At 39.7% G+C, this 144,179-nt stretch overlaps 11 protein-coding genes across 11 annotated transcripts in view; 3 read left to right on the top strand and 8 right to left on the bottom strand.

Annotated features, from left to right (window-relative positions):
• Positions 1-4,517: 4,517 nt before the first annotated feature.
• Positions 4,518-7,403, bottom strand: LOC128379355 (natterin-3-like). Its single transcript, XM_053338972.1, has 3 exons — positions 7,349-7,403; positions 6,642-6,662; positions 4,518-5,611 (listed from the first exon to the last, which is right to left on the bottom strand). Exons 1-3 carry the CDS (start codon positions 7,401-7,403, stop codon positions 4,518-4,520), a joined length of 1,170 nt encoding a protein of 389 aa, XP_053194947.1.
• Positions 7,404-14,179: 6,776 nt separating this feature from the next.
• Positions 14,180-15,226, bottom strand: LOC128379356 (natterin-3-like). Its single transcript, XM_053338973.1, has one exon. The coding sequence runs from the start codon at positions 15,224-15,226 to the stop codon at positions 14,180-14,182; it is 1,047 nt and encodes a 348-aa protein (XP_053194948.1).
• A 10,543-nt stretch (positions 15,227-25,769) lies between these two features.
• LOC128379357 (natterin-3-like) lies at positions 25,770-37,524 on the bottom strand. Its single transcript, XM_053338974.1, has 3 exons — positions 37,080-37,524; positions 27,894-27,914; positions 25,770-26,863 (listed from the first exon to the last, which is right to left on the bottom strand). The coding sequence occupies exons 1-3, from the start codon at positions 37,522-37,524 to the stop codon at positions 25,770-25,772; spliced, it is 1,560 nt and encodes a 519-aa protein (XP_053194949.1).
• Positions 37,525-47,313: 9,789 nt separating this feature from the next.
• Positions 47,314-48,360, bottom strand: LOC128379358 (natterin-3-like). Its single transcript, XM_053338975.1, has one exon. It carries the CDS (start codon positions 48,358-48,360, stop codon positions 47,314-47,316), a length of 1,047 nt encoding a protein of 348 aa, XP_053194950.1.
• A 9,129-nt stretch (positions 48,361-57,489) lies between these two features.
• LOC128379359 (natterin-3-like) lies at positions 57,490-58,536 on the bottom strand. The gene has a single exon (XM_053338976.1). It carries the CDS (start codon positions 58,534-58,536, stop codon positions 57,490-57,492), a length of 1,047 nt encoding a protein of 348 aa, XP_053194951.1.
• Positions 58,537-65,307: 6,771 nt separating this feature from the next.
• On the bottom strand, positions 65,308-68,193 carry LOC128379360 (natterin-3-like). The gene is made up of 3 exons (XM_053338977.1): positions 68,139-68,193; positions 67,425-67,445; positions 65,308-66,401 (listed from the first exon to the last, which is right to left on the bottom strand). The coding sequence occupies exons 1-3, from the start codon at positions 68,191-68,193 to the stop codon at positions 65,308-65,310; spliced, it is 1,170 nt and encodes a 389-aa protein (XP_053194952.1).
• Positions 68,194-91,472: 23,279 nt separating this feature from the next.
• LOC128379362 (natterin-3-like) lies at positions 91,473-93,734 on the bottom strand. The gene is made up of 2 exons (XM_053338978.1): positions 93,680-93,734; positions 91,473-92,566 (listed from the first exon to the last, which is right to left on the bottom strand). Exons 1-2 carry the CDS (start codon positions 93,732-93,734, stop codon positions 91,473-91,475), a joined length of 1,149 nt encoding a protein of 382 aa, XP_053194953.1.
• Positions 93,735-96,381: 2,647 nt separating this feature from the next.
• Positions 96,382-98,643, top strand: LOC128379363 (natterin-3-like). Its single transcript, XM_053338979.1, has 2 exons — positions 96,382-96,436; positions 97,550-98,643. Exons 1-2 carry the CDS (start codon positions 96,382-96,384, stop codon positions 98,641-98,643), a joined length of 1,149 nt encoding a protein of 382 aa, XP_053194954.1.
• Positions 98,644-101,776: 3,133 nt separating this feature from the next.
• Positions 101,777-102,823, bottom strand: LOC128379364 (natterin-3-like). The gene has a single exon (XM_053338980.1). The coding sequence runs from the start codon at positions 102,821-102,823 to the stop codon at positions 101,777-101,779; it is 1,047 nt and encodes a 348-aa protein (XP_053194955.1).
• A 15,382-nt stretch (positions 102,824-118,205) lies between these two features.
• On the top strand, positions 118,206-119,252 carry LOC128379365 (natterin-3-like). The gene has a single exon (XM_053338982.1). The coding sequence runs from the start codon at positions 118,206-118,208 to the stop codon at positions 119,250-119,252; it is 1,047 nt and encodes a 348-aa protein (XP_053194957.1).
• Positions 119,253-139,762: 20,510 nt separating this feature from the next.
• The window catches only part of LOC128379366 (transmembrane protease serine 9-like), a 21,347-nt gene continuing 16,930 nt past the window's right edge, over positions 139,763-144,179 (top strand). Inside the window, 4 exon segments of the mRNA XM_053338983.1 lie at positions 139,763-139,817; positions 142,307-142,327; positions 142,614-142,782; positions 143,259-143,515. Of these exon segments, the coding sequence (XP_053194958.1) occupies positions 139,763-139,817; positions 142,307-142,327; positions 142,614-142,782; positions 143,259-143,515 (502 nt within the window).

Consider the following 144,179-nt stretch of genomic DNA (forward strand, 5'->3'; position numbering starts at 1 on the left):
TAGTAAACACGTAAAGCAGTGTCGCTTCAACTCTGTGCTAGAACAAAAAAAAGTATCATATTTACTCTAGTACTCATGTACGATTATGAGATAATTGTACTTAACTTGAGTATTCTTGACTTTTGTAACTTAGAACTTCAGTTGCACCGGAGTGTCGGTTCTGATTGTGTTTCAGTGCAGACGTGTGTTCATCAGCTGTCTGCTTGCTATATGCGTTGCACTTTTGTCTGTAATTATTCTTGCAAAGAGAGCTGTTACCACTTAAACTGGCACTAAAGAAAATGTCTATAGTGGAACTGTGCAATGGAACAAAAGTTTGCATTTGGGACACAGGAAAAGTTCAGAGCCCTGCCACACTCAGCTGGTAACCTAGTCTAGCATACAAAGCTCCTACGACCCACAAACAATAATGTAAAAGCTGTGTCTCCAAACCCAGCAAAGTTGGGAAGCTGCACAGAGTGTTAGTGACTGATCGAGAGGATGACGCAGCTTGAAAAGTCGATTGAAATGCTGCAGCACCATTGTAACTCCACTACCTGATATTTCATTGCACAACAGGTTGTCCTCTCACTAATAATGATGATGTTGAACACTGGGGAGCTAATCACATCACTGGCATTGAGGCTAACCAAAACCAAAGAAATAAAAAAACTTCTACCTATCATTACTTTTCTCTTGTCAGTGTGGCGTCATACAGAAAGGGAAACCAATACAATCCAGAAGTGGTACATAAACAGTCCAATCTTTCATAATCATTTCCTCCACTTAGGATCTGTACCATTTTGATCTCCAGTGTGGAAGGATAAAGGTATTCATGTTCTAGGAGATATCTCTGATTGTAATGTGCTACTTTCATGCAATGATCTACGTACTACATTTATTGAAATCTTTATTTTAGACTCAGAGATATATTGAGGTGGAGACCTCATTTACAATATAGTCAAGTAAAAAAACACAATAAACACATCCCAAGCACAAGAAACACAGGTAACATACTCAGATAGTGATGACAGTAAAATAATAAAACCAAATTAATAAAATACTAACATATTAAAAACATAAGCATTTAAAACTAGAAAAAAGGAAACATGGTTGAGACTTTCACACTGAGCTGAAATGAATAATATTATCTTAAGGGTCCCGGACGTCTCATCCGGTTTCCCATCAAAAACTCAAATATTATATTTATGTTAAAACATGCACTATTTAGTTTTAAACCAACATTTGCTGTCATTATATAGACAAAGGTGTGTATAATATGTGTATAAGGTGGCTCCTCTAACTGAATATTTGTAGATTGCTAATCTACTAATGACGTGTGGAAAGTAACTAAGTACATTCACTCAAGTACTGCACTTGAGAACAGTTTGAGGTACTTGTTCTTTACTGTAGTACAGTTTGAGGTACTTGTTCTTTACTGTAGTACAGTTTGAGGTACTTATACTTTACTGTAGTACAGTCTGAGGTACTTGTACTTTACTGTAGTATTTCCATGTGATGCTACTTTCTACATCTCAGAGGGAAATATTGTACTTCCTACTCCACTACATTTATTTAACAGCTTTAGTCACTTTTCAGATGCAGATTTGACTCAATGGATGATATAACAAGCTTTTAAAATCCAACACATTGTTAAAGATGAAACCAGTCAGCAGTGTGTAGTCGGCTCACATGTCAGATGTCTATGAGTTGTTAACAGCTCCACCAAATACTGATTCTTCCCTCTAAACTTCTCACATGCTTTCATTTGACCTGACGCATCAGATGGTTTGTTACAGTTAAAACTGAAAGCTTAAAATATTTGTATTATTGCTCCAGTTTATCCTGACCAATCTATTTATCTAAGTTTACAGCTATAATGCATTGGCCAAGTCATCAGGACAGCAGCTGTAATGAAAAACGGAGCCTTGTTATTTTACTGGGCATCGGGATCAACAGCAGAAAGAGAAAGGTCTTGTATTTGTTTCATCAAATAGATCACCAGCAGTCAGCCTTGGAGATCACGTGTCTGAAAAACATGACAGCTGATTTGGGGTTCCTCAAGGTAGCTGCCTTGGGCCATTTTTATTCTCATTGTACATGCTGCCACATGGTGACATCAGCAGAGAGAACAATATATAATATATTTCTGTGTGTTTAATGTGTTTATTGTAATGTACTTACACTGTAAGTGATAGGGAAAAGAAATTCCTAATATGAAGCTTAAGCCGTCCTAATGAGTCAAATCTTCATCTTCTATGATTCAACGTTACAGTGACAATCAACTGTCTGAACACTGAGATTAGTTTATTACATAAGTCAAGCCTGGTGTGCTCATGCTTGGTTTGAATAATTTGGAGACCTCTGACGTACGATATAATTTAATAAAAGGGCAGAGACTGAGTTTGTACTTCTTCTGTTTCAGTGAGAGCATGTAAATACTAATTCGCCAGCAGATATAAAGTTGGTGAATTGGTTTAGAAAAACAAATAGTCATTATTAGTGCCACGGGTGCACAGTAACTAGTCCCGCAGCTTTGAGAAAACACCGACAATATATACATCAAAACGTGCGGCTTGATCGGGAAAGAGGTGCTATGACTTTTGGTGTTGAAATTCTCCATTGGAAATGAATGGGAATTTTTAAAAAAACCCACAAAATTACACCTTTTTTCGGAGTCACCTATTTCTCTCATACCTCCACGTAGAAATGTGATTCAAACTTTAAAACGGAGGGAATTTTGTGCTCTCTCCATAACACCAAACTTATTTTACATAACATGTAAACTTTTCAAACTATGAGCAGTCAAACGAGGAGTGGAAATCACTTTTTCTTCACAGTTAGAGTGGAAGCGTCAGTTAGCTTGAGTGCGAGAAGCAGTAAAAAAATAAACTTAATTTTTATTTTTAACTCGAGCTCACGGCCAATCCATGAAAATGAGACAGATAATTGTTGGTCAAAATGTAGACATAGGGTTTGGGATTCATAAAATGTGATGTTGACAGGCGGGGTCTGCACAAAATTGAAATGGGGGGCTGAGACCGGCAGCAATACCTGTCTCGCTCCCCATTGACCCTAATGTAATCGTCTTTTTTTTTCAAAAGAATCTCACTCTGTCTTCGCACTGAGTTTACTCGCTCATTTTAAGGAACATCTAAATAAAATAGACACTGTCAGAATCTGCCGACCTCTGTGTCTCTCACAGTGTTTTCAGTTTTTGGACAGGAGTTACAGTTTTCTCACAGTGTGCAATTGTTCGGGACCTTGTCAGAAGCCAAATTCTGGGGCATTTTGAGAATTTCCAAGCAGATTCTCACACATCGCCGTAGCAACCGTAGGGCCTTAGCTGACCTTAGCAACCGTAGAGCCTTAGCTGCCCTTAGCAACCTGTCGCTGGGCAGAAACTGAGCTACTTTTTTGTGATTGGCTAATTCTTCCTGTCTGTCTGTTTTGCCAGTTAACCGAGCTAGCGGTCGAGCTAGCATTGATACTCTATATATATATAAATTACATTGATACTCTCTCTCTCTCTTTCTATATATATATGAATTGTATTGACACTTTTACTGCTCAAAATCAGACAGGTATGGTGTGTGTGCGTGTGTGTGTGTGCATATGTGTTTGTACACAGTGTGTTGTGTGCTAACACAGAGTATGTGTGAAGCGTAAAGTGCTGTAGTGTAGTGCTTAGAGTTAGTGCATGTTGCTACTGCCTTGTGCTCTGTGTGCTACTCTCTGCTTACATCTACTGTTACACTTCATACTGACTAGTAAGATGTACTTAATACTGCAACAGTAAAAGTTACTGAGTTAGTGTTAGTGAAATTCTCAAAAGCAGATTATGATCAGGGTGACGTTTGAACACTGGAAATAAATTGTGTACTCGTCCCGGCAGCAGCCCTGTGGCACTCAAAATTTCCCTGGAATTTTCTAGTTTATTCATTGCTCTCACTGCAACCATCATTGAAACTTACCATGGACCAGCAAATTAAATAGAGTATACTGGCCTATATTTTTCACTTTTGCAGCCTTCTTTGTGTGATTGTAATATAGATGTTGCCATTTGTTTGTAAGTAAGTTCATATGTTATGTACTGGTAGAATGCCTTTTTTTATTAATGGCACATACGTTCTTATGTAACAATGATCAACAATGAAAAAGAAGGAAAAGCTAAAATGCTAAAATAAGAGTTGTCGTTATGAAGACGGTGATGGAGGGATGAAAGTGAAAAACTTGTCAAGAGACCAGGATGTCTTATGCAAGAACATTTATTGAAGCTTAATTGAAAACAGAGAGTTACAGAATGAAGTAGAATAGAAAACATTGCAATCAGAACAGAGTGTCCCTTTAGTGAGCGGGGCAGAATTGAGGGGATTCTAAAAGAGCTTGTGTCAGAAACAGTCTGAACTGAGGGGTTGCATAAAGCGCCAGTATAAGCACTGTGAATCATCTAAAGCTACGCTAGAAAATGGAAACAAATAAAGTAGTGCTGGAAATAAGCATAAAAGGTCCCGTTAAAGAACTCTTCCATTTTTCTTTTACTTGCAAGGATGAGCATGGGGAAGAGGGACACAGCGATCTACAACAGACCTGAAATCTACAACATTGACACCATTGAATGTCCCAGTGGTGGTTGTTGATTTGACTTTCCCGTTTTTGTATGTGCGGGAGAGGCGTGCTGTGTATGGGACTTTTGTTGTGTACCTATGTCCCATAATTTTGACACCACAGGAGTGGTTTGGTGGGACAGTTACCGACACATCGACAGCAAGATTTTTCGACACGCTTATGCTGCTGCCTTTGGAGATATCCTTTGTTACTGAAGCACTGACCTCAATACCTGTCTCGCCAACAAATGGGATTTTGCCAGTGAAGCTGGTTGTAACACCAACTGAGATGGAAGTGGTACTGTCCCACCTTTTCTCTTCTGAATACTCCTTTGAGAGATGAACTGTTTTGGAAAGTGTTCTACACTGGTAATTGCTAGTGGAAGCCTTGGTCATGACCTCTGGAGGATGACTAATTTTTTTAGCTGCTTTAAAGTTGTACTTGACATCAGAAATGCGGTCTGACTTAACTTTCCTGCTCATGACCAGGACATCGTAATACCTGTACTTGTACTCCCAACCTTCCCAGGGAAGATAGAAGGACTTATTTCTGACATCCACCTTCCCAAGACCATACTTGTTCTTCCCAACAAATATGTTAACATTACGGCAGGTCCTGATTGCATCCTTAGGCACTGAACCATAGGAACCGGACTTAAACTCAAAAAGCTCAAAATTGTCTTTGTTCACCAGGAGATAAAAGTTAGTGCATGTATGTTCTTTGAAACCATACGCATATTTGCACGTATTACTTCCTGCAGCGTGGAAACCTGCTGCACAACGACAATGGCAAATATAGTCACGACGATGTGTGTACCAGTTGCCGTAATACACAGTTCCAGCAGGGAGACGACTACCAGAACGCCTGTACACCCATCTCAAGTTGGAGTTAGGAATCGGGTTATAGTCATTACTGGCACCTCTCTTCTGTCTCAGGGTAGGAGAAGACAGAGGAAATTCATCTGTTGTTCTGTCCGAGGTGATGTCAGCGGTCCTGTCCTCTGGCGCTGGGTCCAGTATGGAGTCTGTAGAGAAGGAAGGGAAAAGACATAGACACAATGTGTTAGTGTCATGTGTCTGCTGGATGATATCAAATGTTAAATTTGTTCATCAATCTTATTGAAAGCTGTGAATTTTCACAGTTGGTGAACAAGGTCAGTCACCGCAAAGGTCACACTCTAAACTTAGTGCTCTCACTGAGCCTCAGCTTGGAACGTGGAATTAAATGACGTCTCTGTGTTTGACCATGAAGCTGCTGTTTTAATTACTGCATTTCCCTGTCCTGCCTCTAGGCCCACTGTCACTATCAGATCTCATGTTTTTAACTCTCCACCAATACTTTTCATAATGCCTTTTTATTCTCTTTTCATCTGCATTCCTCTGAGCAGTATTTTAGCAGTAATGATATATATAACAATTTGATGGGCAACAAACATGTAAAGTAATATGGTGTTGTCAAAGTGCTGGGTGATAAGAGACAGGATTTCAGAGAATTCAGCAATACAACCACAGTTCTGTTTTGGAGGCCTGTAGATTAAAACACGACATACTGGGTCCTTACTATTGTATTATTCCCATTTTTTCTGTGTCTGAATATTACTATTGGGAAAGGAAAGCAGAAGAAAAATTTGTTCAAAGCAATTTTTGCTAAATTGAGTGAAAAAATAGTACATGAAAAATTTAAGCAGTAAGCAGTGGTGATCGGGCCTTACAATACACACAAGACATATTATACAAGCACGAAGGTGCCAAAATTGTAAAGTAAATAAAAAATGGCTGACTTCTGTAGGGCTTATGTTGTGGCTCCAAAACCCTTTTTTAAAAGTCTGGATAGGAGTTTTTCGGAAATTCATTAAACTTTGCACATGCAAAGTGAAATTGCATAAATAATATATCATATAATAATGATAATGATGATGAACCTGGCCTTTAAGTCTGATATTTTGGGCTTTGTCAGCAAATACCAAACAACAATGAAACTACAACATTTTATCAACATTTCTATCTAACAACATGTTTAAAATGTCACAGCTGACACAGTTACAGTTGACTTACCATTTGGTTGTGAGCGAGACTCTGAAAAACAGAAAACAAACAACGTTCAAATTCAACATTTATATTCACTGATACTTTATGTGATTTATTGGTTCCCCATATTTCCATGGGAGGATGTTTGTGATGATTGTAATATTAACAACTAAACTGTGCTGAAAACTGGCCAAAGATCTTTTCATTTAAATAAATGTCTGTTACCAAATGAGGTAACAGTGTAACTGTGTAGACATAAATGCAACATTCTGCATATTATGGTATTCACTATTTGATGAAAGATGCTGCTCTCCACTGCTGGAGATATAATATTAATGTTAATAACAACAGAGCACTTCACCTCCCGTTTATTGTATCATTCTCTTACAGACAGGAGACTGGAAGATGCTTCCAAATTAATTAATTAATCCATTAATTGAGGTTAATTAAGTTCACTTTTGGCTGCGATTATCCTATCTACCAGTTATTTTTCTGATATTCATCAGCATGCAAGGTCATGTATAAACACTGGACATGACAAACAAAAGGGAATCAATAAAGAATCGTATTCATAAGCACAATCGATAATGGCATTGGTATTAATAAAATCTTATCAGATCCCATCCCTAGTTGTGTTACAGCTATGTTTACTTAATCAGAGGATTTTACTCCCGTCCCAGTGTTCAGCATCGATATCATTGGTTCAGGTGTGTGCAGGTGAAGAGGACCCTTACCTGCTGCCAGTAGAGTCAGCAGAGCTGCCACACAGATCACTTTGTAGAGAACCATCACTGCGCAGTGTGTTCATCTCATCAGATCTGCTCCGGCATAAATACCCTTCCTCTGTCTTCCCTCCCTCACACACAATCACACCTCCCTCTACCTGCCTGATAACACGCCCAACACCACCTGCTCCACCTCCTTCATAGTAAACACGTAAAGCAGTGTCGCTTCAACTCTGTGCTAGAACAAAAAAAAGTATCATATTTACTCTAGTACTCATGTACGATTATGAGATAATTGTACTTAACTTGAGTATTCTTGACTTTTGTAACTTAGAACTTCAGTTGCACCGGAGTGTCGGTTCTGATTGTGTTTCAGTGCAGACGTGTGTTCATCAGCTGTCTGCTTGCTATATGCGTTGCACTTTTGTCTGTAATTATTCTTGCAAAGAGAGCTGTTACCACTTAAACTGGCACTAAAGAAAATGTCTATAGTGGAACTGTGCAATGGAACAAAAGTTTGCATTTGGGACACAGGAAAAGTTCAGAGCCCTGCCACACTCAGCTGGTAACCTAGTCTAGCATACAAAGCTCCTACGACCCACAAACAATAATGTAAAAGCTGTGTCTCCAAACCCAGCAAAGTTGGGAAGCTGCACAGAGTGTTAGTGACTGATCGAGAGGATGACGCAGCTTGAAAAGTCGATTGAAATGCTGCAGCACCATTGTAACTCCACTACCTGATATTTCATTGCACAACAGGTTGTCCTCTCACTAATAATGATGATGTTGAACACTGGGGAGCTAATCACATCACTGGCATTGAGGCTAACCAAAACCAAAGAAATAAAAAAACTTCTACCTATCATTACTTTTCTCTTGTCAGTGTGGCGTCATACAGAAAGGGAAACCAATACAATCCAGAAGTGGTACATAAACAGTCCAATCTTTCATAATCATTTCCTCCACTTAGGATCTGTACCATTTTGATCTCCAGTGTGGAAGGATAAAGGTATTCATGTTCTAGGAGATATCTCTGATTGTAATGTGCTACTTTCATGCAATGATCTACGTACTACATTTATTGAAATCTTTATTTTAGACTCAGAGATATATTGAGGTGGAGACCTCATTTACAATATAGTCAAGTAAAAAAACACAATAAACACATCCCAAGCACAAGAAACACAGGTAACATACTCAGATAGTGATGACAGTAAAATAATAAAACCAAATTAATAAAATACTAACATATTAAAAACATAAGCATTTAAAACTAGAAAAAAGGAAACATGGTTGAGACTTTCACACTGAGCTGAAATGAATAATATTATCTTAAGGGTCCCGGACGTCTCATCCGGTTTCCCATCAAAAACTCAAATATTATATTTATGTTAAAACATGCACTATTTAGTTTTAAACCAACATTTGCTGTCATTATATAGACAAAGGTGTGTATAATATGTGTATAAGGTGGCTCCTCTAACTGAATATTTGTAGATTGCTAATCTACTAATGACGTGTGGAAAGTAACTAAGTACATTCACTCAAGTACTGCACTTGAGAACAGTTTGAGGTACTTGTTCTTTACTGTAGTACAGTTTGAGGTACTTGTTCTTTACTGTAGTACAGTTTGAGGTACTTATACTTTACTGTAGTACAGTCTGAGGTACTTGTACTTTACTGTAGTATTTCCATGTGATGCTACTTTCTACATCTCAGAGGGAAATATTGTACTTTCTACTCCACTACATTTATTTAACAGCTTTAGTCACTTTTCAGATGCAGATTTGACTCAATGGATGATATAACAAGCTTTTAAAATGCAACACATTGTTAAAGATGAAACCAGTCAGCAGTGTGTAGTCGGCTCACATGTCAGATGTCTATGAGTTGTTAACAGCTCCACCAAATACTGATTCTTCCCTCTAAACTTCTCACATGCTTTCATTTGACCTGACGCATCAGATGGTTTGTTACAGTTAAAACTGAAAGCTTAAAATATTTGTATTATTGCTCCAGTTTATCCTGACCAATCTATTTATCTAAGTTTACAGCTATAATGCATTGGCCAAGTCATCAGGACAGCAGCTGTAATGAAAAACGGAGCCTTGTTATTTTACTGGGCATCGGGATCAACAGCAGAAAGAGAAAGGTCTTGTATTTGTTTCATCAAATAGATCACCAGCAGTCAGCCTTGGAGATCACGTGTCTGAAAAACATGACAGCTGATTTGGGGTTCCTCAAGGTAGCTGCCTTGGGCCATTTTTATTCTCATTGTACATGCTGCCACATGGTGACATCAGCAGAGAGAACAATATATAATATATTTCTGTGTGTTTAATGTGTTTATTGTAATGTACTTACACTGTAAGTGATAGGGAAAAGAAATTCCACAGTTCTCCTAATATGAAGCTTAAGCCGTCCTAATGAGTCAAATCTTCATCTTCTATGATTCAACGTTACAGTGACAATCAACTGTCTGAACACTGAGATTAGTTTATTACATAAGTCAAGCCTGGTGTGCTCATCCTTGGTTTGAATAATTTGGAGACCTCTGACGTACGATATAATTTAATAAAAGGGCAGAGACTGAGTTTGTACTTCTTCTGTTTCAGTGAGAGCATGTAAATACTAATTCGCCAGCAGATATAAAGTTGGTGAATTGGTTTAGAAAAACAAATAGTCATTATTAGCGCCACGGTGCACAGTAACTGAGAGACTTGAGAAAACACCGACAATATATACATCAAAACATGCGGCTTGATCGGGAAAGAGGTGCTATGACTTTTGGTGTTGAAATTCTCCATTGGAAATGAATGGGAATTTTTTTAAAAACCCACAAAATTACACCTTTTTTCGGAGTCACCTAGTTCTCTCATACCTCCACGTAGAAATGTGATTCAAACTTTAAAACGGAGGGAATCTTGTGCTCTCTCCATAATATTTTACATAACATGTAAACTTTTCAAACTATGAGCAGTCAAACGAGCAGTGGAAATCACTTTTTCTTCACAGTTAGAGTGGAAGCGTCAGTTAGCTTGAGTGCGAGAAGCAGTAAAAATAAACTTAATTTTTATTTTTAACTCGAGCTCACGGCCAATCCATGAAAATGAGACAAATAATTGTTGGTCAAAATGTAGACATAGGGTTTGGGATTCATAAAATGTGATGTTGACAGGCGGGGTCTGCACAAAATTGAAATGGGGGGCCGAGACCGGCAGCAATACCTGTCTCGCTCTCCATTGACCCTAATGTAATCGTCTTTTTTTCAAAAGAATCTCACTCTGTCTTCGCACTGAGTTTACTCGCTCATTTTAAGGAACATCTAAATAAAATAGACACTGTCACAATCTGCCGACTTCTGTGTCTCTCACTGTGTTTTTGGTTTTTGGACAGGAGTTACAGTTTTCTCACAGTTTGCAATTGTTCGGGACCTTGTCAGAAGTCATATTCTGGGGCATTTTGAGAATTCTCAAGCAGATTCTCACACATCGCCGTAGCAACCGTAGGGCCTTAGCTGCCCTTAGCAACCATAGGGCCTTAGCTGCCCTTAGCAACCTGTCGCTGGGCAGAAACTGAGCTACTTTTTTGTGATTGGCTAATTCTTCCTGTCTGTCTGTTTTGCCAGTTAACCGAGCTAGTATTGATACTCTCTCTATATATAAATTACATTGATACTCTCTCTCTCTCTCTCTCTCTCTCTCTCTCTCTCTCTCTCTCTCTCTCTCTCTCTCTCTCTCTCTCTCTCTCTCTCTCTCTCTCTCTCTCTCTCTCTCTTCTATGTATATGTATGAATTGTATTGACACTTTTACTGCTCAAAATCAGACAGGTATGGTGTGTGTGCGTGTGTGTGTATGTGTGTGTTTGTACACAGTGTGTTGTGTGCTAACACAGAGTATGTGTGAAGCGTAAAGTGCTGTAGTGTAGTGCTTAGAGTTAGTGCATGTTGCTACTGCCTTGTGCTCTGTGTGCTACTCTCTGCTTACATCTACTGTTACACTTCATACTGACTAGTAAGATGTACTTAATACTGCGACAGTAAAAGTTACTGAGTTAGTGTTAGTGACATTCTCAAAAGCAGATTATGATCAGGGTGACGTTTGAACACTGGAAATAAATTGTGTACTCGTCCCGGCAGCAGCCCTGTGGCACTCAAAATTTCCCTGGAATTTTCTAGTTTATTCATTGCTCTCACTGCATTTCTATGGTTGATATGGTACTAAAAGTTCAGTAATGTAAAAAGGTGCTATACCATTCTTTGTAGACAATTAAAAGGGCTAAAAGAAACAGGAAGCCAGTGCAGGTCAGCTAAAATAGTGGTAATGTGGTCTTTCTTTTTGGTCTTGGTTAAAAGTCTTGCAGTGTCCTGTACAAGTTGCAAGTTCTTGATAGACTTTTTTGGGGGACTAGCAGGCTGCAATTGAAAGCACCACCAGTTCACACAACTCCCACGTGGGGGCACCTAGCCTCTTTAACCAATCAGGAGCTACGAAGGTCACGTTCAGCCTGTCAGCTCAGAGATGAAGTCCAGGCGCAGTTTTGAGCCGGTCTCTTTCCGACTTCAGGTAAAGGAGGGAAAACGACTACGTGAGGAAAAAGGAAAAAATAAGAGAAATACCTGTGACAACGAACATCTACAGTGAGTTACTTATTTACCGCGAGTGTGGAGCTGTGTGGCCGGTCGTCAGAAACTAAAATTAGACCGTTAAGACGAGATAATTGCCATCCAAAACTGCTCTTATATTGAATTGATATATCAGTTGTGGTTGTCTTAGTATCTTGTGGCATCTGTGTCACTCGTGTACATTGCATAACTGCATATTGACCGACAGTAGAGGAGCCGCACACTCGCTTGTAAAGGCCGGTCTGCGTTTTATTCATGATGTCACCGACCTACCGGGAATTGCCCCGTCCCTCCTGATGGCCACCCCGCCTTTGGTCCAGTGAAATACAGGTTGAGAGACAGAATCATTTAGTAAAACATTGCTTAGGTTGATAACCAGTTTCCATCAACAAATATGCAATAAGGACATTGTACTCTTAGCAGTTAGTTTGAGACCATAATACCCACCGAGAGAATTTACTGTGGTGATGGCCATTGTTGTTTGCATACCTCTGTCTGCCAATGCGGAAGCCGCTTGTGATGTAGTGCATGTCGTAGTTCATTTTTCTATCTGCAAATTTTAATCATGCCCCTCTTTCCAACACTGCCCACAGTTTGTTGATTGCATAACAAGGGCAGAAAAGACTGGACCTTCTTTTAATGTTGTGTTTTTTTAAATGTATATAAATCCACTGTGCTGCACACCTTGGTGGATCAGACCACAACCTGGTTAATATCTCTCCCACCTATACCCCTGTTATTAAAAGAACACCTACCACCACCAGAACTTCAAAATGCTGCTCCCATGAAGCAAAGGAGTCCTTGCAGTGCTGCCTGGAATCAACAGACTGAGATGTTTTCATGTGAGTCATATGGAGACAATATTGAAGGACTTACAGTTTGCATCATGGATTACATCAGTTTTTGTGTTGATAATAACATACCCAGCGGAGAAATTCAGTGCTCCCCCAACAATAAACCTTGGGTCACCAGCAGCCTGAAAGTCCTAATAAAGCATAAGTAAAAGGCTTTCAGGGAGGGTGTCGGGGGAAAGGTAAAAGCACTGCAAAGGGAACTGAAGATGAAGATTAAGCAGGGGAAACAACCCAATGGGCACAAAAATGTAATTACAGCTGCAGCAGGATGGAGTGAAGCACGCCTGGGCTGGCTTGAGGAAGATCACAGTTCTAGAGCAGAAAGAAGGATTGCTGCTTGATGGAGATCAGGATCTGGCTGATGACCTGAATATGTTTAACAGATTTGACAGCTCCACCTTATCTTGCCTGTGGCTCATGCGCCTCCCCTCCACCATCTCACCTGTGGCCCATGCTCCTCCCTCCACCACAAAATATTATGAAACTCACTTGGTATTGAAAAGGGAGGTTGATGTGAGAAGTCCAGCTGTGTTATATCAGACAAATATTCATGAAACTACTTGTGAGTATGATCATTCTAACAAAGGCAAGTTTGAAGTTGAAGTCAACTGTATCAAGAGCTGTGTAAAGGTCAACAAACTGTGCAACACAGTGCTGTTTCTTGTCCAAAGAATGTATCATTTAATATAAGGGTGGAGGCTGAGTTTGTACTTTGTTGCTGTGATTGAGTACATTGAAATTATAATACTGTATTTATTATCTTCTGTTTCTGGTGTTCAGTCATCAGCCAGCATAAATGAGTAGATTTGGTCAATTACTTTGAAAAGAAACATTAAATTAAATTAAATTAAATTAAATTAAATTAGACATTATTTATTCATTGTTCAAACTACAACCACTATTGAAGCTTACCCTGGAGACCAGCCAATAAAACGCCTATCTATCTATCTATCTATCTATGCAATGTGGAGCACTTTCCTGAGTCCTTCCCAAGCTCCATTTGTATTGTTTTTATTGTGTTGTTTCCATGTTTGTTGACTGTTGTAGTTTATATGTTATGTAGAAATAGAATGACTTTTTTTAATTGCATTTGTTTCTTGGGTAAAAATGATCTAAAAATGAAAGAAAAGTCAAAATGCTAGAATAAGAATTAGGGTTATTAAGAGTGAAACAATCAATGGAGAGCTGGTTTTCACACAGTGAAAAACTTGTCAGGAGGCCAGGATGTATGATGCAAGAACATTTATTAAAGCTTGATTGAGAAGAACAAAGTTACAAGACAAGAAGTACAGAAAACACCTCAATCAGAACAGAGTGGGCTTTTAATGAGGGGGCACGGGGGAGGGGAATCTAAATTACTGTTAGTTTTTCTTTGAGGGGCATGACCTAGCATTGGGTATAGGAATACAGCGATCTATATGAGTTACGAAATCAATAACATTGACACCATTGAATACCCCAGAGATGTGTGTTGATCTTTTTGTCCCGCTGGGGTATGTGCGGGTGAGGACTGCTTTGTAAGGGACTATTGTCTTGTACCTATGTCCCATTATTCTGACACCGCAAGTGTGGTTTGGTGGGACCCAAACCTCCACATCAAGGCCGAGGGTTTTCGACACTTTTAAGGAGCTCCCTTTGGAGAATGACTTTGTTGTCGTAGCACTAAGCTCAATACCTGTCGAGCCAACAAATGGGATTTTGGCTTCAAAGGAAGCTGTCACACCTACTGATATTTCAGTGCTACTGTCCCACCTTTTCTCTTCCTCATATGTTTTTGAGAGATGAGGTATTTTCTTAACTGTTCTGCACTGATGGTTGATGGTAGTTGCCTGGGTCATGACCTCTGGGGGATAACTAAATTTTTTAGCTGCATTTACGTCATACTGGACATCAGACATTTGCACTTTTGCAACTTTTTTGGAAAAGGTCAGGACCTGGTAATCCCAGTACCAATACACCTTACCTCCCCAGGGAAGGTATAAGCACTTGTCTGGAACATACACCATTCCAAGACCATATTTGTTCTTCCCAACATATGTTTTACCATTGGGGCAGCTCTTGATTGAATTCTTAGGCACTGAACCATCGGAACCATCCTTCCAATCCAAATACTCAAAGTTGTCTTTGTTCACTAGGACATAAAAGGAGGTGCATTTACGGTCTCCGCCACCAGTGGTCACGCACGTGTTACTTCCTTTGGCGTGGTAACCAGCTGAGCAACGGCATCTGCAGATGTAGTCATAGCGATTGTCATAGGTGTTGTGATATATCACAGATCCGTCAGGGAGATGATGACCGGAACGCCTATACACCCATTTCAGGTTGGACGAAGCACCAGGGATGCTGGAAGATCTCTTCTGTCTTAATGTTCTGATTGAGGTGATGTCAGGGGTCTTGTCATCTGGCATTGGGTTCAGTGTGAAGAATGTATAAAAGAAAGGGAAAACATACAGACACAGTGTGTTAGGGTCTTGGGTCTTCTGGATGCTGTCAAATGTTAAATGTGAATTAGTCAATTGGTGTGTTAAAGTAAAATGCCTAAAAATGGAAAAAAAAAAACCTGCAAAATTGAAAAACATGACTGACTTCCCATTGGGGTCAAAATATGCCTTACTTCTGTCTACCAAATTTTGTTCATCTACAGAAAGTCTTTCACTTTTAACTTTTGAGAAGTGTGCTATGGAGCCATTTTACTACCCAACCCCAAGAACCATGTTAGATGTCAAGGTTTGCCACACGTGCAAAGTTTTGTGTTTTCAAGCACCCCAGGTACCTCACAATTGCTAAAACAAATTAAGGGGCGCCTTATAGCGGACATGCCATGTCCAAGCCCAATTAGATAACAAGTATGTACTCGTTCAAACATGGGTTCAAAGTTTTGTTCGTTTTTGTGCAACTTAAATGAATCAAATATGTTCATAAAGATGAAAATTGATGCAAGGAACCTGAAATGGCTGACTTCTTATCAGGCAAAAAGAAGGTAGTATATCCACAATGAAGAAAAAATGATGAATTGGGGGTACTATGGAGTTAACTGGCCGTACCTGAGCCCAATCACTACAGAACTTGTCTTGAACTTACCAGCTCTAATTTTTTTAGAGCATCCCAAACCCTAACCCTTGAAAATGCAATGGCAGAGGAGAATTATAATAATCTTTACAAAAATGTAAAGGCTCGTAAGATAACAGATGTGAAACTATAGTCTCATTTCTATATTAGTCTGGATGTTTATTTGCTTATATTTGCTCTCTTAAAGGATGGGTGCGCTTAAAAATGTAAATGATAGGAGAAAAATTGACAGCCCTCCTTTTGAAAAGATGTATTTAAAGGTTTATCTGACAGCAAATGCCTACAACAATGAATCCGCCAAGATTTTTATACAACATGTTTAAATGTCACAGCTGGAGCGCCCTGGTGGTCAATTGGTTAGAGTGCATGCCACCTAATCGCAGTGTCCCTGGTTCGAATCCAACCAGGGACCTATGCTGCAGTTCATTCCCCTCTCTCTTTCCCTGTTTCCTGTCAGCCTCTCTGCCAGTTACTATATAAATACATCTTTTTAAAAAATTTAAAAAATGTCACAGCTGACATCGGTAAGAGAAGTTAACAAGTGAAAACTTTGACTTACCATTTGCTTGAGAGAGAGACTCTGAAAAAAGAAAACAAACAGCTCTTGAAACAATGCAGCATTAATATTCACTGATACATTATATGATTTATTGAAACATGTCCATGGGAGGACATTTATGATGATCAGAATATGAAAATCACCTAGATGTCTATTCAGTCACTATCTGTCACCAAATGAGGCAACACAATGGTGATTGAGCCTATCGCCCACTGAAGAAAGCAAGTTTGCAGTATGTTACCCTTACCTGCTGCCAGTAGAGTCAGCAGAGCTGCCACGCAGATCACTTTGTAGAGAGCCATCACTGCTCAGTGTGTTCATCTCATCAGATCTGCTCTGGCATAAATACCCTTCCTCTGTCTTCCCTCCCTCACACACAATCACACCTCCCTCTACCTGCCTGATAACACGCCCAACACCACCTGCTCCACCTCCTTCATAGTAAACACGTAAAGCAGTGTCGCTTCAACTCTGTGCTAGAAAAAAAAAAGTAAAATATTTACTCTAGTACTCATGTACGATTATGAGATAATTGTACTTAACTTGAGTATTCTTGACTTTTGTAACTTAGAACTTCAGTTGCACCAGAGTGTCGGTTCTGATTGTGTTTCAGTGCAGACGTGTGTTCATCAGCTGTCTGCTTGCTATATGCGTTGCACTTTTGTCTGTAATTATTCTTGCAAAGAGAGCTGTTACCACTTAAACTGGCACTAAAGAAAATGTCTATAGTGGAACTGTGCAATGGAACAAAAGTTTGCATTTGGGACACAGGAAAAGTTCAGAGCCCTGCCACACTCAGCTGGTAACCTAGTCTAGCATACAAAGCTCCTACGACCCACAAACAATAATGTAAAAGCTGTGTCTCCAAACCCAGCAAAGTTGGGAAGCTGCACAGAGTGTTAGTGACTGATCGAGAGGATGACGCAGCTTGAAAAGTCGATTGAAATGCTGCAGCACCATTGTAACTCCACTACCTGATATTTCATTGCACAACAGGTTGTCCTCTCACTAATAATGATGATGTTGAACACTGGGGAGCTAATCACATCACTGGCATTGAGGCTAACCAAAACCAAAGAAATAAAAAAACTTCTACCTATCATTACTTTTCTCCTGTCAGTGTGGCGTCATACAGAAAGGGAAACCAATACAATCCAGAAGTGGTACATAAACAGTCCAATCTTTCATAATCATTTCCTCCACTTAGGATCTGTACCATTTTGATCTCCAGTGTGGAAGGATAAAGGTATTCATGTTCTAGGAGATATCTCTGATAGTAATGTGCTACTTTCTTGCAATGATCTACGTACTACATTTATTGAAATCTTTATTTTAGACTCAGAGATATATTGAGGTGGAGACCTCATTTACAATATAGTCAAGTAAAAAAACACAATAAACACATCCCAAGCACAAGAAACACAGGTAACATACTCAGATAGTGATGACAGTAAAATAATAAAACCAAATTAATAAAATACTAACATATTAAAAACATAAGCATTTAAAACTAGAAAAAAGGAAACATGGTTGAGACTTTCACACTGAGCTGAAATGAATAATATTATCTTAAGGGTCCCGGACGTCTCATCCGGTTTCCCATCAAAAACTCAAATATTATATTTATGTTAAAACATGCACTATTTAGTTTTAAACCAACATTTGCTGTCATTATATAGACAAAGGTGTGTATAATATGTGTATAAGGTGGCTCCTCTAACTGAATATTTGCTAATCTACTAATGACGTGTGGAAAGTAACTAAGTACATTTATTCAAGTACTGCACTTGAGAACAGTTTGAGGTACTAGTACTTTACTGTAGTACAGTTTGAGGTACTAGTACTTTACTGTAGTACAGTCTGAGGTACTTGTACTTTACCGTAGTATTTCCATGTGATGCTACTTTCTACATCTCAGAGGGAAATATTGTACTTTCTACTCCACTACATTTATTTTACAGCTTTAGTCACTTTTCAGATGCAGATTTGACACAATGGATAATATAACAAGCTTTTAAAATACAACACATTGTTAAAGATGAAACCAGTCAGCAGTGTGTAGTCGGCTCACATTTCAGATGTCTATGAGTTGTTAACGGCTCCACCAAATACTTTATTCTTCCCTCTAAACTTCTCACATGCTTTCATTTGACCTGACGCATCAGATGGTTTGTTACAGTTAAAACTGAAAGTTTAAAATATTTGTATTATTGCTCCAGTTTATCCTGACCAATCTATTTATCTAAGTTTACAGCTATAATGCATTGGCCAAGTCATCAGGACAGCAGCTGTAACGAAAAACGGAGCCTTGTTATTTTACTGGGCATCGGGATCAACAGCAGAAAGAGAAAGGTCTTGTATTTGTTTCATCAAATGTGTCTGAAAACAGTGTCTGAAAAACATGACAGCTGATTTGGGGTTCCTCAAGGTAGCTGCCTTGGGCCATTTTTATTCTCATTGTACATGCTGCCACATGGTGACATCAGCAGAGAGAACAATATATAATATATTTCTGTGTGTTTAATGTGTTTATTTTAATGTACTTACACTGTAAGTGATAGGGGAAAGAAATTCCACAGTTCTCCTAATATGAAGCTTAAGCCGTCCTAATGAGTCAAATCTTCATCTTCTATGATTCAACGTTACAGTGACAATCAACTGTCTGAACACTGAGATTAGTTTATTACATAAGTCAAGCCTGGTGTGCTCATCCTTGGTTTGAATAATTTGGAGACCTCTGACGTACGATATAATTTAATAAAAGGGCAGAGACTGAGTTTGTACTTCTTCTGTTTCAGTGAGAGCATGTAAATACTAATTCGCCAGCAGATATAAAGTTGGTGAATTGGTTTGAGAAAAACAAATAATCATTATTAGCGCCACGGGTGCACAGTAACTAGTCCCGCAGCTTTGAGAAAACACCAACAATATATACATCAAAACATGCGGCTTGATCGGGAAAGAGGTGCTATGACTTTTGGTGTTGAAATTCTCCATTGGAAATGAATGGGAATTTTTTTAAAAACCCACAAAATTACACCTTTTTTTCGGAGTCACCTAGTTCTCTCATACCTCCACGTAGAAATGTGATTCAAACTTTAAAACGGAGGGAATCTTGTGCTCTCTCCATAACACCAAACTTATTGTACATAACATGTAAACTTTTCAAACTATGAGCAGTCAAACGAGCAGTGGAAATCACTTTTTCTTCACAGTTAGAGTGGAAGCGTCAGTTAGCTTGAGTGCGAGAAGCAGTAAAAAATAAACTTAATTTTTATTTTTAACTCGAGCTCACGGCCAATCCATGAAAATCAGACAAATAATTGTTGGTCAAAATGTAGACATAGGGTTTGGGATTCATAAAATGTGATGTTGACAGGCGGGGTCTGCACAAAATTGAAATGGGGGGCCGAGACCGGCAGCAATACCTGTCTCGCTCCCATTGACCCTAATGTAATCGTCTTTTTTTACCAAAAGAATCTCACTCTGTCGTCGCACTGAGTTTACGCGCTCATTTTAAGGAATATCTAAATAAAATAAACACTGTCAGAATCTGCCGACTTCTGTGTCTCTCACAGTGTTTTCAGTTTTTGGAGAGGAGTTACAGTTTTCTCACAGTGTGCAATTGTTCGGGACCTTGTCAGAAGCCAAATTCTGGGGCATTTTGAGAATTCCCAAGCAGATTCTCACACATCGCCGTAGCAACCATAGGGCCTTAGCTGCCCTTAGCAACCTGTCGCTGGGCAGAAACTGAGCTACTTTTTTGTGATTGGCTAATTCTTCCTGTCTGTCTGTTTTGCCAGTTAACCGAGCTAGTATTGATAGTCTCTCTATATATAAATTAAATTGATACTCTCTCTCTCTCTCTCTCTCTCTCTCTCTCTCTCTCTCTCTCTCTCTCTCTCTCTCTCTCTCTCTCTCTCTCTCTCTCGCTCTCTCTTTCTATATATATATGAATTGTATTGACACTTTTACTGCTCAAAATCAGACAGGTATGGTGTGTGTGCGTGTCTGTGTGTGCATATGTGTGTATGTGTGTGTTTGTACACAGTGTGTTGTGTGCTAACACAGAGTATGTGTGAAGCGTAAAGTGCTGTAGTGTAGTGCTTAGAGTTAGTGCATGTTGCTACTGCCTTGTGCTCTGTGTGCTACTCTCTGCTTACATCTACTGTTACACTTCATACTGACTAGTAAGATGTACTTAATACTGCAACAGTAAAAGTTACTGAGTTAGTGTTAGTGAAATTCTCAAAAGCAGATTATGATCAGGGTGACGTTTGAACACTGGAAATAAATTGTGTACTCGTCCCGGCAGCAGCCCTGTGGCACTCAAAATTTCCCTGGAATTTTCTAGTTTATTCATTGCTCTCACTGCAACCATCATTGAAACTTACCATGGACCAGCAAATTAAATAGAGTAGGCCTATACTGGCCTATATTTTTCACTTTTGCAGCCTTCTTTGTGTGATTGTAATATAGATGTTGCCATTTGTTTGCAGTGGTGGACAGTAACGAAGTACAAGTAATTCGTTACTGTACTTAAGTAACTTTTTAGCGGATCTGTACTTTACTTGAGTATCATTGTTTTGTGAGACTTTATACTTTGACTCAACTACATTTGGAAGTGGAAAACCTTACTTTTTACTCAACTACTTTCCAAAAACCTGTCGTTCCTTTCAATGTTCCTTTCCACAACATGCATGCATGACCAGCTGCTGTGACAGGTCCAAATGAACGTGCACCGCAAGTGTACCAATCAGAACACATCGTGTGTCGAGCAGTTTTGGCCCGGCCCCCTACCTGGCTACTTGTCCCAACTTGCCTTCTCCTCCATCCATATCTCTATTAGCATTCATTTGACAAAGTTTCGCTGTCCAGTAGCCTGCCCTGCCAACACATGGAAGAAGCGCCAGACATCGAGGCAATTGAGCACCCATGGCCACATTTAAACGAACTGTTCGAAGTGGTGGAAAGGAAGAAGGATTCGTTTATTTTTCAGTGCCTTCTCTGTCTGCCTCAGAAGCGTACGATTTCTTCTTTCAAGAATTCCCCGTCCAATTTAAAGAAACACTTAGAGGTAAGTAATTTTCAGTTTGATTGTGAAATTAACTAAAGGCTAATATACCTGTCGTTTTACTCTAACTGGATATAATACACTCATACAATGTGTTAGCCTAAACGTGGACATTGGTTGTATTGTCCAAGGTTAAGCTAGGAAACGGCAGACTAAAGCTCGTTAACACCAAAGGCACATGGCTATAAAATGATAAAAATGCATGAAATGAATGATGACATGTAAAATGATGAAAATGCATTTAGACCGATGCATTTTTCTGACTTTAGGCTTCTATTTCACTAAGTTTACATGCAAGGTATTACATGATTGATAGAACTAGCCTGTCTGCGATTGATGTAATGTTAGGCTAGCTAGTTATTCAGCCTTCTTGGTACATGCAAAAACACATGAAATGTGTACTTAATTTATGAAATTGAGATATATTGCTGTGAAGATATGATGTTCATGATGTGTTTCCCTCCCTTTCTTTCCAGAGAAAGCATTCAAGTCACTTGGGAAGATACAATGCCCTGACAGCCCCGCGAAAAAGGAAAGCTGAAAACCCAGTTCCCTCCACTTCCAAACAACTGAAATTGGGAGAAATGAAGATTGTGAATCAAAGCAAGGTAGACAACGTAGTCATAGATTTTGTGATTCAGAGTCTTCAACCATTTACTGTGGTAGAACAGCCTGCGTTTCATACTTTAGTGCAAGAGCTACAGCCTAATTCATGTGTGATGTCCAGAACTACATTGCGCCGTAAAATAGAAGAGGGTGCCCAAGAAATGAAGAGAAATATTAAACAGGCAATGTCCTCCATTGAATTTATTGCCACAACAACTGATTGTTGGAGTGCAAGAAGGAGAGGATTTCTCGGGGTCACTGCTCACTGGGTGGATCCAGACTCAATGAAGAGGTGCTCTGTGGCTCTTGCTTGCCGGCGGATTAAAGGGCCACACACTTTTGATGTGTTGGGCAGTGCATTGAATGACATACATTCCGAATTTGGCATAGACAAAAAAATTGTTAGAACTACCACAGACAACGGGTCCAACTTTATAAAAGCATTTAGAGAATATGGAGAACAACAACAAGATGAGAACAATAACTGTGCCTCTGGTGAGACTGAAGAGGATGCTTGCAGTGATGATGAACAGCATGAGGAAGGTGGTGTTGTTGACTTCATTGAGGTAACACCGATCTTAATGGAAGATGATGGCATACAATTTCAGCTTCCCAAGCATCATCGCTGTGCATGCCATCTATTAAACCTTGTCGCCACAGTTGATACAGCCAAGGCCAATTCAAATGACTCCTATAAAAGACTGTCAAGATCAGCTTTTGCGAAATGCAGTGGCTTATGGAACAAGACCTCTCGATCCTCCACTGCTTCAGACATCATAGAGGAAACATGCAAAATACAACTGATCCGGCCAAACGACACACGATGGAACTCATTGTTTCTCTCTGTTGAAAGAATCGTGAGAATAATCAAAGATGAAGGAGAAGGGGCCCTGAGAACTGCATGCACTGCACTGAAGCTGCCAATGTAAGTGTAACTTTTTTTTTTTTTTTTTTTGAATATACTTTCATTCTAATCTGTAATATTGGAAAATATTGCTTAACTATTCAGATGCTTTAAGTAAGGGGAAATGCAGCGTCACCACTCATCACACACACACACACACACACACGCACACACACACACGCACACACACACACACAGACACACACACACTTAAAAGTGTTCTTTATGTTTGTTAGGTTGAGTTCAGTTGAAATTGCCTTTCTGGAGGAATTTGCCAGAACCATGGGTCCTCTCGCTAAAGCCCTCAACATCCTTCAGGCTGAGACGGATGTTCAGATGGGGTGGCTTCTGCCCACGCTGACGCTCCTCATCGCTAAGCTTGAACGAATCCACATCAGTTCCAGGTAGAGATTCTTTCCCCCCCATGTTATTAAGATGTCATACACAATTCAACTCCCTTAAAACTTCACATAGCACATGTGCAGGAAGTTAATGTGTGCCATTAGTAAAATGATTAAAAAGAGGCCTATATGAACACATATTGACCAAGAACACAATAGATGGCCGTCAAATCATATTAAACAATCATATTTAACAATTTAACAAATCATATTTAACATGTTATTGTCATTGTCTCAGTATAAATGCACGCTGTAAATGTTGTGATATTGTACTTTATCAGTTTCTCTCCCCCACCTCTAATTCCAGGTACTGTAAGCCTCTGGTGGAGGCCGTCCTAGAGGGACTGCAGAAGCGCTTTAAGGACATGATGGCAGAACCAGAGTTCATTGCTGCTGCCATCCTGCTCCCCAAATTTAAAACTGCGTGGACATCTGATGAGAACCTATTGAACCTGGGTATGTATCTAAACTTAGCTCAAAAAGTAAGGAAATATGTGTTTGGTAATTTATTCCTCTGTGGTAACAATGATTTTTGGCAATAAATCTTATACCGTTGGAAAGTGTTTAGTTTGGTCATTTGTAAGATGAGCAGAATGAAAAATTGCATGAAAGCATGAAAAAATTGCCAAGTCTTTTATATAACATAACTTCTGGCATCTGTCCCAATATATGTTGTATATTAGGACTTGCCTACATCAAGGACCATCTGGAGGAAGAATGTTCACATCAGTCACCAGCCAATGGATCGAGTGCTTCAGATGACGATGACTTCTTTTCAAGCATGAAGACAACTCAGGGGCAGGAAAGTGTTAAGCAGCTAGAAGGGTACCTTGCCTCTAAAGTAGACAACAAAGAGATACTGCAATCTTATCCTGCAGTTTGCAGATTGTCACTTAAAATCAACACTGCCTTGCCAGCGTCTGCTGCATGCGAACGTCTCTTTAGCACTGCTGGGCTGATTTTCAGCCCAAGAAGGGCAAGACTGGATGCCAGAAATTTTGAAAATCAGCTCCTTCTCAAACTAAACAAAACATATTTTAGCTTTAGGTAGGTCATGCAGTTAATAGTACTATTTTTGCCATCTGTTATAGCACATCACTACTAGTTAGTAGTTCTACATACTGTACTATGTAAGTCTTCAGGGAAATCTAGTGTTGTGTGAGTTTCTGATTTTGTGTAAATTATGCAAACACTAACATTTGTTTTTACGAGTGGACATGCATGTTGTATCTGTTGTAGCACATCACTACTAGTTAGTACAGTAGTTCTACATACTACATACATCTTCAGGGAAATCTAGTGTTGTGTGAGCTGTGTTGTAAGGAGTCATGTTTAGTAAATTGGAAAAAAGACATCCTTTGTAAACTTGAGTAAACACATTTTTGCAAGTTAATGCGCAGCTGTGATACAGTAAAGGAGCAATGTGATAAAGGAAAGATTTCTACATTTCTTCAAACAATAAATTGTTAAAGAAATATGTGTCTAGTGTGGTTTTCCCCCTCCCTATTAATTCCTAATCAGGTGATTTCCATTTAGTATGATGTGCTTATGATAATTTCAAAAGATATCAATACCAGATATCACAAATAGAAAACATTGTGTTTTCAGGGTGGTGTTAGTGGGCTTTTTAACCTTAAATGACTTGATTGAGTGTATAAAGGACATACCAAGACATTGGAACTACATTACACCAAATTACTTTTACTTTTGATACTTAAGTACATTTGAAGCCAAGTACTTTTATACTTTTACTCAAGTTGACATTTAAAGGGAGCACTTTCACTTTTACTGGAGTAATATTTTACACTAGGTATCTCAACTTCTACTCAAGTACGTGGTCTGTGTACTTCGTCCACCACTGTTTGTTTGTAAGTAAGTTCATATGTTATGTACTGGTAGAATGCCTTTTTTTATTAATGGCACGTACGTTCTTATGGAACAATGATCAACAATGAAAAAGAAGGAAAAGCTAAAATGCTAAAATAAGAGTTATCGTTATGAAGACGGTGATGGAGGGATGAAAGTGAAAAACTTGTCAAGAGACCAGGATGTGTTATGCAGGAACATTTATTGAAGCTTAATGAGAACAGAGAGTTACAGTACAAGAAGTACAATAGAAAACATTGCAATCAGAACAGAGTGTCCTTTTAGTGAGCGGGGCAGAATTGAGGGGATTCCAAAAGAGCTTGTGTCAGAAACAGGCTGAACTGAGAGGTTGCATAAAGCGCCAGTAGAAGCACTGTGAATCATCCAAAGCTACGCTAGAAAATGGAAACAAATAAAGTAGTGCTGGAAATAAGCATAAAAGGTCCCGTTAAAGAATTCTTCCATTTTTCTTTTACTTGCAAGGATGAGCATGGGGAAGAGGGACACAGCGATCTACAACAGACCTGAAATCTACAACATTGACACCATTGAATGTCCCAGTGGTGGTTGTTGATTTGACTTTCCCGTTTTTGTATGTGCGGGAGAGGCGTGCTGTGTATGGGACTTTTGTTGTGTACCTATGTCCCATAATTTTGACACCACAGGAGTGGTTTGGTGGGACAGTTACCGACACATCGACAGCAAGATTTTTCGACACGCTTATGCTGCTGCCTTTGGAGATATCCTTTGTTACTGAAGCACTGACCTCAATACCTGTCTCGCCAACAAATGGGATTTTGCCAGTGAAGCTGGTTGTAACACCAACTGAGATGGAAGTGGTACTGTCCCACCTTTTCTCTTCTGAATACTCCTTTGAGAGATGAACTGTTTTGGAAACTGTTCTACACTGGTAATTGCTAGTGGAAGCCTTGGTCATGACCTCTGGAGGATGACTAATTTTTTTAGCTGCTTTAAAGTTGTACTTGACATCAGAAATGCGGTCTGACTTAACTTTCCTGCTCATGACCAGGACATCGTAATACCTGTACTTGTACTCCCAACCTTCCCAGGGAAGATAGAAGGACTTATTTCTGACATCCACCTTCCCAAGACCATACTTGTTCTTCCCAACAAATATGTTAACATTACGGCAGGTCCTGATTGCATCCTTAGGCACTGAACCATAGGAACCGGACTTAAACTCAAAAAGCTCAAAATTGTCTTTGTTCACCAGGAGATAAAAGTTAGTGCATGTATGTTCTTTGAAACCATACGCATATTTGCACGTATTACTTCCTGCAGCGTGGAAACCTGCTGCACAACGACAATGGCAAATATAGTCACGACGATGTGTGTACCAGTTGCCGTAATACACAGTTCCGGCAGGGAGACGACTACCAGAACGCCTGTACACCCATCTCAAGTTGGAGTTAGGAATCGGGTTATAGTCATTACTGGCACCTCTCTTCTGTCTCAGGGTAGGAGAAGACAGAGGAAATTCATCTGTTGTTCTGTCCGAGGTGATGTCAGCCGTCCTGTCCTCTGGCGCTGGGTCCAGTATGGAGTCTGTAGAGAAGGAAGGGAAAAGACATAGACACAATGTGTTAGTGTCATGTGTCTGCTGGATGATATCAAATGTTAAATTTGTTCATCAATCTTATTGAAAGCTGTGAATTTTCACAGTTGGTGAACAAGGTCAGTCACCGCAAAGGTCACACTCTAAACTTAGTGCTCTCACTGAGCCTCAGCTTGGAACGTGGAATTAAATGACGTCTCTGTGTTTGACCATGAAGCTGCTGTTTTAATTACTGCATTTCCCTGTCCTGCCTCTAGGCCCACTGTCACTATCAGATCTCATGTTTTTAACTCTCCACCAATACTTTTCATAATGCCTTTTTATTCTCTTTTCATCTGCATTCCTCTGAGCAGTATTTTAGCAGTAATGATATATATAACAATTTGATGGGCAACAAACATGTAAAGTAATATGGTGTTGTCAAAGTGCTGGGTGATAAGAGACAGGATTTCAGAGAATTCAGCAATACAACCACAGTTCTGTTTTGGAGGCCTGTAGATTAAAACACGACATACTGGGTCCTTACTATTGTATTATTCCCATTTTTTCTGTGTCTGAATATTACTATTGGGAAAGGAAAGCAGAAGAAAAATTTGTTCAAAGCAATTTTTGCTAAATTGAGTGAAAAAATAGTACATGAAAAATTTAAGCAGTAAGCAGTGGTGATCGGGCCTTACAATACACACAAGACATATTATACAAGCACGAAGGTGCCAAAATTGTAAAGTAAATAAAAAATGGCTGACTTCTGTAGGGCTTATGTTGTGGCTCCAAAACCCTTTTTTAAAAGTCTGGATAGGAGTTTTTCGGAAATTCATTAAACTTTGCACATGCAAAGTGAAATTGCATAAATAATATATCATATAATAATGATAATGATGATGAACCTGGCCTTTAAGTCTGATATTTTGGGCTTTGTCAGCAAATACCAAACAACAATGAAACTACAACATTTTATCAACACTTCTATCTAACAACATGTTTAAAATGTCACAGCTGACACAGTTACAGTTGACTTACCATTTGGTTGTGAGCGAGACTCTGAAAAACAGAAAACAAACAACATTCAAATTCAACAGTTATATTCACTGATACTTTATGTGATTTATTGGCTCCCCATATTTCCATGGGAGGATGTTTGTGATGATTGTAATATTAACAACTAAACTGTGCTGAAAACTGGCCAAAGATCTTTTCATTTAAATAAATGTCTGTTACCAAATGAGGTAACAGTGTAACTGTGTAGACATAAATGCAACATTCTGTATATTATGGTATTCACTATTTGATGAAAGATGCTGCTCTCCACTGCTGGAGATATAATATTAATGTTAATAACAACAGAGCACTTCACCTCCCGTTTATTGTATCATTCTCTTACAGACAGGAGACTGGAAGATGCTTCCAAATTAATTAATTAATCCATTAATTGAGGTTAATTAAGTTCACTTTTGGCTGGGATTATCCTATCTACCAGTTATTTTTCTGATATTCATCAGCATGCAAGGTCATGGATAAACACTGGACATGACAAACAAAAGGGAATCAATAAAGAATCGTATTCATAAGCACAATCGATAATGGCATTGGTATTAATAAAATCTTATCAGATCCCATCCCTAGTTGTGTTACAGCTATGTTTACTTAATCAGAGGATTTTACTCCCGTCCCAGTGTTCAGCATCGATATCATTGGTTCAGGTGTGTGCAGGTGAAGAGGACCCTTACCTGCTGCCAGTAGAGTCAGCAGAGCTGCCACACAGATCACTTTGTAGAGAGCCATCACTGCTCAGTGTGTTCATCTCATCAGATCTGCTCTGGCATAAATACCCTTCCTCTGTCTTCCCTCCCTCACACACAATCACACCTCCCTCTACCTGCCTGATAACACGCCCAACACCACCTGCTCCACCTCCTTCATAGTAAACACGTAAAGCAGTGTCGCTTCAACTCTGTGCTAGAACAAAAAAAAGTATCATATTTACTCTAGTACTCATGTACGATTATGAGATAATTGTACTTGAGTATTCTTGACTTTTGTAACTTAGAACTTCAGTTGCACCGGAGTGTCAGTTCTGATTGTGTTTCAGTGCAGACGTGTGTTCATCAGCTCTCTGCTTGCTATATGCGTTGTACTTTTGTCTGTAATTATTCTTGCAAAGAGAGCTGTTACCACTTAAACTGGCACTAAAGAAAATGTCTATAGTGGAACTGTGCAATGGAACAAAAGTTTGCATTTGGGACACAGGAAAAGTTCAGAGCCCTGCCACACTCAGCTGGTAACCTAGTCTAGCATACAAAGCTCCTACGACCCACAAACAATAATGTAAAAGCTGTGTCTCCAAACCCAGCAAAGTTGGGAAGCTGCACAGAGTGTTAGTGACTGATCGAGAGGATGACGCAGCTTGAAAAGTCGATTGAAATGCTGCAGCACCATTGTAACTCCACTACCTGATATTTCATTGCACAACAGGTTGTCCTCTCACTAATAATAATGATGTTGAACACTGGGGAGCTAATCACATCACTGGCATTGAGGCTAACCAAAACCAAAGAAATAAAAAAACTTCTACCTATCATTACTTTTCTCTTGTCAGTGTGGCGTCATACAGAAAGGGAAACCAATACAATCCAGAAGTGGTACATAAACAGTCCAATCTTTCATAATCATTTCCTCCACTTAGGATCTGTACCATTTTGATCTCCAGTGTGGAAGGATAAAGGTATTCATGTTCTAGGAGATATCTCTGATAGTAATGTGCTACTTTCATGCAATGATCTATGTACTACATTTATTGAAATCTTTATTTTAGACTCAGAGATATATTGAGGTGGAGACCTCATTTACAATATAGTCAAGTAAAAAAACACAAAAAACACATCCCAAGCACAAGAAACACAGGTAACATACTCAGATAGTGATGACAGTAAAATAATAAAACCAAATTAATAAAATACTAACATATTAAAAACATAAGCATTTAAAACTAGAAAAAAGGAAACATGGTTGAGACTTTCACACTGAGCTGAAATGAATAATATTATCTTAAGGGTCCCGGACGTCTCATCCGGTTTCCCATCAAAAACTCAAATATTATATTTATGTTAAAACATGCACTATTTAGTTTTAAACCAACATTTGCTGTCATTATATAGACAAAGGTGTGTATAATATGTGTATAAGGTGGCTCCTCTAACTGAATATTTGCTAATCTACTAATGACGTGTGGAAAGTAACTAAGTACATTCACTCAAGTAATGCACTTGAGAACAGTTTGAGGTACTTGTTCTTTACTGTAGTACAGTTTGAGGTACTTGTTCTTTATTGTAGTACAGTTTGAGGTACTTATACTTTACTGTAGTACAGTCTGAGGTACTTGTACTTTACTGTAGTATTTCCATGTGATGCTACTTTCTACCTCTCAGAGGGAAATATTGTACTTCCTACTCCACTACATTTATTTAACAGCTTTAGTTACTTTTCAGATGCAGATTTGACACAATGGATAATATAACAAGCTTTTAAAATACAACACATTGTTAAAGATGAAACCAGTCAGCAGTGTGTAGTCGGCTCACATTTCAGATGTCTATGAGTTGTTAACAGCTCCACCAAATACTTTATTCTTCCCTCTAAACTTCTCACATGCTTTCATTTGACCTGACGCATCAGATGGTTTGTTACAGTTAAAACTGAAAGTTTAAAATATTTGTATTATTGCTCCAGTTTATCCTGACCAATCTATTTATCTAAGTTTACAGCTATAATGCATTGGCCAAGTCATCAGGACAGCAGCTGTAACGAAAAACGGAGCCTTGTTATTTTACTGGGCATCGGGATCAACAGCAGAAAGAGAAAGGTCTTGTATTTGTTTCATCAAATAGATCACCAGCAGTCAGCCTTGGAGATCACGTGTCTGAAAAACATGACAGCTGATTTGGGGTTCCTCAAGGTAGCTGCCTTGGGCCATTTTTATTCTCATTGTACATGCTGCCACATGGTGACATCAGCAGAGAGAACAATATATAATATATTTCTGTGTGTTTAATGTGTTTATTGTAATGTACTTACACTGTAAGTGATAGGGGAAAGAAATTCCACAGTTCTCCTAATATGAAGCTTAAGCCGTCCTCCATCCATCCATCCATCCATCTTCTTCCGCTTATCCGGAGTCGGGTCGCGGGGGCAGCAGCCTAAGCAGGGAAGCCCAGACTTCCCTCTCCCCAGCCACTTCGTCCAGCTCTTCCCGGGGGACCCTGAGGCGTTCCCAGGCCAGCCGAGAGACATAGTCTCTCCAGCGTGTCCTGGGTCTTCCCCGAGGTCTCCTACCGGTGGGACGTGCCCTGAACACCTCACCAGGGAGGCGTCCGGGAGGCATCCTGATTAGATGCCCGAACCACCTCATCTGGCTCCTCTCGACGTGGAGGAGGCTTAAGCCGTCCTAACGAGTCAAATCTTCATCTTCTATGATTCAACGTTACAGTGACAATCGACTGTCTGAACACTGAGATTAGTTTATTACATAAGTCAAGCCTGGTGTGCTCATGCTTGGTTTGAATAATTTGGAGACCTCTGACGTACGATATAATTTAATAAAAGGGCAGAGACTGAGTTTGTACTTCTTCTGTTTCAGTGAGAGCATGTAAATACTAATTCGCCAGCAGATATAAAGTTGGTGAATTGGTTTAGAAAAACAAATAGTCATTATTAGCGCCACGGGTTTACAGTAACTAGTCCCGCAGCTTTGAGAAAACACCAACAATATATACATCAAAACATGCGGCTTGATCGGGAAAGAGGTGCTATGACTTTTGGTGTTGAAATTCTCCATTGGAAATGAATGGGAATTTTTTAAAAAACCCACAAAATTACACCTTTTTTCGGAGTCACCTAGTTCTCTCATACCTCCACGTAGAAATGTGATTCAAACTTTAAAACGGAGGGAATCTTGTGCTCTCTCCATAACACCAAACTTATTTTACATAACATGTAAACTTTTCAAACTATGAGCAGTCAAACGAGCAGTGGAAATCACTTTTTCGTCACAGTTAGAGTGGAAGCGTCAGTTAGCTTGAGTGCGAGAAGCAGTAAAAAATAAACTTAATTTTTATTTTTAACTCGAGCTCACGGCCAATCCATGAAAATCAGACAAATAATTGTTGGTCAAAATGTAGACATAGGGTTTGGGATTCATAAAATGTGATGTTGACAGGCGGGGTCTGCACAAAATTGAAATGGGGGGCCGAGACCGGCAGCAATACGCGTTTCGCTCCCCATTGACCCTAATGTAATCATCTTTTTTTCAAAAGAATCTCACTCTGTCTTCGCACTGAGTTTACTCGCTCATTTTAAGGAACATCTAAATAAAATAGACACTGTCAGAATCTGCCGACCTCTGTGTCTCTCACTGTGTTTTTGGTTTTTGGACAGGAGTTACAGTTTTCTCACAGTTTGCAATTGTTCGGGACCTTGTCAGAAGTCATATTCTGGGGAATTTTGAGAATTCTCAAGCAGATTCTCACACATCGCCGTAGCAACCGTAGGGCCTTAGCTGCCCTTAGCAACCATAGGGCCTTAGCTGCCCTTAGCAACCTGTCGCTGGGCAGAAACTGAGCTACTTTTTTGTGATTGGCTAATTCTTCCTGTCTGTCTGTTTTGCCAGTTAACCGAGCTAGTATTGATACTCTCTCTATATATAAATTACATTGATACTCTCTCTCTCTCTCTCTCTCTCTCTCTCTCTCACTCTCACTCTCTCTCTCTTTCTATGTATATATATGAATTGTATTGACACTTTTACTGCTCAAAATCAGACAGGTATGGTGTGTGTGCGTGTCTGTGTGTGCATATGTGTGTATGTGTGTGTTTGTACACAGTGTGTTGTGTGCTAACACAGAGTATGTGTGAAGCGTAAAGTGCTGTAGTGTAGTGCTTAGAGTTAGTGCATGTTGCTACTGCCTTGTGCTCTGTGTGCTACTCTGCTTACATCTACTGTTACACTTCATACTGACTAGTAAGATGTACTTAATACTGCGACAGTAAAAGTTACTGAGTTAGTGTTAGTGACATTCTCAAAAGCAGATTATGATCAGGGTGACGTTTGAACACTGGAAATAAATTGTGTACTCGTCCCGGCAGCAGCCCTGTGGCACTCAAAATTTCCCTGGAATTTTCTAGTTTATTCATTGCTCTCACTGCAACCATCATTGAAACTTACCATGGACCAGCAAATTAAATAGAGTAGGCCTATACTGGCCTATATTTTTCACTTTTGCAGCCTTCTTTGTGTGATTGTAATATAGATGTTGCCATTTGTTTGTAAGTAAGTTCATATGTTATGTACTGGTAGAATGCCTTTTTTGATTAATGGCACGTACGTTCTTATGTAACAATGATCAACAATGAAAAAGAAGGAAAAGCTGAAATGCTAAAATAAGGGTTATCGTTATTAAGACGGTGATGGAGGAATGAAAGTGAAAAACTTGTCAAGAGACCAGGATGTCTTATGCAAGAACATTTATTGAAGCTTAATTGAAAACAGAGAGTTACAGAATGAAGTAGAATAGAAAACATTGCAATCAGAACAGAGTGTCCTTTTAGTGAGCGGGGCAGAATTGAGGGGATTCCAAAAGAGCTTGTGTCAGAAACAGGCTGAACTGAGGGGTTGCATAAAGCGCCAGTAGAAGCACTGTGAAACATGCAAAGCTACTAAATGCGGTCTGACTTAACTCTTCTGGTCATGACCAGGACTTGGTAATACCTGTACTTGTACTCCCAACCTCTCCAGGGAAGATAGAAGGACTTATTTCTGACATCCACCTTGTCCACCCATGTCCGCAGAGGCTGCCTGTTTGACGTACAGGGGGGTTCCACAGTTTTGGTGCATAAACCATAAAGGCCGCCTCCCCACCTTGTGGATTTCTATGGCTGATATGGTACTAAAAGTTCAGTAATGTAAAAAGGTGCTATACTATTCTTTGTAGACAAATAAAAGGGCTAAAAGAAACAGGAAGCCAGTGCAGGTCAGCTAAAATAGGGGTAATGTGGTCTTTCTTTTTGGTCTTGGTTAAAAGTCTTGCAGTGTCCTGTATAAGTTGCAAGTTCTTGATAGACTTTTTTGGGGGACTAGCAGGCTGCAATAATCTAGCCTGCTAGTAATAAAAGCATTGATTAATGTCTCAGCATCCTGTTTCGTTAAAAATGGTCGTACCTTGGCAAAATTTCTTAGGTGGAACAGACACATGATCCCATAGACTGACATAAAAGTTTCTTCCAGTAATGTACATATAAAATCAGTTTAAACCCAGGTCTAAAACCCAGTCACCCAGTCTGTATTAATTTATTTTTGTATTATTTTATTACTTTTAAAAGTCTTAAAATCCCCGTCACCCTTGAAAGCACCACCAGTTCACACAACTCCCACGTGGGGGCACCTAGCCTCTTTAACCAATCAGGAGCTACATAGGTCACGTTCAGCCTGTCAGCTCAGAGATGAAGTCCAGGCGCAGTTTTAAGCCGGTCTCTTTCCGACTTCAGGTAAAGGAGGGAAAACAGCTACGTGAGGAAAAAGGAAAAAAGAAGAGAAATACCTGTGACAACGAACATCTACAGTGAGTTACTTATTTACCGCGAGTGTGGAGCTGTGTGGCCGGTCGTCAGAAACTAAAATTACACCGTTAAGACGAGATAACTGCCATCCAAAACTGCTCATATATTGAATTGATATATCAGTTGTGGTTGTCTTAGTATCTTGTGGCATCTGTGTCACCCGTGTACATTGCATAACTGCATATTGACCGACAGTAGAGGAGCCGCACACTCGCTTGTAAAGGCCGGTCTGCGTTTTATTCATGACGTCACCAGCCTACCGGGAATTGTCCCATCCCTCCCGATGGCCACCCCGCCTTTGGTCCAGTGAAATACAGGTTGAGAGACAGAATCATTTTGTAAAACATTGCTTAAATTGATAACCAGCTTCCATCAACAAATATGCAATAAGGACATTGTACTCTTAGCAGTTAGTTTGAGACCATAATACCCACCGAGAGAATTTACTGTGGTGATGGCCATTGTTGTTTGCATACCTCTGTCTGCCAATGCGGAAGCCGCTTGTGACGTAGTGCATGTCGTAGTTCATTTTTTCTATCTGCAGATTTTAATCATGCCCCTCTTTCCAACACTGCCCACAGTTTGTTGATTGCATAACAAGGGGAGAAAAGACTGGACCTTCTTTTAATGTTGTGTTTTTTTAAATGCATATAAATCCACTGTGCTGCACACCTTGGTGGATCAGACCACAACCTGGTTAATATCTCTCCCACCTATACCCCTGTTATTAAAAGAACACCTACCACCACCAGAACTTCAAAATGCTGCTCCCATGAAGCAAAGGAGTCCTTGCAGTGCTGCCTGGAATCAACAGACTGAGATGTTTTCATGTGAGTCATATGGAGACAATATTGAAGGACTTACAGTTTGCATCATGGATTACATCAGTTTTTGTGTTGATAATAACATACCCAGCGGAGAAATTCAGTGCTCCCCCAACAATAAACCTTGGGTCACCAGCAGCCTGAAAGTCCTAATAAAGCAGAAGTAAAAGGCTTTCAGGGAGGGTGACGGGGAAAAAGTAAAAGCACTGCAAAGGGAACTGAAGATGAAGATTAAGCAGGGGAAACAACCCAATGGGCACAAAAATGTAATTACAGCTGCAGCAGGATGGAGTGAAGCACGCCTGGGCTGGCTTGAGGAAGATCACAGTTCTAGAGCAGAAAGAAGGATTGCTGCTTGATGGAGATCAGGATCTGGCTGATGACCTGAATATGTTTAATAGATTTGACAGCTCCACCTTATCTTGCCTGTGGCTCATGCGCCTCCCCTCCACCATCTCACCTGTGGCCCATGCTCCTCCCTCCACCACAAAATATTATGAAACTCACTTGGTATTGAAAAGGGAGGTTGATGTGAGAAGTTCAGCTGTGTTATATCAGACAAATATTCATGAAACTACTTGTGAGTATGATCATTCTAACAAAGGCAAGTTTGAAGTTGAAGTCAACTCTGAACTTTGAAAAGAAACATTACATTAAATTAGACATTATTTATTCATTGTTCAAACTACAACCACTATTGAAGCTTGCCCTGGAGACCAGCCAATGAAACATCTATCTATCTACCTATCTACCTATCTATCTCTCTCTTTGCAGTGTGGAGCACTTTCCTGAGTCCTTCCCAAGCTCCATTTGCATTGTTTTTTATTGTGTTGTTTCCATGTTTGTTGACTGTTGTAGTTTATATGTTATGTAGAAGTAGAATGACTTTTTTTAATTGCATTTGTTTCTTGGGTAAAAATGATCTAAAAATGAAAGAAAAGTCAAAATGCTAGAATAAGAATTAGGGTTATTAAGACTGAAACAATCAATGGAGAGCTGGTTTTCCCATAGTGAAAAACTTGTCAGGAGGCCAGGATGTATGATGCAATAACATTTATTAAAGCTTGATTGAGAAGAACAAAGTTACAAGACAAGAAGTACAGAAAACACCTCAATCAGAACAGAGTGGGCTTTTAATGAGGAGGCACGGGGGAAGGGAATCTAAATTACTGTTAGTTTTACTTTGAGGGGCATGACCTAGCATTGGGTATAGGAATACAGCGATCTATATGAGTTACGAAATCAATAACATTGACACCATTGAATACCCCAGAGATGTGTGTTGATCTTTTTGTCCCGCTGGGGTATGTGCGGGTGAGGACTGCTTTGTAAGGGACTATTGTCTTGTACCTATGTCCCATAATTCTGACACCGCAGGTATGGTTTGGTGGGACCCAAACCTCCACATCAAGACCGAGGGTTTTCGATACTGATAAGGTACTTCCTTCGGAGAATGACTTTGTTGTCGTAGCACTAAGCTCAATACCTGTCGAACCAACAAATGGGATTTTGGCTTCAAAGGAAGCTGTCACACCTACTGATATTTCAGTGCTACTATCCCACCTTTTCTCTTCTGTATATGTTTTTGAGAGATGAGGTATTTTCTTAACTGTTCTGCACTGATGGTTGATGGTAGTTGCCTGGGTCATGACCTCTGGGGGATAACTAAATTTTTTAGCTGCATTTACGTCATACTGGACATCAGACATTTGCACTTTTGCAACTTTTTTGGAAAAGGTCAGGACCTGGTAATCCCAGTACCAATACACCTTACCTCCCCAGGGAAGGTATAAGCACTTGTCTGGAACATACACCATTCCAAGACCATATTCGTTCTTCCCAACATATGTTTTACCATTGGGGCAGCTCTTGATTGAATTCTTAGGCACTGAACCATCGGAGCCATCCTTCCAATCCAAATACTCAAAGTTGTCTTTGTTCACTAGGACATAAAAGGAGGTGCATTTACGGTCTCCGCCACCAGTGGTCACGCACGTGTTACTTCCTTTGGCGTGGTAACCAGCTGAGCAACGGCATCTGCAGATGTAGTCATAGCGATTGTCATAGGTGTTGTGATATATCACAGATCCGTCAGGGAGATGATGACCGGAACGCCTATACACCCATTTCAGGTTGGAGCTAGCACCAGGGATGCTGGAAGATCTCTTCTGTCTTAATGTTCTGATTGAGGTGATGTCAGGGGTCTTGTCATCTGGCATTGGGTTCAGTGTGAAGAATGTATAAAAGAAAGGGAAAACATACAGACACAGTGTGTTAGGGTCCTGGGTCTTCTGGATGCTGTCAAATGTTAAATGTGAATTAGTCAATTGTTGTCATGGCAGAGCAATTTTTCTTAAGGTTATTGTTTGGCCTGTATAAAACACTAAATGCAATTGTGTAGAAGCAGCTATTACATGACAGCCAAAACAGATTGTACTTTTTAGCATGGAGGTGGAAGGTCTTTTATCACCAATCGTACAATCAGTCGTCTTTGCCGCACACAGTGAATGCTAGTTGTGAGGGCATCATAAAAAAACGGCAGAGGGTGGCTGTGCCAAAACAAAAGCTTTTTCCACTCTGTGTTTTGACATCAGGTGTGATGTGGAAGAAGTTTTGTGTCCTAACATGCACATGAATAAATCCACACATGCTTGGCTCCAACAAAAAACAAGCTTCAATATTTATCATCATCATCAAGGTCTTACAATTTAGCTAACCAAATGTCAGGAGAATTTGGTTAACCTACTAGTAGTAGTATGTCTATATCTTCCCATTGCTACTAGATGGCAATATGATTATGATTCCATTTTGTCTACACACCGTGACTTTTATACAAACAACCGAAATCTGGGACAGATCTGCTGATGTTGATTTATAACAGTTTCTTTTTCATGTCAAAACATTGAACTTTGCCACGACAATGGTGTGTTAAAGTAAAATGCCTAAAAATGGAAAAAAAAAACCTGCAAAATTGAAAAACATGACTGACCTCCCATTAAGCTCAAAATATACCTTACTTCTGTCTACCAAATTTGTTTTTTGATCCACAGAAAGTCTTTCACTTTTAACTTTTGAGAAGTGCGCTATGGAGCCATTTTACTACCCAACCCCAAGAATCATGTTACATATCAAGGTTTGCCACACGTGCAAAGTTTTGTGTTTTCAAGCACCCCAGGTACCTCACAATTGCTAAAACAAATTAAGGGGCGCCTTATAGCGGACATGCCATGTCCAAGCCCAATTAGATAACAAGTATGTACTCGTTCAAACATGGGTTCAAAGTTTTGTTCGTTTTTGTGCAACTTAAATGAATCAAATATGTTCATAAAGATGAAAATTGATGCAAGAAACCTGAAATGGCTGACTTCTTATCAGGCAAAAAGAAGGTAGTATATCCACAATGAAGAAAAAATGATGAATTGGGGGTACTATGGAGTTAACTGGCCGTACCTGAGCCCAATCACTACAGAACTTGTCTTGAACTTACCAGCTCTAATTTTTTTAGAGCATCCCAAACCCTAACCCTTAAAAATGCAATGGCAGAGGAGAATTATAATAATCTTTACAAAAATGTAAAGGCTCGTAAGATAACAGATGTGAAACTATAGTCTCATTTCTATATTAGTCTGGATGTTTATTTGCTTATATTTGCTCTCTTAAAGGATGGGTGCGCTTAAAAATGTAAATGATAGGAGAAAAATTGACAGCCCTCCTTTTGAAAAGATGTATTTAAAGGTTTATCTGACAGCAAATGCCTACAACAATGAATCCGCCAAGATTTTTATACAACATGTTTAAATGTCACAGCTGGAGCGCCCTGGTGGTCAATTGGTTAGAGTGCATGCCACCTAATCGCAGTGTCCCTGGTTCGAATCCAACCAGGGACCTATGCTGCAGTTCATTCCCCTGTCTCTTTCCCTGTTTCCTGTCAGCCTCTCTGCCAGTTACTATATAAATACATCTTTTTAAAAAATTTAAAAAATGTCACAGCTGACATCGGTAAGAGAAGTTAACAAGTGAAAACTTTGACTTACCATTTGCTTGAGAGAGAGACTCTGAAAAAAGAAAACAAACAGCTCTTGAAACAATGCAGCATTAATATTCACTGATACATTATATGATTTATTGAAACATGTCCATGGGAGGACATTTATGGTGATCAGAATACGAAAATCACCTAGATGTCTATTGAGTCACTATCTGTCACCAAATGAGGCAACACAATGGTGATTGAGCCTATCGCCCACTGAAGAAAGCAAGTTTGCAGTATGTTACCCTTACCTGCTGCCAGTAGAGTCAGCAGAGCTGCCACGCAGATCACTTTGTAGAGAGCCATCACTGCTCAGTGTGTTCATCTCATCAGATCTGCTCTGGCATAAATACCCTTCCTCTGTCTTCCCTCCCTCACACACAATCACACCTCCCTCTACCTGCCTGATAACACACCCAACACCACCTGCTCCACCTCCTTCATAGTAAACACGTAAAGCAGTGTCGCTTCAACTCTGTGCTAAAACAAAAAAAAGTATCATATTTACTCTAGTACTCATGTACAATTATGAGATAATTGTACTTAACTTGAGTATTCTTGACTTTTGTAACTTAGAACTTCAGTTGCACCGGAGTGTCAGTTCTGATTGTGTTTCAGTGCAGACGTGTGTTCATCAGCTGTCTGCTTGCTATATGCGTTGCACTTTTGTCTGTAATTATTCTTGCAAAGAGAGCTGTTACCACTTAAACTGGCACTAAAGAAAATGTCTATAGTGGAACTGTGCAATGGAACAAAAGTTTGCATTTGGGACACAGGAAAAGTTCAGAGCCCTGCCACACTCAGCTGGTAACCTAGTCTAGCATACAAAGCTCCTACGACCCACAAACAATAATGTAAAAGCTGTGTCTCCAAACCCAGCAAAGTTGGGAAGCTGCACAGAGTGTTAGTGACTGATCGAGAGGATGACGCAGCTTGAAAAGTCGATTGAAATGCTGCAGCACCATTGTAACTCCACTACCTGATATTTCATTGCACAACAGGTTGTCCTCTCACTAATAATAATGATGTTGAACACTGGGAAGCTAATCACATCACTGGCATTGAGGCTAACCAAAACCAAAGAAATAAAAAAACTTCTACCTATCATTACTTTTCTCCTGTCAGTGTGGCGTAATACAGAAAGGGAAACCAATACAATCCAGAAGTGGTACATAAACAGTCCAATCTTTCATAATCATTTCCTCCACTTAGGATCTGTCCCATTTTGATCTCCAGTGTGGAAGGATAAAGGTATTCATGTTCTAGGAGATATCTCTGATAGTAATGTGCTACTTTCATGCAATGATCTACGTACTACATTTATTGAAATCTTTATTTTAGACTCAGAGATATATTGAGGTGGAGACCTCATTTACAATATAGTCAAGCAAAAAAACACAAAAAACACATCCCAAGCACAAGAAACACAGGTAACATACTCAGATAGTGATGACAGTAAAATAATAAAACCAAATTAATAAAATACTAACATATTAAAAACATAAGCATTTAAAACTAGAAAAAAGGAAACATGGTTGAGACTTTCACACTGAGCTGAAATGAATAATATTATCTTAAGGGTCCCGGACGTCTCATCCGGTTTCCCATCAAAAACTCAAATATTATATTTATGTTAAAACATGCACTATTTAGTTTTAAACCAACATTTGCTGTCATTATATAGACAAAGGTGTGTATAATATGTGTATAAGGTGGCTCCTCTAACTGAATATTTGCTAATCTAATAATGATGTGTGGAAAGTAACTAAGTACATTTACTCAAGTACTGCACTTGAGAACAGTTTGAGGTACTAGTACTTTACTGTAGTACAGTTTGAGGTACTAGTACTTTACTGTAGTACAGTCTGAGGTACTTGTACTTGTACTTTACCGTAGTATTTCCATGTGATGCTACTTTCTACATCTCAGAGGGAAATATTGTACTTTCTACTCCACTACATTTATTTTACAGCTTTAGTCACTTTTCAGATGCAGACTTGACACAATGGATAATATAACAAGCTTTTAAAATACAACACATTGTTAAAGATGAAAGCAGTCAGCAGTGTGTAGTCGGCTCACATTTCAGATGTCTATGAGATGTTAACAGCTCCACCAAATACTTTATTCTTCCCTCTAAACTTCTCACATGCTTTCATTTGACCTGACACATCAGATGGTTTGTTACAGTTAAAACTGAAAGCTTAATATATTTTTATTATTGCTCCAGTTTATCCTGACCAATCTATTTATCTAAGTTTACAGCTATAATGCATTGGCCAAGTCATCAGGACAGCAGCTGTAACGAAAAACGGAGCCTTGTTATTTTACTGGGCATCGGGATCAACAGCAGAAAGAGAAAGGTCTTGTATTTGTTTCATCAAATGTGTCTGAAAACAGTGTCTGAAAAACATGACAGCTGATTTGGGGTTCCTCAAGGTAGCTGCCTTGGGCCATTTTTATTCTCATTGTACATGCTGCCACATGGTGACATCAGCAGAGAGAACAATATATAAAATATTTCTGTGTGTGTTTAATGTGTTTATTTTAATGTACTTACACTGTAAGTGATAGGGGAAAGAAATTCCACAGTTCTCCTAATATGAAGCTTAAGCCGTCCTAATGAGTCAAATCTTCATCTTCTATGATTCAACGTTACAGTGACAATCAACTGTCTGAACACTGAGATTAGTTTATTACATAAGTCAAGCCTGGTGTGCTCATCCTTGGTTTGAATAATTTGCAGACCTCTGACGTACGATATAATTTAATAAAAGGGCAGAGACTGAGTTTGTACTTCTTCTGTTTCAGTGAGAGCATGTAAATACTAATTCGCCAGCAGATATAAAGTTGGTGAATTGGTTTGAGAAAAACAAATAATCATTATTAGCGCCACGGGTGCACAGTAACTAGTCCCGCAGCTTTGAGAAAACACCAACAATATATACATCAAAACATGCGGCTTGATCGGGAAAGAGGTGCTATGACTTTTGGTGTTGAAATTCTCCATTGGAAATGAATGGGAATTTTTTAAAAAACCCACAAAATTACACCTTTTTTTCGGAGTCACCTAGTTCTCTCATACCTCCACGTAGAAATGTGATTCAAACTTTAAAACGGAGAGAATCTTGTGCTCTCTCCATAACACCAAACTTATTTTACATAACATGTAAACTTTTCAAACTATGAGCAGTCAAACGAGGAGTGGAAATCACTTTTTCTTCACAGTTAGAGTGGAAGCGTCAGTTAGCTTGAGTGCGAGAAGCAGTAAAAAATAAACTTAATTTTTATTTTTAACTCGAGCTCACGGCCAATCCATGAAAATCAGACAAATAATTGTTGGTCAAAATGTAGACATAGGGTTTGGGATTCATAAAATGTGATGTTGACAGGCGGGGTCTGCACAAAATTGAAATGGGGGGCCGAGACCGGCAGCAATACCTGTCTCGCTCCCATTGACCCTAATGTAATCGTCTTTTTTTCCCAAAAGAATCTCACTCTGTCTTCGCACTGAATTTACGCGCTCATTTTAAGGAATATCTCAATAAAATAGACACTGTCAGAATCTGCCGACTTCTGTGTCTCTCACAGTGTTTTCAGTTTTTGGACAGGAGTTACAGTTTTCTCACAGTGTGCAATTGTTCGGGACCTTGTCAGAAGCCAAATTCTGGGGCATTTTGAGAATTTCCAAGCAGATTCTCACACATCGCCGTAGCAACCATAGGGCCTTAGCTGACCTTAGCAACTGTAGGGCCTTAGCTGCCCTTAGCAACCTGTCGCTGGGCAGAAACAGAGCTACTTTTTTGTGATTGGCTAATTCTTCCTGTCTGTCTGTTTTGCCAGTTAACCGAGCTAGCGGCCGAGCTAGCATTGATACTCTCTCTATATATAAATTATATTGATACTCTCTCTCTCTCTCACTCTCTCTCTCTTTCTATGTATATATATGAATTGTATTGACACTTTTACTGCTCAAAATCAGACAGGTATGGTGTGTGTGCGTGTGTGTGTGTGCATATATGTGTGTTTGTACACAGTGTGTTGTGTGCTAACACAGAGTATGTGTGAAGCGTAAAGTGCTGTAGTGTAGTGCTTAGAGTTAGTGCATGTTGCTACTGCCTTGTGCTCTGTGTGCTACTCTGCTTACATCTACTGTTACACTTCATACTGACTAGTAAGATGTACTTAATACTGCAACAGTAAAAGTTACTGAGTTAGTGTTAGTGACATTCTCAAAAGCAGATTATGATCAGGGTGACGTTTGAACACTGGAAATAAATTGTGTACTCGTCCCGGCAGCAGCCCTGTGGCACTCAAAATTTCCCTGGAATTTTCTAGTTTATTCATTGCTCTCACTGCAACCATCATTGAAACTTACCATGGACCAGCAAATTAAATAGAGTAGGCCTATACTGGCCTATATTTTTCACTTTTGCAGCCTTCTTTGTGTGATTGTAATATAGATGTTGCCATTTGTTTGTAAGTAAGTTCATATGTTATGTACTGGTAGAATGCCTTTTTTTATTAATGGCACATACGTTCCTATGTAACAATGATCAACAATGAAAAAGAAGGAAAAGCTGAAATGCTAAAATAAGGGTTATCGTTATTAAGACGGTGATGGAGGAATGAAAGTGAAAAACTTGTCAAGAGACCAGGATGTCTTATGCAAGAACATTTATTGAAGCTTAATTGAAAACAGAGAGTTACAGAATGAAGTAGAATAGAAAACATTGCAATCAGAACAGAGTGTCCTTTTAGTGAGCGGGGCAGAATTGAGGGGATTCCAAAAGAGCTTGTGTCAGAAACAGGCTGAACTGAGGGGTTGCATAAAGCGCCAGTAGAAGCACTGTGAAACATGCAAAGCTACTAAATGCGGTCTGACTTAACTCTTCTGGTCATGACCAGGACTTGGTAATACCTGTACTTGTACTCCCAACCTCTCCAGGGAAGATAGAAGGACTTATTTCTGACATCCACCTTGTCCACCCATGTCCGCAGAGGCTGCCTGTTTGACGTACAGGGGGGTTCCACAGTTTTGGTGCATAAACCATAAAGGCCACCTCCCCACCTTGTGGATTTCTATGGCTGATATGGTACTAAAAGTTCAGTAATGTAAAAAGGTGCTATACTATTCTTTGTAGACAAATAAAAGGGCTAAAAGGAACAGGAAGCCAGTGCAGGTCAGCTAAAATAGGGGTAATGTGGTCTTTCTTTTTGGTCTTGGTTAAAAGTCTTGCAGTGTCCTGTATAAGTTGCAAGTTCTTGATAGACTTTTTTGGGGGACTAGCAGGCTGCAATAATCTAGTAATAAAAGCATGGATTAATGTCTCAGCATCCTGTTTCGTTAAAAATGGTCGTACCTTGGCAAAATTTCTTAGGTGGAACAGACACATGATCCCATAGACTGACATAAAAGTTTCTTCCAGTAATGTACATATAAAATCAGTTTAAACCCAGGTCTAAAACCCAGTCACCCAGTCTGTATTAATTTATTTTTGTATTATTTTATTACTTTTATTTGTTTATATCGGCAGAGTCTTAAAATCCCCATCACCCTTGAAAGCACCACCAGTTCACACAACTCCCACGTGGGGGCACCTAGCCTCTTTAACCAATCAGGAGCTACATAGGTCACGTTCAGCCTGTCAGCTCAGAGATGAAGTCCAGGCGCAGTTTTAAGCCGGTCTCTTTCCGACTTCAGGTAAAGAAGGGAAAACAGCTACGTGAGGAAAAAGGAAAAAAGAAGAGAAATACCTGTGACAACGAACATCTACAGTGAGTTACTTATTTACCGCGAGTGTGGAGCTGTGTGGCCGGTCGTCAGAAACTAAAATTACACCGTTAAGACGAGATAACTGCCATCCAAAACTGCTCATATATTGAATTGATATATCAGTTGTGGTTGTCTTAGTATCTTGTGGCATCTGTGTCACCCGTGTACATTGCATAACTGCATATTGACCGACAGTAGAGGATCCGCACACTCGCTTGTAAAGGCCGGTCTGCGTTTTATTCATGACGTCACCGACCTACCGGGAATTGTCCCATCCCTCCCGATGGCCACCCCGCCTTTGGTCCAGTGAAATACAGGTTAGACAGAATCATTTTGTAAAACATTGCTTAAGTTGATAACCAGCTTCCATCAACAAGTATGCAATAAGGACATTGTACTCTTAGCAGTTAGTTTGAGACCATAATACCCACCGAGAGAATTTACTGTGGTGATGGCCATTGTTGTTTGCATACCTCTGTCTGCCAATGGGGAAGCCGCTTGTGACGTAGTGCATGTCATAGTTCATTTTTTCTATCTGCAGATTTTAATCATGCCCCTCTTTCCAACACTGCCCACAGTTTGTTGATTGCATAACAAGGGGAGAAAAGACTGGACCTTCTTGTTAATGTTGTGTTTTTTTAAACACATAAATCCACTGTGCTGCACACCTTGGTGGATCAGACCACAACCTGGTTAATATCTCTCCCACCTATACCCCTGTTATTAAAAGAACACCTACCACCACCAGAACTTCAAAATGCTGCTCCCATGAAGCAAAGGAGTCCTTGCAGTGCTACCTGGAATCAACAGACTGAGATGTTTTCATGTGAGTCATATGGAGACAATATTGAAGGACTTACAGTTTGCATCATGGATTACATCAGTTTTTGTGTTGATAATAACATACCCAGCGGAGAAATTCAGTGCTCCCCCAACAATAAACCTTGGGTCACCAGCAGCCTGAAAGTCCTAATAAAGCAGAAGTAAAAGGCTTTCAGGGAGGGTGACGGGGGAAAAGTAAAAGCACTGCAAAGGGAACTGAAGATGAAGATTAAGCAGGGGAAACAACCCAATGGGCACAAAAATGTAATTACAGCTGCAGCAGGATGGAGTGAAGCACGCCTGGGCTGGCTTGAGGAAGATCACAGTTCTAGAGCAGAAAGAAGGATTGCTGCTTGATGGAGATCAGGATCTGGCTGATGACCTCAATCTGTTTAACAGATGTGACAGCTCCACCTTATCTTGCCTGTGGCTCATGCGCCTCCCCTCCACCATCTCACCTGTGGCCCATGCTCCTCCCTCCACCACAAAATATTATGAAACTCACTTGGTATTGAAAAGGGAGGTTGATGTGAGAAGTTCAGCTGTGTTATATCAGACAAATATTCATGAAACTACTTGTGAGTATGATCATTCTAACAAAGGCAAGTTTGAAGTTGAAGTCAACTGTATCAAGAGCTGTGTAAAGGTCAACAAACTGTGCAACACAGTGCTGTTTCTTGTCCAAAGAATGTATCATTCAATATAAGGGTGGAGGCTGAGTTTGTACTTTGTTGCTGTGATTGAGTACATTGAAATTATAATACTGTATTTATTATCTTCTGTTTCTGGTGTTCAGTCATCAGCCAGCATAAATGAGTAGATTTGGTGAATTACTTTGAAAAGAAACATTAAATTAAATTAAATTAAATTAAATTAGACATTATTTATTCATTGTTCAAACTACAACCACTATTGAAGCTTACCCTGGAGACCAGCCAATGAAACATCTATCTATCTATCTATCTATCTATCTATCTATGCAATGTGGAGCACTTTCCTGAGTCCTTCCCAAGCTCCATTTGTATTGTTTTTATTGTGTTGTTTCCATGTTTGTTGACTGTTGTAGTTTATATGTTATGTAGAAATAGAATGACTTTTTTTAATTGCATTTGTTTCTTGGGTAAAAATGATCTAAAAATGAAAGAAAAGTCAAAATGCTAGAATAAGAATTAGGGTTATTAAGACTGAAACAATCAATGGAGAGCTGGTTTTCACACAGTGAAAAACTTGTCAGGAGGCCAGGATGTATGATGCAATAACATTTATTAAAGCTTGATTGAGAAGAACAAAGTTACAAGACAAGAAGTACAGAAAACACCTCAATCAGAACAGAGTGGGCTTTTAATGAGGAGGTATGGGGGAGGGGAATCTAAATTACTGTTAGTTTTTCTTTGAGGGGCATGACCTAGCATTGGGTATAGGAATACAGCGATCTATATGAGTTACGAAATCAATAACATTGACACCATTGAATACCCCAGAGATGTGTGTTGATCTTTTTGTCCCGCTGGGGTATGTGCGGGTGAGGACTGCTTTGTAAGGGACTATTGTCTTGTACCTATGTCCCATTATTCTGACACCGCAAGTGTGGTTTGGTGGGACCCAAACCTCCACATCAAGGCCGAGGGTTTTCGACACTTTTAAGGAGCTCCCTTTGGAGAATGACTTTGTTGTCGTAGCACTAAGCTCAATACCTGTCGAGCCAACAAATGGGATTTTGGCTTCAAAGGAAGCTGTCACACCTACTGATATTTCAGTGCTACTATCCCACCTTTTCTCTTCCTCATATGTTTTTGAGAGATGAGGTATTTTCTTAACTGTTCTGCACTGATGGTTGATGGTAGTTGCCTGGGTCATGACCTCTGGGGGATAACTAAATTTTTTAGCTGCATTTACGTCATACTGGACATCAGACATTTGCACTTTTGCAACTTTTTTGGAAAAGGTCAGGACCTGGTAATCCCAGTACCAATACACCTCACCTCCCCAGGGAAGGTATAAGCACTTGTCTGGAACATACACCATTCCAAGACCATATTTGTTCTTCCCAACATATGTTTTACCATTGGGGCAGCTCTTGATTGAATTCTTAGGCACTGAACCATCGGAACCATCCTTCCAATCCAAATACTCAAAGTTGTCTTTGTTCACTAGGACATAAAAGGAGGTGCATTTACGGTCTCCGCCACCAGTGGTCACGCACGTGTTACTTCCTTTGGCGTGGTAACCAGCTGAGCAACGGCATCTGCAGATGTAGTCATAGCGATTGTCATAGGTGTTGTGATATATCACAGATCCGTCAGGGAGATGATGACCGGAACGCCTATACACCCATTTCAGGTTGGACGAAGCACCAGGGATGCTGGAAGATCTCTTCTGTCTTAATTTTCTGCTCGAGGTGATGTCAGGGGTCTTGTCATCTGGCATTGGGTTCAGTGTGAAGAATGTATAAAAGAAAGGGAAAACATACAGACACAGTGTGTTAGAGTCTTGGGTCTTCTGGATGCTGTCAAATGTTAAATGTGAATTAGTCAATTGTTGTCATGGCAGAGCTAATTTTCTTTGGTTATTGTTTGGCCTGTATAAAACACTAAATGCAATTGTGTAGAAGCAGCTATTACATGACAGCCAAAACAGATTGTACTTTTTAGCATGGAGGTGGAAGGTCTTTTATCACCAATCGTACAATCAGTCGTCTTTGCCGCACACAGTGAATGCTAGTTGTGAGGGCATCATAAAAAAACGGCAAAGGGTGGCTGTGCCAAAACAAAAGCTTTTTCCACTCTGTGTTTTGACATCAGGTGTGATGTGGAAGAAGTTTTGTGTCTTAACATGCACATGAATAAATCCACACATGCTTTGCTCCAACAAAAAACAAGCTTCAATATTCAGCATCATCAAGGTCTTACAATTTAGCTAACCATATGTCAGGAGAATATGGTTAACATACTAGTAGTAGTATGTCAGTAAAGAGCCTATATCTTCCCATTGCTACGAGATGGCAATATGATTATGATTCCATTTTGTCTACACACCGTGACTTTTATACAAACAACCGAAATCTGGGACAGATCTGCTGATGTCGATTTATAACAGTTTCTTTTTCATGTCAAAACATTGAACTTTGCCACGACAATGGTGTGTTAAAGTAAAATGCCTAAAAATGGAAAAAAAAAAACCCTGCAAAATTGAAAAACATGACTGACTTCCCATTGGGGTCAAAATATGCCTTACTTCTGTCTACCAAATTTTGTTCATCTACAGAAAGTCTTTCACTTTTAACTTTTGAGAAGTGTGCTATGGAGCCATTTTACTACCCAACCCCAAGAACCATGTTAGATGTCAAGGTTTGCCACACGTGCAAAGTTTTGTGTTTACAAGCACCCCAGGTACCTCACAATTGCTAAAACAAATTAAGGGGCGCCTTATAGCGGACATGCCATGTCCAAGACCAATTAGATACTCGTTCAAACATGGGTTCAAAGTTTTGTTCGTTTTTGTGCAACTTAAATGAATCAAATATGTTCATAAAGATGAAAATTGATGCAAGAAACCTGAAATGGCTGACTTCTTATCAGGCAAAAAGAAGGTAGTATATCCACAATGAAGAAAAAATGATGAATTGGGGGTACTATGGAGTTAACTGGCCGTACCTGAGCCCAATCACTACAGAACTTGTCTTGAACTTACCAGCTCTAATTTTTTTAGAGCATCCCAAACCCTAACCCTTAAAAATGCAATGGCAGAGGAGAATTATAATAATCTTTACAAAAATGTAAAGGCTCGTAAGATAACAGATGTGAAACTATAGTCTCATTTCTATATTAGTCTGGATGTTTATTTGCTTATATTTGCTCTCTTAAAGGATGGGTGCGCTTAAAAATGTAAATGATAGGAGAAAAATTGACAGCCCTCCTTTTGAAAAGATGTATTTAAAGGTTTATCTGACAGCAAATGCCTACAACAATGAATCCGCCAAGATTTTTATACAACATGTTTAAATGTCACAGCTGGAGCGCCCTGGTGGTCAATTGGTTAGAGTGCATGCCACCTAATCGCAGTGTCCCTGGTTCGAATCCAACCAGGGACCTATGCTGCAGTTCATTCCCCTCTCTCTTTCCCTGTTTCCTGTCAGCCTCTCTGCCAGTTACTATATAAATACATCTTTTTAAAAAATTTAAAAAATGTCACAGCTGACATCGGTAAGAGAAGTTAACAAGTGAAAACTTTGACTTACCATTTGCTTGAGAGAGAGACTCTGAAAAAAGAAACCAAACAGCTCTTGAAACAATGCAGCATTAATATTCACTGATACATTATATGATTTATTGAAACATGTCCATGGGAGGACATTTATGATGATCAGAATATGAAAATCACCTAGATGTCTATTGAGTCACTATCTGTCACCAAATGAGGCAACACAATGGTGATTGAGCCTATCGCCCACTGAAGAAAGCAAGTTTGCAGTATGTTACCCTTACCTGCTGCCAGTAGAGTCAGCAGAGCTGCCACGCAGATCACTTTGTAGAGAGCCATCACTGCTCAGTGTGTTCATCTCATCAGATCTGTTCTGGCATAAATACCCTTCCTCTGTCTTCCCTCCCTCACACACAATCACACCTCCCTCTACCTGCCTGATAACACACCCAACACCACCTGCTCCACCTCCTTCATAGTAAACACGTAAAGCAGTGTCGCTTCAACTCTGTGCTAGAACAAAAAAAAGTATCATATTTACTCTAGTACTCATGTACGATTATGAGATAATTGTACTTAACTTGAGTATTCTTGACTTTTGTAACTTAGAACTTCAGTTGCACCAGAGTGTCGGTTCTGATTGTGTTTCAGTGCAGACGTGTGTTCATCAGCTCTCTGCTTGCTATATGCGTTGCACTTTTGTCTGTAATTATTCTTGCAAAGAGAGCTGTTACCACTTAAACTGGCACTAAAGAAAATGTCTATAGTGGAACTGTGCAATGGAACAAAAGTTTGCATTTGGGACACAGGAAAAGTTCAGAGCCCTGCCACACTCAGCTGGTAACCTAGTCTAGCATACAAAGCTCCTACGACCCACAAACAATAATGTAAAAGCTGTGTCTCCAAACCCAGCAAAGTTGGGAAGCTGCACAGAGTGTTAGTGACTGATCGAGAGGATGACGCAGCTTGAAAAGTCGATTGAAATGCTGCAGCACCATTGTAACTCCACTACCTGATATTTCATTGCACAACAGGTTGTCCTCTCACTAATAATAATGATGTTGAACACTGGGAAGCTAATCACATCACTGGCATTGAGGCTAACCAAAACCAAAGAAATAAAAAAACTTCTACCTATCATTACTTTTCTCCTGTCAGTGTGGCGTAATACAGAAAGGGAAACCAATACAATCCAGAAGTGGTACATAAACAGTCCAATCTTTCATAATCATTTCCTCCACTTAGGATCTGTACCATTTTGATCTCCAGTGTGGAAGGATAAAGGTATTCATGTTCTAGGAGATATCTCTGATAGTAATGTGCTACTTTCATGCAATGATCTACGTACTACATTTATTGAAATCTTTATTTTAGACTCAGAGATATATTGAGATGGAGACCTCATTTATAATATAGTCAAGTAAAAAAACACAAAAAACACATCCCAAGCACAAGAAACACAGGTAACATACTCAGATAGTGATGACAGTAAAATAATAAAACCAAATTAATAAAATACTAACATATTAAAAACATAAGCATTTAAAACTAGAAAAAAGGAAACATGGTTGAGACTTTCACACTGAGCTGAAATGAATAATATTATCTTAAGGGTCCCGGACGTCTCATCCGGTTTCCCATCAAAAACTCAAATATTATATTTATGTTAAAACATGCACTATTTAGTTTTAAACCAACATTTGCTGTCATTATATAGACAAAGGTGTGTATAATATGTGTATAAGGTGGCTCCTCTAACTGAATATTTGCTAATCTACTAATGACGTGTGGAAAGTAACTAAGTACATTCACTCAAGTACTGCACTTGAGAACAGTTTGAGGTACTTGTTCTTTACTGTAGTACAGTTTGAGGTACTTGTTCTTTACTGTAGTACAGTTTGAGGTACTAGTACTTTACTGTAGTACAGTCTGAGGTACTTGTACTTTACCGTAGTATTTCCATGTGATGCTACTTTCTACATCTCAGAGGGAAATATTGTACTTTCTACTCCACTACATTTATTTTACAGCTTTAGTCACTTTTCAGATGCAGACTTGACATAATGGATAATATAACAAGCTTTTAAAATACAACACATTGTTAAAGATGAAACCAGTCAGCAGTGTGTAGTCGGCTCACATTTCAGATGTCTATGAGATGTTAACAGCTCCACCAAATACTTTATTCTTCCCTCTAAACTTCTCACATGCTTTCATTTGACCTGACGCATCAGATGGTTTGTTACAGTTAAAACTGAAAGTTTAAAATATTTGTATTATTGCTCCAGTTTATCCTGACCAATCTATTTATCTAAGTTTGCAGCTATAATGCATTGGCCAAGTCATCAGGACAGCAGCTGTAACGAAAAACGGAGCCTTGTTATTTTACTGGGCATCGGGATCAACAGCAGAAAGAGAAAGGTCTTGTATTTGTTTCATCAAGTAGATCACCAGCAGTCAGCCTTGGAGATCACGTGTCTGAACAACATGACAGCTGATTTGGGGTTCCTCAAGGTAGCTGCCTTGGGCCATTTTTATTCTCATTGTACATGCTGCCACATGGTGACATCAGCAGAGAGAACAATATATAATATATTTCTGTGTGTGTTTAATGTGTTTATTTTAATGTACTTACACTGTAAGTGATAGGGGAAAGAAATTCCACAGTTCTCCTAATATGAAGCTTAAGCCGTCCTAACGAGTCAAATCTTCATCTTCTATGATTCAACGTTACAGTGACAATCAACTGTCTGAACACTGAGATTAGTTTATTACATAAGTCAAGCCTGGTGTGCTCATCCTTGGTTTGAATAATTTGGAGACCTCTGACGTACGATATAATTTAATAAAAGGGCAGAGACTGAGTTTGTACTTCTTCTGTTTCAGTGAGAGCATGTAAATACTAATTCGCCAGCAGATATAAAGTTGGTGAATTGGTTTAGAAAAACAAATAGTCATTATTAGCGCCACGGGTGCACAGTAACTAGTCCCGCAGCTTTGAGAAAACACCGACAATATATACATCAAAACGTGCGGCTTGATCGGGAAAGAGGTGCTGGTGTTGAAATTCTCCATTGGAAATCAATCAATAAATCAATCTTTATTTGTATAGCGCCAAATCACAACAAAGTCATCTCAAGGCACTTTACACATAGAGCAGGTTCTAAACAAAACTCTTCAGGTTTTAACTTTAAAGAGACCCAACATTCCCACATGAGCAACAGTGGCGAGAAAAAACTCCCTTTTAACAGGAAGAAACCTCAGAACCAGACTCAGAAGTGGGCGGACATCTGCCTCGACCGGTTGGGGTTGAGAGGAGAGAAAGGAAGGATAGAGGAGAGAAGCACAATGAAAATCAACAATGGAGCCAGATGGTCCGGGACTGGAATGAATGGGAATTTTTTTTAAAAACCACAAAATTACACCTTTTTTCGAAGTCACCTATTTCTCTCATACCTCCACGTAGAAATGTGATTCAAACTTTAAAACGGAGGGAATCTTGTGCTCTCTCCATAACACCAAACTTATTTTACATAACATGTAAACTTTTCAAACTATGAGCAGTCAAACGAGGAGTGGAAATCACTTTTTCTTCACAGTTAGAGTGGAAGCGTCACTTAGCTTGAGTGCGAGAAGCAGTAAAAAATAAACTTAATTTTTATTTTTAACTCGAGCTCACGGCCAATCCATGAAAATGAGACAAATAATTGTTGGTCAAAATGTAGACATAGGGTTTGGGATTCATAAAATGTGATGTTGACAGGCGGGGTCTGCACAAAATTGAAATGGGGGGCTGAGACCGGCAGCAATATCTGTCTCGCTCCCCATTGACCCTAATGTAATCGTCTTTTTTTTTCAAAAGAATCTCACTCTGTCTTCGCACTGAGTTTACTCGCTCATTTTAAGGAACATCTAAATAAAATAGACACTGTCAGAATCTGCCGGCCTCTGTGTCTCTCACTGTGTTTTTGGTTTTTGGACAGGAGTTACAGTTTTCTCACAGTGTGCAATTGTTCGGGACGTTGTCAGAAGCCAAATTCTGGGGCATTTTGAGAATTTCCAAGCAGATTCTCACACATCGCCGTAGCAACCATAGGGCCTTAGCTGACCTTAGCAACCGTAGAGCCTTAGCTGCCCTTAGCAACCTGTCGCTGGGCAGAAACTGAGCTACTTTTTTGTGATTGGCTAATTCTTCCTGTCTGTCTGTTTTGCCAGTTAACCGAGCTAGCGGCCGAGCTAGCATTGATACTCTCTCTATATATAAATTACATTGATACTCTCTCTCTCTCTTTCTATATATATATGAAATGTATTGACACTTTTACTGCTCAAAATCAGACAGGTATGGTGTGTGTGCGTGTGTGTGTGTGCATATGTGTGTGTTTGTACACAGTGTGTTGTGTGCTAACACAGAGTATGTGTGAAGCGTAAAGTGCTGTAGTGTAGTGCTTAGAGTTAGTGCATGTTGCTACTGCCTTGTGCTCTGTGTGCTACTCTCTGCTTACATCGACTGTTACACTTCATACTGACTAGTAAGATGTACTTAATACTGCGACAGTAAAAGTTACTGAGTTAGTGTTAGTGACATTCTCAAAAGCAGATTATGATCAGGGTGACGTTTGAACACTGGAAATAAATTGTGTACTCGTCCCGGCAGCAGCCCTGTGGCACTCAAAATTTCCCTGGAATTTTCTAGTTTATTCATTGCTCTCACTGCATTTCTATGGTTGATATGGTACTAAAAGTTCAGTAATGTAAAAAGGTGCTATACCATTCTTTGTAGACAATTAAAAGGGCTAAAAGAAACAGGAAGCCAGTGCAGGTCAGCTAAAATAGTGGTAATGTGGTCTTTCTTTTTGGTCTTGGTTAAAAGTCTTGCAGTGTCCTGTACAAGTTGCAAGTTCTTGATAGACTTTTTTGGGGGACTAGCAGGCTGCAATTGAAAGCACCACCAGTTCACACAACTCCCACGTGGGGGCACCTAGCCTCTTTAACCAATCAGGAGCTACGTAGGTCACGTTCAGCCTGTCAGCTCAGAGATGAAGTCCAGGCGCAGTTTTAAGCCGGTCTCTTTCCGACTTCAGGTAAAGGAGGGAAAACAGCTACGTGAGGAAAAAGGAAAAAAGAAGAGAAATACCTGTGACAACGAACATCTACAGTGAGTTACTTATTTACTGCGAGTGTGGAGCTGTGTGGCCGGTCGTCAGAAACTAAAATTACACCGTTAAGACGAGATAACTGCCATCCAAAACTGCTCATATATTGAATTGATATATCAGTTGTGGTTGTCTTAGTATCTTGTGGCATCTGTGTCACCCGTGTACATTGCATAACTGCATATTGACCGACAGTAGAGGATCCGCACACTCGCTTGTAAAGGCCGGTCTGCGTTTTATTCATGACGTCACCGGCCTACCGGGAATTGTCCCGTCCCTCCTGATGGCCACCCCGCCTTTGGTCCAGTGAAATACAGGTTGAGAGACAGAATCATTTAGTAAAACATTGCTTAAGTTGATAACCAGCTTCCATCAACAAATATGCAATAAGGACATTGTACTCTTAGCAGTTAGTTTGAGACCATAATACCCACCGAGAGAATTTACTGTGGTGATGGCCATTGTTGTTTGCATACCTCTGTCTGCCAATGCGGAAGCCGCTTGTGACGTAGTGCATGTCGTAGTTCATTTTTCTATCTGCAAATTTTAATCATGCCCCTCTTTCCAACACTGCCCACAGTTTGTTGATTGCATAACAAGGGGAGAAAAGACTGGACCTTTTTGTTAATGTTGTGTTTTTTTAAACACATAAATCCACTGTGCTGCACACCTTGGTGGATCAGACCACAACCTGGTTAATATCTCTCCCACCTACACCCCTGTTATTAAAAGAACACCTACCACCACCAGAACTTCAAAATGCTGCTCCCATGAAGCAAAGGAGTCCTTGCAGTGCTGCCTGGAATCAACAGACTGAGATGTTTTCATGTGATTCATATGGAGACAATATTGAAGGACTTACAGTTTGCATCATGGATTACATCAGTTTTTGTGTTGATAATAACATACCCAGCGGAGAAATTCAGTGCTCCCCCAACAATAAACCTTGGGTCACCAGCAGCCTGAAAGTCCTAATAAAGCAGAAGTAAAAGGCTTTCAGGGAGGGTGACGGGGGAAAAGTAAAAGCACTGCAAAGGGAACTGAAGATGAAGATTAAGCAGGGGAAACAACCCAATGGGCACAAAAATGTAATTACAGCTGCAGCAGGATGGAGTGAAGCACGCCTGGGCTGGCTTGAGGAAGATCACAGTTCTAGAGCAGAAAGAAGGATTGCTGCTTGATGGAGATCAGGATCTGGCTGATGACCTCAATCTGTTTAACAGATGTGACAGCTCCACCTTATCTTGCCTGTGTCTCATGCGCCTCCCCTCCACCATCTCACCTGTGGCCCATGCTCCTCCCTCCACCACAAAATATTATGAAACTCACTTGGTATTGAAAAGGGAGGTTGATGTGAGAAGTCCAGCTGTGTTATATCAGACAAATATTCATGAAACTACTTGTGAGTATGATCATTCTAACAAAGGCAAGTTTGAAGTTGAAGTCAACTGTATCAAGAGCTGTGTAAAGGTCAACAAACTGTGCAACACAGTGCTGTTTCTTGTCCAAAGAATGTATCTTTTAATATAAGGGTGGAGGCTGAGTTTGTACTTTGTTGCTGTGATTAAGTACATTGAAATTATAATACTGTATTTATTATCTTCTGTTTCTGGTGTTCAGTCATCAGCCAGCATAAATGAGTAGATTTGGTGAATTACTTTGAAAAGAAACATTAAATTAAATTAAATTAATTTAAATTAGACATTATTTATTCATTGTTCAAACTACAACCACTATTGAAGCTTACCCTGGAGACCAGCCAATAAAACGCCTATCTATCTATCTATCTATCTATCTATGCAATGTGGAGCACTTTCCTGAGTCCTTCCCAAGCTCCATTTGTATTGTTTTTATTGTGTTGTTTCCATGTTTGTTGACTGTTGTAGTTTATATGTTATGTAGAAATAGAATGACTTTTTTTAATTGCATTTGTTTCTTGGGTAAAAATGATCTAAAAATGAAAGAAAAGTCAAAATGCTAGAATAAGAATTAGGGTTATTAAGAGTGAAACAATCAATGGAGAGCTGGTTTTCACACAGTGAAAAACTTGTCAGGAGGCCAGGATGTATGATGCAATAACATTTATTAAAGCTTGATTGAGAAGAACAGAGTTACAAGACAAGAAGTACAGAAAACACCTCAATCAGAACAGAGTGGGCTTTTAATGAGGAGGTATGGGGGAGGGGAATCTAAATTACTGTTAGTTTTTCTTTGAGGGGCATGACCTAGCATTGGGTATAGGAATACAGCGATCTATATGAGTTACGAAATCAATAACATTGACACCATTGAATACCCCAGAGATGTGTGTTGATCTTTTTGTCCCGCTGGGGTATGTGCGGGTGAGGACTGCTTTGTAAGGGACTATTGTCTTGTACCTATGTCCCATTATTCTGACACCGCAAGTGTGGTTTGGTGGGACCCAAACCTCCGCATCAAGGCCGAGGGTTTTCGACACTTTTAAGGAGCTCCCTTTGGAGAATGACTTTGTTGTCGTAGCACTAAGCTCAATACCTGTCGAGCCAACAAATGGGATTTTGGCTTCAAAGGAAGCTGTCACACCTACTGATATTTCAGTGCTACTGTCCCACCTTTTCTCTTCCTCATATGTTTTTGAGAGATGAGGTATTTTCTTAACTGTTCTGCACTGATGGTTGATGGTAGTTGCCTGGGTCATGACCTCTGGGGGATAACTAAATTTTTTAGCTGCATTTACGTCATACTGGACATCAGACATTTGCACTTTTGCAACTTTTTTGGAAAAGGTCAGGACCTGGTAATCCCAGTACCAATACACCTTACCTCCCCAGGGAAGGTATAAGCACTTGTCTGGAACATACACCATTCCAAGACCATATTTGTTCTTCCCAACATATGTTTTACCATTGGGGCAGCTCTTGATTGAATTCTTAGGCACTGAACCATCGGAGCCATCCTTCCAATCCAAATACTCAAAGTTGTCTTTGTTCACTAGGACATAAAAGGAGGTGCATTTACGGTCTCCGCCACCAGTGGTCACGCACGTGTTACTTCCTTTGGCGTGGTAACCAGCTGAGCAACGGCATCTGCAGATGTAGTCATAGCGATTGTCATAGGTGTTGTGATATATCACAGATCCGTCAGGGAGATGATGACCGGAACGCCTATACACCCATTTCAGGTTGGAGGAAGCACCGGGGATGCTGGAAGATCTCTTCTGTCTTAATTTTCTGCTCGAGGTGATGTCAGGGGTCTTGTCATCTGGCATTGGGTTCAGTGTGAAGAATGTATAAAAGAAAGGGAAAACATACAGACACAGTGTGTTAGGGTCTTGGGTCTTCTGGATGCTGTCAAATGTTAAATGTGAATTAGTCAATTGTTGTCATGGCAGAGCTATTTTTCTTAAGGTTATTGTTTGGCCTGTATAAAACACTAAATGCAATTGTGTAGAAGCAGCTATTACATGACAGCCAAAACAGATTGTACTTTTTAGCATGGAGGTGGAAGGTCTTTTATCACCAATCGTACAATCAGTCGTCTTTGCCGCACACAGTGAATGCTAGTTGTGAGGGCATCATAAAAAAACGGCAAAGGGTGGCTGTGCCAAAACAAAAGCTTTTTCCACTCTGTGTTTTGACATCAGGTGTGATGTGGAAGAAGTTTTGTGTCTTAACATGCACATGAATAAATCCACACATGCTTTGCTCCAACAAAAAACAAGCTTCAATATTCAGCATCATCAAGGTCTTACAATTTAGCTAACCAAATGTCAGGAGAATTTGGTTAACATACTAGTAGTAGTATGTCAGTAAAGAGCCTATATCTTCCCATTGCTACGAGATGGCAATATGATTACGATTCAATTTTGTCTGCACACCGGGACTTTTATACTACTATACTATACTATACTATACTTATAACTGAAATCTGGGACAGATCTGCTGATGTCGATTCATAACAGTTTCTTTTTCATGTCAAAACATTGAACTTTGCCACGACAATGGTGTGTTAAAGTAAAATGCCTAAAAATGTGAAAAAAAACCCCTGCAAAATTGAAAAACATGACTGACTTCCCATTGGGGTCAAAATATGCCTTACTTCTGTCTACCAAATTTTGTTCATCTACAGAAAGTCTTTCACTTTTAACTTTTGAGAAGTGTGCTATGGAGCCATTTTACTACCCAACCCCAAGAACCATGTTAGATGTCAAGGTTTGCCACACGTGCAAAGTTTTGTGTTTTCAAGCACCCCAGGTACCTCACAATTGCTAAAACAAATTAAGGGGCGCCTTATAGCGGACATGCCATGTCCAAGCCCAATTAGATAACAAGTATGTACTCGTTCAAACATGGGTTCAAAGTTTTGTTCGTTTTTGTGCAACTTAAATGAATCAAATATGTTCATAAAGATGAAAATTGATGCAAGAAACCTGAAATGGCTGACTTCTTATCAGGCAAAAAGAAGGTAGTATATCCACAATGAAGAAAAAATGATGAATTGGGGGTACTATGGAGTTAACTGGCCGTACCTGAGCCCAATCACTACAGAACTTGTCTTGAACTTACCAGCTCTAATTTTTTTAGAGCATCCCAAACCCTAACCCTTAAAAATGCAATGGCAGAGGAGAATTATAATAATCTTTACAAAAATGTAAAGGCTCGTAAGATAACAGATGTGAAACTATAGTCTCATTTCTATATTAGTCTGGATGTTTATTTGCTTATATTTGCTCTCTTAAAGGATGGGTGCGCTTAAAAATGTAAATGATAGGAGAAAAATTGACAGCCCTCCTTTTGAAAAGATGTATTTAAAGGTTTATCTGACAGCAAATGCCTACAACAATGAATCCGCCAAGATTTTTATACAACATGTTTAAATGTCACAGCTGGAGCGCCCTGGTGGTCAATTGGTTAGAGTGCATGCCACCTAATCGCAGTGTCCCTGGTTCGAATCCAACCAGGGACCTATGCTGCAGTTCATTCCCCTCTCTCTTTCCCTGTTTCCTGTCAGCCTCTCTGCCAGTTACTATATAAATACATCTTTTTAAAAAATTTAAAAAATGTCACAGCTGACATCGGTAAGAGAAGTTAACAAGTGAAAACTTTGACTTACCATTTGCTTGAGAGAGAGACTCTGAAAAAAGAAAACAAACAGCTCTTGAAACAATGCAGCATTAATATTCACTGATACATTATATGATTTATTGAAACATGTCCATGGGAGGACATTTATGATGATCAGAATATGAAAATCACCTAGATGTCTATTCAGTCACTATCTGTCACCAAATGAGGCAACACAATGGTGATTGAGCCTATCGCCCACTGAAGAAAGCAAGTTTGCAGTATGTTACCCTTACCTGCTGCCAGTAGAGTCAGCAGAGCTGCCACGCAGATCACTTTGTAGAGAGCCATCACTGCTCAGTGTGTTCATCTCATCAGATCTGCTCCGGCATAAATACCCTTCCTCTGTCTTCCCTCCCTCACACACAATCACACCTCCCTCTACCTGCCTGATAACACGCCCAACACCACCTGCTCCACCTCCTTCATAGTAAACACGTAAAGCAGTGTCGCTTCAACTCTGTGCTAGAACAAAAAAAAGTATCATATTTACTCTAGTACTCATGTACGATTATGAGATAATTGTACTTAACTTGAGTATTCTTGACTTTTGTAACTTAGAACTTCAGTTGCACTGGAGTGTCGGTTCTGATTGTGTTTCAGTGCAGACGTGTGTTCATCAGCTCTCTGCTTGCTATATGCGTTGCACTTTTGTCTGTAATTATTCTTGCAAAGAGAGCTGTTACCACTTAAACTGGCACTAAAGAAAATGTCTATAGTGGAACTGTGCAATGGAACAAAAGTTTGCATTTGGGACACAGGAAAAGTTCAGAGCCCTGCCACACTCAGCTGGTAACCTAGTCTAGCATACAAAGCTCCTACGACCCACAAACAATAATGTAAAAGCTGTGTCTCCAAACCCAGCAAAGTTGGGAAGCTGCACAGAGTGTTAGTGACTGATCGAGAGGATGACGCAGCTTGAAAAGTCGATTGAAATGCTGCAGCACCATTGTAACTCCACTACCTGATATTTCATTGCACAACAGGTTGTCCTCTCACTAATAATAGCAATGTTGAACACTGGGAAGCTAATCACATCACTGGCATTGAGGCTAACCAAAACCAAAGAAATAAAAAAACTTCTACCTATCATTACTTTTCTCTTGTCAGTGTGGCGTAATACAGAAAGGGAAACCAATACAATCCAGAAGTGGTACATAAACAGTCCAATCTTTCATAATCATTTCCTCCACTTAGGATCTGTACCATTTTGATCTCCAGTGTGGAAGGATAAAGGTATTCATGTTCTAGGAGATATCTCTGATAGTAATGTGCTACTTTCTTGCAATGATCTACGTACTACATTTATTGAAATCTTTGTTTTAGACTCAGAGATATATTGAGGTGGAGACCTCATTTACAATATAGTCAAGTAAAAAAACACAATAAACACATCCCAAGCACAAGAAACACGGGTAACATACTTAGATAGTGATGACAGTAAAATAATAAAACCAAATTAATAAAATACTAACATATTAAAAACATAAGCATTTAAAACTAGAAAAAAGGAAACATGGTTGAGACTTTCACACTGAGCTGAAATGAATAATATTATCTTAAGGGTCCCGGACGTCTCATCCGGTTTCCCATCAAAAACTCAAATATTATATTTATGTTAAAACATGCACTATTTAGTTTTAAACCAACATTTGCTGTCATTATATAGACAAAGGTGTGTATAATATGTGTATAAGGTGGCTCCTCTAACTGAATATTTGCTAATCTACTAATGATGTGTGGAAAGTAACTAAGTACATTTACTCAAGTACTGCACTTGAGAACAGTTTGAGGTACTTGTTCTTTACTGTAGTACAGTTTGAGGTACTAGTACTTTACTGTAGTACAGTCTGAGGTACTTGTACTTTACCGTAGTATTTCCATGTGATGCTACTTTCTACATCTCAGAGGGAAATATTGTACTTCCTACTCCACTACATTTATTTTACAGCTTTGCCACTTTTTAGATGCAGTTTTGACACAATGGATAATATAACAAGCTTTTAAAATACAACACATTGTTAAAGATGAAACCAGTCAGCAGTGTGTAGTCGGCTCACATTTCAGATGTCTATGAGTTGTTAACAGCTCCACCAAATACTTTATTCTTCCCTCTAAACTTCTCACATGCTTTCATTTGACCTGACGCATCAGATGGTTTGTTACAGTTAAAACTGAAAGCTTAAAATATTTGTATTATTGCTCCAGTTTATCCTGACCAATCTATTTATCTAAGTTTACAGCTATAATGCATTTGCCAAGTCATCAGGACAGCAGCTGTAATGAAAAACTGAGCCTTGTTATTTTACTGGGCATCGGGATCAACAGCAGAAAGAGAAAGTCTTGTATTTGTTTCATCAAGTAGATCACCAGCAGTCAGCCTTGGAGATCACGTGTCTGAAAAACATGACAGCTGATTTGGGGTTCCTCAAGGTAGCTGCCTTGGGCCATTTTTATTCTCATTGTACATGCTGCCACATGGTGACATCAGCAGAGAGAACAATATATAATATATTTCTGTGTGTTTAATGTGTTTATTGTAATGTACTTACACTGTAAGTGATAGGGAAAAGAAATTCCACAGTTCTCCTAATATGAAGCTTAAGCCGTCCTAATGAGTCAAATCTTCATCTTCTATGATTCAACGTTACAGTGACAATCAACTGTCTGAACACTGAGATTAGTTTATTACATAAGTCAAGCCTGGTGTGCTCATGCTTGGTTTGAATAATTTGGAGACCTCTGACGTACGATATCATTTAATAAAAGGGCAGAGACTGAGTTTGTACTTCTTCTGTTTCAGTGAGAGCATGTAAATACTAATTCGCCAGCAGATATAAAGTTGGTGAATTGGTTTGAGAAAAACAAATAGTCATTATTAGCGCCACGGGTGCACAGTAACTAGTCCCGCAGCTTTGAGAAAACACCAACAATATATACATCAAAACATGCGGCTTGATCGGGAAAGAGGTGCTATGACTTTTGGTGTTGAAATTCTCCATTGGAAATGAATGGGAATTTTTTTTAAAAACCCACAAAATTACACCTTTTTTCGGAGTCACCTAGTTCTCTCATATCTCCACGTAGAAATGTGATTCAAACTTTAAAACGGAGAGAATCTTGTGCTCTCTCCATAACACCAAACTTATTTTACATAACATGTAAACTTTTCAAACTATGAGCAGTCAAACGAGGAGTAGAAATCACTTTTTCTTCACAGTTAGAGTGGAAGCGTCAGTTAGCTTGAGTGCGAGAAGCAGTAAAAAATAAACTTAATTTTTATTTTTAACTCGAGCTCACGGCCAATCCATGAAAATGAGACAAATAATTGTTGGTCAAAATGTAGACATAGGGTTTGGGATTCATAAAATGTGATGTTGACAGGCGGGGTCTGCACAAAATTGAAATGGGGGGCCGAGACCGGCAGCAATACCTGTCTCGCTCCCATTGACCCTAATGTAATCGTCTTTTTTTTCCAAAAGAATCTCACTCTGTCTTTGCACTGAGTTTACTCGCTCATTTTAAGGAACATCTAAATAAAATAGACACTGTCAGAATCTGCCGACCTCTGTGTCTCTCACAGTGTTTTCAGTTTTTGGACAGGAGTTACAGTTTTCTCACAGTGTGCAATTGTTCGGGACCTTGTCAGAAGCCAAATTCTGGGGCATTTTGAGAATTTCCAAGCAGATTCTCACACATCGCCGTAGCAACCGTAGGGCCTTAGCTGACCTTAGCAACCGTAGGGCCTTAGCTGCCCTTAGCAACCTGTCGCTGGGCAGAAACTGAGCTACTTTTTTGTGATTGGCTAATTCTTCCTGTCTGTCTGTTTTGCCAGTTAACCGAGCTAGCGGCCGAGCTAGCATTGATACTCTCTCTATATATAAATTACATTGATACTCTCTCTCTCTCTTTCTATATATATATGAATTGTATTGACACTTTTACTGCTCAAAATCAGACAGGTATGGTGTGTGTGCGTGTGTGTGTGTGCATATGTGTTTGTACACAGTGTGTTGTGTGCTAACACAGAGTATGTGTGAAGCGTAAAGTGCTGTAGTGTAGTGCTTAGAGTTAGTGCATGTTGCTACTGCCTTGTGCTCTGTGTGCTACTCTCTGCTTACATCTACTGTTACACTTCATACTGACTAGTAAGATGTACTTAATACTGCAACAGTAAAAGTTACTGAGTTAGTGTTAGTGAAATTCTCAAAAGCAGATTATGATCAGGGTGACGTTTGAACACTGGAAATAAATTGTGTACTCGTCCCGGCAGCAGCCCTGTGGCACTCAAAATTTCCCTGGAATTTTCTAGTTTATTCATTGCTCTCACTGCAACCATCATTGAAACTTACCATGGACCAGCAAATTAAATAGAGTATACTGGCCTATATTTTTCACTTTTGCAGCCTTCTTTGTGTGATTGTAATATAGATGTTGCCATTTGTTTGTAAGTAAGTTCATATGTTATGTACTGGTAGAATGCCTTTTTTTATTAATGGCACGTACGTTCTTATGTAACAATGATCAACAATGAAAAAGAAGGAAAAGCTAAAATGCTAAAATAAGAGTTGTCGTTATGAAGACGGTGATGGAGGAATGAAAGTGAAAAACTTGTCAAGAGACCAGGATGTCTTATGCAAGAACATTTATTGAAGCTTAATTGAAAACAGAGAGTTACAGAATGAAGTAGAATAGAAAACATTGCAATCAGAACAGAGTGTCCTTTTAGTGAGCGGGGCAGAATTGAGGGGATTCCAAAAGAGCTTGTGTCAGAAACAGTCTGAACTGAGGGGTTGCATAAAGCGCCAGTATAAGCACTGTGAATCATCTAAAGCTACGCTAGAAAATGGAAACAAATAAAGTAGTGCTGGAAATAAGCATAAAAGGTCCCGTTAAAGAACTCTTCCATTTTTCTTTTACTTGCAAGGATGAGCATGGGGAAGAGGGACACAGCGATCTACAACAGACCTGAAATCTACAACATTGACACCATTGAATGTCCCAGTGGTGGTTGTTGATTTGACTTTCCCGTTTTTGTATGTGCGGGAGAGGCGTGCTGTGTATGGGACTTTTGTTGTGTACCTATGTCCCATAATTTTGACACCACAGGAGTGGTTTGGTGGGACAGTTACCGACACATCGACAGCAAGATTTTTCGACACGCTTATGCTGCTGCCTTTGGAGATATCCTTTGTTACTGAAGCACTGACCTCAATGCCTGTCTCGCCAACAAATGGGATTTTGCCTGTGAAGCTGGTTGTAACACCAACTGAGATGGAAGTGGTACTGTCCCACCTTTTCTCTTCTGAATACTCCTTTGAGAGATGAACTGTTTTGGAAAGTGTTCTACACTGGTAATTGCTAGTGGAAGCCTTGGTCATGACCTCTGGAGGATGACTAATTTTTTTAGCTGCTTTAAAGTTGTACTTGACATCAGAAATGCGGTCTGACTTAACTTTCCTGCTCATGACCAGGACATCGTAATACCTGTACTTGTACTCCCAACCTTCCCAGGGAAGATAGAAGGACTTATTTCTGACATCCACCTTCCCAAGACCATACTTGTTCTTCCCAACAAATATGTTAACATTACGGCAGGTCCTGATTGCATCCTTAGGCACTGAACCATAGGAACCGGACTTAAACTCAAAAAGCTCAAAATTGTCTTTGTTCACCAGGAGATAAAAGTTAGTGCATGTATGTTCTTTGAAACCATACGCATATTTGCACGTATTACTTCCTGCAGCGTGGAAACCTGCTGCACAACGACAATGGCAAATATAGTCACGACGATGTGTGTACCAGTTGCCGTAATACACAGTTCCGGCAGGGAGACGACTACCAGAACGCCTGTACACCCATCTCAAGTTGGAGTTAGGAATCGGGTTATAGTCATTACTGGCACCTCTCTTCTGTCTCAGGGTAGGAGAAGACAGAGGAAATTCATCTGTTGTTCTGTCCGAGGTGATGTCAGCCGTCCTGTCCTCTGGCGCTGGGTCCAGTATGGAGTCTGTAGAGAAGGAAGGGAAAAGACATAGACACAATGTGTTAGTGTCATGTGTCTGCTGGATGATATCAAATGTTAAATTTGTTCATCAATCTTATTGAAAGCTGTGAATTTTCATAGTTGGTGAACAAGGTCAGTCACCGCAAAGGTCACACTCTAAACTTAGTGCTCTCACTGAGCCTCAGCTTGGAACGTGGAATTAAATGACGTCTCTGTGTTTGACCATGAAGCTGCTGTTTTAATTACTGCATTTCCCTGTCCTGCCTCTAGGCCCACTGTCACTATCAGATCTCATGTTTTTAACTCTCCACCAATACTTTTCATAATGCCTTTTTATTCTCTTTTCATCTGCATTCCTCTGAGCAGTATTTTAGCAGTAATGATATATATAACAATTTGATGGGCAACAAACATGTAAAGTAATATGGTGTTGTCAAAGTGCTGGGTGATAAGAGACAGGATTTCAGAGAATTCAGCAATACAACCACAGTTCTGTTTTGGAGGCCTGTAGATTAAAACACGACATACTGGGTCCTTACTATTGTATTATTCCCATTTTTTCTATGTCTGAATATTACTATTGGGAAAGGAAAGCAGAAGAAAAATTTGTTCAAAGCAATTTTTGCTAAATTGAGTGAAAAAATAGTACATGAAAAATTTAAGCAGTGGTGATCGGGCCTTACAATACACACAAGACATATTATACAAGCACGAAGGTGCCAAAATTGTAAAGTAAATAAAAAATGGCTGACTTCTGTAGGGCTTATGTTGTGGCTCCAAAACCCTTTTTTAAAAGTCTGGATAGGAGTTTTTCGGAAATTCATTAAACTTTGCACATGCAAAGTGAAATTGCATAAATAATATATCATATAATAATGATAATGATGATGAACCTGGCCTTTAAGTCTGATATTTTGGGCTTTGTCAGCAAATACCAAACAACAATGAAACTACAACATTTTATCAACACTTCTATCTAACAACATGTTTAAAATGTCACAGCTGACACAGTCACAGTTGACTTACCATTTGGTTGTGAGCGAGACTCTGAAAAACAGAAAACAAACAGCTTTTGAAACAACAATTCAACATTTATATTCACTGATACTTTATGTGATTTATTGGCTCACCATATTTCCATGGGAGGATGTTTGTGATGATTGTAATATTAACAACTAAACTGTGCTGAAAACTGGCCAAAGATCTTTTCATTTAAATAAATGTCTGTTACCAAATGAGGTAACAGTGTAACTGTGTAGACATAAATGCAACATTCTGCATATTATGGTATTCACTATTTGATGAAAGATGCTGCTCTCCACTGCTGGAGATATAATATTAATGTTAATAACAACAGAGCACTTCACCTCCCGTTTATTGTATCATTCTCTTACAGACAGGAGACTGGAAGATGCTTCCAAATTAATTAATTAATCCATTAATTGAGGTTAATTAAGTTCACTTTTGGCTGCGATTATCCTATCTACCAGTTATTTTTCTGATATTCATCAGCATGCAAGGTCATGGATAAACACTGGACATGACAAACAAAAGGGAATCAATAAAGAATCGTATTCATAAGCACAATCGATAATGGTATTGGTATTAATAAAATCTTATCAGATCCCATCCCTAGTTGTGTTACAGCTATGTTTACTTAATCAGAGGATTTTACTCCCGTCCCAGTGTTCAGCATCGATATCATTGGTTCAAGTGTGTGCAGGTGAAGAGGACCCTTACCTGCTGCCAGTAGAGTCAGCAGAGCTGCCACACAGATCACTTTGTAGAGAACCATCACTGCGCAGTGTGTTCATCTCATCAGATCTGCTCCGGCATAAATACCCTTCCTCTGTCTTCCCTCCCTCACACACAATCACACCTCCCTCTACCTGCCTGATAACACGCCCAACACCACCTGCTCCACCTCCTTCATAGTAAACACGTAAAGCAGTGTCGCTTCAACTCTGTGCTAGAACAAAAAAAAGTATCATATTTACTCTAGTACTCATGTACGATTATGAGATAATTGTACTTAACTTGAGTATTCTTGACTTTTGTAACTTAGAACTTCAGTTGCACCGGAGTGTCGGTTCTGATTGTGTTTCAGTGCAGACGTGTGTTCATCAGCTGTCTGCTTGCTATATGCGTTGTACTTTTGTCTGTAATTATTCTTGCAAAGAGAGCTGTTACCACTTAAACTGGCACTAAAGAAAATGTCTATAGTGGAACTGTGCAATGGAACAAAAGTTTGCATTTGGGACACAGGAAAAGTTCAGAGCCCTGCCACACTCAGCTGGTAACCTAGTCTAGCATACAAAGCTCCTACGACCCACAAACAATAATGTAAAAGCTGTGTCTCCAAACCCAGCAAAGTTGGGAAGCTGCACAGAGTGTTAGTGACTGATCGAGAGGATGACGCAGCTTGAAAAGTCGATTGAAATGCTGCAGCACCATTGTAAGTCCACTACCTGATATTTCATTGCACAACAGGTTGTCCTCTCACTAATAATAATGATGTTGAACACTGGGAAGCTAATCACATCACTGGCATTGAGGCTAACCAAAAGACCATAAAAGAAATAAAAAACTTCTACCTATCATTACTTTTCTCCTGTCAGTGTGGCGTCATACAGAAAGGGAAACCAATACAATCCAGAAGTGGTACATAAACAGTCCAATCTTTCATAATCATTTCCTCCACTTAGGATCTGTACCATTTTGATCTCCAGTGTGGAAGGATAAAGGTATTCATGTTCTAGGAGATATCTCTGATAGTAATGTGCTACTTTCTTGCAATGATCTACGTACTACATTTATTGAAATCTTTATTTTAGACTCAGAGATATATTGAGGTGGAGACCTCATTTACAATATAGTCAAGTAAAAAAACACAATAAACACATCCCAAGCACAAGAAACACAGGTAACATACTCAGATAGTGATGACAGTAAAATAATAAAACCAAATTAATAAAATACTAACATATTAAAAACATAAGCATTTAAAACTAGAAAAAAGGAAACATGGTTGAGACTTTCACACTGAGCTGAAATGAATAATATTATCTTAAGGGTCCCGGACGTCTCATCCGGTTTCCCATCAAAAACTCAAATATTATATTTATGTTAAAACATGCACTATTTAGTTTTAAACCAACATTTGCTGTCATTATATAGACAAAGGTGTGTATAATATGTGTATAAGGTGGCTCCTCTAACTGAATATTTGCTAATCTAATAATGATGTGTGGAAAGTAACTAAGTACATTTACTCAAGTACTGCACTTGAGAACAGTTTGAGGTACTAGTACTTTACTGTAGTACAGTTTGAGGTACTAGTACTTTAATGTAGTACAGTCTGAGGTACTTGTACTTTACTGTAGTATTTCCATGTGATGCTACTTTCTACATCTCAGAGGGAAATATTGTACTTCCTACTCCACTACATTTATTTAACAGCTTTAGCCACTTTTCAGATGCAGATTTGACACAATGGATAATATAACAAGCTTTTAAAATACAACACATTGTTAAAGATGAAACCAGTCAGCAGTGTGTAGTCGGCTCACATGTCAGATGTCTATGAGTTGTTAACAGCTCCACCAAATACTTTATTCTTCCCTCTAAACTTCTCACATGCTTTCATTTGACCTGACGCATCAGATGGTTTGTTACAGTTAAAACTGAAAGCTTAAAATATTTGTATTATTGCTCCAGTTTATCCTGACCAATCTATTTATCTAAGTTTACAGCTATAATGCATTGGCCAAGTCATCAGGACAGCAGCTGTAACGAAAAACGGAGCCTTGTTATTTTACTGGGCATCGGGATCAACAGCAGAAAGAGAAAGGTCTTGTATTTGTTTCATCAAGTAGATCACCAGCAGTCAGCCTTGGAGATCACGTGTCTGAAAAACATGACAGCTGATTTGGGGTTCCTCAAGGTAGCTGCCTTGGGCCATTTTTATTCTCATTGTACATGCTGCCACATGGTGACATCAGCAGAGAGAACAATATATAATATATTTCTGTGTGTTTAATGTGTTTATTTTAATGTACTTACACTGTAAGTGATAGGGAAAAGAAATTCCACAGTTCTCCTAATATGAAGCTTAAGCCGTCCTAATGAGTCAAATCTTCATCTTCTATGATTCAACGTTACAGTGACAATCAACTGTCTGAACACTGAGATTAGTTTATTACATAAGTCAAGCCTGGTGTGCTCATCCTTGGTTTGAATAATTTGGAGACCTCTGACGTACGATATAATTTAATAAAAGGGCAGAGACTGAGTTTGTACTTCTTCTGTTTCAGTGAGAGCATGTAAATACTAATTCGCCAGCAGATATAAAGTTGGTGAATTGGTTTAGAAAAACAAATAGTCATTATTAGCGCCACGGTGCACAGTAACTGAGAGACTTGAGAAAACACCAACAATATATACATCAAAACATGCGGCTTGATCGGGAAAGAGGTGCTATGACTTTTGGTGTTGAAATTCTCCATTGGAAATGAATGGGAATTTTTTTAAAAACCCACAAAATTACACCTTTTTTCGGAGTCACCTTTTTCTCTCATACCTCCACGTAGAAATGTGATTCAAACTTTAAAACGAAGGGAATCTTGTGCTCTCTCCATAATATTTTACATAACATGTAAACTTTTCAAACTATGAGCAGTCAAACGAGCAGTGGAAATCACTTTTTCTTCACAGTTAGAGTGGAAGCGTCAGTTAGCTTGAGTGCGAGAAGCAGTAAAAATAAACTTAATTTTTATTTTTAACTCGAGCTCACGGCCAATCCATGAAAATGAGACAAATAATTGTTGGTCAAAATGTAGACATAGGGTTTGGGATTCATAAAATGTGATGTTGACAGGCGGGGTCTGCACAAAATTGAAATGGGGGGCCGAGACCGGCAGCAATACCTGTCTCGCTCTCCATTGACCCTAATGTAATCGTCTTTTTTTCAAAAGAATCTCACTCTGTCTTCGCACTGAGTTTACTCGCTCATTTTAAGGAACATCTAAATAAAATAGACACTGTCAGAATCTGCCGACCTCTGTGTCTCTCACTGTGTTTTTGGTTTTTGGACAGGAGTTACAGTTTTCTCACAGTTTGCAATTGTTCGGGACCTTGTCAGAAGTCATATTCTGGGGCATTTTGAGAATTCTCAAGCAGATTCTCACACATCGCCGTAGCAACCGTAGGGCCTTAGCTGCCCTTAGCAACCATAGGGCCTTAGCTGCCCTTAGCAACCTGTCGCTGGGCAGAAACTGAGCTACTTTTTTGTGATTGGCTAATTCTTCCTGTCTGTCTGTTTTGCCAGTTAACCGAGCTAGTATTGATACTCTCTCTATATATAAATTACATTGATACACTCTCTCTCTCTCTCTCTCTCTCTCTCTCTCTCTCTCTCTCTCTCTCTCTCTCTCTCTCTCTCTCTCTCTTTCTATGTATATGTATGAATTGTATTGACACTTTTACTGCTCAAAATCAGACAGGTATGGTGTGTGTGCGTGTGTGTGTATGTGTGTGTTTGTACACAGTGTGTTGTGTGCTAACACAGAGTATGTGTGAAGCGTAAAGTGCTGTAGTGTAGTGCTTAGAGTTAGTGCATGTTGCTACTGCCTTGTGCTCTGTGTGCTACTCTCTGCTTACATCTACTGTTACACTTCATACTGACTAGTAAGATGTACTTAATACTGCGACAGTAAAAGTTACTGAGTTAGTGTTAGTGAAATTCTCAAAAGCAGATTATGATCAGGGTGACGTTTGAACACTGGAAATAAATTGTGTACTCGTCCCGGCAGCAGCCCTGTGGCACTCAAAATTTCCCTGGAATTTTCTAGTTTATTCATTGCTCTCACTGCATTTCTATGGTTGATATGGTACTAAAAGTTCAGTAATGTAAAAAGGTGCTATACCATTCTTTGTAGACAATTAAAAGGGCTAAAAGAAACAGGAAGCCAGTGCAGGTCAGCTAAAATAGTGGTAATGTGGTCTTTCTTTTTGGTCTTGGTTAAAAGTCTTGCAGTGTCCTGTACAAGTTGCAAGTTCTTGATAGACTTTTTTGGGGGACTAGCAGGCTGCAATTGAAAGCACCACCAGTTCACACAACTCCCACGTGGGGGCACCTAGCCTCTTTAACCAATCAGGAGCTACGAAGGTCACGTTCAGCCTGTCAGCTCAGAGATGAAGTCCAGGCGCAGTTTTGAGCCGGTCTCTTTCCGACTTCAGGTAAAGGAGGGAAAACGACTACGTGAGGAAAAAGGAAAAAATAAGAGAAATACCTGTGACAACGAACATCTACAGTGAGTTACTTATTTACCGCGAGTGTGGAGCTGTGTGGCCGGTCGTCAGAAACTAAAATTAGACCGTTAAGACGAGATAATTGCCATCCAAAACTGCTCATATATTGAATTGATATATCAGTTGTGGTTGTCTTAGTATCTTGTGGCATCTGTGTCACTCGTGTACATTGCGTAACTGCATATTGACCGACAGTAGAGGATCCGCACACTCGCTTGTAAAGGCCGGTCTGCGTTTTATTCATGATGTCACCGACCTACCGGGAATTGTCCCGTCCCTCCTGATGGCCACCCCGCCTTTGGTCCAGTGAAATACAGGTTGAGAGACAGAATCATTTAGTAAAACATTGCTTAGGTTGATAACCAGTTTCCATCAACAAATATGCAATAAGGACATTGTACTCTTAGCAGTTAGTTTGAGACCATAATACCCACCGAGAGAATTTACTGTGGTGATGGCCATTGTTGTTTGCATACCTCTGTCTGCCAATGCGGAAGCCGCTTGTGATGTAGTGCATGTCGTAGTTCATTTTTCTATCTGCAAATTTTAATCATGCCCCTCTTTCCAACACTGCCCACAGTTTGTTGATTGCATAACAAGGGGAGAAAAGACTAGACCTTCTTGTTAATGTTGTGTTTTTTTAAATGCATATAAATCCACTGTGCTGCACACCTTGGTGGATCAGACCACAACCTGGTTAATATCTCTCCCACCTATACCCCTGTTATTAAAAGAACACCTACCACCACCAGAACTTCAAAATGCTGCTCCCATGAAGCAAAGGAGTCCTTGCAGTGCTGCCTGGAATCAACAGACTGAGATGTTTTCATGTGAGTCATATGGAGACAATATTGAAGGACTTACAGTTTGCATCATGGATTACATCAGTTTTTGTGTTGATAATAACATACCCAGCGGAGAAATTCAGTGTTCCCCCAACAATAAACCTTGGGTCACCAGCAGCCTGAAAGTCCTAATAAAGCAGAAGTAAAAGGCTTTCAGGGAGGGTGACGGGGAAAAAGTAAAAGCACTGCAAAGGGAACTGAAGATGAAGATTAAGCAGGGGAAACAACCCAATGGGCACAAAAATGTAATTACAGCTGCAGCAGGATGGAGTGAAGCACGCCTGGGCTGGCTTGAGGAAGATCACAGTTCTAGAGCAGAAAGAAGGATTGCTGCTTGATGGAGATCAGGATCTGGCTGATGACCTCAATCTGTTTAACAGATGTGACAGCTCCACCTTATCTTGCCTGTGGCTCATGCGCCTCCCCTCCACCATCTCACCTGTGGCCCATGCTCCTCCCTCCACCACAAAATATTATGAAACTCACTTGGTATTGAAAAGGGAGGTTGATGTGAGAAGTCCAGCTGTGTTATATCAGACAAATATTCATGAAACTACTTGTGAGTATGATCATTCTAACAAAGACAAGTTTGAAGTTGAAGTCAACTCTGAACTTTGAAAAGAAACATTAAATTAAATTAGACATTATTTATTCATTGTTCAAACTACAAGCACTATTGAAGCTTGCCCTGGAGACCAGCCAATGAAACATCTATCTGTCTATCTATCTATCTATGCAGTGTGGAGCACTTTCCTGAGTCCTTCCCAAGCTCCATTTGTATTGTTTTTATTGTGTTGTTTCCATGTTTGTTGACTGTTGTAGTTTATATGTTATGTAGAAGTAGAATGACTTTTTTTAATTGCATTTGTTTCTTGGGTAAAAATGATCTAAAAATGAAAGAAAAGTCAAAATGCTAGAATAAGAATTAGGGTTATTAAGACTGAAACAATCAATGGAGAGCTGGTTTTCCCATAGTGAAAAACTTGTCAGGAGGCCAGGATGTATGATGCAAGAACATTTATTAAAGCTTGATTGAGAAGAACAAAGTTACAAGACAAGAAGTACAGAAAACACCTCAATCAGAACAGAGTGGGCTTTTAATGAGGAGGCACGGGGGAAGGGAATCTAAATTATTGTTAGTTTTTCTTTGAGGGGCATGACCTAGCATTGGGTATAGGAATACAGCGATCTACATGAGTTACGAAATCAATAACATTGACACCATTGAATACCCCAGAGATGTGTGTTGATCTTTTTGTCCCGCTGGGGTATGTGCGGGTGAGGACTGCTTTGTAAGGGACTATTGTCTTGTACCTATGTCCCATTATTCTGACACCACAAGTGTGGTTTGGTGGGACTATAACCTCCACATCAAGACCGAGAGTTTTCGATACTGATAAGGTACTTCCTTTGGAGAATGACTTTGTTGTCGTAGCACTAAGCTCAATACCTGTCGAACCAACAAATGGGATTTCGGCTTTAAAGGAAGCTGTCACACCTACTGATATTTCAGTGCTACTGTCCCACCTTTTCTCTTCTGTATATGTTTTTGAGATATGAGGTATTTTCTTAACTGATCTGCACTGATGGTTGACGGTGGTAGCCTTGGCCACGACCTCTGGGGGATAACTAAATTTTTTAGCTGCATTTACGTCATACTGGACATCAGACATTTGCACTTTTGCAACTTTTTTGGAAAAGGTCAGGACCTGGTAATCCCAGTACCAATACACCTTACCTCCCCAGGGAAGGTATAAGCACTTGTCTGGAACATACACCATTCCAAGACCATATTTGTTCTTCCCAACATATGTTTTACCATTGGGGCAGCTCTTGATTGAATTCTTAGGCACTGAACCATCGGAACCATCCTTCCAATCCAAATACTCAAAGTTGTCTTTGTTCACTAGGACATAAAAGGAGGTGCATTTACGGTCTCCGCCACCAGTGGTCACGCACGTGTTACTTCCTTTGGCGTGGTAACCAGCTGAGCAACGGCATCTGCAGATGTAGTCATCGCGATTGTCATAGGTGTTGTGATATAACACAGATCCGTCAGGGAGATGATGACCGGAACGCCTATACACCCATTTCAGGTTGGAGGAAGCACCAGGGATGCTGGAAGATCTCTTCTGTCTTAATTTTCTGCTCGAGGTGATGTCAGGGGTCTTGTCATCTGGCATTGGGTTCAGTGTGAAGAATGTATAAAAGAAAGGGAAAACATACAGACACAGTGTGTTAGGGTCTTGGGTCTTCTGGATGCTGTCAAATGTTAAATGTGAATTAGTCAATTGTTGTCATGGCAGAGCTAATTTTCTTTGGTTATTGTTTGGCCTGTATAAAACACTAAATGCAATTGTGTAGAAGCAGCTATTACATGACAGCCAAAACAGATTGTACTTTTTAGCATGGAGGTGGAAGGTCTTTTATCACCAATCGTACAATCAGTCGTCTTTGCCGGACACAGTGAATGCTAGTTGTGAGGGCATCATAAAAAAACGGCAGAGGGTGGCTGTGCCAAAACAAAAGCTTTTTCCACTCTGTGTTTTGACATCAGGTGTGATGTGGAAGAAGTTTTGTGTCTTAACATGCACATGAATAAATCCACACATGCTTGGCTCCAACAAAAAACAAGCTTCAATATTCAGCATCATCAAGGTCTTACAATTTAGCTAACCAAATGTCAGGAGAATTTGGTTAACCTACTAGTAGTAGTATGTCAGTAAAGAGTCTATATCTTCCCATTGCTACTAGATGGCAATATGATTACGATTCCATTTTGTCTGCACACCGGGACTTTTATACAAACAACCGAAATCTGGGACAGATCTGCTGATGTCGATTTATAACAGTTTCTTTTCCATGTCAAAACATTGAACTGTGCCACGACAATGGTGTGTTAAAGTAAAATGCCTAAAAATGGAAAAAAAAAACCTGCAAAATTGAAAAACATGACTGACTTTCCATTGGGCTCAAAATATGCCTTACTTCTGTCTACCAAATTTTGTTCATCTACAGAAAGTCTTTCACTTTTAACTTTTGAGAAGTGCGCTATGGAGCCATTTTACTACCCAACCCGAAGAATCATGTTAGATGTCAAGGTTTGCCACACGTGCAAAGTTTTGTGTTTTCAAGCACCCCAGGTACCTCACAATTGCTAAAACAAATTAAGGGGCGCCTTATAGCGGACATGCCATGTCCAAGCCCAATTAGATAACAAGTATGTACTCGTTCAAACATGGGTTCAAAGTTTTGTTCGTTTTTGTGCAACTTAAATGAATCAAATATGTTCATAAAGATGAAAATTGATGCAAGAAACCTGAAATGGCTGACTTCTTATCAGGCAAAAAGAAGGTAGTATATCCACAATGAAGAAAAAATGATGAATTGGGGGTACTATGGAGTTAACTGGCCATACCTGAGCCCAATCACTACAGAACTTGTCTTGAACTTACCAGCTCTAATTTTTTTAGAGCATCCCAAACCCTAACCCTTAAAAATGCAATGGCAGAGGAGAATTATAATAATCTTTACAAAAATGTAAAGGCTCGTAAGATAACAGATGTGAAACTATAGTCTCATTTCTATATTAGTCTGGATGTTTATTTGCTTATACTTGCTCTCTTAAAGGATGGGTGCGCTTAAAAATGTAAATGATAGGAGAAACATTGACAGCCCTCCTTTTGAAAAGATGTATTTAAAGGTTTATTTGACAGCAAATGCCTACAACAATGAATCCGCCAAGATTTTTATACAACATGTTTAAATGTCACAGCTGGAGCGCCCTGGTGGTCAATTGGTTAGAGTGCATGCCACCTAATCGCAGTGTCCCTGGTTCGAATCCAACCAGGGACCTATGCTGCAGTTCATTCCCCTCTCTCTTTCCCTGTTTCCTGTCAGCCTCTCTGCCAGTTACTATATAAATACATCTTTTTAAAAAATTTAAAAAATGTCACAGCTGACATCGGTAAGAGAAGTTAACAAGTGAAAACTTTGACTTACCATTTGCTTGAGAGAGAGACTCTGAAAAAAGAAAACAAACAGCTCTTGAAACAATGCAGCATTAATATTCACTGATACATTATATGATTTATTGAAACATGTCCATGGGAGGACATTTATGATGATCAGAATATGAAAATCACCTAGATGTCTATTCAGTCACTATCTGTCACCAAATGAGGCAACACAATGGTGATTGAGCCTATCGCCCACTGAAGAAAGCAAGTTTGCAGTATGTTACCCTTACCTGCTGCCAGTAGAGTCAGCAGAGCTGCCACACAGATCACTTTGTAGAGAGCCATCACTGCTCAGTGTGTTCATCTCATCAGATCTGTTCTGGCATAAATACCCTTCCTCTGTCTTCCCTCCCTCACACACAATCACACCTCCCTCTACCTGCCTGATAACACACCCAACACCACCTGCTCCACTTCCTTCATAGTAAACACGTAAAGCAGTGTCGCTTCAACTCTGTGCTAGAACAAAAAAAAGTAAAATATTTACTCTAGTACTCATGTACGATTATGAGATAATTGTACTTAACTTGAGTATTCTTGACTTTTGTAACTTAGAACTTCAGTTGCACCGGAGTGTCGGTTCTGATTGTGTTTCAGTGCAGACGTGTGTTCATCAGCTCTCTGCTTGCTATATGCGTTGTACTTTTGTCTGTAATTATTCTTGCAAAGAGAGCTGTTACCACTTAAACTGGCACTAAAGAAAATGTCTATAGTGGAACTGTGCAATGGAACAAAAGTTTGCATTTGGGACACAGGAAAAGTTCAGAGCCCTGCCACACTCAGCTGGTAACCTAGTCTAGCATACAAAGCTCCTACGACCCACAAACAATAATGTAAAAGCTGTGTCTCCAAACCCAGCAAAGTTGGGAAGCTGCACAGAGTGTTAGTGACTGATCGAGAGGATGACGCAGCTTGAAAAGTCGATTGAAATGCTGCAGCACCATTGTAACTCCACTACCTGATATTTCATTGCACAACAGGTTGTCCTCTCACTAATAATAATGATGTTGAACACTGGGAAGCTAATCACATCACTGGCATTGAGGCTAACCAAAACCAAAGAAATAAAAAAACTTCTACCTATCATTACTTTTCTCTTGTCAGTGTGGCGTCATACAGAAAGGGAAACCAATACAATCCAGAAGTGGTACATAAACAGTCCAATCTTTCATAATCATTTCCTCCACTTAGGATCTGTACCATTTTGATCTCCAGTGTGGAAGGATAAAGGTATTCATGTTCTAGGAGATATCTCTGATAGTAATGTGCTACTTTCTTGCAATGATCTACGTACTACATTTATTGAAATCTTTATTTTAGACTCAGAGATATATTGAGGTGGAGACCTCATTTATAATATAGTCAAGTAAAAAAACACAATAAACACATCCCAAGCACAAGAAACACAGGTAACATACTCAGATAGTGATGACAGTAAAATAATAAAACCAAATTAATAAAATACTAACATATTAAAAACATAAGCATTTAAAACTAGAAAAAAGGAAACATGGTTGAGACTTTCACACTGAGCTGAAATGAATAATATTATCTTAAGGGTCCCGGACGTATCATCCGGTTTCCCATCAAAAACTCAAATATTATATTTATGTTAAAACATGCACTATTTAGTTTTAAACCAACATTTGCTGTCATTATATAGACAAAGGTGTGTATAATATGTGTATAAGGTGGCTCCTCTAACTGAATATTTGCTAATCTACTAATGATGTGTGGAAAGTAACTAAGTACATTTACTCAAGTACTGCACTTGAGAACAGTTAGAGGTACTAGTACTTTACTGTAGTACAGTTTGAGGTACTAGTACTTTACTGTAGTACAGTTTGAGGTACTTGTTCTTTATTGTAGTACAGTTTGAGGTACTAGTACTTTACTGTAGTACAGTCTGAGGTACTTGTACTTTACTGTAGTACAGTTAGAGGTACTAGTACTTTAATGTAGTACAGTCTGAGGTACTTGTACTTTACTGTAGTATTTCCATGTGATGCTACTTTCTACATCCCAGAGGGAAATATTGTACTTTCTACTCCACTACATATATTTAACAGCTTTAGTCACTTTTCAGATGCAGATTAGACACAGAACAAAAAGTCGTCCATAAAAACTGTTTTTATACATTTTTACAACTGATGCATGATATATTTCCTCAATTTCATATTCATATGAAGCCATCAGTGCAGAAATCGCACATTTGTAGGTGATATAGTTTTTTGTATGTTGTCTGTTACCTACGATCTGCTCATTAAAATACTACCTAGTTTATATTTCTAAATAAATCATCAGTTTGGATTATCTGTCTTTGAGTTATTGTCACTGATTCATAGTGGGCAATCTATTACACCAAAAGCGTAAATAAATATACTTAAGGAAGGGTTCCTTGAGTTACTGAACATTTCTCAGGGCAGAGATTTATATTGGGATGTCTCTAACATGAGGTCAGCATATCTAATCTGTTGACTGATTATGGGAGGAGTCTCTGGCTTTCAGATGTTTTTCCAGGTAGTGTACAAGTGAAGGGATAGATGAAAAAGGCTATTAGAGAAAGGTTGTTTAAAGAACAAAAATACAGTACTTTATTTTGATATTTTTTGCCAGCTGTATTTTGTAGCTTATTTTGAGACATTTTTAAGGTGGGTATTTGGTATTTTATTTGGAAATACATTTTGATGTATTTGTGCCCATCCCTGCTTGTACCTATGTGTATCTAAGGCAATAAACAACAAATGCTAATTGTATTGTAGGTCTCTATTGTGTTGATTTGAAGATTATGTGAATGTGAGAAGAAAATATTACAAAATTTGAATGTGAAATGAGAAGAAGTCATGCTTTTAAATTGAAAAACTATGCCCTTATATAAAGGGGGGTGGGGGGGGGGGGGGGCAATGCCAGAATTAAAGTGTGACATGACTGATATAATCAAAGATCTCAGAAAAACACTTTTAACTAAATGAGCACAGTTTGTTTATGACAGTGTTTATGTTTGAAATTCACACTGTGGGCTTTTTTGTTTTCTCGTCACCGTGACAGCAAAGTTTCCACAGAAGCAGCTCAGGTAAGTAACAACAGAGCAGAGAGTGAAGGTGTTGTCATTCATTTACTTCATATAGATTCAATTTTTGTCTTGGTTCTTTAACCTGCTTTGATTAAATGTATTCCTCAGTGAGTGCAACATGTGGTGAATACTTTATGTTGAGTTTAAAGACAATGATCTCAGTCTTTATGATTCAAAAGTTGTGCGCCGTACTCCTCTCTGTGCATCATCTTCTTTGTCTTTCTGGTTTATCTCCTGCAGCCAGGACAAGAAAAGAAGCCCAGAGAAGCTCGACATGGACAGCGACCAGAGGTTGAGTCGCCACGGGCAACACTGTCACCATAAAGCAGAGAACAGCAGACTGAGGCACCTGCATCAGAGCACCCTGAGCCTGGGAGACGCAGCACCCTGCTACACTACCACTCACACCCAGGTGAGCGATCACAGGACATCTTCTGCAACTTCTCACACCTGATCTGATGCATTCATTTCTGTGTTAACTCAGAAAAGACACCTGGTAGTAGACCTGGCTGTGTCTAATTTGTGAGATGGTCAGCAAGGGTTACTCAGTGTTCATTGGTTGGTTTATGTACTTTATTGCTTTATTACCCTCTTCTTCACATTTCCACTGGGAGTTATAGTATAAAAGCTGAAATAGTTTATTTTTCAGGAGAACAACTGTGTGCCCTTCTCCATTGTGGCATGTAAAGAGAAAGATTCATCACTCTGTGTGTTTAATTCTTCAGAGAAAACATCAACTCTTAAGAAATTCTTCTAAATTATGCAAAGCTGTACGCTGTATTTAATGTGAGGTTGATATTTATAAAACTCAGAGCTCACAAATGAAGCCTAAAAAACAGGAAGTGAAAGAGATTTTGTGGAGGCCTTTACTTTCTCGTCTTAAGGAGGTATGCTTATGATCTGGTTTTGGCCTCTGGTATTCTAAATGTTAATTGTGAATGAACTGTAGATGTTGTGTTGTTGCTGTTTTGTTTTATTTTGTTTTTTGTTTACGGATTGTGCACCTGGTGTGTATGTGTTTATACACATTAATATAAAGAAGATCCTCCCTTTGTCTCTTTTGGACAGAGTTATTGTGGCCGCTCGGCTGACGGCCGTCCTCTCGTCTTCCATCTGAGAGATCCCAGCTTCCCCTCGCAGCATCAGACACAGCTGGATCTCACTGACAGCATCACAGCGCTGCAGGTGCCGCTGCAGTCACACACCGCAGATGTGCACAGGCCCCAACACGTCATGCCGGTGAAGTAACATTAATCATTCATTTCATGTATAAGCCTGTCAAACAATGTTGTAAGGTGCAAAACTAAATCCAAATCCAGTAAGTAAAAGTAAAGTGGCAGCAGGCCCCAAAACTCCAAAATCAATTTGTGCATCTCTGAAATCAATTGTTATAGTTTCAGTTTTCTGGTTTTCTGACATTTTTATATATTACAGGTTTTTTTATGATTGGTTACCTTCATGGTTCAACACTGAGTCATCGAGATGCTTCACACGATCAACACAGCAGCAATAATTACGGATCAAACTTTTGTTTTTTCACACAGAAAGCACCTTCAAACGTCCTGGATACTTTTCTCATTCAAACACAAACGAGCAACTAAACTCTGTGGATCTGCAGGACAATTTAGACATACACCAATATTTTTAAAAAAAAAGCACTAATTAAAACAAAGCAATGATATGAAGTCATTAGGAAGAAATTCATAAACAAACTCCTGAAAAATTGGAATGACAGTTGGTAGAATTAATGTTAAAGTATGGGTACCACAGTGTTCTGGTGTTTCTAAGGATCTTAAAACCTGGTTTATTCCATTTGACCCATTGCTGTTTGAGCTGAATGCTGTTTATGTGCCTAGGGCCTTTGTTGTTGTGTGTACTTTGGAGTTTTTCACTGAATAAAAGTTGTAGTTTATTTTTTATTTTTAACACTCGCTCCCTCACACCCTCCTTGACCTCTGTCTTTGTCCAGAGAGCCGACATGAAGGTAGAAAATTGGGCTCGATATTGCAGCGGCCAGGCTGTGAGAGAGATCACCAACCCAGAGGATCCATCTGAGTACGGGACCACCTACATGACAGAGCACAGGTTCCCAGTAGCAGACGGATCAGCACAACAGCCCAGTGGCACACCTACACAGTGGCACCAGCACGACATCCTGACAGGTGGTGCAAACTCTGCGGAGCTACACACACACACACACACACACCTACCTCCTTTGTTATTAGTTTGTTATGCCCTGTGGGATATGATTCTCGATTCAGGTGCGAAAAACAGTATAAAATAAGCACAAACAAAAATGCCACGAACCGTTACAGAACTTGGGCTGATTTTCATTACACAAGCGACAATGCATGGCAGATTTCACGATTTCACATGTTGGCTGGTCGGTCAGTCGGTAGCGGGGAGAGGAGGAGCTGAGAGGAGCTGGAAGGCACCGGTCTTTAAGCCGTACACATCGATGCTCAACCCAATCAACCCCGACTCACTCAAAGTACTTTTACACTGCACAGCCTTCAGGAGAAATTAAGGGTTCTGTATTTTGTCCAAAGACACTTCCTCATGTGGACTGTAGGAGCCGCTGATCTGCTGAATGACTCCTCTTGAGCCACAGCTGCCGTTTAAAAGACTCAGAAGTCAACTGAAAGCTTGAATTCAATTTTTATTCATCATACTTTGAAAGTGTTTTTTTTTTTTTTTTGGTATATCACAAATCCTTGTCAGTTTAATGGGGATAGTTCGGTTCAATTACTGTTAATTAGCCCAATCAATTAGTTCAACATAAAATTAATCTGCAATTTTTTTTGATAATTACATTTTTTTTTCTATGCAAAAAAATCCACTCAAATGATTTGATTTTTATCTTGGGCTTATGGAATGTTAAGACAAAACAAGACATTTCAAGACACTCACTTTCAACAGATTTTTCACTATTTTCTGACACTTTCACAGACAAAATGATTAATGCATGAACTGCAAGACTGTGCAAGTACATCTGATGATGCTTCTTCAGTGGAACCATCGGGTGTTTCAGGTTTTTCAACATCACATGATTAATGATTAATGCATAAACTAAGGAAATAATCCAATGATGATGATTCAATACTGAAAACAATCTGACAGATAGATAGATAGATAGATAGATAGATAGATAGATAGATAGATAGGCAACACACAGCATTGAATAAATACAGTTTGTACAATATATACATCAGTAAAACAGTAATAATAAGATGCACAAGACAAAGACAGAACTATGAAAGGCCAGCTTTAAATCTGCCACCTTAGTGTTCATCGCCCTCCAGTGGTCACAGCAAAGAACTGCAACATTAAGTTACATTTGTAGTAAGCACAGTCAGTATAATTACAATGTAAATATATTGAGAACTCATTGTTAGTATGATTATTATAACTAACAAACATCTGAATTGATGAAATGTGCATTAACAGTTGTTTAAATAAGAGCATTAAATATAGTTATAAATGTTTAGAACTGCAGGATCAAGGCAGATCATATTTATTTTATCCTTTATTAATACAGATCATTCACCGTCACACGTTTGACACATTATTTTACACTTACACACAAAAAATTAAAGTAAAATAGGAGAGTGTAACTTCTAGCTTTATTTGCAGCTCATTTCATTTGAGCCAACTTTTTCAATGAGAACGAGATACAGCTGATGTTAAAATGCCCTGTAAGTCTTTGTATTTGATGTACAGAGAGAGCAGAGGGAATGAGGCAGGTTGTTATAAATAAATGAAATACAATACTGCTCCTTTCTTTATTCATATTATTATATATACCATATTCCACTATTATAGTGTTATTTAAGCCCCCCCCCCCCTCCCAACATGCAATAAGACATAACATACTCTTCTTGGAGCAATGTTATGCATCTGATATGGTTTTTGTGTAAGCTGAATACTGGACTGCGAGGTAGGCGTGAGGTCATGAATCGTGCTCGTACCCCTTAAAATTGCATATTCAGTGAGCTGAGAGAAGCTTTCCAACTTCAGCAGATGGATCTGAAAACAAAATCTGAGCTGTTGAAATATTATTATACTGTGAATTCCACAGAGAATCATTTACCATTTAAAGAGCACTGTAGCTGCTGCTGTTTGATCCTGTAAAGTTGTATTTTGTGGGCAGGTGACCAGAGGCAGCAAACTGGTCCAGGGAAGCCGATGAGACGCTCCAGAGACAAGCTGCTGTGGTCAACAAGGCGCAGGGAGACGGACTGCCACACGCTCAGGCTTTACTAACACATTGCAGTTATTATACAACTATACAGTGCGCTTACTGACAGGAAGTAACTGCACCACACTACTCCTCCTCTCTCTGCTGTGATGATGAAGATGTGAGGATGGACAGTGAGGTGAATGTGGGGAAATATATAATGTATCAGTTGTAAAAATGTATAAAACGTTTTTATGGACGAATTCTCTGATTTTTTTCTGTAACAAACCATCTGATGCGTCAGATCAAATGAAACCATGTGAGAAGTTTAGAGGGAAAAATCACTATTTGGTGGAGTTGTGAGTCAACAACTCATTTGTTATATTATCCATTGTGTCAAATCTTCATCTGAAAAGCAACTTAAGCTGTCAAATAAATGTAGTGGAGTAATGTGTAATACATTACATTTTATGAATAACAACCCCAACACTGATTATTAAGCCTGTGAAAAAATTGATGGAGAGCTGGTTAACTCAAAGTAAAAAACTTGTCAAGAGACCAGGATGTCTTATACAGGAACATTTATTGAAGCTTAATGAGAACAGAGAGTTACAGTACAAGAAGTAGAATAGAAAACATTGCAATCAGAACAGAGTGTCCTTTTAGTGAGCGGGGCAGAAATGAGGGAAATCCAAAATAGCATGTGTCAGAAACAGGCTGAACTGAGGGGGCACAAACACACCTCCCTCTACCTGCTCAACAACACGCCCAACACCTTCCGGCAAATCATCTGCTCTACCTAGTTAACATGTCTGTATCAATTAACACAACGCACTGATTAAAAAGCACAAGCATGTTCTTCTTCTTGCCTACGTGGTATGCAGAGGTGGCAAAAGTACTACAGATAGATAAAAGTTTGGTAAAAGTAGAAGTACTAATTCAACTCCTTTACTCAAGTAAAAGTAAGACAGTACAGCCTCTGAAATGTACTTAAGTACAAGAGTGAAAAGTTTTCAACCTTGTTGCCGAGCATAACAACTGTAATATAATTATTGGTGGGGACTAACTGCTATTTCGACCACCAACTGGACAGATCTTCTTCTAGAGCAGCCCAACCATTAAAAACTGTCCCAGTCCTTAATAACCTTGTGAAATCACTGGGTTTAGTTCACATCTGGAGACTACAGCACACCTTGGAGAAGCAATATTCCTTTTTTTCTCCTGTACATGGTAGCTTTTCCTGAATTGATTACTTTTTAGTTGATTCTAAACTAATATCAAACAAGTCAAGTCCAACATATCATTGTATTCTAATGATCATGCCTCTCTCTCAATGAAAATTAATCTAATCTTCATTCACGTCAATATATTTGACCCCTCTCGAAAGATAAATCTTTTTGTGAATACGTTTCATCCAGGATCTCAGATTTTTTGCTGTTCAGTGATAATGGTTTCAGACTCAACCCTTTGGGAGTCTTTCAAAGCGGTAATGAGAGGTCACATCATCTCGTACCAGTCATCTAGTAAGAGAGCCAGGATGAGGCGTCTCATCACAGCAGAGGAGAGGAGACAAAGTAGTGGAGCAATAAATGAACAGAACACGCTCGAGGCTCTGAAATGAATGTTATGTTAAAGGACCCGGACGTGCCATCCGGTATCTCATCAAATAAAACACAGATTATTTTATATTAAGGCGTGTACTGTTTACTTAACTTGAACTTCACTTACTTAAACCATTATTTTATATCATTATATACACAAAGGTATGTATTTAATATGTGTATAAGGCGGCTCCTCTAACTGGATGTTTGATAACAGATCACATACTAATGATCAGTGGTGGAAAGTAACTAAGTACAAGTACTCAGGTACTCAAGTACTGTACTAAAGTACAATTTTGAAGTACTTGTACTTTACTTGAGCATTTTCATGTGATACTACCTTATACTTTCCCTCCACTACATATCAGTGGGAAATATTGTCCTTTCTACTGCAGTACACTCCATTGTTTGATAAAGTGCAGGAACTCTCAAAACATACTTGGCAGGTGACTGGATGAACCATCTATGACTTGCTGTCACCGTCGCACCTTACAAGGCAGCTTGATTTATGAGGCTGATTGTTGGTCCAGCTGATGGCCGGTCCGATTCACCAGCACTCCTGACTCGTGCACAACTTGAAGGCTGACAAGATGGATTGTCCCGTGATCTTGAAAATCCAGTTGCCTCACAAGGTAAGAAGAAACAAGGCATGCCCTACATTGGAGACCAGCGTTCATGTCCTGAACCCTGTGTGTGTTTAAAAAATGTAGACAATAAAAGGGACTGTCTAAAAGTGCAACACCAAAGAGAGATACTACAAAATATATTGAAGAATTGAACTATTACATATTGTAGCGTCACCAAAATCATTTTACACATCAATAGTCTCCTGTAAATTATACCACAACAATTATGCACACAACATGCTTCATGAATGTTGTGCGAATTTCCCATGCTCTGTCTCATCATCGGCAGTCTAGGTGTGCTAATCAAACAGGCCCAAAGACTGCTTGACACAGCGCAAACTTGGCCAGTGTTCATATAGTGGCGGAGTGAGTGAATGCTAAACGGGTCTTAGACAACTTTCTAAGTTGTGCTTGTAGATAACCTCTTGTGGATATTTGGAGCATTGCTTATACTACTGTGGAGCTGACAGCAGTGCTGTTATTGTCATTATTTCTGTGTTTATTCAAACCATTTGAACAAATTATTTATATTCTGTTGTTGTTTCATTTCCTTCAGATAACCACAAATTCAAGAAGTCATAGTTGGCTGGTTATTCATATTGGATCAACTGCAATGTGTCTTTACTCCTGGGGGACATTATTAAAGTCTGTTGGCTGAACTCTTGAATTTCTGCAGTTTTTCTAACAGAAGAATTTAAGCCAAACTTGTATATACCAGTATTCAATCATGAATATTTCACTAATATTGTTTGAGGTTGGTTGGTTAAAAGCTTTATAAATAGTACATTATAGATACATTCTGTTTTGTTGTAAAAAGGTTTATTTTCAGCACAGATAATATGTCAAGAAAGCCAGACTAGTACATGCAGTCGCCAAGTTCCTGCCAGTAGGAGGCACTGTGAGACTGTGATTTGCCTTCATCCCGCATGTCTTCCCTCATAACTGAGGAGGATTCAGCGAGGACAAGCCACGTCTCCCGTGTCATCCTTTGTTTTCTTCTATTTCAGCCAGGGGTTAATTTGAGCCGGATCTTGCCGGAACAAGATCCGGCACCTCTCAATTTTGGCCTCCCTGTGTTCCGGTACTTATTTGGGCAGATTCGGTAGACCTACCTCTCATTAAAAAAAAAAAAAAAAAAAAAAAACACAAACAAAATGTTTAAAATAAAATAATAATGCATATATTAATTTACAGAACAAAACCCAAGAATTTCATGTTGTTTATTAAGATTTAACGTAATTTGAAAGAGTTGGAGATCGGTTGACGCACTGAAAAGCTGGGCCAACAAATCACAACCCTGACACACATCTGAGGAGCAGAGAGGAAAAACAGTCACGATTTCAACGCAAACATGTCAAAAAGACAGTTAAAACATTCAGAAGAACGTGTCGCTACCTCCTCCCGTCCCGTAGGCGGAACAGCGTGCATTAAGAGGTTAAATTTACTTTTCTTTTTTCAAAAAGAAGGAAGAGTTGCATGACACTTCAAAACGAGTCAGAAAAGCCTCCACAAGCGGCGACGAGGGCAGCTGCAGCGGTCATGTTGATGGTCAAAACCGGCTGCAGCAGGAGGCTAGCACCGCAACAGCTAGCCGGGTTCACAAACATCTAGCCGGGTTCAACAACGGCTAGTCAAGCCGGGGCAAGAGGCTGGCACCATGGCAACAGCTAGCCGGGTTCACCAACATCTAGCCGGGTTCACCAACGGCTAGCCAAGCTGGGGCAGGAGGCTGGCACCATGGCAACAGCTAGCCGGGTTCACCGACAGCTAGCCAAGCCGGGGCAGGAGGCTGGCACCGTGGCAACAGCTGGTCAGGTTCACCGCCAGCCGGAGCAGGAGCCAGTACAGTGCTAGCAGTCAGCCAGGTGAACCACCAACAGCCGGAGCAACAGGCGGGTACCGTGGCATCAGCTAGCCCGGTACAACAGCCGGAGCAACAGGCGGGTACCCTGGCATCAGTTAGCCCGGGACAAAAGCCGGAGCAAGAGGCGGGAACCGCGACATCAGCTGGTTTACAGCAGGAAGATTCAGCAGGAGAGGAGTGTGGGACGTCCAGCGACATGCTCGTGATGTGGGGTGTTTTGGACAACTAAATATGGTGAGTCTACTGTCTATTAATAGGCCGCCGTGCCAATCTTTGAATAATAATAATGGAAGATATGTGTGATTTAGTAAAAGCTTTGTTATACACATTAGACCTGTTGACTGTATACTGTAAGTCCCACCTGTGGTGATGTGGGCATTGGCCTGTGCTGTGCGGAGTATAGTCTACTCTAAAATAATTGTAAATTATCGTCATAACATTTGTACCATGGATATTATTTGAAATTGAGGCTTGTAAGTCCCACAGCGTGGTGAGTGGGCATCTTCATGTTGTTTTCAGCACGTTTTCTCTATATGTTCCGGGACCTGTGCCCGTCTCGTCATCCCTGAGCTGTCATATGTACTTTGCGTTCCGGCACCTTATGATTTACAAATTAAGCACTGATTTCAGCTATACTCACAGCTGTCCATTGATGCTGCAACCCGGTACCCGTAACATAAAGTAAAATAAGACAGGATCTTAACAGATGGAGATTGATACCAGACATAACACTAAACAGAATAGAAGCAAAAATGTCCTACCACAATTTCTTTTGTAAGAATGCACTGGACTTGATTTAATACATATGCACACAGGAGAAGCAGTCAAGAAGTTACATTTCAAGGTATTTATTATCCTTTACTTCAGTGAGAGCAAAGTGTTTAATGGTTTCAATTTCTACAATTGAAAGAAAGTACATTTACAAAAGAAATTCAGTCACATTATCTTGAATACAAAAAGAATGACTAACTCTTCATCAAACTCATTCAGTACATCAAGAGATTTAGCAGGCACAACAACTTTACAATGAAAGTAAACACAAGTTGGAATATCAACTAAATTGAAATAACTCATTACTGTGTATGATTTTTACAGTAGAATGCTTTAAATTTTACAATAAAACCTTGTCCACGTGACAAAATCACAGTAGTTTAAGTATTACTGTAGAAAATCACAGTAGACAAACGGCAGTTTTTTTTTTATCATAAGTTTGACCCTTTATATCTTATTTTTGTCTTATTATCTCATCTCATCATATCTCCGAACAGTTTTTCCAGAAATTTGTTTTAATTTCCTTTGGAATATCTCTCATTAATGTCACTGAAAACTCCATATTTCTTATGGTAGGAGCGAAAGCTTGACAGACATAACAACAGTAACTAAGGGGGCGGGGCTTCGTGCTTCACTTTCAATTTATCCAGTGAGGATTAAGAGAGTTCAACGGTCGTGCTTCAAATGGGCCAGTCACATCATTGCAAATCCGGACAAACCGCGAACAACACAGCACGTTTGCAGTTCTGACTCCACAAGAAAGCTCCGTGTCTGGCTTGCTCCCTGCTTGCTCCTGGACAGCTTTTATTATTTCGCGGGAGAAGTTTTTCCCACCCTTGGCCTCTGCAGGTCCGCCACCAAACTTCCAGAAAATCGGTAAGTACCATCACTAGCAGCAAAAAAAATAGTTTTACACTCTGCCTCCTTGTCAGGCTGTGATGAACCACTGTACCCAGTGAGGTATTAACCAGTTAGCTTGCCATCAAAATGAATTACTCATGCAATTAACTGCCAACACTTTGAGTCAAAAAGGAGGGGAACTTATTTCCAGTGAAACCTGTAGATATGTTTGTATGTCATGCTCTTGTAGTTCATGTTTGATCTAGACTTTGACAGCAATGTCAGTGAAATAGTTGACAGACTGCACAGATATCTAAAAACATGATAATACAGTCAATAAACTAGAACTAGAAACAGAAAACTGAGACACATTTTCCTTGTCAGGTATCATCATGAATCATTACAGTTTTCTCCACTGGGTGGCACACTAACACCACAAATGAATCTGGAAGACTGCAGAGCACAAATGAATCTGGATGACTGCAGAGACTGCATTTGTACTATTTAAACACTGTTACTATTCAAATGCCTCCCAATCTGGCAGATTGGATTATTAAAATAATCAAAGCAACTTAATAACCAACACTGGTTATTAAGCCTGTGAAAAAATTGATGGAGACCTGGTTAACCCAAAGTAAAAAACTTGTCAAGAGACCAGGATGTGTTATGCAGGAACATTTATTGAAGCTTAATGAGAACAGATAGTTACAGTACAAGAAGTACAATAGAAAACATTGCAATCAGAACAGAGTGTCCTTTTAGTGGGCGGGGCAGAAATGAGGGAAATCCAAAATAGCATGTGTCAGAAACAGGCTGAACTCTGAGGTTGCATAAAGCGCCAGTATAAGCACTGTGAAACATGCAAAGCTACTCTCGAAAATGGAAACAAATAAAGTAGTGCTGGAAATAAGTATAATGGGTCCCCTTAAAGAACTCTTCCATTTTTCTTTTACTTGCAAGGCTGAGCATGGCGAAGAGGGACACAGCGTTCTACAACAGACCTGAAATCTACAACATTGACACCATTGAATGTCCCAGTGGTGGTTGTTGATTTGACTTGCCCGTTTTTGAATGTGCGGGTGAGGCGTGCTGTGTATGGGACTTTTGTTGTGTACCTATGTCCCATAATTTTGACACCACAGGAGTGGTTTGGTGGGACAGTTACCGACACATCGACAGCAAGGTTTTTCGACACGCTTATGCTGCTCCCTTTGGAGATATCCTTTGTTACTGAAGCACTGACCTCAATACCTGTCTCGCCAACAAATGGGATTTTGCCAGTGAAGCTGGTTGTAACACCAACTGAGATGGAAGTGGTACTGTCCCACCTTTTCTCTTCTGAATACTCCTTTGAGAGATGAACTGTTTTGGAAACTGTTCTACACTGGTAATTGCTAGTGGAAGCCTTGGTCATGACCTCTGGAGGATGACTAATTTTTTTAGCTGCTTTAAAGTTGTACTTGACATCAGAGATGCGGTCTGACTTAACCTTCCTGTTCATGACTAGGACTTGGTAATACCTGTACTTGTACTCCCAACCTCTCCAGGGAAGATAGAAGGACTTATTTCTGACATCCACCTTCCCAAGACCATACTTGTTCTTCCCAACAAATATGTTAACATTACGGCAGGTCCTGATTGCATCCTTAGGCACTGAACCATAGGAACCGGACTTAAACTCAAAAAGCTCAAAATTGTCTTTGTTCACCAGGAGATAAAAGTTAGTGCATGTATGTTCTTTGAAACCATACGCATATTTGCACGTATTACTTCCTGCAGCGTGGAAACCTGCTGCACAACGACAATGGCAAATATAGTCACGACGATTTGTGTACCAGTTGCCGTAATACACAGTTCCGGCAGGGAGACGACTACCAGAACGCCTGTACACCCATCTCAAGTTGGAGTTTGGAATCGGGTTATAGTAATAACTGGCCCCTCTCTTCTGTCTCAAGGTAGGAGAAGACAGAGGAAATTCATCTGTTGTTCTGTCCGAGGTGATGTCACCGGTCCTGTCCTCTGGCGCTGGGTCCAGTATGGAGTCTGTAGAGAAGAAAGGGAAAAGACACAGTCATGATATGTTAGTGTCATGGGTCTGCTGGATTTTGTCAAATGTTAAATGTGGATTACAATCATTTAGTGTTTGGGAGAGCTCATTTTCTTTGGTTATTGTTTGGAATGTGTATTAGATGCTCTCATGTTGTTGTGTGTACTCATGTTTGCTTATTGTGAACATTATAAACAAAATAGATAGGCAACACATTTACTATTAAGATGTTGATATTTTTAGGGGGAGTTCCTACTGGTTAACAGTTGATCTCAATTGTTTTGACTCAGTCAGCAGATGCATTCCCTCATTCTCTAATCATTGCCTCAAAACCCCAAACCATTGACAGAAAGACTATGGCACTATATCATTTCTCATAGTGATAAGGGTTCCAGATGCCGTGAATGGAGGGAGAAGTGGGTACTGCAAAAGGTGTCCGTGTGTGTGGTGGTGTGGCAGGGTGGAGAAGGGCAAACAGAGGATGAGGAGGTAGAGGAGGATGAAGAGGTAGGAGGGAAGGGGGAAATGGAGGGGAAGAACTGAATATTTCAATTGAGATGTGGGTCATTATTGTAGAACACATAGTGAACCATGGCCATAGTATGGCTGCAGCTAGTCGTAGAGTGCAGCTTTAGCAGAGCTGATCAACTGTGGCAACGATAAGTCTGACGTTCAGGAAAGAGAACAGGTAAGCCTGGCTCTGACAGCAAATACCAACAACAATGTTATAACCTGTCTATGCATCAACATGTTTAAAATGTCACAGCTGACAGAGGACATAGAAGTAGACATAGACATAGAAGTAGACTTACCATCTGGTTGTGAATGAGACTCTGAAAAGCAGAAAACAAACAGCTCTTGAAACAAAAAATCAGCATTTATATTCACTGGTACATTATATGATTTATTGATACCTGATCTGTCCAAGGGAGGTTGTTTGTAGTGATCACAATATCAAACTAATTCAATGTGTCAATCTCAAAGATCTTTTCATTTAAATAAATATCTAATAAATCACCATCTGTTACCAAAGGAGGCAGCACACTGGTGATGGACCCTAAGGCCCACTGATGAAAGCCCTTGCTTTTGCAGTATTATAGTACCCTTACCTGCGCTCAGTAGAGCCAGCAGAGCTGCCACGCAGATCACTTTGTAGAGAGCCATCACTGTGCAGCAAGTTAATATCATCAGATCTGCTCCGGCATAAATACCCTTCCTCTGCCGGTCCTCCCTCACACACAAACACACCTCCCTCTACCTGCTCAACAACACGCCCAACAGCTTCCGGCAAATCATCTGCTCTACCTAGTTAACATGTCAAGAAGCGTCATCTTAACCCTGCACAAGAACAAAAAAATACAATTGTCACATTTATTCCAGTACAACTGTGAGGTAGTGTTTAATCCCGGGAAACAGGATTCCCAAGAAATCCAATCAAAACCATAATATTATCATTTAAAATATTATTTAAAAATAAAAACACATTGAAATATATTCATTAAAATGTAGGCAGACAGTTTGCTCTCATAAAACATGCACACGTGTGTTAGTGTGCTGTAAAACACAACACAGTATCAATTAACACAACGCACTGATTAAAAAGCGCAAGCATGTTCTTCTTCTTGTCTACGTGGTATGCAGAGGTGGCAAAAGTACTACAGATAGATAACAGTCTGGTAAAAATGGAAGTACTAATTCAACTCCTTTACTCAAGTACAAGTAAGACAGTACAGCCAGCGTGAAAAGTCAAAAGAAAAATGACTTTTTTTGGCCGGGCCTTCGCCCATGGGGCCCGGCCGGGCACAGCCTGAAGAAGGGACATAGGACACCGCTCCCACAGACCCACCACCATTGGGAGGGGCCAAAGGGGTTGAGTGTAATGTGAGCTGGGTGGCAGCTGAAGGCGGGGACCTTGGCGGTTCGACCCTCGGCTGCAGAAGCTAGCTCTAGGGACGTGGAACGTCACCTGTCTGGTGGGGAAGGAGCCTGAGCTGGTGCGCGAGGTTGAGAAGTTCCGGCTAGATATTGTCGGCCTCACCTCAACACACAGCAAGGGCTCCTCTCCTCGAGAGGGGTTGAGATCCTGCCCCAAGTGGAGGAATTCAAGTACCTCGGGGTCTTGTTCACGAGTGAGGGAAGGATGGAGCGTGAGATCGACAGGTGGATCGGTGTGGCGTCTGCAGTAATGAGGACTCTGCACAGATCCGTCGTGGTGAAGAGAGAGCTGAGCCGAAAGGCAAAGCTCTGGATTTACCAGTCGATCTTCGTTCCTACCCTCACCTATGGTCATGAGCTTTGGGTAGTGACCGAAAGAACAAGATCGCGGGTACAAGCGGCCGAAATGAGCTTCCTCCGTAGGGTGGCTGGGCTCTCCCTTAGAGATAGGGTGAGAAGCTCAGTCATCCGGAGGGAGCTCGGAGTAGACCCGCTGCTCCTCCGCATCGAGAGGAGCCAGATGAGGAGGCTCGGGCATCTAATCAGGATGCCTCCCGGACGCCTCCCTGGTGAGGTGTTCAGGGCACATCCCAACGGTAGGAGACCCCGAGGAAGACTACGTCTCTCGACTGGCCTGGGAACACCCCGGGAAGAGCTGGACGAAGTGGCTGGGGAAAGTGTACTTTAGTACAGTACTTGAGTACCTGAGTACTTGTACTTAGTTACTTTCCACCACTGATCATTAGTATGTGATCTGTTATCAAGCATCCAGTTAGAGGAGCCGCCTTATACACACATTAAATACATACCTTTGTGTATATAATGATATAAAATAATGGTTTAAGTAAGTGAAGTTCAAGTTAAGTAAACAGTACACGCCTTAATATAAAATAATCTGTGTTTTATTTGATGAGATACCGGATGGCACGTCCGGGTCCTTTAACATAACATTCATTTCAGAGCCTCGAGTGTGTTCTGTTCATTTATGGCTCCACTACTTTGTCTCCTCTCCTCTGCTGTGATGAGACGCCTCATCCTGGCTCTCTTACTAGATGACTGGTAGGAGATGATGTGACCTCTCATTACCGCTTTGAAAGACTCCCAAAGGGTTGAGTGTGAAACCATTATCATTGAACAGCAAAAAATCTGAGATCCTGGATGAAACGTATCACAAAAAGATTTATCTTTCGAGAGGGGTCAAATATATTGATGTGAATGAAGATTAAATTAATTTTCATTGAGAGAGAGACATGATCAGACATTAGAATACAATGATATGTTGGACTTGACTTGTTTGATATTAGTTTAGAATCAACTAAAAAGTAATGAATTCAGGAAAAGCTACCATGTACAGGAGAAAAAAGGAATATTGCTTCTCCAAGGTGTGCTGTAGTCTCCAGATGTGAACTAAACCCAGTGATTTCACAAGGTTATTAAGGACTGGGACAGTTTTTAATGGTTGGGCTGCTCTAGAAGAAGATCTGTCCAGTTGGGGGTTGAAATAGCAGTTAGTCCCCACCAATAATTATATTACAGTTGTTATGCTCGGCAACAAGGTTGAAAACTTTTCACTCTTGTACTTAAGTACATTTCAGAATTAGTACTTCTACTTTAACAAACTTTTATCTATCTGTAGTACTTTTGCCACCTCTGCATACCACGTAGACAAGAAGAAGAACATGCTTGCACTTTTTAATCAGTGCGTTGTGTTAATTGATACAGACATGTTAACTAGGTAGAGCAGATGATTTGCCGGAAGCTGTTGGGCGTGTTGTTGAGCAGGTAGAGGGAGGTGTGTTTGTGTGTGAGGGAGGACCGGCAGAGGAAGGGTATTTATGCCGGAGCAGATCTGATGATATTAACTTGCTGCACAGTGATGGCTCTCTACAAAGTGATCTGCGTGGCAGCTCTGCTGGCTCTACTGAGCGCAGGTAAGGGTACTATAATACTGCAAAAGCAAGGGCTTTCATCAGTGGGCCTTAGGGTCCATCACCAGTGTGCTGCCTCCTTTGGTAACAGATGGTGATTTATTAGATATTTATTTAAATGAAAAGATCTTTGAGATTGACACTTTGAAATAGTTTGATATTGTGATCACTACAAACTACCTCCCTTGGACAGATCAGGTTTCAATAAATCATATAATGTACCAGTGAATATAAATGCTGAATTTTTGTTTCAAGAGCTGTTTGTTTTCTGCTTTTCAGAGTCTCATTCACAACCAGATGGTAAGTCTGCTTCTATGTCTATGTCTACTTCTATGTCCTCTGTCAGCTGTGACATTTTAAACATGTTGATGCATAGACAGGTTATAACATTGTTGTTGGTATTTGCTGTCAGAGCCAGGCTTACCTGTTCTCTTTCCTGAACGTCAGACTTATCGTTGCCACAGTTGATCAGCTCTGCTAAAGCTGCACTCTACGACTAGCTTCAGCCATACTATGGCCATGGTTCACTATGTGTTCTGCAATAATAGCCCACATCTCAATGGAAATATTGAGTTCTTCCCCTCCATTTCCCCCTTCCCTCCTACCTCTTCATCCTCCTCTACCTCCTCATCCTCTGTTTGCCCTTCTCCACCCTGCCACACCACCACACACACGGACACCTTTTGCAGTACCCACTTCTCCCTCCATTCACAGCATCTGGAACCCTTATCACTATGAGAAATGATATAGTGCCATAGTCTTTCTGTCAATGGTTTGGGGTTTTGAGGCAATGATTAGAGAATGAGGGAATGCATCTGCTGACTGAGTCAAAACAATTGAGATCAACTGTTAACCAGTAGGAACTCCCCCTAAAAATATCAACATCTTAATAGTAAATGTGTTGCCTATCTATTTTGTTTATAATGTTCACAATAAGCAAACATGAGTACACACAACAACATGAGAGCATCTAATACACATTCCAAACAATAACCAAAGAAAATGAGCTCTCCCAAACACTAAATGATTGTAATCCACATTTAACATTTGACAAAATCCAGCAGACCCATGACACTAACATATCATGACTGTGTCTTTTCCCTTTCTTCTCTACAGACTCCATACTGGACCCAGCGCCAGAGGACAGGACCGCTGACATCACCTCGGACAGAACAACAGATGAATTTCCTCTGTCTTCTCCTACCCTGAGACAGAAGAGAGGGGCCAGTTATTACTATAACCCGATTCCTAACTCCAACTTGAGATGGGTGTACAGGCGTTCTGGTAGTCGTCTCCCTGCCGGAACTGTGTATTATGGCAACTGGTACACAAATCGTCGTGACTATATTTGCCATTGTCGTTGTGCAGCAGGTTTCCACGCTGCAGGAAGTAATACATGCAAATATGCGTATGGTTTCAAAGAACATACATGTACTAACTTTTATCTCCTGGTGAACAAAGACAATTTTGAGCTTTTTGAGTTTAAGTCCGGTTCCTATGGTTCAGTGCCTAAGGATGCAATCAGGACCTGCCGTAATGTTAACATATTTGTTGGGAAGAACAAGTATGGTCTTGGGAAGGTGGATGTCAGAAATAAGTCCTTCTATCTTCCCTGGAGAGGTTGGGAGTACAAGTACAAGTATTACCAAGTCCTGGTCATGAACAGGAAGGTTAAGTCAGACCGCATCTCTGATGTCAAGTACAACTTTAAAGCAGCTAAAAAAATTAGTCATCCTCCAGAGGTCATGACCAAGGCTTCCACTAGCAATTACCAGTGTAGAACAGTTTCCAAAACAGTTCATCTCTCAAAGGAGTATTCAGAAGAGAAAAGGTGGGACAGTACCACTTCCATCTCAGTTGGTGTCACAGCCAGCTTCACTGGCAAAATCCCATTTGTTGGCGAGACAGGTATTGAGGTCAGTACTGAGGTAACAAAGGATATCTCCAAAGGGAACAGCATAAGCGTGTCGAAAAATCTTGCTGTCGATGTGTCGGTAACTGTCCCACCAAACCACTCCTGTGGTGTCAAAATTATGGGACATAGGTACACAACAAAAGTCCCATACACAGCACGCCTCTCCCGCACATACAAAAACGGGAAAGTCAAATCAACAACCACCACTGGGACATTCAATGGTGTCAATGTTGTAGATTTCAGGTCTGTTGTAGATCGCTGTGTCCCTCTTCCCCATGCTCATCCTTGCAAGTAAAAGACAAATGGAGTGAATTAGTGAGAAAAATGACTTCTTCAACGTGGAGCCTTTCAGTTTTTTTCTTTTATTTTCTAGGGTAGCTTTGCATGATTCACACTGCTTATATTAGCTGATTATGCAGTCCTTCAGTTCAGCTTTCTCTGACACAGGCTAACAACCCTACTCTGTTCTATTGCATAGTGTTTTCTTTTGCACTATAACTATACTCTTCTCAAATAAGTTTCAATAAATGTTCCTGCATAAGACATCCTGGTCTCTTGATAAGTTTCTTACACTTTTGATTTACCACCTTTTCCATCAAAATTAACACTGTTTTAATAAGGCTAACCCCTATTCCAGCATATTTTTTTTCAAATTTTAGATATTTGTGATCTAATAAACAAATGCTATTAATAAAAACAGCATTCTACTGCTACATTACAGATTAACCTTATTAACCTTATTAACAGAGGCTGCCTGTTAGACGTACAGGGGGGTTCCACAGTTTTGGTGCATAAACCATAAAGGCCGCCTCCCCACCTTGTGGATTTCTATGGCTGATATGGTACTAAAAGTTCAGTAATGTAAAAAGGTGCTATACCATTCTTTGTAGACAAATAAAAGGGCTAAAAGAAACAGGAAGCCAGTGCAGGTCAGCTAAAATAGGGGTAATGTGGTCTTTCTTTTTGGTCTTGGTTAAAAGTTTTGCAGTGTCCTGTATAAGTTGCAAGTTCTTGATAGACTTTTTTGGGGGACTAGCAGGCTGCAATAATCTAGCCTGCTAGTAATAAAAGCATGGATTAATGTCTCAGCATCCTGTTTCGTTAAAAATGGTCGTACCTTGGCAAAATTTCTTAGGTGGAACAGACACATGATCCCATAGACTGACATAAAAGTTTCTTCCAGTAATGTACATATAAAATCAGTTTAAACCCAGGTCTAAAACCCAGTCACCCAGTCTGTATTAATTTATTTTTGTATTATTTTATTACTTTTATTTGTTTATATCGGCAGAGTCTTAAAATCCCCGTCACCCTTGAAAGCACCACCAGTTCACACAACTCCCACGTGGGGGCACCTAGCCTCTTTAACCAATCAGGAGCTACGTAGGTCACGTTCAGCCTGTCATCTCAGAGATGAAGTCCAGGCGCAGTTTTAAGCCGGTCTCTTTCCGACTTCAGGTAAAGGAGGGAAAACAGCTACGTGAGGAAAAAGGAAAAAAGAAGAGAAATACCTGTGACAACGAACATCTACAGTGAGTTACTTATTTACTGCGAGTGTGGAGCTGTGTGGCCGGTCGTCAGAAACTAAAATTACACCGTTAAGACGAGATAACTGCCATCCAAAACTGCTCATATATTGAATTGATATATCAGTTGTGGTTGTCTTAGTATCTTGTGGCATCTGTGTCACTCGTGTACATTGCATAACTGCATATTGACCGACAGTAGAGGAGCCGCACACTCGCTTGTAAAGGCCGGTCTGCGTTTTATTCATGACGTCACCGACCTACCGGGAATTGTCCCGTCCCTCCTGATGGCCACCCCGCCTTTGGTCCAGTGAAATACAGGTTGAGAGACAGAATCATTTAGTAAAACATTGCTTAGGTTGATAACCAGCTTCCATCAACAAATGTGCAATAAGGACATTGTACTCTTAGCAGTTAGTTTGAGACCATAATACCCACCGAGAGAATTTACTGTGGTGATGGCCATTGTTGTTTGCATACCTCTGTCTGCCAATGCGGAAGCCGCTTGTGACGTAGTGCATGTCATAGTTCATTTTTTCTATCTGCAGATTTTAATCATGCCCCTCTTTCCAACACTGCCCACAGTTTGTTGATTGCATAACAAGGGGAGAAAAGACTAGACCTTCATGTTAATGTTGTGTTTTTTAAACACATATAAATCCACTGTGCTGCACACCTTGGTGGATCAGACCACAACCTGGTTAATATCTCTCCCACCTATACCCCTGTTATTAAAAGAACACCTACCACCACCAGAACTTCAAAATGCTGCTCCCATGAAGCAAAGGAGTCCTTGCAGTGCTACCTGGAATCAACAGACTGAGATGTTTTCATGTGAGTCATATGGAGACAATATTGAAGGAGATCACAGTTCTAGAGCAGAAAGAAGGATTGCTGCTTGATGGAGATCAGGATCTGGCTGATGACCTCAATCTGTTTAACAGATTTGATAGCTCCACCTTATCTTGCCTGTGGCTCATGCGCCTCCCCTCCACCATCTCACCTGTGGCCCATGCTCCTCCCTCCACCACAAAATATTATGAAACTCACTTGGTATTGAAAAGGGAGGTGGATGTGAGAAGTCCAGCTGTGTTATATCAAACAAATATTCATGAAACTACTTGTGAGTATGATCATTCTAACAAAGACAAGTTTGAAGTTGAAGTCAACTGTATCAAGAGCTGTGTAAAGGTCAACAAACTGTGCAACACAGTGCTGTTTCTTGTCCAAAGAATGTATCATTTAATATAAGGGTGGAGGCTGAGTTTGTACTTTGATGCTGTGATTGATTACATTGAAATTATAATCTTCTGTTTCTGGTGAGTGCATGTAAATACTAATCAGTCATCAGTCAGCATAGATGAGTAGATTTGGTGAATTACTTTGAAAAGAAACATTAAATTAAATTAGACATTATTTATTCATTGTTCAAACTACAACCACTATTGAAGCTTGCCCTGGAGACCAGCCAATAAAACATCTATCTATCTATCTATGCAGTGTGGAGCACTTTCCTGAGTCCTTCCCAAGCTCCATTTGTATTGTTTTTATTGTGGGTTAGGGTTGTTTCCATGTTTGTTGACTGTTGTAGTTGTTATGTAGAAGTAGAATGACTTTTTTAATTGCATTTGTTTCTTGGGTAAAAATGATCTAAAAATGAAAGAAAAGTCAAAATGCTAGAATAAGAATTAGGGTTATTAAGACTGAAACAATCAATGGAGAGCTGGTTTTCACACAGTGAAAAACTTGTCAGGAGGCCAGGATGTATGATGCAATAACATTTATTAAAGCTTAATTGAGAAGAACAGAGTTACAAGACAAGAAGTACAGGAGAAAACACCTCAATCAGAACAGAGTGGGCTTTTAATGAGGAGGTATGGGGGAGGGGAATCTAAATTACTGTTAGTTTTTCTTTGAGGGGCATGGCCTGGCATTGGGTATAGGAATACAGCGATCTACATGAGTTACGAAATCAATAACATTGACACCATTGAATACCCCAGAGATGTGTGCTGATCTTTTTGTCCCGCTGGGGTATGTGCGGGTGAGGACTGCTTTGTAAGGGACTATTGTCTTGTACCTATGTCCCATTATTCTGACACCGCAAGTGTGGTTTGGTGGGACCCAAACCTCCACATCAAGACCGAGGGTTTTCGACACTTTTAAGGTACTCCCTTTGGAGAATGACTTTGTTGTCGTAGCACTAAGCTCAATACCTGTCGAACCAACAAATGGGATTTTGGCTTCAAAGGAAGCTGTCACACCTACTGATATTTCAGTGCTACTGTCCCACCTTTTCTCTTCCTCATATGTTTTTGAGAGATGAGGTATTTTCTTAACTGATCTGCACTGATGGTTGATGGTAGTTGCCTGGGTCACGACCTCTGGGGGATAACTAAATTTTTTAGCTGCATTTACGTCATACTGGACATCAGACATTTGCACTTTTGCAACTTTTTTGGAAAAGGTCAGGACCTGGTAATCCCAGTACCAATACACCTTACCTTTCCAGGGAAGGTATAAGCACTTGTCTGGAACATACACCATTCCAAGACCATACTTGTTCTTCCCAACATATGTTTTACCATTGGGGCAGGTCTTGATTGAATTCTCAGGCACTGAACCAGAGGAGCCATCCTTCCAATCCAAATACTCAAAGTTGTCTTTGTTCACTAGGACATAAAAGGAGGTGCATTTACGGGTTCCGCCACCAGTGGTCAGGCACGTGTTACTTCCTTTGGCGTGGTAACCAGCTGAGCAACGGCATCTGCAGATGTAGTCATCGCGATTGTCATAGGTGTTGTGATATAACACAGATCCGTCAGGGAGATGATGACCGGAACGCCTATACACCCATTTCAGGTTGGAGGAAGCACCAGGGATGCTGGAAGATCTCTTCTGTCTTAATTTTCTGCTCGAGGTGATGTCAGGGGTCTTGTCATCTGGCATTGGGTTCAGTGTGAAGAATGTATAAAAGAAAGGGAAAACATACAGACACAGTGTGTTAGGGTCCTGGGTCTTCTGGATGCTGTTAAATGTTAAATGTGAATTAGTCAATTGTTGTCATGGCAGAGCTATTTTTCTTTGGTTATTGTTTGGCCTGTATAAAACACTAAATGCAATTGTGTAGAAGCAGCTATTACATGACAGCCAAAACAGATTGTACTTTTTAGCATGGAGGTGGAAGTTCTTTTATCACCAATCGTACAATCAGTCGTCTTTGCCGGACACAGTGAATGCTAGTTGTGAGGGCATCATAAAAAAACGGCAGAGGGTGGCTGTGCCAAAACAAAAGCTTTTTCCACTCTGTGTTTTGACATCAGGTGTGATGTGGAAGAAGTTTTGTGTCTTAACATGCACATGAATAAATCCACACATGCTTTGCTCCAACAAAAAACAAGCTTCAATATTCAGCATCATCAAGGTCTTACAATTTAGCTAACCAAATGTCAGGAGAATTTGGTTAACCTACTAGTAGTAGTATGTCAGTAAAGAGCCTATATCTTCCCATTGCTACGAGATGGCAATATGATTACGATTCAATTTTGTCTGCACACCGGGACTTTTATACTACTATACTATACTATACTATACTATACTTATAACTGAAATCTGGGACAGATCTGCTGATGTTGATTTATAACAGTTTCTTTGCCACGACAATGGTGTGTTAAAATAAAATGCCTAAAAATGGGGAGGGGGGGGGGACTGTGCAAAATATCGGCTCAAAATATACCTTACTTCTGTCTACCAAATTTGTTTTTTGATCTACAGAAAGTCTTTCACTTAACTTTTGAGAAGTGTGCTATGGAGCCATTTTACTACCCAACCCCAAGAATCATGTTAGATATCAAGGTTTGCCACACGTGCAAAGTTTTGTGTTTTCAAGCACCCCAGGTACCTCACAATTGCTAAAACAAATTAAGGGGCGCCTTATAGCGGACATGCCATGTCCAAGCCCAATTAGATAACTAGTATGTACCAGGGCCGGTTCTAGGCAGCCATATATGAGGGGGCAGTCAGAAATGTGAAGGGGGCATCATGTGTACACATCATGCTCCAGCACTTTTTTTCTGTGCTTATAGTAACGATGCTTTCTTCATTGAAAGGGGTCTATGTGTCCAACCCCAACCTGGTCAGGCCTCTACCTTCAGACCTGTCCAACTTGGGTGTCCCACCTGAAGACTAACTGAGGCATGTAAACCCCCTGACAACAATAAGGTGGCAATCCCTCAGGGGGGGAAACTGAAAAATAAAATGAAATAAACAGCCTTCATCCAGATTTTATCAACCAACAACATAACATTTATCTTAACTGGATGGCCTAATTCTCAAATACATTTTAACCTAAAGTAGGACTTCAAACACTATAATCAATATTTACAAAACTGAAAGGTAGTCTTATGAATAATAATAAAAAATCTTCTCAAACTATTTTAAAAAACACAACGGATATACAGCAGAACATTTTTTTTTGTTTCATGTTTTTTTATTGGCAGCTTAACAGGCTGCTTTGGGGGAGCACTTGTTGAGGGGATGGAGGGAGCTGGTGCAGGAGAATCAGTGCTTGCTGATGCTAAAGGTGCAGTATTGCTAGCGGCTGTGATTATAAAAAAACAGTACAGAACTACAGCCTGGGGCGGGGCTTTACGTAGGGGTCCGTCCATAGACTGTATAAAGGGTCAGTTTGTCACATGCAGTGGACGTAGACACTCATCTCTATGCTTGTAACGCTGCTGCTCCTTCAAAGTCTAACCCACTCCGTGGCCGTGCTGAAACCTGACACAAACTGTCAGGGTACGTCTTGGCTCATTTGCATAATGCAACAGTGATTGGATGTTTACTGAGGGCTGAGGGGTGTGTGCGGGTGTGTGTCTGCGCTGCACAGCGGAGGGACAGAGAGATGAGAGGGAAGCCTACACTGGAGGCCATCGTGTGTGTCCCTTTTTCGGCGGATTTTTCCGCTACTGCAGATTTTTTTGTCAACTTGTAATGTATATTAATTTTGTGAGTATATTAAAATGTGCTTTCTCAACTTCCAAAATTTTGATTTGAGGGGGCAAGACATTTATTTAAGGGGGCTCTGCCTCCTCTTGCCCCTGCGTAGAGCTGGCCTCGGTATGTACTCGTTCAAACATGGGTTCAAAGTTTTGTTCGTTTTTGTGCAACTTAAATGAATCAAATATGTTCATAAAGATGAAAATTGATGCAAGAAACCTGAAATGGCTGACTTCTTATCAGGCAAAAAGAAGGTAGTATATCCACAATGAAGAAAAAATGATGAATTGGGGGTACTATGGAGTTAACTGGCCGTACCTGAGCCCAATCACTACAGAACTTGTCTTGAACTTACCAGCTCTAATTTTTTTAGAGCATCCCAAACCCTAACCCTTAAAAATGCAATGGCAGAGGAGAATTATAATAATCTTTACAAAAATGGTAGATACCTTGCACTTTAAGTGCCACAAGGGTCCTTTTAGTTGTAGGTTAAAGATCACGATCCTGAGAAATGTACCAGGAGGCTCGTAAGATAACAGATGTGAAACTATAGTCTCAATTCTATATTAGTCTGAATGTTTATTTGCTTATACTTGCTCTCTTAAAGGATGGGTGCGCTTAAAAATGTAAATGTATTTAAAAGTTTATCTGACTGCAAATGCCTACAACAATGAATCCGCAAACATTTTTATACAACATGTTTAAATATCTCTGGTTCGAATCCAACCAGGGACCTATGCTGCAGGTCATTCCCCTCTCTCTTTCCCTGTTTCCTGTCAGCCTCTCTGCCAGTTACTATATAAATACATCTTTTTAAAAAATGTAAAAATGTCACAGCTGACATCGGTAAGAGAAGTTAACAAGTGAAAACTTTGACTTACCATTTGCTTGAGAGAGAGACTCTGAAAAAAGAAAACAAACAGCTCTTGAAACAATGCAGCATTAATATTCACTGATACATTATATGATTTATTGAAACATGTCCATGGGAGGACATTTATGATGATCAGAATATGAAAATCACCTAGATGTCTATTGAGTCACTATCTGTCACCAAATGAGGCAACACAATGGTGATTGAGCCTATCGCCCACTGAAGAAAGCAAGTTTGCAGTATGTTACCCTTACCTGCTGCCAGTAGAGTCAGCAGAGCTGCCACGCAGATCACTTTGTAGAGAGCCATCACTGCTCAGTGTGTTCATCTCATCAGATCTGCTCTGGCATAAATACCCTTCCTCTGTCTTCCCTCCCTCACGCACAAACAGACCTCTCTTTACCTGCCTGACAATATGCCAAACGCCATCGGGCAAATCACCAGCTCCACCTCCCCTATAATAATTATCTAAAACAGCGTTGTTCTAACCCTGTGCTAGAACAAAAAAAAAATACTTTTTATAGGCACTGTATGACAGGACACAGGAAAATTAGCAAAACAGAAAATGTCCCTGGCCTGCTGCTTCTTGGGGGCCAGAGAGGGTTCCTTAGGTCCACCAGATATTCTGTCAAGTTGTCAATCCTGTCGATGCCTGCCATACCAGAGTCATCCACAGGCTGAAAAACAAAACAAAACGGAGATAATCAGATTGCAAAGATTAGATCTTTTGATAAATGTTAAGTCACTATCTGTTGCTGAATAAGGAAACACAATGGTGATTGAGCCGATGGCCCACTGATGAAGGCCCTTGCATTTGCAGTATTATCAAAGAAGAATGACCATTATGAACTGGGTGTCGGTAGCAACTTTCCCCGTCATGTATTCAAATCAGTGAAGCTAACGCAACAGATTCACTCTTCATTTGCTTGTGTCTGAAGGGGCTTACTTTTGTAAATGGTTACTCTTATTGGCTCTTTACTCACAAAGCTTTTGTTGCACATAAAGTAACTGTCTGCCCCACACACACACACACACACACACACACACACACACACACACACACACACACATATACACCTCCTTCCCGGTGCTTCTTACAGCAGCGGAGAGGAGACAAAGCAGTGCAGCGATAAATGGACAAAACACAGTAGAGACTCATACTGAGCTGAAATTAAACATGTTATTTTAATGGACGTGGATATGCCATCCGGTATCTCATCAAATAAAACACAGATCATATTTTTATTAAGGTGTGGACTGTTTGCTTTTTAACCATCATTTTATTACATTATATACACAAAGGTATGTACAAGGCGGCTCCTCTGACTGGATGTTTGCTGAGAGGCAAATCTACTAATGAATATTGACTGTTTTTCAGCAAGTGGTGGAAAGTAACTAAGTACATTTACTTAAGTATTGTACATTTTTGAGGTATTTGTATTTTACATGAGTATTTCCATTTAATGCATTTGATCCAAAGCACTGGTGGTGTTTCTGACACAAGTGGATAACTTGAAGCCTGACCAGATGGACTCTTGCATGATCTTGTGATGCTGTGATCTTGCAAATACAACTTTCTTGCCAGGACAAAACAAGACATTTAAAAACTTCTTAGTTGTCTGTGGGAAATTAAAAGATGTCATGTCACGTGAAGATGTGAGCTAACTTTTATTTTCAATCAGCCATTAATCATCATAGAAAGTCGTAAAATAAGGTGAAACCAATAAAGTAATAACCTCCCGTTAATGTAATAATTTATCACATCATCATGAGATCATGAGAAACGACAACGCCACCCTGGAAGTTTCACCCAGGGAATTTTGAATAGATATTAATAATAAGGAGAAGGCACACAGGTATGTCATACCAAGGAAGGGCAGTAGACGTGGTTCACAATTTAACAAATGTCAATTTATTGAATGACAACAATTATTAAAACATACGATTTCAAAGACTAAATTGCTAACCCCTCTATGGTAGCTGAGGCCAAACGGAGGTGCGGGGTAATCAGGGGAAGGGAATCCAAAAAAAATAAACACCCCACTCATACATGACACACACACATAGATAAATGGTGACGTGCACAACAACAACAAAGAAAACCTACACCAAGGATCACAGCATCACAAGGGGGAAACCAACACCTGGGACACCACCACCACCGATGGCTCTCAGCAACTAGAGGGGAAAGAAAGGCACAATTAGTCAAACACTAAAACACAAGATTCAGACTGAAGTATAATTATACAGGTAAATAAAATGCAGACATCCAAATAAAGCAACCAAAAAGAAGTATTAATACACAACCTAAGACTAGAAATAAACAAACATTAAGGGACAAAGAGGATTAAACTTATTCAATTAGTGGCAAATTACTTCAAAAGAAAACCAAAAAGAAGAATTAAAAAGGTCTCTGGCCAGAGATGCTAAATCAACAAATGAACATATTAATTATATCATGAAGTTGAGAACTAATTGATAAATTAACAACCAATACATTTGAAAGAAAAATACAATAAGAGGGCGCGCAGTTGGTCGAGAGGTTAAGAAGAGCACATGCCAAATACGCAGTGGACCCCGGTTCGAGTCCCGGCCGGCAGACCTTTCTGCATGTCACATCCCCCCTCCCATAATTTCGCCTATGCCAGAGAAAATATTAATAAACAAAAAAAAAAACAGATAAGATGGCCTGACCCCACTTAGACCCCCTTATAGCCAGTTACAAGGTATGACCATTCACGAAGCTGTCTCAGTTCACACATATACAGTGGGGAGAACAAGTATTCGATACACTGCCGATTTTGCAGGTTTTCCCACTTACAAAGCATGTAGAAGTCTGTAATTTTTATCATAGGTACACTTCAACTGTGAGAGATGGAATCTAAAACAAAAATCCAGAAAATCACATTGTATGATTTTTAAGTAATTAATTTGCATTTTATTGCATGACATAACATAACCCTAACCCTACCAACCAGGAAGAATTAGTTAGTTTTTCTTTAAGAAGCCCTCCTGTTCTCCACTCATTACCCGTATTAACTGCACCTGTTTGAACTCGTTTCCTGTATAAAAGACACCTGTCCACACACTCAAACAGACTTCAACCTCTCCACAATGGCCAAGACCAGAGAGCTGTTTAAGGACATCAGGGATCACATTGTAGACCTGTACAAGGCTGGGATGGGCTACAGGACAATAGGCAAGCAGCTTGGTGAGAAGGCAACAACTGTTGGCGCAATCATTAGAAAATGGTAGAAGTTCAAGATGACGGTCAACCTCCCATGGATTAAAATCCTGCAGCGCACGCAAAGTCCTCCTGCTCAAGCCAGTGCATGTCCAGGCCCGTCTGAAGTTTGCCAGTGACCATCTGGATGATCCAGAGGAGGAATGGGAGAAGGTCATGTGGTCTGATGACACAAAAATAGAGGTTTTTGGTCGTATTTGGAAGAAGAAGAAGGATGAATACAACCCCAAGAACACTATCCCAACCGTGAAGCATGGAGGTGGAAACATCATTCTTTGGGAATGCTTTTCTGCAAAGGGGCCAGGACGACTGCACCGTATTGAGGGAAGAATGGATGGGGCCATGTATCGCAAGATCTTGTCCAACAACCTGAAGTTGTTCTGCCTGAGGTTTCTTCCTGTTAAGAGGGAGTTTTTTCAGTTTCCCTCAGTAAGAGCATTGAAGATGGGTCGTGGCTGGGTCTTCCAGCATGACAACGACCCAAAACACACAGCCAGGGCAACTGAGGAGTGGCTCCGTAAGAAGCATCTCAAGGTCCTGAAGTGGCCTAGCCAGTCTCCAGACCTGAACCCAATAGAAAATCTTTGGAGGGAGCTAAAAGTCCGTATTGCCCAGGGACAGCCCCGAAACCTGAAGGATCTGGAGAAGATCTGTATGGAGGAGTGGGCCAAAATCCCTGCTGCAGTGTGTGCAAACTTGGTCAAGAACTACAGGAAACATCTGATCTCTGTAATTGCAAAGGTTTCTGTACCAAATATTAAGTTCTGTTTTTCTGATGTATGAAATACTTATGTCATGCAATAAAATGCACACCACTCAGCTTTTTCAGTCCTCACCCGTTTGCATCCCTGGGTTTTAATTTCCCAGTCAAAAGGGAAGTTTTTAAATGTCTGGATCACAGCATCACAATACCACGCAAGAGTCCATCTGGTCAGGCTTCAAGTTATGCACTTGTGTCAGAATTTGGTCTGGTGCTTTGGACCAAATGCATCAAATGGGAAATACTCAAGTACAAGTACGTCACAGTTGTGCTTAAGTACTGAACTTGAGTAAATGTACTCAGTTACTTTCCACCAGTGATCATTGGTAGACTTGTCTGTCAGCAAACATCCAGGCAGAGGAGCCGCCTTATACACACATTATTAGTTGACCTTTGTGTAAATATTGAGATAAAATGGTGGTTAAAAAGAACACGCCTTAATATCAGATGCTGGATGGCACATCCGAGTCACTTAAAATAACATGTTTAAGTTCAGTATGAGTCTCTACTGTGTTTTGCACAGTAGAGACTGTTGCGTTAGCTCCACTGATTCGAATACATGACAGGGAAGTCACCGCCGAACCCAGTTCATAATGATCATTCTGTTTGATCATACTGCATATGCAAGGGCTTTCATCAGTAGGCTATAGGCTCAATCACGAAATGCTATATAAATTTATAAAAGATTTACCTCAACCACATCATAATACAACGAGGGATGAAGCTAATCCAAAAGTGCTCGCTATTGTGCTCGCTCTCTGCTTAGGTGAGGCAGAACCTACTGGACTATAACAAGTAGAGGGTGGTGTTTACTGCCAGATATCAGAGCAGACTGGACAAAGCAGCCCTTAAATACAACATCCAGTTGGAAAATAAGTATGACATCCTGGATCTCTACAACTTCCTCCTTTGGCTGTGGAGTTCCAGCCTCCTTGTACACCTTTCTCATGGGTTAGGGTTAGGTTCATTATTTCTGCACAGCCTGCAATGTAGCTTTTATTGATAATTATTTTTTTATTATATCTTTAATTGATCATTTTGGAAAGGCCCAATTTTCTTCTGTCGGGACAGTTTTCACACATAGATAAATGGTGACGTGCACAACAACAACAAAGAAAACCTACACCAAGGATCACAGCATCACAAGGGGAAACCAACACCTGGGACACCACCACCACCGATGTATGGCGTCATTTCAATGCCAAAAACCGCGCACATAAAAACCATAATCAGCGCACATAAAGACCACTCTCTGCGCGCTCGCCGTCACTCTCTGCGCGCTCGCCGTCACTCTGTGTGCCTTCTACCCGCTCGCCTTTGCTGAGTTTTGGCACAAAGGGGGCGGGCATTGAATAGACGGCCCCGCAACCCCCCCCCCCTTTCTGATTGGTCACTACTGTCTCCCGGTCAGAGCCAATCCTCCCCCTCTACCTGCCTGTTTTCAGTGAAGCACTTTCCATCCGTGATGAAACAGCTGACTCAGGACACAACGGACCGGTGTGACGTCAAGTAACGAAGTAAGTAATACAAGCAAGAGTAACGTATTAGTAACGTATTTCTAAAGTAGTGTAACAGTTATTAGCTTTCCGATGCTAACGTTAGCTAACTGCTAGTAGTTGAAAATTAACAAGCTGAACATAGTAGCCAAGCTAACAACTTCACATTGATCATTTCTGTTGGATTTTATGAGCACTGCTGGCAAACAGACATTTGGGTTTTTGTGCAATTGTGAAAATATTGACCAAGACGTGTGTTACTAGTGTAATGTAGCCAGAGTCTGGTTCATCAACTGTCTCTAAGGTAGCTAATGCTAAGTTTGTTCCATTTGAAGTCAATTAAAATATCAACATAGTGTGAAACGCCAGTTTTTCCAGTGTCTACATCATGATTTACTTTTCAGTGTACGTGTTGTTCATCTTTTACAGGGCCTGCTTCAAGACTTGACCCTGGAAGGAGCCTTTTGGACCTGAGGCCAGGGCTGGTTTCTGATGCTCTGATGATGCAGCAGGGCCATCATGATGCTCAACTGCCATGCCATACCTACCTCTGACATCTGCAGCAACATGCACCCCATATTTACAGGAACATGCATCATTTAGAGATCAAAGGCAACTCAGTCCTGTTTAGTAGACTCCTAACATGTTTAATTAATCATTTATAATAATTTATGTTCAGAAGTTATTGTTTAGCCTATTGTTCATTAATGAGTAAACAAATATTCTTCAAAAAATGATGTGTGGATCTGCTTCATTCACTAATAACCGAATTGTGAAACACCAGAAGTTTTCTGCTTTGTGGTAAACAGTACATCAATTTACATTTCACTTGTGTATGGTCAGTGATTGAATTACACTCTGTAAGCAGTAGTGGACTAAGCCAGTGTTATCTACAGTGTTACAAAGGATAATGTTGAAATGGATGAAGCATGAATATAATCTCAAATAATGTCAAGTTTATTGGTGAGCAGTATTGCACAGTCAATTCCAGAAAACAATCATAAATACTCTTTTTTTTTTAGGAGGTATACATCACCTTTCTCTTCTTGCTGTAACCATCTGGACAAAAAAAGGTCAATTGTAAATCTGTACAATCTACACTGAAGTTGAAATGAAAACAAAACTCCACTGTCATACACATTGATGTATTACAGTTCTGTTTTAACATCTCAAATATGGTTTACTGCCCCTTCAGTTTATAACAAACTGAAGACAATAGATCAAAAGCTCATCAAATTCAGAAATAATGACAATAATGACACCATGTAAGGTTTATGATCAGTAGTGACAAAGTAGCAGCATGCAAAGTGTAATTCAGTGTGGTTTGTCTGCTTTTGTAGCCTGCTGTACTCAAAGCCACTGATGAGGACGTGATGAGGACGTGATGAAGAGTCTGAAGAGTAGCTCCTGGTGTTATTCCTTCCATCACACAGCATCTGCCAGTCTGCCATGGTGGAGTAACAGCAGTATTGGCATTATGACCTGAGGAATGCAAGACAAAAAAATGTAACCTGTGTATAAAATATTTCAGAGCTTTAATCTAAACAAACCCAACATGACAGACAATTCTCACATTTAAAAATGTCAGAATTGCTAAACTGTCAATTACAATAAACTTCTTCAGTTATTAAAAACACAAGTAGTTGTCAGACCAAAATGTCTATCATCTTTATCAGAGTAACAGTCACAGTATTTCATCACCAGTCCAATAGCCTGTTTATTATTTTTAGGACAAAAATATCTTACTTTACATTTAGTCAAAAGTTTCTGAAATAGCAAGGACTGGTCCAGTGAAGCATGGTTAGCATTATTATCATCATCATCATCATCATTATCATATATGTACTGCCCTGACAGTATTACAACTAACATTACACAAGCAGGCCATACATATGTTCATACTCACTTCTCTCCCTTTGTACTATAAAATATGCAGACAGACATAAAATGTGATAACACACAGCACTAGTCTGTTAGTTAGCACTAGACAGTTACTTTCCACCAGTGATCATTGGTAGACTTGTCTGTCAGCAAACATCCAGGCAGAGGAGCCGCCTTATACACACATTATTAGTTGACCTTTGTGTAAATACTGAGATAAAATGGTGGTTAAAAAGAACACGCCTTAATATCAGATGCTGGATGGCACATCCGAGTCACTTAAAATAACATGTTTAAGTTCAGTATGAGTCTCTACTGTGTTTTGCACAGTAGAGACTGTTGCGTTAGCTCCACTGATTCGAATACATGACAGGGAAGTCACCGCCGAACCCAGTTCATAATGATCATTCTGTTTGATCATACTGCAAATGCAAGGGCTTTCATCAGTAGGCTATAGGCTCAATCACGAAATGCTATATAAATTTATAAAAGATTTACCTCAACCACATCATAATACAACGAGGGATGAAGCTAATCCAAAAGTGCTCGCTATTGTGCTCGCTCTCTGCTTAGGTGAGGCAGAACCTACTGGACTATAACAAGTAGAGGGTGGTGTTTACTGCCAGATATCAGAGCAGACTGGACAAAGCAGCCCTTAAATACAACATCCAGTTGGAAAATAAGTATGACATCCTGGATCTCTACAACTTCCTCCTTTGGCTGTGGAGTCCCAGCCTCCTTGTACACCTTTCTCATGGGTTAGGGTTAGGTTCATTATTTCTGCACAGCCTGCAATGTAGCTTTTATTGATAATTATTTTTTTATTATATCTTTAATTGATCATTTTGGAAAGGCCCAATTTTCTTCTGTCGGGACAGTTTTCACCCAAACGGTCTGGACTCTCGTACTTTAAGAGCTGTCCTCCAACACATCTCCACTCCTGTTCACTTCTGTAATTGGAGCAGGAGATGGCCTGAATTTCCTTAGGAATTAATAAAGTATTTATCTATCTGGATCTTCCACACCCGATGCAACTCTGTGTATAATAGTCTGCATCTGCATCTTATCTACAGTAACTGCTACAGTTGCTAACTTAACACTCTGTGCAGTTTATCAACTTTTGCTGGGTTTGGAGACACAGCTTAGATATTGTCATTTGCTGGTTGTAGAAGCTTTGCATACAAGGCTAGGCTAGTAGCTGTCCGTGCTAGGGCTCTGAAACTTTCCAATGTCCCAAAAGTGAACTTTTGGTCCATTCCACAATGCCACTATAGACATTTTCTTTACAGCTAGCGTAAGCGGAAATAGTTCTCTTCAGAAGAATATTAAGAATGGCAAGAGTGATACATATCACAAGCAGAGAGCTGAAGACAACACGTCTGCACTGCAGCACAGCTGGAACTGACACTCCAGTACAAGTATTAAGAAGCAAATGATGGAAAGTGCAAGTACATCTTGTACTTGAGTCCTGGAATAAATATGGTAGCTGGACTCTTCTTTTTGTTCTAGCACAGGGTTGGAACAACGCTGTTTTACATAATTATTATAGGGGAGGTGGAGCTGGTGATTTGCCCGATGGCGTTTGGCATATTGTCAGGCAGGTAAAGAGAGGTGTGATTGTGTGTGAGGGAGGGAAGACAGAGGAAGGGTATTTATGTCGGAGCAGATCTGATGAGATGAACATACTGCGCAGCGATGGCTCTCTACAAAGTGATCTGCATGGCAGCTCTGCTGACTCTACTGGCAGCAGGTAAGGGTAACATACTGCAAACACAAGTGCTTTCTTCAGTGGGCGATAGGCTCAATCACCATTGTGTTGCCTCATTTGGTGACAGATAGTGACTGAATAGACATCTAAATGAAAAGATTTTTGAGACACTTTAAGTGAGTTTATTCTGATCACAACAAATGTCCACCCTTGGACATGTTTCAATAAATCATGTAATATATCATTGAATATTAATGCTGCATTGTTATTTCAAGATCTGTTTTTTTCTGTTTTTCAGAGTCTCACTCAGCAAATGGTAAGTCAAAGTTTTCACTTGATGACTTCTCTTCCCCTTGTAAGCTATGACATTTTAAACGTGTAGAAATGCTGTTAATTGTCTTTGGCATTTGCTGTCAGATAAACTTTGAAATACATTTTTGCACAGGAGGACTGTCAATTTTGTCCCCCATTACCTACATTGTAAGTGCACCCATCTGTTAAGAGAGCAAATAGTGGGTTCAGGCATGGCCAGCTAACTCCATCGTACCCCCAAATGAAGATTCATGTTGGGATGAACTTGGTTTGATATTCATCATTGTTCTCTTCATTTTGGGTTGCTCTCTGCTATACCATGGGGGAAGTGACTTAATCTGCATCCAAGGGGTTCTTGTAATGAGTCGTAGGAATCCAAAAAGGGCTTCCAGACCTTAGTAAAGGTTAGTGCAGACCCCTTAAGTGTGTACTTGATTTTCTCCAATTGTAAGAAATATAGAACATCTTTGATCCATTTGGAAAATGAAGGTGGTGTGCGTTGCTTCCAATTTTGAAAAAACTAGCGCCTTGCAAGGAGTGTGGTAAAGGCAATGACTAGATAAGCTTTATTCGGTAGGCTATCACGGGATTGCTCAGGAGTTAAACCAAAAGGGCGCAAACAGGGTTAGGGCCAAATCGTGTTCCATTCCAAACATTGCACTAAACGCATTAAAGATATTCACCCAAAAGGATGAGAGGTTCGGGCAAAGCCAGAACATGTGTATTAAGTCAGCTGGTCAGCCCCTGCATCGTGGACATAACGGTTCAATACTTGGATAAATCCTTGCCAATCTAGCATTAGATAAATGAACTCTGTGTACCACTTTCATCATCATCATCATCATCAAGATAGATTCCCATTGGTCCTCTTGTCAAGACTATCCCTAAATCTGTGTCCCAATCTTGTTTCAAATGTGCAGCTGTACATGAATCAATTTTACCTATACAATTATAGACCTGGGATATTAGTCCTTTACGGTCTGAATTGAGCTCAAGGATACAATCGTAGTGTGTGTCTGTGGGCTTGTCTGGAAATGAGCCAAAGCTTTTTTGTACAAAGCTCCTGATCTGTAAATAGCGAAAGAAATGAGTCTTGGGTAGGGCATAGGTTTGTGAAAGTTGAAGGAAAGAGGCGAACACATCTTCAATAAACAGGTTTTGAATTGTTCTAATCCCTTTGCTAGACCTTGCAGCAAATGCTGCATCAATGCAGGAGGGAGTGAACATATGATTTGACTGGACTGGGGAAAGGGTGGATGCACTTTGAAGACCAAAATGTCTTCTAAATTGAGCCCATATTCTTATGGAGTTATTAACTATAACATTTGGACCATGTTTACTGCTAAGCAGTGGTAAGCCTGCACACACTATTGAGGTCAGATTGCTTGGGCTTGATGAGATCTCCAAGTGTACCCAATCAGGCTTTTCCTCAATAGGTGTCTTCCACCCAGTTGATGTTGCATGACCAGTAATAAAGGAGAAAATTAGGTGAAGCCATTCCACCAGAGCTTTTAGGTCTCTGGAGTTGGGTTTTGCTAATCCGACATGATTTATTTCCCCATATAAAAGGCGTAATATTTTGGTCTAATTTTTTAAAGAAATTGGTATATTTTATATGCTTACACTTATTTAGCAAAACAATGAAATTCTTTTTAAAGGTAGTTGAAAGATTGAGAGTGACTTCAATGCCCAAGTATTTGAAGCCATCTTGGACCCTTTTAAAGGGGAACAGGTCAGAGGGGAGGGCCGCTGCTTTTAAATTTATCGATAAAAGCTCACTTTTTTGTAAATTTAGCTTATAACCAGAGACTCCCCCAAATCGTTTCAGAATATCTAAAACATGAGGAAGTGATAGAGTTGGGTCAGACATATATAGAAGCAGGTCATCTGCATAAAGAGAGACCTTTAGCTGCTGTCCCTCTCTCAATACTCCCTTAAAGCCTTCACAGAGTCGAAGGGCGACTGCCAAGGGCTCTGTGGCCAACGCAAACAGAAGGGGGAAAAGGGGGCACCCCTGTCTCGTCCCTCTTCCCAGGGGGAAATATTCAGACCTAGTGTTATTTGAGACTACAGCCGCCAAAGGGGATGAGTACAGTAATTCAATCCAAGAAATGAAACTTTCTTCAAAACCAAACTTCTTGAGTGTGAAAAATAAATATTTCCACTCAACCCGGTCAAAGGCCTTCTCGGCGTCTAGAGATATCACTACTTCTGGGCACTCCAACCTGGCTGAGTGGATAATATTGAACAGTTTTCTCAAATTTGAGTAGGAGTGTCTTCCCTTGACAAACCCCGTCTGGTTAGGTGAAACTATCTCTGGGACCACACTTTCCAGACGTCTTGCCAAAACCTTGGATAATATTTTGATGTCTACATTTAACAAAGAAATAGGACGATAGAATGAACAAAGTAGTGGATCTTTATCCTTTTTTGCTATTAATGAGATAGAGGCCTGTCAATATAAATGAAATAAAGAATCAAATTATTACAAATTATAACATTACTAATAAACACAGGAATAAAACTAAATTGCAAGTCCTATTGCACACAAATACACAGTAATTTTTACTTTTGCATCAGTAGGCTACCATACAAAATTAGGTGCGCGTTGAGTAGAGAGACCTGAGGTCAACCTACCTCCGTCCCTCTCCCTATCTCCTACTACTGACTGTGAGATCTTCTCAGCAGGAAGCTGCTAGTTCATAAACTAGAATGAGGGTGGTCACTCAATAAGGTTGATTGATCCACACGGTGGTACTATAAAAAGAAGAGGTGACGTGTAAATGAGCGGTGAAAAACAGATTGTCTTTTTTTTTTTTTTTTTTGTGTATGCGCCCCATCCCGCCTCTGGCATGATGCTCATATTTCATGAGACAGCTTTTCACCTCAATGAGAAATATCACACAGGCCAAACAATAACCAAAGAAAATTAGCTCTGCCATGACAACAATTGACTAATTCACATTTAACATTTAACAGCATCCAGAAGACCCAAGACCCTAACACACTGTGTCTGTATGTTTTCCCTTTCTTTTATACATTCTTCACACTGAACCCAATGCCAGAGGACAAGACCCCTGACATCACCTCAATCAGAACATTAAGACAGAAGAGATCTTCCAGCATCCCTGGTGCTAGCTCCAACCTGAAATGGGTGTATAGGCGTTCCGGTCATCATCTCCCTGACGGATCTGTGTTATATCACAACACCTATGACAATCGCGATGACTACATCTGCAGATGCCGTTGCTCAGCTGGTTACCACGCCAAAGGAAGTAACACGTGCGTGACCACTGGTGGCGGAGACCGTAAATGCACCTCCTTTTATGTCCTAGTGAACAAAGACAACTTTGAGTATTTGGATTGGAAGGATGGCTCCGATGGTTCAGTGCCTGAGAATTCAATCAAGAGCTGCCCCAATGGTAAAACATATGTTGGGAAGAACAAATATGGTCTTGGAATGGTGTATGTTCCAGACAAGTGCTTATACCTTCCCTGGGGAGGTAAGGTGTATTGGTACTGGGATTACCAGGTCCTGACCTTTTCCAAAAAATTTGCAAAAGTGCAAATGTCTGATGTCAAGTACGACGTAAATGCAGCTAAAAAATTTAGTTATCCCCCAGAGGTCATGACCCAGGCAACTACCATCAACCATCAGTGCAGAACAGTTAAGAAAATACCTCATCTCTTTAAAGAGTATGAGGAAGAGAAAAGGTGGGACAGTACCACTGAAATATCAGTAGGTGTGACAGCTTCCTTTGACGCCAAAATCCCATTTGTTGGCTCGACAGGTATTGAGCTTAGTGCTTCGACAACAAAGTCATTCTCCAAAGGGAGCTCCTTAACAGTGAAGAAAACCCTCGGTCTTGATGTGGAGGTTTGGGTCCCACCAAACCACACTTGTGGTGTCAGAATAATGGGACATAGGTACAAGACAATAGTCCCTTACAAAGCAGTCCTCACCCGCACATACCCCAGCGGGACAAAAAGATCAACACACATCTCTGGGGTATTCAATGGTGTCAATGTTATTGATTTCGTAACTCATGTAGATCGCTGTATTCCTATACCCAATGCTAGGTCATGCCCCTCAAAGAAAAACTAACAGTAATTTAGATTCCCCTCCCCCGTGCCCCCTCATTAAAAGCCCACTCTGTTCTGATTGGATTGTTTTCTCCTGTACTTCTTGTCTTGTAACTCTGTTCTTCTCAATTAAGCTTTAATAAATGTTCTTGCATCATACATCCTGGCCTCCTGACAAGTTTTTCACTATGGGATAACCAGCTCTCCATTAATAGTTTCCCAGTCTTCATTTTGAGAGACTATGGTGGTCTTCAGTCTGACCCGCTAGGGGTGTCTGGAAGAAAATTATGTACATTTTTCAGTCAAATGCATCTTTCTGGTGCACTCAGAGTAGAATTAAGAATTAATATATCTATTAAAAAATGTTGTGCTCTAAACAATTGTGTGCTTTAGTAATTTAACTGCTTGTATAGGTATGAATGGTGACACCACAGTAAAAACGTCCCACCCACAAAGCATTGGAACGAAATTTCACCGATATATGAAATTTCATAAATATTCCAAACAAACCATCAAAAAAGACTAATACCCATAATTCAACTCTGAAACAAAGAAGAAGTGATAATCCAAGTTCAACAACTGAATATCTTTTTCTACATTGTGTTTCTTCAAATAACTAAACTAACTGTCTTTGCTTATCAATAAAAGACTCACTTCCAGATGTCTTAGAAGTGGCTCAGGATCAGAGTTGATTTATTGTACAGATAGAAATTAAGATCTCTCATTATGCCTTTGCTTTTTTAAACTGAACCAACCAAAGCAGCATAATGCTGCTGCCGTGTGCATGCCTGCATTTTGGATTCAGAGTCTTGAGGTGGAGCTGCAGAGTTGAGTGGAGGTGTGTGGGTAAGTTTGTTTAGGCTGTAACCGTTGTGAAACAATCAGAAAATAACATTTTATTGATCTGATTCACCGGCTTTATCACTGTCACACAACAGTGTCCTGTAGTTGCTTAATGTGGGCGAGCAACTCTGGCATAAAGTAGAAGTTTTCCTGCCTTGAACAGACTCTCCTGAGAGCAGAGGAGAGCAACGCGCCATGAAATGACAGCTAACTGCAGCAGAGGCTAAGATGCTGAACCCTCTGTGCAGCAGAGACAGACAGCGGTGGAGAGTTGTCAAAAACGTAATTCTATTTAACAATGTAATCCACTTGAAAGAAGATAATGTCTTGTCCTATATCCCATTTTAAGATATAGAAGATATATATTTCTTAAAAACTCAATATACTGCTCAACCCTAAAACAACATAACATTTTGGAGAGTGTACAGACTATGGTGGTCTGCCACATTCTATATAATTAATAAGTAACGCTACCTAGCCCTTATTCTAGCATTTTGACTTTTCTTTCATTTTTTAAGATAATTGTTATCTAAGAAACAAATGCAATTAATACAAAATTAATTGTACTGCTACATAACACATTCACTTTTATACAAACTCGCTGCAACATCTGTGTTACAATTTCACAAATTTTTGTAGGAACATCCAGTTAGGAGTGGTATGAAACTATACAAATGGAGCTCGGGAAGGACTCCGGAAAGTAAAAAAAAAAAAAGGCTGGCTGACTATGCACTTTAAACTAACCCAAAATGCCTAACATGGGATAAAGACAAATTTAGCGTGCAGCACATGAGAAGATGAAATGGCGACCAGCGCATACACAGAGAAAATGTGTTAAGCTAGCTTGCTCTCTCACAAAGTCTCTCACATTTCACTTTACAATTAATTTACACAACATGAAACTACACAGTCACATTTTTTTTTTAATCTTAAATCAACATTCAAACTTAAGAATCCAATTTAAGAAGGATTTTAATGCTGTCAAGTTAGAGGAAATGTTAACAACTTCACTACTGAAATTGTAATTATATGTTTTCACATATAAATTACTGAATAGTAGCCAGTCTTCAAAACTGTGAATTAAATGTAGTGTAGTAAAACATATGGGCCCCTATTTTATATCTATCTATCTATCTATCTATAGCGCATGGCGTCAAGCACTTGGCGCAGGTGCCTTTGGGGCGAGTTCAAATCCGTACCGTACCGTCTTCTTCCACTTTATCCGGGGTCAGGTCACGAGGACAGCAGCCTAAGCAGAGAAGCCCAGACTTCCCTCTCCTCAGCCACTTCATCCTGAGGCGTTCCCAGGCCAGCAGAGTGACATTGTCTCTCCAGCGTGTCCTGGGTCTTCCCCGGGGTCTCTTACCGGTGGGACAGGCCCTGAACACCTCACCAGGGAGGCGTCCGGGAGGCATCCTGACTAGATGCCCGAGCCTCCTCATCTGGCTCCTCTTGACGCAGAGGAGCAGCGGGTCTACTCCAAGCTCCCTTCGGATAACTGAGCTTCTCACCCTATCTCTAAGGGAGAGCCCAGCTACTCTACAGAGGAAGCTCATTTCGTCCATTTCTACCCGCAATCTTGTTCTTTCGGTCACTACCCAAAGCTTATGACCATAGGTGAGGGTAGGAACGAAGACCGACTGGTAAATCGAGAGCTTCGCCTTTCGGCTCAGCTCTCTCTTCACCACGACGGATCTGTGCAGAGTCCTCATTACTGCAGATGCCGCACCGATCTGCCTGTCGACCTCCCATCCTTCCCTCACTTTTGAACAAGACCCCAAGGCACTTGAATTTCTCCACTTGGGGAAGGATCTCATTCCCAACCCGGAGAGTGCGCTTCACACTCGGTGACGAACCGATCCAGAGAGAGTTGGAGGTCACGGTCTGATGAAGCCAACAGGACCACATTATCTGCAAAAAACTGTGACAAAATCCTGAGGTCACCAAACTGGACCCCGCTGCGCCTAGAAATCCTGTCCATAAAAGTTATGAACAGGATAACCCTGGCGGCCATCCCTGGCGGAGTCCAACCCCCACTGGGAACGAGTCCAACTTATTACCGGCAATGCGGACCAAGCTCTGACACAGGTCATACAGGGAACGGACAGCCCGTATCAGGGGGTCCGATAACCCGTACTCCCGGAGAACCCCCGAGGGACACGGTCGAATGCCTTCTCCAAGTCCACAAAACACATGTGGACTGGTTGGGCAAACTCCCATGCACCCTCAAGGATCCTGCAGAGGTGTAGAGCTGGTCCACTGTTCCACCGCCTGGACGAAAACCACACTGCTGCTCCTGAATCCGAGGTTCGACTATCCGACGGACCCTCCTCTCCAGTACCCCCGAATAGACCTTACCAGGGAGGCTGAGGAGTGTGATCCCCCTTTTTTTGGAACACACCCTCCGGTCCCCCTTCTTAAAAAGAGTGAACACCACTCCTCCCATGTCCGGGTTTTTGCCTCAGCAACCGCCGCAGCTGCACTCCGCTTAGCCTGCCGGTACCTGCCTGCTGCCTCCGGAGTCCCACAGGCCAATAAGGTCTTATAGGACTCCTTCTTCAGCTTGACGGCATCTCTCAGCTTGATGGCACCTCCCCCTGGTACACGATCAAAGCTCTTCTAGAGGTGGCAGTTGAAACTCTCTCTGACAGGAGACTCTGCCAGACGTTCCCAGCACACCCTCACAATACGTTTTGGTCTGCCAGGTCTGACCGGCATCCTCCCCCACCATCGGAGCCAACTCACCACCGTCAGTTGACAGCTCTGCCCCTCTCTTCACCCGAGTGTCCAAGATATTCGGCCACAAGTCCGACGACACGACTACAAAGTCAATCATCAAACTGCGGCCTAGGGTGTCCTGGTGCCAAGTGCACATATGGACCCCCTTATGCTTGAACATGGTGTTTGTAATGGACAATCTGTGACGAGCACAGAAGTCCAATAACAAAGCACCACTCGGGTTCAGATTGGGGGGGCTGTTCCTCCCAATCACACCCCTCCAGGTCTCACTGTCGCCGCCAACGTGGGCGTCCCCCCAGCAGAACGAGGGAATCCCCAGAGGGAGTACTTTCCAGCACCCCCTCCAAGGAGTCCAAAAATAGTGAATACTCTGAACTGCTGTTTCCAACCCCCCACCCGAAGGCAGAGGGAGACTACCCTCTCGTCTGAACTCCAACATACAGGCACCAAGCCGGGGGGCAATAAGTATTGCCACCCCTGCCCGGCGCCTCTCACCAGTGGCAACTCCAGAGTGGAAGAGAGTCCAAGCCCTCTCGAAAAGACTGGTTCCAGAGCCCCTGCTGTGCGTCGAGGTGAGGCCGACTATATCTAGCCGGAACCTCACGTCTGCAGCCGAGGGTTGGACCGCCAAAGTCCCTGCCTTCGGCTGCCGCCCAACTCACAGCGCACCCGACCCCCTTGCCCCCCCCCCCCCCCCCCCCCCGTCATGTAAATAGCAACAACTTATTTTATCACCATTAACACATTAATATATTACTTTGAGAGAAATTGTTATGTTTATTGAATGTTTATGATTTACACAATAGCCTCCAGTTACATTGTATACCATTGTTGCCATGGTGATTAACGTTACCGTTTGTTATATTGTTTCCAGACCACATACACACCCTGCTACAGATGTTGTATGTTAGATTATGCAAAATAAAAATACCTTTCAAGTAGAAACTCCGCAACCATTTCATCCCTTTTTAGCTCTGGATGAAGCTTCATCAGACTCCTCCATCACTCGAAAGCAGAGCCGATGTTGATTCTTGTTTTAGCTCTTGTTGCATCAAGCTCTTTCTTTGTGGTGGCTTTTTCTAATATACCTGCCTCCTCTACACTGTTCTGTTTGATGTGTGTGTCTGTCTTTACTTACAGTCTGTTGAGTTGAACATGGAGGCAAGGGCTTTGGTCATCTCTCTAGTTTTATTTATTTATTTTTTATCAATGGTCTTCTGAGAAACATTTGTAATTGTAAGCATAGCTTATGTTCTGTTGAAGCTGCATTACATGGACTTGCCTTTAAGGCTGTATGGATGGTGTGCTGCCTGCTAATTAGTTTGACATACCTCGCAAGGCACATGTTAACTGTTGACTTACTAAGGGTTTAAAAGGCAGGTGTTGAGACAAAATCTCCTGGTTAAATATTGAATAATATAGCGGTTATATTTTTAAAGTAATGTATAATATTTGTGGATTATTGGATTTTAATAAATAGATTAAATTTCAGGGCTGTTTTAAGAACTGCCGTGAGGTTGAGCAGGCGCCCTGATCACTCGTGTTGCGGCATGTATTTGAATTTGTATGATATCAGGCCCCCCCACCACACACACACACGCCACTCAGCTTTTTCAGTCCTTACCCGTTTGCATCCCTGGGTTTTAATTTCCCAGAGTCAAAAAGGAAGTTTTAAAATGTCTGGATCACAGCATCACAATACCACGCAAGAGTCCATCTGGTTAGGCTTCAAATTATGCACTTCTGTCAGAATTTGGTCTGGTGCTTTGGACCAAATGCATCAAATGGGAAATACTCAAGTACAAGAAGAATTTGAGTAAATGTATCCAGGCAGAGGAGCCGCCTTATACACACATTATTAGCTGACCTTTGTGTAAATACTGAGATTAAATGGTGGTTAAAAACTAACAATACACGCCTTAATAAAAATATGATCCGTGTTTATTTTTGATGAGATGCTGAATGAAATAAAATAACATGTTGAATTTAAGCTCAGTATGAGAGGAGCTTTCTGTGCAGACTGCTGGGTCCCAAAGTTCAGCACTGTGCAGCGTGGAGCCCTCACCATCCACAGATGATGTGTGTTTCACTACGTTTCTTATATTTCAGTTAGATATGCTGAAAATCCTAATAAAGGTACTCTATCAGACTGAGTAGACTGTTGAAATCACTGGTGCCCGTCTTCAACATCTTCCCTGACCACGCCCTCTAAGTCATTCATTCAGAGAGAGAGAAAAAGAGCAACAGCCCTCAGGTACAGCATCAAGCAGCCTTTCCTACCTGTTAAAAAGACAGAAGTGCTTTCGTCCAATCAGCAATGATCCTTGTCATAGCAGGTTCCGTTAGGAGTTTAATGTCGTTGTGTTTTCCTTTTTGTTGTTGTCGTTTGCCCTTGAGGGCCACATTTCAGATGTCTATGAGTTGTTAACAGCTCCACCAAATACTGATTCTTCCCTCTAAACTTCTCACATGCTTTTATTTCAATAAATGTTCAAATGATCCAATATTTCAGCAAAAATCAAAGATTAGAGAAAAAGTCCAAAAACTGAAAACACATTTGTGAATCAGAACTTTGTTTTTTCTTCTTTCCCATTAATCATCTCAGCAGCCCTCACATTTATCTGCTGACCCTTTGGAGGGGCCCCACCCCTAGGTTGGGAACCACTGGACTAAACTAGCTAACTGTATATAAAGTAGTATAAACTAGCTAACTGTATATAAAGTAGTATAAACTAGCTAACTGTATATAAAGTAGTATAAACTAGCTAACTGTATATAAAGTAGTATAAACTAGCTAACTGTATATAAAGTAGTGTAAACTAGCTAACTGTATATAAAGTAGTATAAACTAGCTAACTGTATATAAAGTAGTGTAAACTAGCTAACTGTATATAAAGTAGTGTAAACTAGCTAACTGTATATAAAGTAGTATAAACTAGCTAACTGTATATAAAGTAGTGTAAACTAGCTAACTGTATATAAAGTAGTATAAACTAGCTAACTGTATATAAAGTAGTGTAAACTAGCTAACTGTATATAAAGTAGTATAAACTAGCTAACTGTATATAAAGTAGTGTAAACTAGCTAACTGTATATAAAGTAGTATAAACTAGCTAACTGTATATAAAGTAGTATAAACTAGCTAACTGTATATAAAGTAGTATAAACTAGCTAACTGTATATAAAGTAGTGTAAACTAGCTAACTGTATATAAAGTAGTATAAACTAGCTAACTGTATATAAAGTAGTGTAAACTAGCTAACTGTATATAAAGTAGTATAAACTAGCTAACTGTATATAAAGTAGTATAAACTAGCTCCACCTCCAGCAGCTACAACAGTAACACTGATGCTTCACTATTGAGCAGAGGGTTTTAATATTTCTAAACATGTCTGGAGGATCTTTTCCTTTAGTCAGTAGCAATCTGTTATTTTGACCCAGTGTTACACACAATCCTAAAATTGGTTCAATATTTTGAACCAGAAAGCAAAACAGTGTAACTGAATCTTGTGAGAAGGAAGTTGGCATCTTGAAGTATGAGTGAGTGAAGAATTTATTTGAAAGGTGTGACAGTAACACGAGTCCCTGACTGGTGATGTAAGTGACACAGAAATCACTTCACGTAAAAAGGAAAAATGTTTTTCTGGTTTTGTTTCCTGTTCAACAAACTGACATGTTTAATATTACAGGTAGAAGCTTAGCTTAGTTTTAGTTTTCATAACTTTGTCTATTAAGAACATTTATATTGTTTCTTGTACAAAATGATGTGCTTATGATATCCAAAAGATACACAACTTATCAACAACCAATAACAAACTGTGACATGTAGATACAACTTTGGTAAATAACCCAACATTAAAATAATAATAACCTTCTTGTGAGTAACATTAACCCAGTGATTGTAATACTGCAGTACTTTTACTGTAATACTACATCGAGTTCATAGTATGTATGTACTTTTATTGTAGTAGGATTTTAATGCAGGACTTTTACTTGTAATAGAGTATTTTACATTGTTTTTACTGATACTTTTACTTAAGTAAAGGATCTGAGTCCCTTTTCCACCACTGCCCAAAGGATAGGGTTACGAGTAATGGTGCATAATGTTCACTATGACATGGCATTACAGGTAAGAACCTGCAGTTACTTAAAAAGTCCAGCAGAGGGAGCTGCATGTCAACATCATAGCCTTTGATTTTCTGCGTCTTGGGTGTTTGAATCTGATCGATGGGTGTTCGGTGCTTTTGGTTGGTCGTCTTATCTCTCACTCTGAGTCACAAAACCAACAGTGGTTGACGGGGTAATCTGTTGCAATCAACAAAAGAAATTAAATATGAACAGCATGAGGCAGGTCACGTGTTACATATGAACAGATGAAATAATATTTATGTTCTGAAGGTGAAAGAAATTGCCCAATAGCACCATTGCTGTAAAACCTGTAGAGGGAAGTCTCAGTGCAACTTCCCGGAGATGACAGTTGGAAACTGGTTTGCTTGAAAAGCCAAGATATGATATCAAGTTCCAGTAACTTGATGCTCATTCTACAGGTAAATGAAAAGGTTTTGGTTCTTGACAACTGGTTAGTTCATTAGAAACAATTGGCCAGGTGGGATTAAAACTTAATGCCATTAATTATTATTATTGTGTACTTAAAGGCTGGTGATCACATGTGGTTTAATTTGTCTGATTGTATGTTATAGGTTTGCTTTTTACTGAATTACTACTGGAAGGTTTGTGACTGAGGGTGTCATCTCAGGTCAGTAGTGGGGACATACAGATGCTGACATAAACAATATTAATCTTATCTGGCAGTTATGGTTGCTTTTAATGGGTTAATATGCCAAACCTTTGCAGGCAGCAACTAATACCAGCTGTTACTAATTAACATTCATTTTGTGAGTAACTTGATGACAAGCCAAAACTTTACTTTGTTGTTGTTGGGTTTGTGTGCTTTATGTGTTTGTGAGGGGAGAAACTGCACTTTCTAACACCACTGCACATTACAAACACGTACATAAACAGTGTTTATGTAGTTCCCACACCACTCCACATCAACAGAGTGAGGAGTTTTCTCTAGTGAAATGTTTGCAGATGAAATTATCTACCTGATCACATTATGTCAATTTTAGTAGTCACATTCTCCGAGTTAAACATGTCTATAATTTGAATTTATGAACTGAGTTATTTTGGACTCTTGGTATTTGGACCAAGAGTTTTTTATTTAAATGTTTTGATGCATTATAATCAAATTTAGGTCAGTGTAAATATCAGATCAGACCTGGTGTCGGCAGAAACACTTTGATCAAAGACCTCTGATCAGGATCGGCGCCAGAAAAACCTGATTTGGATGTCTCCAGTGACAACCATGATGTGTCTCATCATCAAAAGAACATCACCAGTGTTTTTAGTGTGTTATATTTACTGTATTAATACACATTATGACATGAATAATGTTATTATGAGAATTATTGAATTTACAGTACAGCAGGGTCCAGTGTTTGAAACCCTAAACCTTGCCTTAAGTAACACCATAAAAGTTACAAACAACAGTGATTAAACAGCTCAAACTGCTTTCAAGAAGAAAAACACAACAGCAACAGTTTGTAGATGTTTTCTCATGAAACATTTCTAGTTTTTGTAAGACTGTCATTGCTGTGTAAAGCATTTATGGAATGTTAATGGAAGAAAAGTGCTGTTGTCATAAATAGTCCACAGATAAATGATAACTTGATTGAACTGATGGATAATGGTCCCTCACTCAAATGCATCTGTAATGTAAAGTATGGATGGATGTTAAATGACTTTACCAATCATTCAGTCCCAAGTGAAGTCAAAACTTGACATCCAAGGACACTCAAATACGTTGAAACCTTGAGTTTCACTTGTGTCACGTTACCTGTACATATTAGTCACGATGACATGGCAATATCATGGGAAAGGTGTGTCTGTGTTTTGGAAACACAAGTCATTAACCAGCTGTGCCTGAGAATAGTGCTGTGTGGTCCGTTCACTGAGTGGTATTCTTCAAAGTAAAGAAGAATGGTTGGTTTGTGAAAAAAGGGCTGCTCTGGTTTCACTGTCACTTCTTGCCAGATTTGTCATTGAGGTGGTTCATATATTGTGATTTAAGGGGTTTATGTGGCCTCTGAAGAAGGAACCCTTAATCTGGTTCCTGAAGTTCTGGTCAATGAAACTGAGCCAGTGTCTCAGTCCATGTTCAAAAAGGTGAAACTTCAACACTGGAAGTTGTTATGAACGTGTGTGAACATGAAGTGTGCTCATTACTTATCACATGGTTGTGATGAATTACAAAACTCTCTGACATCTGTCATGCTCTCAGGACAACAAACATGCTGTTCTTATTCCCAAGATGTTGGAGGAAATCCAAGAAGCCATTGTTAAGCTGTGTGACGACTAAAGTAGACAAAGGAATGAATAGAAACATGCATCACCATAACAGCTGATGGTGGATATACTCAAAAAAAAGGATTGTGTTGCGTCTGTCTGTCGGACGTGGCTCCAAGAGTTGTCTCACTTTCTCTGAACAGGGATCAATCAATCAATCAAACTTTATTTGTATAGCACTATTCATGCAGGTTAATGTAACCCAAAGTGATTAGGGGGAAACATTTAGTTGCTGTGATCTGTTTATTAAAAGAGAATAAAATCATTTAACTTGATCTCCACAGACAGGAAGCAAATGTTTTTAGTTATTTGGGTGAACCAACCAATTAAGTTTTTTATATTAATAAATACATTGATGAGTAATAAATCACTGACAATTTTTACTTTCTAACTCACACCAATAACAACACCAACAACTTATAACCTTTAATAATACTCCTGAGAACATTTTTTTTATCACTGAGTCATCTGTAAGCGCATTACATGCCGCACATTCTTGTTCTCACCTCTGGGTCAAATATTGTAAAGGTGATTGCTTCTGTCAGCGGTTTACAAATTGTCACCTAATTGACACTCCTTTCCTGCTCTGCTATTAGGAGGTTGTAGAGGAGAGCGCCGTAGGAAGTCTGAGCGACACAGCTTCAGGGGCCGAGGTGGTGACCAGCTTCAGAGGTGGCTGATGGGAGGGGACGATATGGTCAAACTGGTGAAAAGATGAAGATGAAGAAAACATGTTTGTGTCCATGGCTGAAACTGGACTCGATTTAGTTTTTAGACATGAAGCGTTCATTCGCAGTCTTTCCCACATGAGACTAAATCAAACAGGAGTGCAAAGATTACAGAGTCAGTGACACATAAATCAATCAATCAATCAATCAATCTTTATTTGTATAGCGCCAAATCACAACAAAGTTATCTCAAGGCTCTTTCCACATAGAGCAGCTTCTAAACCGAACTCTTCAGGTTTTAACTTTAAAGAGACCCAACATTCCCACATGAGACACAGTGGAGAGAAAAAACTCCCTTTTAACAGGAAGAACCCTCAGAACCAGACTCAGAGTGGGAGAACATCTGCCTCGACCAGTTGGAGTAGAGAGGAGAGAGAGGAAGGATAGAGGAGAGAGAGATAGAGAGAGAGGAAGGAGAGGAAGGAAAGGAGAGGAGGAAGGAGAGGAGAGGAGAGAGAGGAGGAAGGAGAGGAGAGAAGCACAATAAAAATCAACAATGAAGCTAGAAGGTCCAGGACTGGAATCTGTCATCCGCACGTCTACAGGCCCAGATTACCTGTGAGACCAGAAAGCACAGACAACTCCGGGGAAGAACTTAGTTAATGAGGTGAGTTCAAGTGGGATTTTTTTAGTCCTTTGACACTCAGGGTTCATCATCCAAAACCTGCCAATGGCCAGGTTTACATCCAAATTTTAACCCAACTTCCAGAAAAAATGTCCACTTTATTGATCCAAGTGTTAGGAGTTCCTTCATCATTATAAACAGAAATTAACACTGATTCTCCTGTTGGTGCCATTAAACCATTGCAGAAGAAGAAACACCAGGAGATGACATCATTTAAAGAGTGGGAGATGAAGCTCAAACAATGACAGACATATGACATTTCTGTTAGTTTCATGTTAGGAAGGTTAAAATCTCCTCATCGGCCCACACAGATCTGATGATTCATGTACGTCATCATTTATTCACTCAGTCTGTTTACATTTGCTTTTTGTCCACACAGCTACTTTTACACCTCAGACAACAGGACACATCACTGTATGTGTGTGTATGGGGCAGCTACTGCAGACGTACAATCCCTCGACACTGTAGCCTTCAAGGGACAGAATCGGCTCTTAGATTTCTGACTTTCTGTATTTCCCTTTTGGGCTCAAACATTTTAATTTCATAGACAATGTTGCAATGGAATTAAAATACATCATTATAATCACCACTGTTGTTAACCGTATCACTGTGAAACTTTCAAAACTGTCCAACTGATCGAAGCATGAGTGATGTTTGAAGCTTTGTGATGTCATCAGTCACATGGTTTTCTTCATTTGACACATCGTGTTAAAACTGTGCGCTTCCCATGAGTGAAGCAGTGAAGACTTTGTGTGTCTTTAATGACCAGAATGTTTTCACAGGGTTGGTTTAGTATGATAATTTTGTTTGTCTGTAACAGTTCTTCAATTCAGGCCTTTACTTCTCTTTTCTTTTCTTTTCTTTTCTTTTTCTTTTTCCATTATGTCCCATAAGTCGTTTGTTATGTGGACTCTGTACATCAGCAAATAGTGTGTGTAAAACGCTCCCTGTAGGAACACACACGCCCGTTGCTACACCTGCAGCTCTGTTGTTGCTCATGAGGTAATCAGTGTGTTGTTATTTGCAGGGGTGACCGCAGACAGGAGCGGCGGGGTCGTCCCTATTAAGTCATCCTCCAAGGAGTTTCCAGGTCCTCTGATGTATGTGTACCTCTGTCCACACGGAGTCCAGCCCCCACCTTCACCTTTTATATAACTCTGTTAGCGCTCACTTTCATCCTCTTGGTTGACTGTGTAAAAAAAATGTGACTCTCCCTGTTCTTTGTCTTTGTTGTTGTTCATGTGACTCACTTTATTTATGTCTATAAAGACTCTTTATTCTGCTCAGTGGGGCTTCATTTATAAAGACAACCTCAGGCCCAAATTCCAACAAACTTTATGCCCAAAACAAACTTTTTAAACTCTCCAATTGTCTTCCTGTTGATCTTCATCTTGTTTGGTTTGACCAATTCTGTGTTCAGCCTTTTTAGCCAACTTCATGTCAACTTATTCCCACAGGTTTTACACATATTTATTTGGAAATTAAGGTCAATAGGCGTCATTCAAATGACAGTTTACCTCATTACTGAGTGAACACCTGTTGTCATACCAGGTTAGAACTGACCCGAAGACAACAAGGAGGTTTAAAAAGTTCAGTTTAACTTTATCTAAACATCAGATCTGATTGATATTCCATAGAAAGGCTCTTATATCCTGTTACTATCTTTCTGCTTTTGTGCTTTGAGTGTATTATGTTGCAGATCTAGATTTCCATATCTGTTATTTAAATGAATCTGAAGTTGAATGCAGCTCTGGCAGAAGATTGAGCTGTTTGGAAGTGAAAACAGAGAAAGATTAAAATTTCCACCCAAACTGTGAACGTCAGAGCGGATTCATGTTTCATCTCTGAGCTGCTGTACTTACTGTAGAGCACATAGTTTAACAGTGTATGGATAATTATAAGTGACATTTTAAGTGCTTTTATCTTTGTCTGTCAATCTAACTTTTGACAACCTGCAGATTTAAAAACCTGTTTGATTGTTTTTACTGTTAGACTTTGTAAATGTGTAGCTGCCAGTAAGGCCACATTAGGTTAGTGAGTGAACTGTTATCGTCAGTGATAGTATCGATGGTCAAAGTTCAGTAAAAGTCAGGTGCTTTAAAGAATACTCTTAATCAGATATTAGTTTAACTGATATGAAAGTTTGATTTTTAGAGCAGCAGTAAATAGTTGATTGATCAGTTGCCAACTATTAAATTAATCACCAACTATTTTGATAAGGAAGAAATTGTTATGAGTCATTTTCATTCCACCTTCTTAATTGTGGATATTTCCTGGTTTCTTTCAGTCCTCTGTGACAGAAGACTGAATATCTGTGTGTTGTGGAGAACGTCATCTTAAGCTTTGTGAAACACTGAGCAACATCACGTGGACCAAACAACAAATCAATTAATCAAGAAAATAAATGACAGCTTAATCAGCCTCAGAGTCTTTATGCAGGTCTACGGCTGCAACTGATGATTATATTCAACGATCTGACTTCAGGTGCTATATAAATAAACATTATTATTACTATTAAAAGGGTACATTTAAGAAGGTATTCAATTCCTGCACAAAAAATGGCAGCTTTAATCCCTGCAAATATATCGATATCTATATTAAATCACCTGTATCTTGTATTTTAGGGTACACTTCTTGTTTTTGACTAAATTAATGATAAGAAGAATACTTTCAGTCTTGAAGTCTTGAACAGCCACATTAACTCCTAAATGCATCTCTCTTGAGGAATCTGACAGTAAATTAATAATCTTTCTGTTTTGGATTGTTTGTCAGACAAAACAAGCATATTAAAGGCATCACCACTCAATCACAATCACTGGGTTAATGTGTTTAAGTGTTAGTTATTATTTTAATGTTCAAAGTTGTATCTACATGTCACAGTTTGTTATTGGTTGTTGATAAGTTGTGTATCTTTTGGATATCATAAGCACATCATTTTGTACAAGAAACAATATAAATATATAAATGTTCTTAAGAGACAAAGTTATGAAAACTAAAACTAAGCTAAGCTTCTACCTGTAATATTAAACATGTCAGTTTGTTGAACAGGAAACAAAACCAGAAAAACATTTTTCCTTTTTACGTGAAGTGATTTCTGTGTCACTTACATCACCAGTCAGGGACTCGTGTTACTGTCACACCTTTCAAATAAATTCTTCACTCACTCATACTTCAAGATGCTAACTTCCTTCTCACAAGATTCAGTTACACTGTTTTGCTTTCTGGTTCAAAATATTGAACCAATTTTAGGATTGTGTGTAACACTGGGTCAAAATAACAGATTGCTACTGACTAAAGTAAAAGATCCTCCAGACATGTTTAGAAATATTAAAACCCTCTGCTCAATAGTGAAGCAGCATGTTACTGTTGTAGCTGCTGGAGGTGGAGCTAGTTTATACTACTTTATATACAGTTAGCTAGTTTATACTACTTTATATACAGTTAGCTAGTTTATACTACTTTATATACAGTTAGCTAGTTTACACTACTTTATATACAGTTAGCTAGTTTATACTACTTTATATACAGTTAGCTAGTTTATACTACTTTATATACAGTTAGCTAGTTTATACTACTTTATATACAGTTAGCTAGTCTACACTACTTTATATACAGTTAGCTAGTTTATACTACTTTATATACAGTTAGCTAGTTTATACTACTTTATATACAGTTAGCTAGTTTAGTCCAGTGGTTCCCAACCTAGGGGTGGGGGCCCTCCAAAGGGTCAGCAGGTAAATGTGAGGGCTGCTGAGATGATTAATGGGAAAGAAGAAAAAACTATGTTCTGATTCACAAATGTGTTTTCAGTTTTTGGACTTTTTCTCTAATCTTTGATTTTTGCTTAAATATTGGATCATTTGAACATTTATTGAAATAAAAGCATGTGAGAAGTTTAGAGGGAAAAATCAGTATTTGGTGGAGCTGTTAACAACTCATAGACATCCATTAACATTCATGTTCTATTAATGCATCAATAACCTAAACTTCTTCCCCGGAGTTGTCTGTGCTTTCTGGTCTCACAGGTAATCTGGGCCTGGAGACGTGCGGATGACAGATTCCAGTCCCGGACCTTCTAGCTTCATTGTTGATTTTTATTGTGCTTCCTCTTCTATCCTTCCTCTCTCTCCTCTTCCTCTCTCTCTCTCCTCTATCCTTCCTCTCTCTCCTCTCAACCCCAACCAGTCGAGACAGATATTCTCCCACTCTGAGTCTGGTTCTGAGGGTTCTTCCTGTTAAAGGGAGTTTTTTCTCTCCACTGTGTCTCATGTGTGAATGTTGGGTCTCTTTAAAGTTAAACCTGAAGAGTTTGGTTTAGAAGCTGCTCTATGTGGAAAGAGCCTTGAGATAACTTTGTTGTGATTTGGCGCTATAGATTGAAGATTGATTGATTGATCATAGACATCTGAAATGTGAGCTGACTACACACTGCTTTTTGGTTTCATCTTTAACAATGTGTTGTATTTTAAAAGCTTGTTATATTTTCCATTGTGTCAAATCTAGTACCTCTAACAGTACTACAGTAAAGTACTAGTACCTCAAACTGTACTACAGTATAGTACTAGTACCTCTAACTGTACTACAGTAAAGTACTAGTACCTCAAACTGTACTCCAGTAAAGTACAAGTACCTCTAACTGTACTACAGTAAAGTACTAGTACCTCAAACTGTACTACAGTAAAGTACAAGTACCTCAAACTGTACTACAGTAAAGTACTAGTACCTCTAACTGTACTAGAGTAAAGTACTAGTACCTCAAACTGTACTCCAGTAAAGTACAAGTACCTCTAACTGTACTACAGTAAAGTACAAGTACCTCAAACTGTACTACAGTAAAGTACTAGTACCTCAGTATTGTGTGGGGCAGAGCAGGTGAAACAAGAAAACTTATTAAGAAATAATTCTCTTATTTATTTGATTTAAAAGTGCAGCCATTAACATGCATCTTACATCCTGCCGTGAAGCAGAAACATACTGTGCTGTACATGCTTAACGTAACAGGATTTTTGTGAGGGGATTATTATCTATCAAAGTTGTGTTTTTTCTATAAATGCTCATGACATTTTGTTTCATGAAGACAAACTGGATCTGCCTCTTAGAGACCACAAATATTCAAAGATTTTGAATTCAACAAGTCTGTGCCACTGAGTTTAAAGAACAAGTGTGTGTGCAGGTATGTAGAAGTGCAGGGTACTTCACCTTCACACTGCAGAAACATTGCTTCCCGAAAACCACACCAAAAAAACCCCAGAGGTTGAGCCAGATTAACCAGCAAGACGACTCATAATCTTTTTTTTTTTTTTTTGTTTTTTTGTAAGTAAGCGTGAGTGCTTGTGACAGCTGCACATTCACCTCAGAGCAACTGCACCTCCCAGGTTATTCAAGGGCCAACATGTGTTCATTTTAGTCCACAATAATCACACCTTTTTTTCATAAACTAAAAGACAAAACCAGAAAAAAACAGAAATTAACTAATAATTTTTTACAAAAACTTTTTTTTTGCAGTAGAGTGGTTTATCTGTCTGCCTGCTGTGGATGGCTGGGGTTAACAGCTGGCTGTATCCAATGGCAACCAAAGTCAGGTAGAAATATGCAATGTGCAGACGGTCAGACCGGTTTGTGTGTGTTTAGACTACATCAGTTAACATTTGGCAGCATAGTGAAAATGACCTGCTTTGATAGTAAACAGCATGATTCAATGCTCACTCTGCATAGGGGGTTTGCATTGTGCTCCCTATTTTTAGCTCAGCATGCTTCTGGCTAATCCTTCTTAGAGCAGAGCCTTCAACACCAAGCAAAACTTTATTTCCATCTCTTCCAATAAATGGTTTGATCTATGACCAGAGGGTTCCTGACTGAAACAAATGTTTAATAATGACATCTCAGATCTTTCAAGATGCTTTTAAGTAACGCTGCAGAACATCCTTCCAACATAACATTAACGTTTATGGAATAATCTGAAGTGATTTATGGTCGAGGAATCCAAACATGGAGCCTGAGCCGTCATTAAATGTTTGTGTCATCACCTGTACAACAGATCACTATTTGGCAGCGTCACTTAAAAAAACATGTAGTAAAGTTGTAAAGGCGTAGGTCTGTTTATCTCTGTCTGGGATGTTTTTTGTTGCAATGCCAACGTCAACACTCATGTATGAGTGCACAGAATTTAAAAATCACTGGGTCAAAATTTGACCCAGTTTGAGTTAATATGTCACTGCTGTAATATCAGGTTCAACTTCAGGTTCAGGAAATATTGTATTTTCTACTCCACTACATTTATTTAACAGCTTTAGTTACTTTTCAGATGAAGATTTGACACAATGGAATATATAACAAGCTTTTAAAATACAACACATTGTTAATATTTCAGCAAAAATCAAAGATTAGAGAAAAACTCCAAAAACTGAAAACACATTTGTTTATCAGAACTTTGTTTTTTCTTCTTTCCTCTCCCATTAATCATCTCAGCAGCCCTCACATTTATCTGCTGACCCTTTGGAGGGGCCCCACCCCTAGGTTGGGAACCACTGGACTAAACTAGCTAACTGTATATAAAGTAGTATAAACTAGCTAACCGTATATAAAGTAGTGTAAACTAGCTAACTGTATATAAAGTAGTATAAACTAGCTAACTGTATATAAAGTAGTGTAAACTAGCTAACTGTATATAAAGTAGTGTAAACTAGCTAACTGTATATAAAGTAGTGTAAACTAGCTAACTGTATATAAAGTAGTGTAAACTAGCTAACTGTATATAAAGTAGTATAAACTAGCTAACTGTATATAAAGTAGTATAAACTAGCTAACTGTATATAAAGTAGTGTAAACTAGCTAACTGTATATAAAGTAGTGTAAACTAGCTAACTGTATATAAAGTAGTGTAAACTAGCTAACTGTATATAAAGTAGTATAAACTAGCTAACTGTATATAAAGTAGTATAAACTAGCTAACTCTATATAAAGTAGTATAAACTAGCTCCACCACCGTTTACATAATTCCGGCCCTTTAAACCTAAAGTATGACTGGTGCAGCCTCAGAAGACACATAATTAGTTAAATAAAGACCACTTGTGTAAGTTGTAATATAAATACTTGTGTATTTGGAAGGTGGGTCAGTATTGTTGGTTAACCATCCATCACCATTGAAGACAAAGAGACATTGAACATGTGGGTGTGAAGCTGAAAGTGGTGGACTTAGGGTTGGCCTACTGTATGTGAACTATGACATTGAGATGTTGACAATTGACAAATCTGCTGTCAGACACTCCTCGGGATGGACGGAGTTCAAAGGTAAATCTTTTTCTTCCTCGTTGGCGTCATTTTTCAGGTTGCTGCTTGGTCACCTCCAACAGTTTCCTCCATAAGTTTCTGATTCATCCTAAAGAAGAAACACATGTTGGTTCCACTTCACTGTGCAGGGTTAAAGGTTTGGGCTTGTCTGGGAGTTTTCAATTCTTTACTTCCCATTGTGTCTGAAAGCCTTTAAAGCAAAGGTTCACATTTCAAATCCTCATATTTTACTCACATACCCAATAACACACTGAAACTTTAGTGTTTCCTTGCTGAGCAGCAGTGCAGTGATAGTGACGCAGAGAGGAGATTTCAGACAAAACAAGTATTTCCCCAAAACAAGGAAGTCAGGCAATTAAATTAAATTCATTTACACTAAGCATTCATCACACACACACTAATTAAAGTGTCAAATGTTGAAACTTGAAACTTGAAAATACGCTGCACTTAAAGGGGAAGTAATGAATAACAATAATACTACTTTATGTGTGCAGCACATGTACAGAAATTATAATGTTACTAAATATAAAAGACGCTAACATTTTGGAGAAAAAAAAATGTGTCCATGAGATTCAATAAAAGAGGCAAGGTGACAAAAAAATGTTAATGCTTAAACTTCACAATATAAACCTTATGATGTAAATGTCACAAAGGTTGCATATCAGATATTTCTGGGAAGGTCGAGCCGCAGCTTTTGGCCCATAATAAGAAAACCTTCAGTAAACACTACAGCTCCTTGTAGGTGTGGTGTCATGTTTACTGATTATACGGCCTACATGTAGAAAGTAATGCTACTTTACACTTTTCAAGGTGAGTAGATATAGTATGAATTTATAAATTAAGTGACCTATCAGCTGTTAAAATGAGCTTAAACTTGACCAGCTGCATCATCAAAAAGCTGCTTACACATTATAATAAGAATATGGATGGAAAATAGTAGAGTTGTATAATAGTGTTGTGCAATAAACTGGAAAAACTACATGAGAACACTTGCAAACACATTAGAGGCGTGAGATGACAGACTGTCAACTTAACCCTGACTCCTGTACATTCATGAATGCAGCCAGGTGAGATTTATGTTCAGGCACGTCGGTGTTGTTCTTGTCTTCGTAAGGCCTGTGTCACCTCAAGGCTCCTGCAGTTCCTCGACATTTACTCTGACAAAAAACAAAAAAACATCAAGATCAAGATGTCAAGACATCAAGATGAACTTTAACAAACAAAAGCACCAATTAGCAATGACTTAACAGTTTGAACTCCTAGAAAGGTTTTAGCAGTGGTGGAGGAAGTTTGTAGATGGTTTGAATTGGTACAAGTATAAATTCATTAGGTAAAAATACATGTAGAAGTATCATCAGGGTTGAATATTAAAAGTAGAAGTAGTTTGAAATGTGAAGAAGAGACATAATTACACACAGGAGACACAAATACATCTTTAACAATGTGTCATAGTGTAAACTTATGGGCTTCTATGTGAAATCTTAATCTAGAAAGTAACTACAACTGTCATATAAATGTAGTCAAGTTAAAAAAAACAACTATATTTCCCTCTGAAATGTGTAGTGAACGTAGAAAGTACCATAACATAAGAATACTCAATTAAAGTACAAGTACCTACAATTGTACCTTCTTACATCTGCTGTTATGGATCTAAATATGGATCCACCTGTCCAGAACATTATGCACCTGTAAATGTGATAGTTGGATTGTCTTTGTTCCAGCGCAGGGTTGAAGCAAGGTTAATTGTTTAGTGTGCAGGAGGAGGAACAGGTGATATGCTGTCAGGTGTTGGGTGTGTTATCAGGCAGGTAGAGGGAGGTGTGATTGTGTGTGAGGGAGGGAAGACAGAGGAAGGGTATTTATGCCAGAGCAGATCTGATGAGATGAACACACTGCGCAGTGATGGCTCTCTACAAAGTGATCTGTGTGGCAGCTCTGCTGACTCTACTGGCAGCAGGTAAGGGTCCTCTTCACCTGCACACACCTGAACCAATGACATCGATGCTGAACACTGGGGAGGAAGTAAAACCCTGTAATTAAGTAGACAAAGCTGTAACACAACAGGAGTTTAAAATAATACAATAATATGTACTCAAGAAAAGTTTACAGCAGACTCTGTGAGTGTTAAATATCATTAACATGAGAACAAGTTCACATGTTAATGGAAGAATTACAGAGATCTCTTACTGTATGTAGAAATACCAGAATATAATCTTACTAAAAATAGAAGTAGCTAAAGTATAATATTTACATCTTAATAATGGAGAAGTACCACAAAATTGTACTTAAGTACAGAATTTGAGTAAATAAAATACTTGATTACTTTCCACAAGTTCTGGGCGATATGGACAAAATCAAATATCACAAAATTTTACACCAAATACCTCGATGTCAATATTACAACAATAATGTAGAGATGACTGTCGATGCTGTCACTAAATATTGACACGATGAAATGTTTGATAAATAATCATCAGTAATGAGGTTATAATGACAAAGTGAGTAAAAGCTAAATAACAGAACAGCTAGAACAGTCTGGTGAGAGCAGAACATTACATCATTTTACTGTAACGCAGCTTTGAAACCAGGAAAAGACTCGAAATCTAAGACGATATCTGGTCTCATATCATGATATCGATAGAATTCCTATGTATTGCCCCGCCCTACCTTCCACCATTTAAAATCATGTTTGTATTAGTTAAGGACAAACTAATCTTGAATATGCAAAGTAAACAGGAACTATGAGAGGCAGATAAATGTAATGGAGTACAATTATTAATATATCTGCCTGAAAAGTCTCTGAGGGCCAAAACATGAAATCCTAACACACTACTGAGGCAGATAATGATGTGAGGGAAGCAGCAGCTCGGGGCTTCAGGATATTACAGCCAATAACCCTCAATTATCTTGTCACTGACTGTCAAGAGTCACTATGAATCATAACATATTTTACTGTATTCATGTCTCGAGGTTCTGGAGAATCTAATCTGTTTACACAATGACAGTTTACTTCTTACTTTATCCAATTTGAATTGTAATGTTTTATGGACGGACACGGATAGGGTCTGGGTAGCTGTTAGAGGAAGATCATGGTCTCGGTTTGAAACAGGAAAAGTCTGCAATGACATGAATCACTGACTAAACTTCATTATCAAGTAATCTACTGATTCATTGATTGCTTTGTGCCAGTTTTTAAATAACTTATTTTGTCCAACCAACAGTTTAAAAACCACAGATTTGATATTTAATATAATAAATGAAGAAGAAGAAAGAGATTGAAGTACTTTAAAATGGCTCAAATGATTATTCAGATTAGTTTCAGATGATTTAGTTTGATGTCAACATCTAACTTTTTATAGATACTGTAAATGTTACTAATCCACAGAAAATAGAGTAAAATGAAAGCATGTGAGAAGTTTAGAGGGAATCATCTGGATTTAGTGGAGCTGTTAACAACTCATAGACATCTGAAATGTGACACTGCTTTTTGTAAGACGTCAAAAGACAAAAATGTTGGAAAGCACTGGTTTCATCAGACATCAGTATCTGCCAGCAAACATCCAATCAGAGGCCTCTTGAGTCTGGTGACATTCTCCTCTGTGTATATAATGATATATGACGTTGGTTACAAAATAAATAAAAAGTACATACCTGAAGACAAATATGTTCTGTGGTTTTTCCTACATGCTCTGTGTAATGAGGAATTAGTGATAAAGTAAAACAGGTTTGACGGCTCAGCTGAGTCCTTTAAAATAACACAACAGTGTCTGAGAGCTGGCTGCTACAACAGTAGAGAACACCACGCCTGCTGTCTGTAGGGGCTGTGTGTTGTCATGACTGTACTTACACTGTAGGATTTATGTGTTTCCTTTTTCAAAGACAGTAATTACATTTGTTGTACATATTTTACTGTCAAAAATGTGCTGACTCTGCAGGTTATTTCACTCTGTTCTGAATTTCCGCATATTTAGTGTTTAACTGCACATTTACTTAAATGAAATTTTAACTCCAATTTTAACCCTAAAACCACCTGCAGCCTATATGTTCATTAATAAACCTCATCTGGCACTTTTCTCTCTCTCATTATTTTTCTTTCACACAGTGAACCTGAACTGAAAATTTAGGCAAAGACCAAACTTTATTCCAGCAACAAATAGCAGCAGGAAATGTATAAAAGTATATAAACTTTCCCTGCGACGGACTGAGGGACAGAAAAATACAAAGAGCACCTGATACATCAGTAGAATAATGTCAACTAGCTCAGAGAAGAGAAAATGTGTGTCATTCATAATATAAAAATTCAGTGTTTAAGTCAGTTCAGTGGTCAATATGGTGATCATCACAAAGGTCCAACTATGGACATATTATGTATCAATATATCATAATGTGTTAGTGAACATAAATGCTGATTGTTGTTTCATGAGCTGTTTGTTTTCTGTTTTTCAGAGTCTCACTCACAACTTAATGGTAAGTCAAAGTTTCCACTTGTTTAATTCTCTTCCCCCTTTCAGCTGTTACATTTTAAACATGTTGTTGGATAGAAATGTTAGTTTAGTAATGATAGTTTCATTGATGTTGGTATTTGCTTTCAATGCCAGAACACCAGTCGTAAAGAGCAGGTACACAATGTTTCAGGTTTGACTTAAAACATCAGTAAGGAGCCCAAATGAACAGTGAAAGAGGTTTTCCTCTCTGTAATGATTCCTCCTGTTCATACTGACCATTGTATTTCTTATCTTCTGTCTCTCTGTAGTGTGCGGTCGGCCTCCTCGCAACACCAGGATCGTTGGAGGACAGGCGGCCCCTGCAGGCAGCTGGCCCTGGCAGGTCAGTCTGCAAAGTTCTGGGAGTCACTTCTGTGGAGGATCCCTCATTAACAAAGAATGGGTGCTGACGGCTGCTCATTGCTTTCCGAGGTAAAAGTTAGAGCTATAATGAAAAAACAACATTATTCAGCTCCACAAATGTAGATTTTTTTTCTAGCTTTGTATTATAAAATAATGGAGATTTACTCCTTTAGGCTATCAATAATTAAAATAAAACAATACTAGAAGGTGTCTCATGTTGAATAATCACCAGTCAAACATTGATTGTGTTTTTGTTCTGACTGTGGATTTAAAACAGTTTAATACAGTTTACAGTTGCAAAAAAGAAATCTACTTGTGTTCTGGCAACTGATGCAAAAAACATGGACCACATGTACAAATTATTCATTTGAGGGACCAGTTTATGTAATATGAAGGTAGGACTCTGTAAATTAAGATTTGTTGTAATATGAGGATATATATTTCTAACTTATGGGTATTATATTATTTAGACTTTGTGTCTCCACTGCAGCCCTGATTCTCATGTGTTTGCACTGTTTGGTTTCTCTTGTGATCTTCAGCACAAGCACAAGCGGTTTGGTTGTTGTCCTCGGACTTGAGAGTCTAGAAGGGACCAACGCCAATTCAGAGTCTCGAACAGTCTCCCAGATCATCAATCATCCCGACTACAACAGTGCCACAAATGACAACGACATCTCCCTCTTGAAGCTCTCCTCCTCGGTTACTTTCAATGACTTCATCCTGCCAGTGTGCCTGGCAGCACCAGGCAGCACCTTCTTCAGTGGTGTGACCTCTTGGGTCACTGGCTGGGGCCGCATCGGATCTGGAGGTAGGTTATACAGCAACTGGGTCCCATTTACTTTCAAAGATAGCATGACTGGATACTTCAAATGTACACATCACACTTGTGTATGTTGGATACTTGACCAAGATTGGGTTTATTTAGCTTTATAGTGAGTTTCAGCTCTTTGTTTAGCTCTCTGGCTGCAACTTCACTGTTTTAGTTCACTCTCAGGGCTCTCATAGTGTCATTTTCTGGGAGAAATCTGTTTTTTTTTAAAGAAAAAGACACTGTACTCTACCAGCTCAACACCAAACAAACACACACAGTTATCTGTAGACTAGCTGGTGAACATAGTAGAGCATTTAGATATTTCCCTCAGGAGTTGGTAGAGAGTAAAAACAGAGCTAAATGAGAGTGAATATTGGACAGAAACACAACTCCAAATGAATGATAATGTTGATCAGTTACTACTGGATATGGAAATAAACTACTGTTTGATAACAAGTGAGACTACTTTAAAAGGTTATGACAAAGAATCTACAGACTGTTCTGCTGTAAACCAGAGCAGCTTTAAGCAGAATAGAACCCTGAGGAACCCCAAAAGTAATAATTGATGTTATCAATGAATGATAATGTTGTAACTGCTGGATGTGGGAATAAGTAACTGTTTGCTAACATGTTCAACATATCAACTCAAAAGGTGATGATA

The sequence above is a fragment of the Scomber japonicus genome, chromosome 18 (genome assembly GCF_027409825.1).
Source record: "Scomber japonicus isolate fScoJap1 chromosome 18, fScoJap1.pri, whole genome shotgun sequence".
Taxonomy (NCBI): Eukaryota; Metazoa; Chordata; class Actinopteri; order Scombriformes; family Scombridae; genus Scomber; species Scomber japonicus.

Coding starts and splice junctions, on each gene's coding strand:
- LOC128379360 (XM_053338977.1), bottom strand. CDS start 68,193: ATGGTTCTCTACAAAGTGATCTGTGTGGCAGCTCTGCTGACTCTACTG. Junction 67,446..68,138: donor GCTGACTCTACTGGCAGCAG/GTAAGGGTCCTC, acceptor TCTGTTTTTCAG/AGTCTCGCTCACAACCAAAT. Junction 66,402..67,424: donor GTCTCGCTCACAACCAAATG/GTAAGTCAACTG, acceptor CCTTCTCTACAG/ACTCCATACTGGACCCAGCG.
- LOC128379355 (XM_053338972.1), bottom strand. CDS start 7,403: ATGGTTCTCTACAAAGTGATCTGTGTGGCAGCTCTGCTGACTCTACTG. Junction 6,663..7,348: donor GCTGACTCTACTGGCAGCAG/GTAAGGGTCCTC, acceptor TCTGTTTTTCAG/AGTCTCGCTCACAACCAAAT. Junction 5,612..6,641: donor GTCTCGCTCACAACCAAATG/GTAAGTCAACTG, acceptor CCTTCTCTACAG/ACTCCATACTGGACCCAGCG.
- LOC128379365 (XM_053338982.1), top strand. CDS start 118,206: ATGCCAGAGGACAAGACCCCTGACATCACCTCAATCAGAACATTAAGA.
- LOC128379362 (XM_053338978.1), bottom strand. CDS start 93,734: ATGGCTCTCTACAAAGTGATCTGCGTGGCAGCTCTGCTGGCTCTACTG. Junction 92,567..93,679: donor GCTGGCTCTACTGAGCGCAG/GTAAGGGTACTA, acceptor TCTTCTCTACAG/ACTCCATACTGGACCCAGCG.
- LOC128379363 (XM_053338979.1), top strand. CDS start 96,382: ATGGCTCTCTACAAAGTGATCTGCGTGGCAGCTCTGCTGGCTCTACTG. Junction 96,437..97,549: donor GCTGGCTCTACTGAGCGCAG/GTAAGGGTACTA, acceptor TCTTCTCTACAG/ACTCCATACTGGACCCAGCG.
- LOC128379358 (XM_053338975.1), bottom strand. CDS start 48,360: ATGCCAGATGACAAGACCCCTGACATCACCTCGAGCAGAAAATTAAGA.
- LOC128379359 (XM_053338976.1), bottom strand. CDS start 58,536: ATGCCAGATGACAAGACCCCTGACATCACCTCGAGCAGAAAATTAAGA.
- LOC128379357 (XM_053338974.1), bottom strand. CDS start 37,524: ATGCCAGATGACAAGACCCCTGACATCACCTCAATCAGAACATTAAGA. Junction 27,915..37,079: donor CTTATACCTTCCCTGGGGAG/GTAAGGTGTATT, acceptor TCTGTTTTTCAG/AGTCTCGCTCACAACCAAAT. Junction 26,864..27,893: donor GTCTCGCTCACAACCAAATG/GTAAGTCAACTG, acceptor CCTTCTCTACAG/ACTCCATACTGGACCCAGCG.
- LOC128379364 (XM_053338980.1), bottom strand. CDS start 102,823: ATGCCAGATGACAAGACCCCTGACATCACCTCGAGCAGAAAATTAAGA.
- LOC128379356 (XM_053338973.1), bottom strand. CDS start 15,226: ATGCCAGATGACAAGACCCCTGACATCACCTCAATCAGAACATTAAGA.